Consider the following 105,560-nt stretch of genomic DNA (forward strand, 5'->3'; position numbering starts at 1 on the left):
AAAGATTTCCTCCAAAGATAGACTCCTTCATATGCAAATATCAAGCTTCATCAGCATAAGAAACCCTAGCTCTTCATCTTCTATTAACTAGGATTTAACAAAGACCAAGGCAGCATTGGTGGCTGCACACCACAATAAAGAATACCTTGGTGGGTCTCTCAAAATAGAAGATAACAGGTACTGGTTATGTAAGAAAGGAGAAGAGAAGAATAAGGAGAGAAACTCTAAGGAAGAAAACAGTCTCATGGTATTAGAATTATAAAACTTGATTTATTTCACCAATTGGTATTCTCTATAGCAAATAATATTTATAGAGTTACAAGGAGAGGTGCCCAAGTATTCTATACAAGGAAGGACTCCACGTGATATAAGATCCAATAATACAAAGATTTGTAGATGTTCACTGAAGGTAGGACTCCATAATAGATAATCCAAAATAAGGAAATTGAGATATGTCCTATATTGGTTGATACGCCACCTCAAGGTGGGGGTTCGAAGCTTTGAATCCGGAGCTTGTCCCTTGGAAATGGGCCGTAGGAAGACCTTTCGTAAAGATGTCACCAAGCTGGTCTTTGGTTGAAATAAATTGTACCTGCAGTTCTTTCTTGGCCACCTTATTCCTCACAAAATGAAAATCAATTTCTACATGCTTTGTGCATGCATGAAAGACTGGGTTGGAGGAGAGATAAGTGGCGCCAATGTTGTCATAGCAAAGGATTGGAGGATGTGATAAAGAGACACCCAGCTCGTGAAAAAGAGACTTTAGCCATGTGAACTCAGTGTTGCATATAGGTTGTCATTGTTGGCAACCAAGGGCAGAGCAGTGATGAGATGGCCAGTCTTGAAGCTTTGGCAGTGTCCAGTGGCTTAGGAAATTTTGTTGGTAGCAGTTCAGAGCATTGCAAGCATGGGCAGCAGTGATACAAAGTGTTTGGAGGTGTTTGGTGGCTTATGGATTCATACTTGTGTCCTAATTCACAGGTCACCACGGCTGTGGCACTTTCAGGGATTTTTTCAGTGAGTCCCGAGGCAGATTTTGGAAAAGCTATGAACTTGAGAAAGTTAGTTCGTTGAGTCCTCTTTCCATCGGTTCAAACGGTTTGTTAATCCGATGTCAAACGAGGGAGTTATGAATTTTTTCGTATGGGTGCGCAGAAAAGAAGCAAACCTGAAACTGATTTGAACTCAATCATGCTCTCGGTCAGCTATGCCTGTTCAGTTTTTTATCTCAGGGGTTTAAATGCAAATCACTAACAATTATGTCTACAGTGGCATAAATAAGTGAAACAAGGGGGTCATTTGAAATTTAAGAAGTTGGAGAGATAATGGAGTTGTAATGATGACTTTTTCAAAAAGCAAAATCTGTTGACCAAGGAAATCGTGTCTCCCAATTTTGCTTGAATTTTGAATTTCAAATGGGTTCTCAAAGGTCTTTTGAAGATTCTTTTTTACAAGCTTTTATGGGTTGCATGCATGGAAAAGGGATGTGTGGAGCTATACATTATCATTTCCATTGGACTAATTTCCATGTGCACTTAATGTGCTTTAAGTGATTCATTCTCCTTCAATCTTGTCCATCCATCTTGAAAGCATCCTATGGATGAGATTGTATGTTCCTTAGTTACTTTTCCATGCTATTGGATTACCCTTCTTATCTCAAGAATTACAATTTCTGCCATTGAGTCTTATTTCAAGATTGAATTTTGGGATTTTCTGTGATAGAGAAGAAGAAAACAGCCGAGAGTATTATGGAAAGAACTCCTCTCTCTCTCAAGCTTTGGATTGATAAATTGAAGGCTGTTTTAGATGGATTAAGGCTTATTTTTCTCAAATGTTTTGAAGATGGAGTATTGCTTATTGAAGCCTTGTTTATGAAGAAAGTGGGGTTGTGATTGTGTTTTTGAGGAAATACAAGAAGAAGAAAAATGCAAGAAGAGGAAGAAGACAAGAAGAAAGGAGGTATTGTGGTCTCCTCATGGCACTGCTTACTTGAAAGCTCAAATCTCTCCACAAAGGACAGAGTGGATACTTCCAGTGGGCTCCAGCTGATCTCAGTAAAGCTCAGACCTCCTGTGTGAGGGTTGTAAGCATCCTTATCACTCTTTATTTATTTATGATTCATCCTTGTGAGTGATGTATGCTAGAAATAGGTGAATATTATTCACAGACCTATTCTAGTTCGTGTTTACTTGTAGGGCATTGCTATAAGCCCAAAACCCTGTTGTTTTTTTTTTATACTGTATGTAGTGGGTGCTAAATACTGGGAGTGGGTGCTCTCAGGCAGTGGGTACTATTTTGTACTGGCATTATTTGCCCTCTCAGTTCTATACTGAAAAAAATTTGGGTGTAGGTGCTCCCAGCTGCAGGGGCAACAAAAGTTGAGTATTGAGCAAATACGAAGCCCATAGTGGCATTGCTCTGTGGATGTAGGCAATTTTCCGAACCACGTATATCTTGTGTTGTGCGTGTGGATTTGTGTGTTTATTTATCTTGCATTTGAAGTGTGTGGGCTATAGGATGGGTGTACACACTTGGTAGAGCCTTTGAGTCTGGCTGGGGTGTGTACACAACTTTGTGATTTGTATTCAGATCCTCTCAGTTGCTACTAGTGCCAGTGGGGAAGAAATTGAAAGAATTAGATCACTGATTCACCCCCCCTCTCAGTGATAGCCATCAAACAACAATTGGTATCAAAGCTTGGACTCAGTCACAGTCTCATCGGCATTTGAGGGATCAGGGTCAACATGGCTACAGGTGAAGGAGTTCAAAAGATTCAAGGAAAGTTTCAGTTTTTTATGGTACTGAATATGTCTTCTGGAAGAAAAGAATGCAGATATATGTTGGGCCCCTTGGGTATGATGTATGGCAGTCAGTAGTAAATGGATATACAGAACCAACCACTCCACATACAGATAATAAGGCCAAGAAATCTTTTGGAAACAATCTCAGAGCATTAAATGCTCTCATGTTAAGGTTGAGTAAAGATGTCATGGCTAAAGTGATGGATTATAATACAGCAAAAGAGGTCTGGGACAGGTTGAAAAGCATCTATGACGAAGATGCCAAAATCAAGAACGCTAAATTGCAGATTTTCAGAGCACAATTTGAAAGCTAAGATGACTGAAGAAGAAGACATTGACAGCTACATGGTCAAAGTTAATGAAGTTGTGAACTCCATCAGGGGAGTTGGAGAAACTCTTGACAACTCTGTGGTATGTCAAAAGATTCTTAGATCTGTATTGCCTAGATATGATTCCAAAGTCTCAGCTATTAAAGAAGCCAAAGACTTGGATACAATTACACTTGATGAAGTACATGCCACACTCAAGACTTATGAGATGAGAACAGAAAAGGGCAAGTCAATTGACAAACAGGCAGCATTTAAGGCAATGAAAAAATTAAAGCTGAAGGAGCAATCTGAGAGTGAAGAAGAGGAAAATAGTGATGATGATGAGATCAAAGCCCACTTCACCAGAAAGCTGAAAAAGGGGACAGGGAAGTATAAAAACAAACTTCCATTTTAAGTGTTTCAACTGTGGTAAAGTTAGACACTTTGCATCCAAATGTCCTCACAAGAGCCAAAATAGAAAGTGATGATGATGAGGAAGATAAAAGGAGCAAAGTCAAAGGAAAGAAGAAATATGTTTCCCATAAGACCAAGAAATTCAAGCCCAAGAAAAACAGTGACACATCTAAGGAAGAATCTGAGAATGATTCAGATGATGTAGATGATCATGCCATGTTCATGGTGTTTGAAGAAAAAGAGAATTGTTCACCTAGAACAAGCACAACCTCAGAAGATGAAGAAGAAGGAGAGGTGGATTTTGAAGCTGAGTTAAGATCTGCTCTCAAAGAGCTCAAGAAAGAAAGAAAGAATGTTAAACAAGTTTGACAAAATCTTAAAGAACAAGAACAATCAGTTCTTCAGTTGAAAAAGAAAGTAGATGAATCAAGAAAAATTCTAGAAGATCTTGAAGAGAAGTTATCACAGAAAACTACAGAATGCACAAAGCTTGAATCAAAAAATCTATCTTTGAAGGCTAAATTGGATGAAGAGTCCAATATCCTAGCTGAATATTCTGATTTTTAGAAGGAGATTGATGCTCTCAAGGTAAAGGCAGCTAAGTTTGAGAATGACTCAAGTATACATGACATAGTAGCATCTTCACAAGTGCATCCTAGTAGCAAGAAGCTTGATGAGATCCTTAGTTCTCAAAGATCAACTCACAACAAATTTGGTCTTGGATTTGTAGGAGAATCATCAAAGAGTGCCAAGGGAAAAGGAAAAGGCACAACACAGAATCCCATTACTGTGAAGGATAAGAGAGTTGAGAAAAATCAAACTCCACCCCATAAGACTAACCATGCTAGACAACAACAAATGGCATGGCCAAGCAGGAGAGTAGAGAACTTTAGTTATTACTATCCTTCTCAACAGAAAGCTAGAAATGTTGTTGATCACAAGGCTCAGTACAAATGGCAAAGAGAGCCAATGAAACAAAGACAGTTCTTTCAAGGTCATTGTTTCAAGTGTAATACTTTTGGACACAAAATTTCAGATTGCAAATTCAATCTTGGTCCACCAAACTTTGTTGATAGGAATCCTTTTGACCACATGTTTGCATAAGCTAGCTCGCAATCCCTAAAGCTAGTTATTCTAAATCTAGGTCATCCTAAAACTAGGCACCTATATACACAGAGTTGCAACCTAAACCAAATTCCTAAATCATTCTAAGCAAGGCATGAAGTACTAAAAGATTAATCTAATCAAGCATGGGATGGAAAGACTTGCAATAAAACATGAAACATGGAACATCAAACAGATTTCTAAGCATGCATTAACTGAAGATAAGACATTCCAAACATCCATGGGCTAGATGACGGGCCAGCCCAATTCCCTTTCCAAAGAGCGTGTAGCTACGTCCCAAGGGATCCCCATATTAAATGTATCAACTCAGGCCACTAGCTTGGCATTCTCACTCCTTCTCACACGTTCCAATTCTAAGGTCGACCAAAAGGCATCGAGTGATACAACCCCGAGATCCCACTGTAGATGGTAACATGCACTCAAACCCAAGTGTGGGTTATAGCCTCTCCACTCACGGCCCAATCTTGGCTGATTGGCCGATGCCCAAACCAAAGCCAAAGCCAAAGCCAAAGCCAATTGGCCCCAAATCAATATGGGCCTAAATCTATTGACGGGTTATGGGCCTAAATTGGGATGCGGTCCACACCCAAAATCCGAACCAAACCAAATCAATGCCTTGTAACCTCAAGTTCAAACCCATTTCTTAATTAATTGATTTATCAATGTTGGAGGTCCAGCCTGAATTTAGGCCCAAAATATGATCACATGGCCCATTATCCAAAAGCCCGTGCCCATTCCCAATGGGCCGGTTCAAATCTAAAATTAATCACTTTAATATATGGGCATCAAAATGAACCCTGTGATTCAGCCAAATCCAAGACATACCAATTTTGAAATCTGAAACTCTACATTTTTCTAACCAAATTTAAAAAATAGATTGGCTTAATCCATGGGCCCAAATCATGCATCATCCAACCCTAATTCAAAAATAGGTTCAAGCTATTTCGGCCATTCCAAAAAACACAAAAATAATCAAGAAACAGAGGGTCAAAGATCCAAACACAAACATTGCAAAGATGCCATGGAATCAAAACATTCTGATTAAAAAATAAAATGGGCATTCCAGGCAAGGGAGGAGAAGCATGCAACAAATGTTAATCAAATACAACAGAACAATATAGACCAATTATTTAAAACCGAGAGGACCATGTAACAGCAGTAGAACTTATCAATATCAAGCAAGGAAATGAGGGCATGGCTTTCAATAATAAATTCAACGAATTAAAAGGAAAGATGACTCATGCATTCAAGCAAGAGTAAATCATGGACAGAAATAAATCATAGCAGAATACTAATGGAAATGAATTAGAAAATGAAAAGGAATGAAACGGAATTACCTGTGGATGAATCAGCCTCGGCAGAGGTCGAGGCACCTCTATTCTGCAGCCTTCAGCCTTCGAATGTGAGAACCTTGAACTCGATCATAAGGGATGGGGTTTTATTACAGATTGGGATCTAATATGGGGAAGGGATTTAATTACAAGAACAATAAGAGAATTAAAAAAACAAAACAAATGAAATAAAGTGCAATTGTAATATGCAGCACCATCGATGGAAAGCAGGTCTGCTCCGAGTAGAACCCCAGATGACGATGGAACTTCCTGAAGCTGTTCAAGCCCTTTTCTCCCTTCGATTGAACTGAAGGTAAACCCAAATCGAATCAATCCATATCAATTATAGGTTCTAGAGAACAGAGGTTGAATGATGGAGTTGGGTTTTGATTGAAGGAGAGATTGAGAGGAGACGAAGGGAATTAGTTTCAGGGATGAAAGAGAGGGTGAGGTAACGGTGAATGGCTGATTGAAAAAGAAAATGGGAAGGGAAGTGGGTTTTGAAATGAAATGGGAAATGGATGTTCGGTGGAGATGAGATGGAGGAAAAAGAAAAAAGAAAGGTTTATGGATGGTTACAAAAGAAGATGGGACGGTGGGGTGTGAGTGAGTTGTTAAGGTTTAGGGTTTAAGCACAAGGTTGCTTAAAGCATTACACCCTGAGTATCTAGTTTGGAATACCCAGACTGCTGCCTCCAGCTAGTATATATAGGGAAACTAGGGTTTAGGTCAGATGGGCTAATTACTGGATTGCCCCTCACAGCCTGGGCATTAACACAAGTAGGATTATATTAGAACATATGAAGGGATATTACATAAATACCCTTACAATCTCCTCCTATGTTCTACATATATCCATTACACATGTATAGGAACCATTGTTCAATCAGTAATTGAATCAATATAAATTAAATATCAATAATCCAATAAATCAAATAAGAAATAAGTAAACTTCAAGAAATAAACTTAGGGTTTTAGATCAAAACTAAACCCAACAATAAATCCGAAGTTCCACATGCAAGTGGCTAACCCAAAAGAAATAATCAAAAGGAAAAGTCTTTGCAATCCATGTGACTTTACTCATCAAGTAAGTCATCCTCATCGAGATCCAAATTCAACCGTTCTCCTCCATCTTCGCCATTCTCTGTAATTTGTCAAATATGAATTTCATAAGATATTATGAATTCAATCATTTGCACAATAGTATCTAGTTCAACAATAAGAACTTAGTACATTTCATATATGGCTGAAGGTAAATCAAAAAACAATAAGCATCATCATCAAGTTTCTTTACAAGAACTCGATCCTATATAGTCTCTATCATAAGGACCATACCATGTTTCCATTTGGAATACTGTATTCGTCATATCAGTTATAGATTTATGTTGTATCATCAAATTTAGAATGGTACACCATACTATGAAAGACATGTCATCAAATTTGGAATGACATTAAGACTAGCACAATATCATTGAAACATATCAGACATTTTTCATATTCCTTTGTGGAATAACAAAGTAAGGAGACTTCACATGAAAATTTGGTATACCATCAAGTTTGGAATGGTTTCACAAACCCCCATACTTAGTAACCTAACTAAGTTATCTGAAACATGTAAACTGTCCCGAATGCTTACCAAGGCTAGATGAGATTCGAATAATTCAAAATAATATTGGGTTAGGTTAAGACCTGACTAAATGGTCTTTAACCCCATCTCCCCTGTAGTTTTGAATGTTCGATCTTTGTTCAATCCCTTTGTAAGGGCATCTGCCGTATTATCCTTCGATCAATCAAAGTGATAATCCCTTGTTCTGTTCTATAATTCAGCATAGCCTGTTTCAACCTGATGTGTCTCCTCTTACCATTAAAGAATGAGTTATTCACAATCGTCTTTGTTGCTTGATTATCACAGAATATAGATATAGAGTTTAACTTAAAACTCCTCAATGGAATATCCATGATCAGATCCTTTATCCACTCTGCTTCATCTCCCGCAGAAGCTAGAGCATAAAGTTTCGATTCCATAGATGACAGAGCAATAGTAGTCTGTCTTTTGGATTTCCATGCTACAGCTGCTCCTCCTAGTGTAAATACATAACCACTGGTGGATCTGCTGTCTCCCAAATCTGAGCACCAAGATGCATCAGAATATCATTCCAAAGTTGGAGGATGTCCATTATAACATAAAGCATAACCTTGAGTACCCTTAAGGTATCTCATCAGCCTCGATAGGGCATCCCAATGCTCTTTTCCAGGATTACTAGTGAAACGACTCAGCATGCCTACCGTAAAGGTTATGTCTGGCCTAGTGCAACTCATTGCATACATGAGACTACCAATCAGTTTAGAATAATCTAACTGATTCACGGTGTCACCTGTGTTAGGTTTCAACCGTTTGTTGTAGTGATAGGGTGTCTCAATCGGTTTACAATCACTGTATCCCCAACTAGAAAGTAGCTTCTCAATGTAATGAGTCTGACTAAGGGTGATCCCTTGCTCACTGAAGCTTACTCTCATTCCAAGAATGGTGTCTACCACACCAAGATCTTTCATGTCGAATTCTTTGGATAAGGTTTCTTTAATGTCACTCACTACAGAGAGATCAGAACCTAGAATCAACATGTCATCTACATACAAGCAAATAATCGCGACCTTGTTTAACTCAGACAAAAAATAAAGGCACTTATCCGAGTTGCTGGTTTGAAAACCAAGGCTCTTTACTGTCTTGTCAAACTTCTCATACCACAATTTAGGTGCTTGTTTAAGACCATAGAGAGATTTGTTTAATTTACAAACTCTTTTTTCAGAACCTTCCATGACAAACCCTTCAGGTTGGTTCATGTAGATTTCTTCTGTTAGGTCTCCATTAAGGAAAGCCGTTTTTACATCCATTTGATGCACAACATAGTGCTCAATAGATGCTATGGCAAGAAGAATCATTATTGTTGCCAAATAGCAGACCGGGGAGTAGATGTCAAAATAATCTATCCCTCTCACCTGTTTATAGCCCTTAGCTACTAATCGTGCTTTATACCTGGCTATAGACCCATCCGGATTAAGTTTCTTCTTCAGTACCCACTTACACCCTATTGTCTTGGCCCCTCTAGGCAGATCAACAAGGTGCCAGGTCTCATTCTGCATTAAAGAGCTCATTTCCTCATCAATGGCTTCTTTCCATAACAGTGAGTCCCTAGATCTCATCGCTTCCTTATAGGTGGATGGATCAGCCTCTAAATGGTAGGTCACAAAATCCTCACCAAAATTCTTGGGTACTCGATCTCTAGTAGATACTCTTCTAGATTCTGATTCAAGGAGCATTATGGGAGTAGTGTCAGAAACAATTGGTTCAGATTCTAAAGGTGATTCTGTAACCACTTCAGTCAAACCAGGCAAGGTCAGGCCTTTATCTCTAAGGAATTTATCCTCAAAGAATATAGCATCCCTAGATTCTATCACCACATTGGTTGATAGATCCAAAAACCGGTCTGCAGCACTGTCTTCTGCACAACCTAGATATACACAAGTGTTTGTTCTAGTTCCCACCTTAGGTCTCCTAGGGTCTTGTATCCTAACATAAGCTACACAGCCCCAAACCTTAAGAGTGTTATATCTACAGGGATGATTATGCCATAGTTCATAAGGTGTAGAAGTCAATTTTGAATGTGGTAGTCTATTTAGAATGTGATTTGCAGTCAACACTGCTTCTCCCCAATAGCAAGAAGGCATACCAGCTGTCAATAACATGGAGTTTAACATCTCTGTTAACGTCCTATTCATTCTTTCAGCTATGCCATTTGATTGAGGTGAGTAAGGAGCAGTAGTTTTAAGGATTATGCCTGCAGAGGCACAGAATTCCTTGAACTCTGTCAATTTGTATTCTCCTCCCCTATCACTTCTAAATCTTTTAATTTTCAAGTTCAACTGATTTTCTACCCTATTCTTGAAAATTTTAAATTTTTCAAAAGCTTCATCTTTAGATTTTAACAGGTATAAATGACAATATCTAGAAAAATCGTCTATAAATGTTATCAAATACTTTCGACCTCCTCTAGTTGTGTAGCTTTTAAAGTCACAAATGTCAGAATGTATAAGTTCAAGAAGTTGAGTGCTCCTAGAAACCGGTCTGAACGATTTTCTAGTTATTTTAGTTTGAGCACACATTTCACATCTGTTAAATCTAATTGAAGTGTCTAATGGTAAATTATGAGTTTTAGTTAGTTTGAGCATTTTCCTATAATTCACATGTCCTAACCTACAATGTAGTATTTTGGGATCAAGTGAATTATGGTTATTCTGGTTTATTGTCTCATTAGCTAAACTCAACCTAAACATACCATTCAAATTATAAGCACATCCAAAATAGAAGGAGTTAACAGACAATGTTACTCTACCACTACTAAAAGTAATAGACATGCCAGCATCAAGCAAAATTCCAATGGAAATTAAATTCTTTTCAAAACCAGGAAAGATTTTAACATTTTTCAAAGTTAATATTTTACCTGATGATAGAACCAGGTTCGCTGTCCCTTGTTGAGCCACTTCCACGACGTCTCCATTTGCAACAGTGACAGTCTCTGCTACTTGAACAACATCAGTGAGCAGGTCCTTGCTATTGCAAACATGACAAGTCGCTCCGAGTCTAACCATCAATCGAAGATGTCTTGGCCAACCCCTTACCCTTGCCAATCATGGCAACAAAGTTAGTAGGCTCGATCTTGTCCACCAGCATGTGAACTTCCATCTGGTGTGTCAGTGTTCCCTTTCTTAGGACCCCTACACTCAGATGCATAGTGACCCCACTTTCCACAGTTGCGGCACTTGCCCCTCTTTTTAAAATTAGTCTTTTTGGCCTCCAACTGTTGAGGTTCTTTCTTAGGTGGCTTGGACTGCCTAGGATATTTCTTGGGTTGTGAAACCAAATTGGCAGATGCCTGTTGTTGTTTCACCATCTCCAAGTTATTCCTGGCTCTGTTCTCATCTTCGATTCTAATGAACCGTTTGAGATCATCGAGCCCCACTTGTGTTTTCTTTCTGTGCATCTCAGTTTTAAAGGAATGTCAGGTAGAGGGTAACTTAAAGATAATTGCACCCACTAAGAATGCATCAACAACGGGGATGTTTTCTTGGTTCAATTTTGTTCTCAAGTTCTCAAAGTCTGTTACTTGTGGAAGTATCTCCTTATCTTCTTGAAACTTGAAGTCCATAAACTTGTCAACCAAGTGAGTTTTTGATAGGTCCTCCTCCTTTTTGAATTGGGCTTCTAGGTTTTCCCAAATCTCTTTTGCAGTCTCATATTTACTATAGGTCTCTGCCAGCCTATCTGACAGGCAGTTCAATAGGTAGTCTTTGCAAAAGTCTTCATCACTTATCCATTGGGCTTCAGTTAGGTCCGTACAATCAGAAAATTTATTTACTACAGTGTAGAAAATATTAAGGTACTTCAGTCCAAACTGAGTCCTCCTTTTCCAAGAACTGAACTCAGAGCCACTAAAGCTTTCCAATTTGATCATCTCAATTGGAACAGCGTGTTTCTCCATATTTATGTGATTTGTTTATATGCCCAAGCAAAAGTTTAAATAAAAAAAAATTAAATGCTCAAGGAACAGTCACACCTGAGATGGAGAACCCTGGATTTAGATGACGGAGGAAAAGATCGCGACGGTGCAGCGGTATCGACACTTGTAACGTACACACTAATGCAAGCTGCTGGTGCAGGTGTTGATTGCTTGCGGGTATTGGCAGCTCACAAGTACTGGCCGAACCCAAAAGCAAATAAAAAACTAAAGCCTCTTGTTTTTTTTCTTTCAAAACAGCCAAAGCTTTGCTTGTTCCAACGTAATCTGATATGCCTCTCTTTTTTGTTTTTTTTTATTGCAAATCAGAATCAAATCAATTGCTTTTCAATTCAAAGCATTAATTGCTTTGACTTCTTTTTTTTTTTTTTTTTTTCAATGATCAATCAAATCAAAGTGCTTTTTCTGTTCAACCACTTTTGATAGATTAATGGAACAAAGGCTTATCTCTGAAATCAGAAAACAAAAGGGCAAACTTCCGAATAAAGAAGCTTTGGATGTTCTCTCTGACAAACACAGAAGCACGATAACCAAAACTTTGAAGGTGCAAACGAAATTCGATTTCAGGAATCAATCATGGCTTTCACTTCGCAATTAACACCTGACACGAAACCCTCGTGAATGATATGCCTGCGTCAAAACGATCAAAACCAGAGTTGTAGATCCAAAAATCTAAAACCGATCACAAAGGTCACCTTGCCGTGAATGATAAACGCCAATAAAACTAGGATTGCAAAACCGATCTTCCAACTGTAATTCGATCTCCAAAGTCGATTGACAGAAAATACCTAATGCTTTAAGATTGTTAGGGTTTAGGGTTTAAGCACAAGGTTGCTTAAAGCATTACACCCTGAGTATCTAGTTTGGAATACCCAGACTGCTGCCTCCAGCTAGTATATATAGGGAAACTAGGGTTTAAGTCAGATGGGCTAATTACTGGATTACCCCTCACAGCCTGGGCATTAACACAAGTAGGATTATATTAGAACATATGAAGGGATATTACATAAATACCCTTACATGAGTTTCATTGATGGTGGTGAGGCGGTGAGCAGATGGGTTTAGGGAGTAATGGGTTCGGTTATGAGTGAAAGGAGTTTGGAAAATGGAAGGACAATGGAGGTGATCCGATGGGCTCTGTTGGGGTTGCAATCATAATGGCCACTGACAGCTGATAACCATGGCTGAAGTAAGGAGCAAAAGAGAAGAAAATAAAAAAATGAAAACGAGAGGAAGAAGAAGAATTGCACTAGCTGAGCGTCTTCTCTGGCTCAGAGAAGTCTCGGCTTCACTGTCTCATACGGGTTCCTCCATTTCTTTCTGTTTTTTTGATTTCTTAATCCTCTCTCCTCTCTATCTCTCTTTTCTCCTCTCTTTTTTCACTCTCTGTCTCCTTAGCTCTCTGCATTTTTCCTCTCTCTGGTTTCCTACTAGAAAGAGGATGACCCCTCTCTGGTTTTTTCGTTCCTTCTCTCGCCTCTCTCCTTTTCTCTCACTGTTCTTTTTTTTCTGAAATTCCTTCTCTCTTTCTGCCCTCCCCTCAATGACGAAGACCCTTTACTTTTTCTCTCTCCTTCCTTATATCTCTCTCTTTTCTCTCCTTTTCCTCTCTTTTCTCTCTCTCTCTTTTACTCTCTCTGTATTCTGTTTTTTTTCTCTCTTTCTGTGTACTCCCCTGCACCTCTGACTCTCTCTTCCCTTTTGAGAAATGACGGCTGCTCCCCCCTTTCAAACATTCCCTTCTTTTCTTTTTAAACCCCCTATCTAGGGTTTAGGCTTTACTGTTTTACCCCTTTCCCAACCTAGGTCTAGATTTTCTTTCTTCTTTTATTTTCCCATTTTACCCCTCTCTTTTAGGTTTTAGATATCTTCTTTTAAAAGCTTTCCTCATTTTACCCACCTCTTTCTTTTTAATTCCCTTTAGATGCCATGTGGCATCTCTCTATGGACTTGGCACCAATGGGCTTTTCCATGGGCCAAGTCCACACATTCTCTCTCTTTTTTCTTTTCTATTTTTACCTTTTTACCTTTTTACCCTCCCCCTCTTAAAGTTTATTTCTTCTTCTTCTCTCCTTTTTTGTGATTTCCTATTTTGCCCCTGTCAGGCCACAACCTCAATGGGCCGGGGTTTAGGCAGTCTATTTTTTTATTTTTTTATTTCTTGGTATCTGAGACAGGGGTCGCCAGTACTCCGAGTGTCATCATCGCCAGGGAGGGGTGACAAAAATCAGGTGTCTACATGGACATATTGCCAGGGACTACAGAACTGTATTTCCTCCACAGAGATCATACAACAGAGATAGACAGGGCAATGTTAGAAATGTTAAAGCAACCAAGCCTAAGAAACAGATTCCTAGAGAGAAGCAACTACAGAAACCTCAATCAAGAAATCGAGTTTGGGTTCAGAAGAGCAATGCAGAAAAGGGCAACAGTTCTATGGTTGTACAAACAGCTTTCAGAGCTCATGGGGACTCGACACCATGAATTCTTGATAATGGTTGCTCAAGTCACATGACAGGAGACAAGAAGAGGTTTGAGAAGTTAGAGACCTATGCAGGTGGGTCAGTGAAGTTTGGGAACAATGATGGTGCCAAAATAGTTGGAAAGGGTACCATTAGTCTCAACAATAGAAAGGTGCAATCCCAAGATGTGTGGTATGTGGAAGGGCTTAAACACAACTTACTCAGTATCAGTCAAATCTGTGATAGGGGACATAAAGTGGTGTTTAATAGCCAAGGTTATGAAATTAGAAGAACAAGCATAGGGAAGTTGATGGCAACAGGAAAGAGAAATTCAGGGAATCTTTACACTTTGACAGAGACAGTTAAAGACACTTGTATGGTAAGCATGGAGGAAGAGACATGGTTATGGCATAGGAGGCTTGGACATATTGGGTTTAACAGTCTTAGAAAAAAAATTTCAAAGAAGGCTGTTAGAGATATACCTATTTTGAAAAAGCCATCAAACCATATTTGTGGTTCTTGTCAAAAAGGGAAACAAACTAGAACATCTTTCAAGTCAAAAGAGTACCACACCAGTCAATCATTGGAGTTGGTACACACTGATATATGTGGTCCTATGAGGATACAGAGCATCATAGGAGAAAGATATTTTATCTTATTTATTGATGACCACTCCAAGATGACATGGGCATATTTCTTGAAGCACTAGAAGTATTCAAAGTCTTCAGAAAGCAAGTTGAGAAACAGGCAGGAAAAGTGATTAAATGTCTGAGATCTGATAGAGGAGGTGAGTACACCTGGAAAAACTTCAAAGAATATTGTTATGAAAATGGCATTAGAAGACAGACCTCAGTTGCAAGAACACCTCAACAAAATGGTGTTGTAGAAAGAAAGAACAGGACTATTCAAGAGATGGCCAAGACTATGTTGATTGAAAATGATATGGGTAACAAATTTTGGAGAGAAGCAGTATACACTGCAGTATATATTCACAACAGATGTATGTTGAGAGCTCATGAGAATAAAACTCCCTATGAGATTTGGTTTGACAAGAAAGCTACAGTAAGACATTTCAAAGTCTTTGGTAGCAAGTGCTACATCAAAAATACAAATCAAGATTTGGGGAAGTTTGATGATAGAGCTGATGAAGGCATCTTTTTATGCTACTCCACCACAAGTAAAGCCTATAGATGCTACAACAAAAGACTTGGCAAAATTGTAGAAAGTACAGATGTCAAGGTTGATGAGAAAATAAATTTCTCTACTAGCTCAGGAGTTGATCCTATTGAAGTTGAAGACCTCACTGAGGTGAGTGAAGCAGGTGAAGATAGGTAAGAAGAAAGAGATAAACATGGGCATGAACATGACAAGCCTGACACTAAGGCAGATGAGCAGGAAAGGCAAAGCAGGACTATTAAGAACCATCCAGAAAATCAAATTATAGGTTATCCTAGTGCAGGGATGAGAACTAGGAGTGCAGGTAAGAAAACTAGAAGAGTGTACTCTAACACCTACTCTCTTCTCTCACAAGTTGAGCCAAAGACTGTTGAGGAGGCAAGTAGAGATGAGAGCTGGATGTAAGCCATGAATGAAGAGCTTGACCAGATTGAAAGAAATCACACATGGGACTTAGTTCCTAGGCCAGTTGACAAAAATGTAATTGGCACAAAATGGGTTTTTAGAAACAAACTCAATGAAGATGGTCAAGTTGTAAGAAACAAGGCTAGACTTGTATGCAAGGGATATGCTCAAGTAGAAGGTGTTGATTTTGAGGAGACTTTTGCTCCAGTGGCAAGACTTGAGGCAATTAGATTATTCCTAGCACTTGCAGTTCACAAAGGCTTCAAGTTTTATCAAATGGATGTTAAGTCTGCTTTCTTGAATGGCACATTGGATGAAGAAGTTTACATAGAGCAACCGGATGGATTCCAACTCAGTGAAGATTCTACACTTGTCTGCAGGTTGAGGAAGGCTTTATATAGGCTGAGACAAGCTCCCAGAGCTTGGTATGCTAGATTGGATACCTATTTATGTCATTTGGGTTTCAAAAAGGGCATGTTGGACAGTAATTTGTATGTGAAATTGACTGTAGATAGTCAGATTGTGGTAGTTGTGTATGTAGATGACATCATTTTTGGTGGCCACAAGGATGAGATGTGTAGAGACTTTGCAGAGAAGATGCAGGCAGAATTTGAAATGTCTATGTTGGGTGAACTCTCATTCTTTTTGGGGTTATAGATCAGTCAGCTAAAAGAAGGAATTTTTATCTGTCAATCCAAGAATGTGAGAGAAATGTTGAAAAGATTCACCATGGAAGACTGCAAACCTGTCAGTACACCCATGATGATTGGATGCAAGTTGACTAAAGATGATGCATCCCCATCAGTTGATCACACTACTTATAGATCAATGATTGGAAGTCTCTTATACTTTACAGCTAGTAGACCTGATATTTTGCAGGTTGTGTGTATGGTTGCTAGATTTCAGGCTGGGCCCAAAGAAACTCATGTAGCAGCTGTGAAGAGAATCTTCAGGTACTTGAAAGGTACCAGTGACTATGGCCTGTGGTATCCCAAAACCAAAAACTTCACACTGTTAGCTTTTTCAGATGCACACTGGGCAGGTGATGTGGATGACAGGAAAAGCACCAGTGGTGGTGCATTTTATTTGGGTCGCAGTTTAGTGGCTTGGCATAGCAAGAAGCAAGATTCAGTCTCCCTTTCTACTGCAGAAGCTGTGTATATAGCAGCTACGTCATGTTGTACACAGGTGTTATGGATGAAACAGATGATGAAGGATTTGAGTGTTGAGGTTGATAGGCCTGTGGTGATTTATTGTGACAATACAAGGACTATCAACATCTCAAAGAATCCAGTCATGCACTCTAGGACAAAGCACATTGCAATCAGATATCACTTTTTGAGAGAGAAGGTCACAGAAGGAGTAGTGAGATTGGAGTTTATCCCCCACAGCAGAACAGTCAGCAGATATCTTCACAAAACCATTACCCAAGGAGCAGTTTGAGTTCCTCAGACAGAAGTTGGGAGTGGTTCTTATTCCCAGGCACTGAGGTGCAAAGGGGCCAGGGGAGCATGCTTATTGTAGATGATTTGCTTCCATTATGGACTCAAGGGGAGTCCTTGTACATCCCTTTGTACTTGTTGTCAAAGGGGAAGAGAGAGCCCTCATCACTGTATGGGGAGAATATGAAGGTTTTGCAAGCAGGGGGAGTTTGAGTATATGTTGTGTATGATTGTTGATGTAGGCACACAGTTGATGAGAAGGTTTTGCAAAGCAGTGATGAGATGGCCAGTCTTGAAGCTTTGGCAGTATCCAGTGGCTCAGGAAATTTTGTTGGTAGTAGTTCAGAGCATTGCAAGCATGGGCAGCAGTGATACAAAATGTTTGGAGGTGTTTGGTGGCTTATGGATTCATACTTGTGTCCTAATTCACAGGTCACCGCAGCTGTGGAACTTTCAAGGATTTTTTTAGTGAGTCCTGAGGTATATTTTGGAAAAGCTATGAACCGGAGAAAGTTAGTTCGTCAAGTCCCCTTTTCATCGGTTCAAACGGTTCGTTAATCCGATGTCAGAGTAGGGAGTTATGAATTTTTTCGTATGGGTACACAGAAAAGAAGCAAACTTGAAACTGATTTGAACTCAATCATGCTCTCGGCCAGCTATGCCTGTTCAGTTTTTTATCTCAGGGGTTTAAATGCAAATCACTAATAGTTATGTCTATAGTGGCACAAATAAGTGAAATAAGAGGGTCATTTGAAATTTAAGAAGTTGGAGAGATAATGGAGTTGTAATGATGACTTTTTCAAAAAGCAAAACTTGTTGACCAAGGCAATCGTGTCTCGCATTTGTGCTTGAATTTTGAATTTCAAATGGGTTCTCAAGGGTCTTTTGAAGATTCCTTTTTGCAAGCTTTTATGGGTTGCATGCATAGAAAAGGGATGTGTGGAGTTGTACATTATCATTTCCATTGGACTAATCCCCATGTGCACTTAATGTGCTTTAAGTGATTCCTTCTCCTTCAATCTTGTCCATCCATCTTGAAAGCATCCTATGGATGAGATTGTATATTCCTTAGTTACTTTTCCATGCTATTGGATTGCCCCTTCTTATCTCAAGAATTATAATTTTTGCCATTGAGTCTTATTTGAAGATTGAATTTTGGGATTTTCTGTGATAGAGAAGAAAACAGCCAAGAGTATTGCGGAAAGAACTCCTCTCTCTCTCAAGCTTTGGATTGATAAATTGAAGGCTGTTTTAGATGGATTAAGGCTTATTTTCTCAAATGTTTTGAAGATGGAGTATTGTTTATTGAAGCCTTGTTCATGAAGAAAGTGGAGTTATGATTGTGTTTTTGAGAAAATACAAGAAGAAGAAAAATACAAGAAGAGGAAGAAGACAAGAAGAAAGGAGCTATTGTGGTCCCCTCATGGCACTGCTTACTTGAAAGCTCAAATCTCTCCACAAAGGACAGAGTTGATACTTCCAGTGGGCTCCAGCTGATCTCAGTAAAGCTTAGACCTCCTATGTGAGGGTTGTAAGCATTCTTATCACTCTTTATTTATTTATGTTTTATCCCTGCTAGTGATGTATGCTAGAAATAGGTGAATATTGTTGATAGACCTATTCTAGCTCGTGTTTACTTGTAGGGCATTGCTATATGCCCAAAACCCTATTGTTTTTTTTTGTACTGTATTTAGTGGGTGCTAAATACTGGGAGTGGGTGCTCTCAGGCAGTGGGTACTATTTTGTACTGGCATTATTTGCCCTCTCAGTTCTATGCTGAAAATAATTTGGGTGTGGTTACTCCCAGCTGTAGGTGCAACAAAAGTTGAGTATTGAGCAAATACGAAGCCCATAGTGGCATTGCTCCGTGGATGTAGTCAATTTGCCGAATCACGTATATCTTGTGTTGTGCGTATGGATTTGTGTGTTTGTTTATCTTGCATTTGAAGTGTGTGGGCTGTAGGATAGGTGTACACACTTGGTAGAGCCTTTGAGTCTTGCTGGGGTGTGTACACAACTTTGTGGTTTGTATTCAGATCCTTTTAGTTGCTACTAGTGCCAGTGGGGAAGAAATTAAAAGAATTGGATCACTGATTCACCCCCCTCTCAGTGATAGCCATCGAACAACACTCAGTTGGGGCATCGGCCAAGGCTTTGTATTCTGATTCAATGGACAATCTGGCCATAGTGGGTTGCTTACGAGTGGACCATGAAATAAGATTATTCCCAAGAAAATGGCATATCCACCAGTGGATTTCCTATCATCAGAACTCCCAACCCAATCAACGTCCGAAAATGCCTGAAGTTGAAAATTTGAAGACCGACTAATAAGTAGACCATGAGTGCAGGTATGCTTGAGATATCGCAATAAACGTTTAACCAATGTCCAGTGATCCTCCGTGGGATTATTCATGAATTGGCATGCACGATTAACTGCATTGGCCATATCAAGCCTAGTAAGAGTAATGTACTGCAAGCCGCCGACTATAGATCTATACTTGGTGACATCAAAAAATAGCATGCCCCCTGTGGTCGATGGGGCAGTAGTGGTAGCAATGGGTGTGTGAATTGGCTTGCAATCAGACATTCTGGCATGCTTGAGAAGATCATTGATGTAACGGTGTTGGGATAATAGGATACCATCGTGTGATCATTAATCATTCTCCCTTTGCCCTTGTTTACAATAGAGACCCTGATTATAAGTTCCTGTGGGTGTTTGGTTGCCTGTGTTTTCCTTTCCTTTGCCCTTATAACAAGAACAAAATGCAGTTTTGGTCTGCTCCTAGTGTAATTTTAGGCTACAGTCCTTCACATGTTGGGTACCGCTGTCTGGAACTTGCTACAAGGGGTAGTGCCCAAGTATTCTATACAAGGAAGGACTCCACATGATATAAGATTCCAATAATACAAAGATTTTTAGATGTTTACTGAAGGTAGGACTCCATAATAGAAAATCCAAACTAAGGAAGTTGAGATATATCCTATATTGGTTGATACACGGAGTCACGGTTAAACATAATATCCTAACCATGCGCAGTAACCTTTATTTATAGTAGAAAAGACAAACCATAATTGAAATAAAGGACAGGACTTATGTGAGGTTACACAAAAGTCTTTGAGAAGGAGAATATATGACAAGAATACCCCCTGTGGTACATACGGAGAACTTTAACACGTATCATGTCTTTTTTCACTTTTATATAAAACCCAGGAAAAATATAATATGCTAAAGTAAATAAAACCATAGCAACTCATGTGTCTCTATGTGTTTCTGAATATTCTTTTCTAACAAATTTTCTTTTACCAAATATAGAAGTGTTAGTATAAGTGTGAAACATAAATGGTTGTCTTGTATGAACAGTGGGGATTGTTTGATAGACAATTTGGAAGGATGGATGCGAATGAACCAGATCCAGATGGGAGGGTACCGCAATGGGAGGAGGCATCAGTTCAGGAAATGAAAGATAAGTTCTCTGCTATTGGCTTTGGCCCTCGCCAGGTATTCTGTCTTGTCATTCTTTAACATAATTGCACTATAAACTTCTGTTTGGTAATAATTTTAACATCTTTGCCTCTCTATTTTTTATACATAGTAGTACTAAGTAGTGCAACCCTTTTTGAGGGATTGTAACCAAATAAACTAGCAATGCAGGCTACAATCCAGAAAGATACTATCCCAATAACACACCAAGGTCTAACTATCCGTTGTTTTGTCGGCTCCTCAGTTACTTGATTAGCAAACCTTGTTGCCATAATAGATCAATATGTAGCTGAGAAATCAATTGGTGAATGGATCTTATTTTTTTGGGACTGCTATAAGTTTTGCCCTTGTATAGTCTCTTTCACAAACTGCCCTTGTATAGTCTCTTTCACAAAGTATCAACCACACTTTCCTTTGCCTAATACCAAAAAAGGAGGGAGCTTCTTCTATGAAGGATTTCAGGCCCACTGCCCTCTGCAATTTGTTATACAAATTCATTGCCAAGATCCTTGCTCGAAGGCTTAAAAGTGTAGTGGATATTTTAGTCAGTGACAACCAATCAGCCTTCATTCCTGGCAGGAACATAGCTGACAACATTCTCCTTTGCCATGATATTGTCAGAGGATTCGACAGAAAGAATCACTCTCCCTCTATCCTTCTGAAGATTGACATTCACAAGGCCTTCGACTCTCTCAGATGGGACTTCTTAGTCCAAGTGATGATGAAGATGGGATTTCCTTTGGTTTTTGTCAACTAGATTCAATACTGCATTTCCTCCCCTATGTTCTCTATTTTGGTTAATGGCAGCCCGGCGGGATACTTTGGTGCTTCGGTGGGCATTCGTCAAGGTTGTCCCCTCTCTCCTTATCTGTTTGCTTTTGCTTTGGAGGTTCTCTCTCAAAAAATCCAACTGTGCACCGACCAGCAGCTCATCTCTCCTTTGCCAAAGTGTAAGACTCTCAAGCTGACTCACTTAGCTTTTGCTGACGACCTTTTGATCTTTTCTAAGGCCTCCATTACTTCGCTTGAGTCTATACTGCTTTGCCTGCAACACTTCCATAAGCTTTCCGGCCTTTGCACCAATCCGGCCAAGTCTCTCTTATTTTTTGCTGGTGTCTCTGAGATGGACAAAGTAAACTTTCTTGACAAATCAGGTTTCCTTGAGGGTCATCTGCCAATCAAATATCTGGGCTACCTCTGATCCCTGCCAGGCTTTCAGCTCACCATTGCATCCCTATGTTGGACCTTATTCGGAAAAGACTTCAATTGTGGAAGGGCAAGTTATTATCTTATGCAGGCAGGTTGGTTCTTATCAAATCAGTCTTGGAGGCCTCTTACATCTATTGGTCTGGTATCTATGGCCTCCCGCGCTCAACCATCAAGTCTTTGGAATCCCTCCTCGCCTCTTTCCTTTGGAAGGGCAATGACTCTTCTAGATTTCTCCATCCCCTTAATTAGGCTTCTGTTTGCTTACCTAAGAAGGAAGGTGGTCTGGGGATCCGAAGGATTAAAGATGTGAACACTGCAGGCATCATCAAGCTAATCTGGAAGCTTACTTCAAAAAAGAAGAGCATTTGGGTTGATTGGATCTACTCGGGGCCCCTCCGTCAAGATTCTATTTGGACTGTTTCAGCATCGTCAGACTCTTCTTGGGTTTGGTGTAAGATTCTTGCCAACCGTCACTTGATGATTCACTCCATTCGCTCTCAGATTGGTGATGGTCTCTCCTCTTTCCTTTGGTTGGATCATTGGCACCCAAGAGGGGTTCTCCTTCACTCTATCACTCCCAGAACCATCTATGCCTCGGGTCTCCACAGGCTCTCCTTGGTTGCTGATATCATTGGACAGGCTGGCTGGTCCCCTCCTTCTACTTCCATTCCTGAGTTGAATCTCCTTTGGAATGACCTTCACCTCATCACCAAAAGACCTCCGGACAGAGGAGATTGTATCTGCTGGTCCTCAAACAATTCCACCTCCTTCACCACCAAAGCAGCTTGGAACTTAGTCCGCTTGAGAGGCCCCTCAGTCCCTTGGAGGAAACTTCTTTGGTTCAGACATCATATCCCCCACCACTTCTTCACTACCTAGAGGATCTTCTCGAACTGCCTTCCTACTCAAGCCTTCCTCATCAGCCGCCAGATCTCTGTCCCTCCCAACTGCTGCCTCTTTTGGAACAATATGGAAGACTTGGATCATCCCTTCTTTGGCTGCCCTACTGCTTCTGCTATTTGGAAAGGTATCCTGGCCAAATGCTGGCCTTCACCTAGAAGAATCCTTCCTTTTTCCCGTGAGTGGATATGGATTGATATGACTTTTGAAGGATCTTCCATCTGTGACTCTGTTGGCAAGATGGCTTTCTGTGTTGCCCTTAACCATATTTGGATGGAGCGTAATATCAGGAAATGGACCTCCAAATCTCGGTCCTACAACCAGATTTGGGATTCCATTTCCTTCGAAATCAAAACCATGTTATCATTTGCTCCTCCTTCTTGTATTGATTCCCCAAGGAACAGGCACATTGTTGTATCCTGGGGTCTCTCTTCTGTCTCTTTAGTCCCTACGAGCCCTCTTACTTGAGTGGCTTTTTTGTTTCTCTCCCACTTTTTTGGGGCCTTGTATTCTTTCTCCTTCTTTAGTAATGAAATTTTTATTCACCCAAAAAAAAAAAAAAAAAGGTCCAACGTTGCATAGGACTTCAAACGAATACCCATCTGCATCCAGTTTGGCAATTCATTCAGAGTTTAGCACTTTATATTTTATAGGTGTTAAAGTGTATGTCTATGTGTCTCGGTTTGTGGCCCCATGGGGGTCCATGGCTCTCTCTATCATTGGGATAAGTTAGCTAAGTAGTTTAGATTCTAATTGTTATTCTTTCCTATTTCTATTGTAATTCTTTCCTACGGTAAGTAGAATTTAGTTTTTGTTGTAATGAGTACAAGGGTATTATTGTCTTTGTACCAGTTCTGGAATGTTCCTCCTCCTATTATATATAAAGAGGCTGTGAGCACATTGTTCACAAGCCAGTATTCACAGAATTCCACATGGTAACAGAGCAGGGAGGTCAAGTGTTCCAACTCCTGGGAAGTGCATCGGAAGAGTTTTCCTGACATTTCTTCTCCCTTGGTGCTGCGTGAAGGAAATGCCACGTGAGCTCCACTTGCAAGGACCATGGGATCTTGGCCTGCACGTGCGGGGGAGTGTTGATGTATACATTTATCCTGCCCTTCCCTAACAGTTCAAGCTTTTAGGTGAAATGGTAGTGAACAGTTTCCTATTGTGATTTAGTCTTTAGTAGTAGCTAGTCGTCGTTTCCTTCCAAAAATTCCCATTGCAAAAACAATGGCTGTGAACCATTTGGGAATTTCTATGGTTCAATGGTCAACACTTTAAAGTGCCCGCATTTATATTTCTGAGCCAATTCCTATTGAGGAAATCATAAGAGCATCCAATTCTACCCAAGCGATAATGTGTACGTGTTCGGACATATGCTTTACAGCTGGTAGGGTTAGTTGTTATCAGAGTAATCCAGAACTTGTTCATTGGCAAGCTGTGAAGCGGATCCTTCGATACCTACGAGGGACCACAGACCTCATGCTCACCTACAGTGGTTCAGATTTGAGAATGAGAGGCTATAGTGATGTTGATTGGGCCAGTGATAAAGACGAGCGTAAATCCACCTCAGGGTATGCATTTGTTCTAGGAGACGGGGCTATTACTTGTTGCAGCAAGAAACAGACCTACATTGCCCTATCCATGATGGAGTCAGAGTATGTCGCATGTTTAGCAGCAGTTCAGGAAGCCGTTTGGCTCAGGAGTTTCTTGCAGAGACTTAGTGTTTCTTCCATTCAGACGACGTTGTACTTATACATTGTGACGGTACAGCCTTTCCCATGGGCTTTTACAAAAGACCCCAAGTTTCATGGGAAGGCCAAACACATTGATATTCGATATCATTACACTCGGGACATGGTTGCGCAAGGTGAAGTGGTCCTGAAGCATATCTCCACTTACAATATGCTGGTTGATCCTTTGACAAAGCCCATCGCTCGAGATGTTTACCTTGTTCACATTAGGAACTTGGGACTGAGACGGAATTGATGTGTATCTATTCTTTTTGAAACTTTGTTGGATGGATGTTTATTTGTATCTTCCATTCACATAAATATATATATATATATATATATATATATATATATATATATATATATATATATATATATATATATATATATATATATATGAGATATGTTTTGGTTGAGCAATATTGCATGTACACATTTATTTGTAGTTTTAAAGATGTCACCAGGCATTGAGTCGACCCACTCATACAGGTGATTCGCCTCGGTGCTTGAGGATAGCAAGCGAGATGGGCCAATGAGAATATATGTTATACCTGCGCCAAAAAATACATCCAAATTCTGGGCTAAATTGAAATTTCATTGGTAGGTGTTGCGGCACGGGCAACTGTCGATACTGGTGAATTTGGACTGGTGTGGTCAAGGTTTGAGTGGTCGATCAAAAGGATGGAATCTTGCCTCGATGGGCGATGTGACCACATGAAGGTGAGCATTTAATCCTTAAATATCATATGTACATGCTCCCTTTGAAGTCCTCGAAGTACGGGACAAAGCCAGGGATGTTCAGAGTGAAAACAACCCATCTTTGCTTGGGCAGTTTATCATATGGTTTTGGGTACTGAGTAAAACCACCCATAAAACCGCCCAGGCTATTTTAGCTGTTTGTGGAGTGTTTTGTTGTGGGTCCCACTTACCTTGGAAAATATGCTAGGGACTGGTGTCCCCATATCTTGTGGACCCCATCCACAACCTCTCTCCCCTTGTGGACCCTATTCACAATCTTTTTTTCCTTGTGGGATCAATGGGTGGACCCATTTAACCAAGTTTAACTCAAAAATGGGTTTTGACCTAGTTACTACCCAACCAAATAGACCTTAAGTTTCCACTTGCTATAAATAGAACCTTTTGAGCATTCATTGGTCATAACTCCTCCCATCTACCCAAAACGTGGAAGAGAGCAAGGAAGAAGGTGGGTGGAAGGGATTGGCTGAAGGCTTTAAGACCCCACCCCTTGGAGTCCTAAACGTGGAGCTCCTCTATTTTGGTCAGGTAGGCCATTAAACTCTCTTTCCTCTTCTATTTTTGGGTTTGGGGACTTGAGGTAATGGGAAGACCTTGACCTAGGGTTCCACTTGGGACCCAAGGATCAATTGGAACCTCCACCCTGTGTTTTGTGGGATCATTACTCTCTATTCATGACCCTTAAGACCCACCATCGCACCCTACTTGTAAGACTTAGGGTTTTATCTCATTACGCTTTAGATTAGGCTCTTCAAGGATTCTCCTCTTGAATGGTTGTATGGACCTAATAAGGTCTTAGGACCCTAAGCAATCTAGGGGGAAACTCCTTTAATGTCCTAATGCCCACAAACTCTCTGGGATTGAAACCCTAGGTGAAAAACCCCTTCAATCTCGGAGTAAAACTTGGTAGGTTTTACATGCGGTTTTAGGACTCTGTGTAAAACTGCCCTTAAAACCGTCTCCAATATAAGCTACTAACTTGGGAGGTTTTACCTGTGGTTTTATGTTTTTGGGTAAAATCACCCATAAAACCGCCAGGCTTAAAATCCACTGACTTGAGAGGTTTTACATGCGGTTTTAGGTATTAGGATAAAATCACCCATAAAACCGCCCATCCCCAGAACTGTTGACCACTCGACCTCTGCCCGTTGTTTCAGCCATAACTTTGTCTTTACATATCGTATCGGTGCGATTCAAGTTGTGTTATAGACTAGACTTCTAGGGATACTTTCATATGAACAAACCCTAGACCAACTTGGAGTTTAAGGTCCTCCAAAGTGGACCCAAACCTGGCTGATGTGTTTTGGCAGCAAAGGTTAGAATTAAATCTATTTATCCCGGTGACCTCAACCTAGGGTTCCACTTGGAACCCAAGGATTGGTTGCATGTCCCTTGGTAAGTCCTTGATGAGTCAATACTCATCTCTAGAAACCCTATGGACCTTTCCCCCCTAATCCAATTTGGAAGACCTAAGTTTCAAAGGCCTCAAACCCTAGGATCAAATATTGGTGATCCAATTCATTGGGTGTACAAATTTCTTAACTAATGTGTTTATTAGACCTAAATGACCAATGGCACTAACACATTATAACCTCAAGCCCTCCTTGTGATTGTATCCTAGACCTAGCGTTCTAATCTTCCAAAACCTAGGTTTGGGTATTAGTACTTTAAATCCCAAAGACCTTGGTCCATTGTCTTGGATATGGTAGTTTAACCTTAAGAAACCCTAGGGCATCCTCCCATGGCCTCTATGGTGTTATGGTTTTCCAAAAATGGAATTGGTTGGAATGATGCAAAAGAATCCAAGCTTACCTGTGAATGGATCCACGACTGTACTAACTAATGTGAATCCGTTCGAACTTTGTTTTGTTATTCTAGCAAGTAAACTTTGGGGATCCTTTGTGGGGCCTTCCTACACTTCCTAACGCCTTATTCACGTACTCCTAGGCTATTAACTTACTACGGGGAAACATCTACCATGACGGACAGTATTGTGAGTGGGTATGGGTGATTGTTTGGGTTTATATATATATATATATAATATTTCTCCCAGTTACATCATTAACTAAGCATGTTACATCTTGCATCTTATATCTATTATTTGTGAATTTGTTGATGTTTATGTGATATGATCTTAAGGATAACTATGTATGTTGGGTTTCGGTGACGGGTTATACCGGCATTGGGACCCTATGATATAAACTGCCATTGCTTGTCATATTGGTCTGTATGTGTCGTGCCGTGCTGGTACTCGGATGCTATATGGTATGGGACATTGATGCACCTGGAATACCTCTCGAGACGATAGGATTGTATGTAGTATAACTGCAACTAGGTTTTGTTCCCTATGCTACGACCCTTACCAACAAGGGTTTAGGTGTTGGGTGATCAGGGCTCCTTGTTGCCTGTGGGAGAGAGAGGCCAGCGTAGGGATGACCACTGATCATCGGGGTTTGCCTCTGAGTGGTTTTGGTGGCTTCGACCGGTGTGGGCCCCTGGTAACAACTGGTGATTCCCGAATTGTTATAGTAGCATATACCATTGACTTTGATTATGTGATAGGTGGAAATGGATAATAATTACATGCACCATGGACTATATGTGAATTATTTGTATGTGCATTCCCCATACCTTCACTGGGCTCAGTGGAGCTTACCCCTCATTGCGCAACCTTTTTAGATGTGTGCAGGTGATGCTTGAGGGTACTCTTCTGTTGGTTATGATCCGTTCGGAGTCGGTGACCTAGGACTTTGATGCTGGGCATACATTTGAGGGTTGTGCCATCTGGGGTAGATCTTCTGTTATTTTGTTTATCATTTACCTTGTATAAATTTGGTAACACTAATGTTGTTTCAGTTTCAGTTAATCTTTTGGGTTGAAATGTAATATATTTAACCATCTAACACTTAGACTTTGAATCCTTATGTTATTGTAAACGCTTCCGCTATAGTTGATCCTTTTGAAAAGATAATATTTCTTTGCTTCTGCACTCTGACATTATTATGATGATTATATTAGTTTTGACTGTGATTTGGGACACTACATTTGTGATCCTAGTGGTGATGTGGGATGACGCGTGTCATCCCAGTTACCCTTTTATTGTGAATTATCCCTTGTCGGGATGAGGGTGTGACAGTATGTGCTTGATGGCGCCTTAGTTATAACTGAGATGAGACCTCACCAGGTCGGACATGGAAGGCACCACACTTCCGAGTAGCCTGAGCGAAGCCGGATGTGAGATTTTAGGCAGGAACCATGAGGGTGACTGGCTAGAAACTTAGGTTAGGCACTTGTCCCAATGACTAGACTTAGATCCGTATGGCGTTTACTTCATGAGTGACATGCCCACTTCAATGGGAGTCACACCATAGCATACATATCAAACTGTATGTGCTACTACTAACTGATTGTGGGAGTGATTGAATGGATCCCTGCTTCGTCACTGTGTGAGCCATGTGGATCATACTTGATTGATCCCATAGTACCCTTATTACCTGAGACCATGTCATGAAGAGGAAATCCAATGACGCTACTTTGACATTCTCCTTAGGATCATGGATGATGTCGTCCAACGAGACACGATTGGGAAAGCTGTTGGAGATAGTCGAAGTGACATGAGGGGCTCAGGGTAAAGCATTCGGAATTACATCTTTGTTTTGTGACTCATTGTCGGGCAACTTGTCGTTTGGAGATTGACGCAGTCATGAGTACATTGCATACAAAGAGCCAGCACTGCTCATCATGAGGGATCAAGAGTGCTGAGTTTGGTGTAGTTGGATCTTTTGGGGTATTTCGAGGTTGTTTCTGAGTGATGTACTATGTTGGTTAGACGGAAGCTTGATATAGTACTCCTACCCATATTATCTCATTAGGTCGTCCCATTTCCTATATGAAGAGTTACACAAATTGAGCGAAACATGGATGCATAGTTGATCTAATGCGCCCATGCATGGGCGAGTGGGAGATGTTAATCGGATCCAGGTCTTGGACCCAATCCATGGCGCCTATGAGGGGTGGCTGACCCAACCCGCGAGCAAGGGGAGGGAGCCATTCACTTTATGTGAACGACTCTCTCTCCCCCCCCCCCCTTTCCTAGTTTAAGTGAAAGACTACACGTCCAAGAGGGGGGGATTTAGGGTTTTGGCTATAATAGAAGCTCTAACCCTAAGTCCCATCATAACATTAGTAACCAAGATTTGTCTCTAAGTAATTGTGTGCTTTTAGGATTCCATCTCTTTCCAAGGATTTGTGGTGTGGAGTTCTTTGTGGAGAAACCTTTCAAGATATTCGAAGATCGTAAAGGATATCGTTCGAGTTCGTGAAGCTAGTAACCAAACCCTTACGAGGTCCTCTTCCGCTGCATTCTCATCTCCGTTCAGGTAACACCCTAACGGGTGATGATTTATTTACATGGTGGACCCGTGGATTCCTTATTTGGAAGGTTATTGCTCACCTATAACTTCGAATAAGATGTTTTCTAGGCTCATTGAGCTGATTTATATTTATAATGGAGAATGGAATCAAACGCTTATTTATTAAGTCATACTACTCATTCTGATGTTTGGATTTGTCCCTCCACAAAATCTGATTCTTTCACTAATAAGAGTGTGGCAGCTTTCCTAACTTAGTCTTATGACAATAGTTTTATTATAATACTTGAGAGGAATGTCTGGAATTTTATTTGGAAGTTTAGTATTCATCCCAAGCTCAAAATCTTTCTCTAGAAGTTCTTGGCAGGTGGAAATAAAACTAAAAGGAAACATTCACATTTTTTGTCTATTGATGCTTGTTGCATTATTTGTCGTAATGAAATAGAATCTAATTGGCATATTCTTCTGCCTTGTGACTTTTCTAAGAGAATTTGTTTAGGACAAAGCATTGTAATGCTCTTTCCTTATTTCATCTTTTTAAGACATTTATTACTCCGTGTATCTCTTTTTTGGTAGAAGAAAGGCTATTCATTCATGCGCGTCCAACGCCAAACAAAGGAAAACAAAATACATAACACAGATAGATAACATGATAAACGCGAGGTTTGGATATACGATATCCAGAACCAAGGAGTGGAAACTTACCTGGTCTCACATGCCATTGACAGGGTCATCCAAGCTAAGGGTTGGTTCACAACCGATTCCTAGTAAACATGTTGTAAACACGGACGAGTTTAAGTGCATGCACATACGTGCCAATAAAGGGGTCCCCATATGTGCCGAGTAGAACTGCGGCTAGGGTATCGAAGCCGATGAAAACATCAGCAAGGTTATGGGCAAGCCCAGAGAAAGAGAAACTGTCGACATAGCTAACAATAAAGTTGGAAACATGACGAAAAGCTATGATGGTGCAGGGATCAAGATGGATGGGCATGGCTAAAAGCACCAGCTACTTTCCCACCAAGGTGACTGACAACCTGTTAGGTCCCCTTAATCCCAGGAGCCAGCTTGGCCGACAATGCACCATGCATATCCAACGCCTACTGACGATGGCAACGGTGGTAAAGAGCACAGAAACCAAGAGCAGAACTGGCCTGAGATCATAATCCATCCATCTCCGGGTACTGGTGTCGCTCAGTTCGGCAGTGGGTGTAACAACCACAGTGAAACTCCACCCTAGTGGAACGTCCACAAAGGTACTCCAACCATCGCTGGAGAGCTCAGATCCTACTTCTCTCCCATCCTCAGCATCAAAGTATTTCATGCCAATAGATGCCTCCTCTGCACCTTTTCAAGGCGGTGGAGCTGCCCAAACGTAGTTCCAATTGGAAGCACTCAAAACTGAGATCCTCATCTCCAAAACAAACGCCACCAGAGAGCTAGAGAAACACCGGAGAAACAGCACAATGAAGCCTGTGGAGGCCATGGCCACACTCAAGGCCAGATCCCTTTGGCATCCAAATGCCAAACTAGAACTGAGGAGCTCCATCATCGCACGGTAAAGGTCAATACCTTGGCCCTCGCATAGATCCGGGAGGACCAGCCCTTCTCCATGAACGAGGTTGAAATAGAGATCGATACTGTTGGGGCATCTGTTGAAACACGAGGAGCAGAGCTTGGAGGCGAAGCATGAGGAGGATTGAAAATGTTGGGGCATCTGCTGAAACTGTATGCAAGAACAGATCATGTCGACGATGGCGTCGGCATCGTCGTCAGCATCTTCATCGTTGGCGAGGTCGGTGGTCATGGTGGAAGAGGTGAGAAGGATATGGAGAAGGAAAAACGCAGGTTCAATACGCACACAAAGGCGGAGACAGAGACATGCCACAGAGGCGGAGATCAATACACGCCACAAAGGCGGAGATAGAGACACGCACTGAGGCAGAAGGAGCTAACATCCCGTTTAATAATTGGTTCCAAAAAAATTTTTACTCCGTGTATCTCTAAAGAAGATAAAGTAGTCATTCCACCTTTGGTGCGATTTCCTTCTATTTGATCTGGTTGCATAGAAACCATTCTTTTCCAGAATAAACAACCTAGTGTCCTCTATCAAAAAAACAATTTTTCTACTTGGATTTCTGATTTTTAAATTTTTTTAATCCTACTATCTTGTTACATGAGAATTCTGATTCTAAGGGGATTTCCTTAAGATTATCAAAGTTTATGCCCTAGGGATTATTCTATCATTCGTAGTGATGGCAGTTTCAATCCCTCATCAGATGAGGCAACGTAGGCTTCAGTTTCAGTTTTTTTTTCCCAACCAACAGTTTATTGTGGCTTTTGCTGATTATGATCATACAGGACTGCAAGGTACATTGGATTGAGTTTGGCTCCTCTACATGTACCAACAGGTGAACGTGCATGTGAGCCAATCACATTTTAATTTTGTTTTCATAAAAATCCCTCATCTCCTTGTAAATAGCAAAAATAGGACAGGTGGTTGACTCTCACATGTACGTTCGTACTTGCAAATGATCCATTCTCGTTTGGATTTAGGATGGAAAGAATTAGAAGCTTGAACAAATTGCAAAAAAATAGTTGATTGGACGAGTAATGTGCCAGAATCTGGATGGCCATGGAATTATTTTCATTATTGTATAGGTGAATAATTTAATTTAATACTTTTTGGTCTATAATATTACTTAAAAAGGACAGGCAAATATATATGAAGAGAATTTTGGTTAAAAAAAAACAAAGCTGATTTACCCACCTTGCAGAAGGTGACAAAGGCTTCGTTAGAGCTAAACAAACCCTTACTCTCACAAACAACTTGAAAAAAAAAAAAAGGGTTCAGAAAACCCCAAAGAGAGTGGCAATAGAGCTGAAATAGTAACTTTCTCTATATTTTTTCACATTATTACATCAATATACAAGACAGAGCTCGTTAAAGAAGAAAAAGAGTCCAACATTCTTCTGCCTTCTTCATTTCTTCTAATAATCAAATGCCCCTTTAACACCCTCTAAGCTCTCTCCCATCGATAACCTGGAAAGAAGGAAATCAGAAAACAAAACATACTGGATAAGAAACAAATATTTAACATAAACAATTAGGACCCATTTGGATGCAGGTCCACTTGGCTTTTTTTCCCCCAGGTAAAAACCACAACTGTTGGAACCTTCTGAACAATTATTCTGACAAAAAAAACTCAGAACATTTTAAGGGAAAAAATATATCAGCCTAAAACAGAATTTTTTTTTTTGGAGGGGGAGGAGGGGTGGAGAACTGGAAGAAAGCTAAAAATCCTAGGCCCTTCATTCCACACTTATCTCGAGTAATGTAACCTACTTTTTCATATTATACCCCACAAAACAGAGGAATGCAAGGACAATAGCTACTAACATAGGTGACATAACCTATGGTAGTTATGACTTACGGCTGGAATAGATCCTGCTCTTGCACCACACTTCTAAACCACAATTATCTGAAACCATAGTTTTGCTCTAAAACAAACTTTTGTAAGTGTTTGCTGGGTTCCCGAGATCTAATAATAATAAGGCTCTTCATTGAGACATTAGGAAACATTTCAAAGAAAATAGGAATGAAAAGTGAACCTGCTTAGAAACATGGAGACCACGTTGACAGATTTGAGAGAAGAAGAATACCATAAGAAAGCATGGAACTCCTCCAACTGCAGTGTATGCAGAGAATTGGGGAATGGTCAGAGGTCTTAACTAACAAACTTTTGTAATTCTTTTTGCTCTTGCGGCTGGTTTGGACGTTGACCATGAACTTATTGCTGAGCTCTACAAATTCTTTGATTGACTTTGGCGGGAGCTTTGAGGAACACTTTCTCGCGGAGCCTTTTAGGGAAGCTGGGAAATCTTTGCAGAATATGGGATCCGGGGCACCCGTCAAGATCATAGTCGATTTGAAATAATTCAAGTGATCTATTGGGTCATTCTTCCCGTCATGGAGCTCAAATGTTGGTGGTTTGAACCCTACGGGGAGTGGAGCCTTCATGATTTCGTCAAACAGGGTGCTGCCTTTGGAAAATTTCAAATCATCAATGCCCATCTGCCTTTTTAATACTTTCTGCATCTGCTCAGTGAGCTGTTTTAGTTGTTTTCTCAGGCCGCCTTCCTCTTCTCAGGACTGTAATTCTCTAGACTTCCCCTACGTCTCACTTCTTCGTGGGCTGTGAACACGGCTTACATGACCTTGATGAGGTTCTTGCTCCGTTCGGAGAGGAGATTTGCTGGGATGTCTTTGACCCCTGGGAGGGCCGGCAGGTCGGATATGTTCGATTGGCTTGCCGCTACTGCTCAATGATATTTCTGTTGAACTTCCCTGTGGCAATTGGATATGAGCGATTCGTTTGACTACATCGCGCATCAATTTTTCCAGGTTCAGAATCTGCATCTGCATAGCATCCATTCGGTCAGCAGCTACCCCAGCACGGGTGGCCTGAGGATCAATAATGAGTGGATCTCCCACCGCACGATTTCACCCATCTTCTCCTTCCTGAATTTCAACTTGCATTTCTGGAGTTAGGTGAGTACGAGTCTGTTCTTCGTTTCTACCGCGATTTGTTGTTTGCTCCTCGATCAGGGCAGAGGATGGTCTTATTGTCCTTTCACGTCAACAATGACATTCACCCTGAATAGAAGTTCCAGCTTCAAGGGCCGTCGTAGCAGAGGATCTGGTATTCACTATCGTTGGTTATAAAATTGCTTTGCGATAGTTCCCACACATGGCGCCAACAGTTGCAGCAGAAAACTGATTTTCCATAGATACGAGCTGCGCTGTGTGAGGTACCTGTGGAACACAAAGAAGAAAACACTGTGAGAGGGTCAGAGCTGTGTCCGACAAAGACTCTCCGATGCTTAAATCAGCTTCCTCGCAACTGAAGGGAATAGCAGAGCAATATCACAAGAGTGTAGAGTAGTAATTGTATTGTCCCTTGCCCTCTGAGTAGGGATGTAAGCGGATCGGATTCGGCTCGGATAATGCTATCCGCATCCAATTAGCTTTCGAACGCATTCGGATAGTACTAAACGGATATGGACACAGATACGGATCGGATATTTTATCCGTTTACATGTAAATATAGCTTTTCGGATAGCTATAGCCTATCCGTATCCATATCCATTTAGCTTTCGGACGGATTTGGATAGTGCTAAACGGATACAGACACAGATATGGAAACAGATTTCGACTATTCATCTACACCCCTACCTCTGAGGGAGGTTCTATTTATATTGGTTGCCTGGTAGCTTGGGTTGGGAGTGGGTCACTTTGGACCTAAGACTCCACCCTTGAATAGCCCTAATTCAATTTGGGTGATGGGGACCTGTGTTAGGCCTAATCCAGGAGAAACAAAACCTAAAATAGACACTGGTTTGGCCACCGAATTCAGCCCAGCCCTGAATCCGGTCCTACCTACAGTCCCAGTTTTGGTTCCTATATACTTAGGGTTGTATTGGACCTAATACATTATGTATATTGTTTATCTAGGCTATAATATCATCAGTGGTGGGGTTAAGGTGTGAGTTGGGACTCTCATTTACCTAGGCTATATCTGCAACTCCAGGTACGGGAATTTGACTTTTACTTATGGAGTGTTTACTGCTGTCTTTATGTTTATGTTTGCTACACCTGTTCATACACCATATTAATGGTTAAGGTTCATATAGGCTTATAGTTGCTTTTCTTTTGCATTAGATCTATGCATGATTCTAGGAAGCATACCATATTGCATTTGCATAATTATTATGTTCCATGATTGTTATGGATAAGATGATATTGGAACTGAATTACTACCTTCTTACTGCTGAAATATATGACATCATAATAGAATGCATTGGGTTAGGATTGGCATGAACCCAATGCTACGACCCTTACCAACAGGGGTGAGGTGTTGGATAACCCATGGCAGGTCTGAAGGGTACATACCGGAATGTCGTTCACTGTCCCAGGTCTGAAGAGTACATACCAGAATGGGAACATAGAGTAGGGTTAGCATTGAGGGTTCGTTGGGGTCTGATGTGTTCATTCTGGAACCCGCGGGTCTTCACCGTAGTAGAGTGGTATTCCTGGGTGACCAATGTCTGGTTTGCGGTCCCGGGACTGGGAATATCATACCTACTATAGTAGCACTCATACCTCTTCTGACTTAGAACTGTTGCTAGAAGCATCCTTAGTTTAGGTCATGCATCATGGACTATATGCACATGCTTGTATGTTTCCCTTGCTGGGCTCAGTGGAGCTCACCCCTGTGGATCCCTCTTCTTTTTCAAATAGTACGACTGGTTCTGAGAAACCAGATGATGGGCTTGTTTCTACTTCAGACTTCCACACCGATGAGGGTCGTACGGTGCAGGAGTTTGAAGTTCATAAGGCGTCCTATGGTTGTGATGATTGCGTGTTCGCGTGATTGGCCTGACGGAGTAGGCTATTCCTTTTTGTGTTTATAAATTACTTTTATGTAGTATAATTTACAGATACTATTACACTTTTGTCTTGTAGTACCTTGTGAAATCTATACCAATGTAATACAAAGTTCAGTTAATATAAATATCTAGTTATCACTTGATTTCTCTATTTATTGTTGCTATTATTATTGCTATTCTCTTCCGCTGCGATGATTTACTGTGTTTTGATGAACTGTGAATGGGAGTACTGCACTTATGATCCTGGAGGATTGATTGGGTGTCAGTTGGCATCCGGTCACACCATGCCCTTATTAACCGAGTAGGGGTGTGACACATAATATGTTGAGCTTCATGGATGCCTACTCTAGATATAATCAGATTAAGATGTACGAGCCCAATGTCCTCAAAACGGCTTTCCTCATCGGAGACGACCAATATTATTATAAAATGATGTCGTTCGGATTGAAGAATGCTAGCGCGACTTACCAAAGGTTAGTTAACAAAATCTTCAAATCTCAGATTGGTAAAAACATGGAAGTTTGTGTAGATGATATGCTAGTTAAAAGCATGAAATCCAAAAAACATGTAGACGATTTGGAGGAAGCATTCCAAGTCCTCAGCATTCCAAGTCCTCAGGAAATACGGAATGAAGTTAAACCCGGCTAAGTGTGCTTTCGAGGTAACTTCTGGAAAAATCTTAGGTGTCATTGTGTCCAATAGGGGGATTGAGGCTAATCCTTCAAAGATCAAGGCCATTCTAGACATGGCACCACCCAAAATAGTGAAACAAGTTCAGGAATTGACCGGCTAAATAACAGCCTTGGGGCATTTCATAGCCCGATCTAGAGACAGTTGTCTCCCCTTCTTCAAAGCATTGAAAGGGCCAAGGACTTTGTATGGACTAAAGAATGCCAGAGAGCTTTTGAAGAACTGAAGACTTATCTTGCCTCTCCACTTCTGTTATCAAAACCAGATGTAGGAGATGACCCACAACTGTACTTAGTCATATCTCCTATGGTTGTTAGTGCAATGATTGTGAGAGAAGAAGCTAAGGTCCAGCATCTGAATTACTATGTTAGTAAGGTTCTCTTGGATGCAGATACAAGGTATAAGACTATCGAAAAGTTTGCATATGCCTTGGTAATCCCTGTCCGAAAGCTCAGACCTTATTTTCAAGCTCATACCATACAAGTGTTCACCATTCACCAACCAGCCCTTGCAGAAGATATTGTAGAAACCAGATGCTTTAGGTTGTCTCATAAATTGGTTGCGGTAGAGCTAAGTGAGTTTGATATCCGTTATCTTCCTCGCACAGCCATAAAAGCCCAGGTATTGGCTGATTTTCTAGTAGAATCAACCGTACGCCATAGTTCAAAATCTCGCGAAATCTTGATCGAGATTTCGAGAATTTCGATCCCCTCGAAACGAAATGACCCCTCGAATCAAAAAAATACAAAATTTCGATCGAAATTCTCGAGATATTGAGATTTTTTCAAAATCTCGCGATATTTTGAAAATCTCGAGAAAATGCTTTATATAAAATACCATGTTTCAATAGTCTCAGTCGAAATTTCGACCGAGACTAAGAAACAGAGAGCATTTTTCCTCTTTTGCTTGGTTTTTGAAGGTTTTTGCTCATTTCTTCTTCAATCTTCCACTTCCCACTTGAATCCTTGCCGCATCTACGCCGGAATCACTTGGAGAACAAACTTCTTAGCACATCTGTGAAGCCTTTCCACTATTCCAAGTAAAACCATATTCTCAAAATTGATTTTTTTTAGGGAAATGCTTGATCAACATGTTTGTTTGTGATGAAATAAATATATGTTAGACACCGGAAACCGATCTACGGCTTCACGGTGTTGAAATTTTTTTTTGGGATATATATTATTTATTTATTTTTCTACTTCAAAATTTGGATTTATTTACAACAAAAATCAAAAAATAATAGGGGTTATGTATATTGTATGGTGATGAATTAAATATATGTTAGACACCATTGGCTGATCTATGGCCTCATGGTGTCAAAATATTTTTCTGCCAATAATTAATTATTTTAATTTTCGAAAATTATAAAAAATATTTAAAAAATTCAAAAAAATAGCAAAAAATAAGAAAAAATATGAGGTTTTTGTTTTAAAATTACTGAAAAATATAAAAGTAAATTGTACATACTTCTTATTTGCTGCCCATTTACATATCTTTTCGATTTTGTTGTGCTAGGCCAATATTTATTTGAAAAATATTTTTAAAAATTGTTTTTAAATATGAGAAAAATATGAGGGTTAGGGGAAAAATACTAAATAGTTATATACTTATATACTTGTGTTAGTGCTCTTAAATCTTAATTCTTAAACATTTAAACTAAAAGAATTGATGTGCTTCAGTGATTAATGAATTGTCTTTTATTCATGCAACAGTAAACTAGTCTGATTATGACGAACCGTGGTAAACGACAGAGCCAGAGGCAAGAGGGGCAGAGGCAGCCGGCCCAGACCCAGGGGGAGGGGAGCACACCCAGGCGCATTAGGGGTGACATTGCATGGTTGCATGGCACTCCAATTGATGGGGATAAAAGAAAATCCCAATGCAACTATTGTTACATGCAGTTTTTGGGAGGTGGTGCCACTAAACTCAAACAACATCTAGCTGGGAATTCTCTTGAAGTGGTCGCATGTCATATGGTCCCTGTGGAGGTATCTAGGGCTGTCATTGATTACATGAAGGGAGGGAGTAAAAGGAAGGCTCAGAGGGAGAAGGCAAAAGTAGATCTTGAGGAAGCAGTGAGGTGTATAGCGGGAGGCCAATCAAGCCATCGTGATGATGATGATGATGACAGTGATGATGTTTATGTTCCTGATGATATAGAGACTGAGCAAGAGGCTAGGGATTGGAGACGAGCACAGATGATGAGCAGAGCCAGTTATCATGAGGATCAGGAGAGAGTCGAGAGACAGAGAGTAGGTGGTAGTGGAGGAGCTAGTACCTCTAGAGCTGGTGCTAGTGGTAGTGGAGGAGCAAGTACAAGTGGAGGAGGTGGGTTGCCTAATCCCTTTAGGAGATCACAGAGTACGAGGGCAGCCCCCCCTCCGCCTCCACCACCACAAGATGATCAAGCACTTCACCAAGCACCTGGTGTTTATAGAAAGAAAGGCAACAAACAACCAAAAATCAAGGGAGCATGGAAAAATCTGAAGGGGATGGTGAAGGAATCTATAGCTAAGTGGATGTTATACCACACCATCCCAGCAAACACAGCACAAGGCCCCTTTTATCAGACTATGATAGATTCCATTGCTGAGGCTGGCCCAAGGTATAAGGGGCCCACCCCATATGAGATTATGAATGTGTATTTGCCCCAACAGAAGAGAGAGCTTGTAGACTACATCAATGAAATGAGGAGGCTGTGGGAGAACTATGGGGTGACCATAATGTGTGATGGTTGGACTGGTCCTACAAGAAAGTCTATCATCAACTTTATGGTGTATTGTGATGGGAGGACAGTCTTTCTGAAGTCTGTTGATGCATCCAAGGAGAAAAAGGATGCAAAGTATATCTACAAATTGCTTAAGGAAGTGGTAGAAAATGTAGGAGTGGGGAACGTTGTCCAAATTGTAACGGACAATGGAAGCAACTACAAGAGTGCCGGTGAGAGGTTGATGCAAAACAATAAGTACCGGTTGTTTTGGACTCCATGTGCTGCCCATTGTATAGACCTCATGTTGAAGGACATGGGAAAGATCAAATTGGTACAACATGTTGTGGAAAAGGCAAGGCAAATGACCAACTTTGTCTACAACCATGGGTTTGCACTAAACCTCTTGAGGGAGAAGTGTGGGGGTGAATTAGTGAGGCCAGGCATAACTAGATTCGCCACCAACTACATTGCACTCAAGAGTATAGAGACCAAGAAGTCTGGACTGAGATCAATGTTTGCTTCTGAAGACTGGTTCAACTGGAATGGGTCCAATACCCATGATGGTAGGGAAGCACAAGCTACAATTTCATCAGATGACTTTTGGTCTAAGTTGCATAAAGTGGTACAACTTCTGGACCCAGTGGTCTAGGTTTTGCATATAGTTGATTCTGCTATCAAGGGACCAACCATGCCACATCTATATGCTGCCATAGACTTGATGAATGAAAGTGTTTACAATGCAAATCCACGAGGTAGCAAACACTTTCTCAAAATTATCAAGGAGCGTTGGGAAAATCAACTTATGCATCCACTGCATAAGGCTGGTGAGTGTACACTCTTTGTTTTTTATGCAATTACATCTTTTAAAGTTAATTTGAAGGATATATTACTAACTAGTCAATATGTAATGTCAATTTCAGCATATTATTTGAACCCCAAGTACCAATACAGTCATAGGCTTGGGTTGAATAATAGTCTTATTGACGCAGTCAAAGAAGTAGTTGCCAAGTTGGAGCCGAATAGTAAATTACAGGCGATATGCAACAATGAGGTGAGTCTTATAAGTTATAATTCATTTGGAATTACTCAATTCAATACTAAATAGTAATGAGTCATTACTAATTTTAAATATTTTCCAAATGATTATAGTTGAAGACTTTTAGGGATGCATTGGGAAGTTTTGGAACCGAAGCGCACAGAAGGCCGGACACGCGGTGATGCCGGTACTCATTAGTCATTACTTCATTAGTCATTACTCAATTCAATATCTTATTCTTTTGAAATGAAGGTGACATGTTTCTTTTGTTGTAATGCAGCTGAATGGTGGGTGTTGTATGGGGGTTCGGCAAACAATTTAAGAAAAATAGCAATCAAGGTTCTCTCCCAGACATGTTCAGCATCTGGCTGTGAACGGAATTGGAGTACATTTTCTCTCATCCACTCCAAGAGGAGAAATAGATTGGGTTCTGAACGTCTCTCTGACTTAGTGTATGTGCATTATAATTTGAGGTTGAAGATGCAACACATACGCATGGGACAAAAGGGTATCAGGGAAAATATCGATCTCGCCGACATTTTCCAGGTGGAGTCAGATGATGAAGATCCTATTGTTGATTGGGTGAGGGATAGAGGTGAGCCAGTGTTAGATCAACCTGGAGGTAGACCTGACCCCATGATAGCTGAACACATAGAAGCTGATGTGGATGACTTCATGGCTGCTGAGGGTGAGGTACATGCACGGGACGCATCACCCATACCGTTCCAGTCTACTGGTGGTGTTGATGAGGAGGATGAAGATTGGTCTATGTCATCTGGTGGAGATGGTGGTGGCGGAGATGGTGGTGGTGGTCCTGGTGGAGATGGTGATGATGGAGGTGATGATGAAGGTAATGATGGACATGATGATGATGGTGATGGTGGTCAAGCATATGAGGGAACTCGAGTCCCGTTTGTGGTACAAGAGCAGCAAGAGGCAATCCGTGCCCCCACCGGCCCCACACCAGCCACACGGCCCACATCGTCCACCTCGACCTACTCGAGAAAGCAGCATGACCAGTCCCGTCCTGGTGGTCGTGGTAGTGGTACTAGTAGGCAGGCTGAGCTTATGGACATTGATGCCCTATCTGGCTCTGTTGGTGGACTGAGTATTGGCGATAGAGACAGTAGATCGAGTGGGCATTTCCGTGCCCCATCTTTTCATGTAGACAGCAGTCCATCTCCAGCACAATCAGAGCATTGTTCATCTCATTCACATCCAAGTGGCGAAGGGCATTCTGGGCAGTACCCTTGGGGGCAGCAGCCTATATCTTCTCCATCCATTCCCAGTTTTGAGTATGACTCCCACTCACAAGGATATAGTGGATCGTCTTTTGTGGATGACTTCTTTTCCTACACTGGCTACCCAACCCACCAGCCGCAGCCGTATAACACATACATGCTTCCAGAGCCGTCATATGGCTCATATCATAGTGGATCAGTGGGTAGTACTTCTTCACAGTTTGGTGACCTATATCCTAGGATAGGTTACTTTCAGCATGTTGATGATGCAATTTACATGGCCACTGTGGATGACTACACTCGCTTCTTCTCCCAGACTATGACGTGGCATGCATTTGTCCTACAGTCGGAGAGCAATACACGTCGGCTCCAGCGGACCATGAGTAGGGTTAATCCTGGACGGCGGAGTAGTTATTATTAGCAAATTTGTAAACATTTGAGATGAATGATGACTAGTTGACTACTTGACTTGTAGCCTTGTAGGGGACAATTGGGGATATTGACATTGTGATTTGGAATGTTTGATATCATCTTCTTAAATCTTAACTCTTAAGTTGTTATTTGTTAACTTGTTATTGACTTGATGTCTTATGTACTTAATATTATGATTTATGACTTAACTTATGAGTCATTATGTTTCCAACTTAGTTCCAAGTCAATTTACTTGTTTAATGTACAATGTGTATGTGTAAATGTGTAATTAACTAAGTTATACATTAGGGTTCGACCGTACGTTGCCAATTAATGGTGCACATCCAAAACACCATTTTGGGTGACTATTTTTGCAATTTGAACATTTAAATGTGTTTATATAGCCTAAAATAGGGTTTCCATGAAGTTTCAAGCCTTAACTTGGCCTAAAACCCACCAAAATGACCAATCGAAACATACCAGAAAAATACAATATTTCGATCAGCTCGAAATACCGAAACGAAACGAGTTCTCGAACTATGTCGTACGCGAGGACGTTGTGGAAGAGAGAGAAGCAGAGGAATGAGAACGTTTGGACCTTGCATGTAGATGGCTCCTCAAATAATTTAAACATGCCTTCAGAAACCTCATTGATTAAGCCCATGTTTTCAATACAAAGGTCATGGTCCGTAAGGAGTATGTTTATTAGTCTTAAGATTTGTTTCTAAGCTAGGTCAAGGATGATATGGAAAGTCCCAGATTTCAGTCTGTTGCTATTTCATTTTCTATCCTAGTTGGAGATTTCGTAAGCATTTAAAGACTGGATATTGGAATGAAGGGAATATAGTTGGAAATGGAGATTTGAATGAGAAACCCGTAGGTAAACCCATAGATTTCAGTCTGTTGCTATTTCATTTGCTACTCGTGATGCTTGTTTTCCATTATATGTATTTCATTCCTCCAACCTCAACTCTACACCCTCTGAGCACCACATTCCATAATTGAAAATTCTTCCTACCTCCCTGAACTGCTTTCTGTTTCACACACTTGTGCATCCTGGCAACCCAAGATTCTTTAGGGTTCAATACCATGGGCGTCGTTGTTAAGAATGGTTGTATTGTATCAGGGGTATATGTGTAAATATTCCTTTGTATTATTTTCTTATTTTTTGTCATTTATATAAGGCCAAGGGCCTAGGTGTAATTTACTATTCTTTTCAATATAAGCATGTTAGTCTCTAGGTTAGAGACATAACACTAGAACACCAAAACCGTGGCTGCTCTCTTCTCTTTCTTCTCTTCTCCTTCTTCAACCTAAAATCTAACATGGTATCAGAGCCGTTTGCTCCTGGAGTTTGAAGGTGATTGAAGATTGTTTGGAAGGTGAAGAACAGTCTCTGTGAAGGAAAATAGCACACCTTCTCAGACCTGTTTCTCTCTTGTCTGCAGTCCAAATACTGAGCAACCAAGTGCTCTAGTTTCGTGTGGAGGTCTTGTTTCTTCTCATTGTGTCCTCCCACATCTCTTGGAAGCACCCAAGGAGTAGAAGGGAATCTCGGCCAGGCTGTTCTGCCTCTGTTTTCCGCCAGCTGCAGTGAGAAATAGGTCTTGTTTCTTCAATAGGTTCTTGTTTGACCAGTTTCTTTGGTCTATTTGAATCGTTTTTTGGTAAGGAACAATACTCATCCTTACTCCGGGGTTGTTTGATCAGTTTTTAGGGATTTAAAGGCCTATTTTCAGGCTATTTATCTCTGTTTTTCCTGGTTTTCTATTGCGGTATTTGTGGGACTGTTGTTGTGGTTGAGATATTTGTTATTTGGGCCTATCAAGTGTTTGATTAAAGGTCAAAATGGGTGACAAAGATGCTGCAACACCCCTGCCTCTTGTAGACACAGCCCAAACAGCCCCATTTCTTCCTTCCTCCTTTGAGAGTCCCAATATCCAACTCCCTATTGCCAAACTTGAGAACCACAACTATTTGGATTGGTCCCGGTTCATGAAATTGATTCTCCGGTGTAGGGGAAAGATGGGTTACATCAATGGTAGTAGACAGGCCCTCTTCCGACTGAGCAAGGGTATCCCAAGTGGGACTCTGAGAATTCCCTGGTGATGGCCTGGCTTCTTTTCTCCATGAAGCCTGAGATTGGAAGAAGATTTATGGGCAAGGAGACTGCCAAGGACATTTGGGATAGTGTGGCCCGTATTTTTGATCGGGTTGGAGACTCTACTAAGGTGTACCAACTTCTCCAACAGATTGTCAGCTTGCGCCAGGGTGAGAGAAGTATCTCTGAATACTATAGCCTTGTTGTGGGCCTGTGGGAAGAGTATGACCATTATAGAGATCTCCAGTTATGCCCTACTGATGAGGTCAAGGTGCATCGGTTGTTTGAGAGAGAGAGGGTCTTATTTCTTCTTGGAGGTCTTAATGCTGATTTTGAGCCTCTTAGGGTGCAAATCCTTGGCCGTCCAAGTCTTCCCTCACTGGAGGATGTGTGTGGATATCTACAGAGTGAGGAGACCCGTAGGGGTGCTATGGGGACTGCCCCCACTGTTGAGCACTCTGCACTTGTTTCTTCCATCCCTCAGGACTCCACCAAGGGGGCTGATAAGGGGGTTGCTAAGGGAGTTGTGAAGGGTCGATTCCTATGTGACCATTGTGGTAAGAATGGGCATACTAAGGATTTTTGCTGGGATCTCCATGGGAAGCCCCCTGCTGGTTCATCTGGAGGGTGAGGACAGCGGAAGAAAGGACCTAAGGCTCATGTTGGAGTTGTTGAATCTAATGAATCCTCTCTTTCCAAGGAGGACATTGCTGCATTTCGCCGGATTGTGGCTCATTTGGATGGTTCCTCTGCCACTTCCTCAGGTTCCTCTGCCACCGGTTCTTCCACTACACTGCAGGCTTCCTCCTCCGGCCTCACCTCTTGGGTCATTGACTCAGGTGCCACAGATCATATGACTGGTATGTCACAGCTATATAATTCCTATTCTGTTTGTTCTGGGAAAGATAAGGTAAAAATTGCTGATGGTACCTTCTCTTCTATTTCTGGTAAGGGAGATATCCAGGTTGCACCTTTTTTACCCTTGAAGTCTGTTTTTCATGTTCCCAACTTTGCCACTAACCTTCTTTCTGTTAGTCAATTGACTAGATCTTTGAACTGCTTTGTCACCTTCTTTCCTACCCATTGTCTTTTTCAGGATTTGGTGACGAAGAGGGTGATTGGCAGTGGTCGTGAAGCTAATGGCTTGTATGTTTTGGAGACTGGTACTTCCCCTGTTCTGCAAGCTCAGTCCTATGTTTGTGGGCAAGACGGTGGACGTACTCAGGAGGATATTCTGTTATGGCACCGTCGCTTGGGGCACCCCTCCTTTTCTGTTATGAGGAAACAGTTGCCACATTTGTTTACTTCTTTTCCTGTCTCGCATGTTTTTCATTGTGAACCTTGTCTATTTGCCAAAAGTTGTAAAACAGTTTATGCATCTAATGGTAATAGATCTACTTCACCTTTTCATCTTATCCATACTGATGTTTGGGGGCCCTCCCCTGTTACTTCTTTGCGTGGCTTCCGCTACTTTGTTTCTTTTATTGATGACTTTTCTCGGGTTACTTGGGTTTTTCTTTTGAAACATAAGAGTGATGTCCATGTTGCATTTACAAACTTTTATGAGTTAGTGTATACCCAATTTCAAACTCGGATCCAAATTGTCCGCTCAGACAAAGGTGGGGAGTATATGTATAGTGGTTTGGAAACCTTTTTTTCTAACCATGGCATTATTCATCAGGTGGCTTGTGTTGATACTCCTCAACAAAATGGGGTGGCTGAAAGAAAAAATTGCCATCTCCTTGAAGTGGCTAGATCACTTTGGTTTACCATGCATGTTCCAAAAACTTTTTGGTCTGATGCTTTACTCACTGCTGTCTTTCTTATTAATCACATGCCTTCTAGTGTCTTGAACTTCTAGGTTCCTCTTGATCTCTTGCCTTCAAGGTCCTCTTCTTTTTCTCTCCCTCCAAGGGTGTTTGGGTGTATTTGCTATATCCATATTAGCAAATCTGCCCGCACTAAATTGGATCCTAAGGCCCTAAAGTGCATCTTTCTTGGGTATTCCTCTACCTCAAAAGGGGTATAAATGCTATCATCCTCCTACCCGTCGGTGACTCCTCTCCAAGGATGTTCATTTCTTTGAAAACATTTCGTATTTTCAGTCCCCTCTTCAGGGGGAGTGTGGTGGTGGTGTTGAAGGTGAAGAGGTTCCCGAGTTTGTGTCATTTCCTTTCTCCTCTCTTGTTCCTATTTCTCCTTTCCAACTTGACAAAGGGAAGAAAAATTCTGTGGATATTGTTGTTGAGGGGGAGCTTCCTAGTGCACAGGAAAACAGAGAACAGGGGGAGTTATTGGTGTATACGAAGGATAGGAGAAATCCTGCTTCATGGCTTCCTATAAAGAAGACCTGCCAAAATCCTTCTTCGTCTCCTCATCCTGCGCCTTCATCAGTTGAGATAGGTATACCTTCCTCTAATTCTCCATTCTCAAACTTAGATCTTCCTATTGCTCACCGAAAGGGAACTCGAGCATGCACTAATCCTATTGCCAAGTTTGTTTCCTATGACAATATCTCCCTTACAGGTAAAGCCTTTACTGTGGCTATCTCGTCCATCTCTATTCCCAAGAATGTAACAGAGGCTATGGCAGATCCAAAATGGAGAGAAGCAATGAACACAGAGATGTTGGCTCTTGAGAAGAATCACACTTGGGATCTTGTTGAACTACATCTCTGAGAAGAATCACACTTGGGATCTTGTTGAACTCCCTAAAGGGAGAATCCCGGTTGGGTGCAGATGGGTATTCACAGTCAAGTTCAAGTCTGATGGTACTGTGGAAAGGTATAAGGCAAGACTTGTCGCCAAGGGGTATACACAAGTGTATGGCATTGACTATCAGGAAACCTTTGCTCCAGTGGCCAAGCATAACTCCATCCGTGTACTTCTCTCAATGGCTGCAAATCTTGATTGGCCATTGTACCAACTTGATGTGAAGAATGCATTCTTACATGGTGACCTAGAAGAAGAAGTATATATGTACTCTCCTCCTGGGTTCAAGCATCCTGGTGATAATGGGAAAGTGTGTCGACTTAGGAAGGCTCTCTATGGACTCAAACAGTCTCCTAAGGCTTGGTTTGAGAGGTTCAGACAAGCCCTCCTACAGAATGGCTACACTCAAAGTCAAGCTGACCACACATTGTTTATACAGAGGAAGGGCAGCACTATTACAGCTCTCATTGTTTATGTTGATGACATTGTGGTCACGGGAAACAGTGAAGCTGAAATCTCAAAGCTTAAGCTTTATTTGGCTCGGCAGTTTGAGATCAAAGATCTTGGTCTATTGAAGTATTTTCTGGGGATTGAAGTTTCAAGATCTAAGCAAGGGATCAATGTTTGCCAAAGGAAGTTTGTTCTTGATCTACTTAAGGAGACAGGCTACTTAGGATGCAAACCAATCTCCTCCCCTATTGAGCAAAACCACAAACTAGGGGAAGATTGTGGTGAACCTTTGGTGGATGCTGAAAAGTATCAGAGGCTAGTAGGTAAACTTATCTACCTTTCACTCACCCGACCTGACATCACCTATGTTGTTGGAGTAGTGAGTCAGTTTATGCATGCACCCAAGATGGGACATCTTGATGCAGTTTATAGGATCCTCAGGTATTTGAAGTCATACCCTGGAAAAGGTCTTCTCTTCTCTAGGAATGGTCACTTGAGAATTGAAGTATATACAGATGCTGATTGGGCTGGGTCTATCTCTGATAGGAGATCCACATCTGGATACTGTACCTTTGTTGGAGGCAATTTGGTCACCTGGAGGAGTAAGAAACAACCAGTGGTAGCCAGGTCAAGTGCTGAAGCAGAGTTTAGAGCCATGGCTCATGGTGTGTGTGAAGTCTTGTGGTTGAAGAAGCTTGTCCAAGAATTGGGGTTTGAGACAACTAAACCTATGAGTCTATATTGCGACAACAAGGCAGCCATCAGTATTGCTCACAACCCAGTTCAACATGACAGGACAAAGCATGTTGAGGTTGACAGACACTTTATTAAGGAGAAAATAGACTCTAAGGCTATTTGTACTCCCTTTGTGAAGACGAATGAACAAGTGGCTGATATCTTCACCAAAGGACTTGGCTCCAATCACTTTAGTTTTATGTTAGACAAGCTGGGTATGTATGACATATACCACCCAGCTTGAGGGGGAGTGTTAAGAATGGTTGTATTGTATCAGGGGTATATGTGTAAATATCCCTTTGTATTATTTTCTTATTTTTTGTCATTTGTATAAGGCCAAGGGCCTAGGTGTAATTTACTATTCTTTTCAATATAAGCATGTTAGTCTCTAGGTTAGAGACATAACACTAGAACACCAAAACCGTGGCTGCTCTCTTCTCTTTCTTCTCTTCTCCTTCTTCAACCTAAAATCTAACAGCCGTAACCCACGGGAGTAGAGTTCTGGCCAGAGAGATTTTATATATCCCAGAAATCCTTATATTCGTCTAAATCTATCATGTGAGCCTTGATAAGAGATATTTTATATATCCCAGAGATCCTTATATTCTTCTAAATCTATCATTTGCTTTTTCTCAATGTTATCAAAATAAGCCCCCAAAATGGAAATATTTATCGGGGAATGATTCCTTAACTTCTTTTTCCCCGGGTTCTGCTCTCTTTATTTTTACATGTCTATATCTGCCTTTCCCTCTTCTAAGCCGTACATTATCCAAAGCAAGGTCAAGATCATAAAACACATACTTTTCACTCCTTATCTTGCCAATGGATAAGGTTTTAAGGCTGTATTGCAATCACATATAATGGAAACATTTCATTACCATGTTGTCTGGCACTTGGATGCATATGTTCATTGTGCACATTAAATCATCACTTTGATGTTACTAAGAATAAACGAATGAGTTCATTACTTCTGACCTTCTTTTTCTTGATAGATAATTTAAATTTTTAGAGAAAGTAGAGGATAGGTGAGAAGCCCCTCCATGCACAGGAGCTCCCACCTTAGCAGCCAAAAGAAATATACAGAGCAACTCCAAACCAGATCTAGCAAAAAAGATTGCCCCAGTAGTCCTTGATGCTCACACCTATTCTGATGATAGATCTTTTGCTGCTACAGGCCCAAAGTGATGATCACCTCACATTATCATCCCATCCATCAAAGTCTTGCCATTTTACATCCTCCAAACAAGCCAGACACCTTGGGGAGTTTTTGTAACATCTAAAAGCTTGAGATTTCCATTGTCTAATTACCTCGCAAAGGAATTAGGATGCGCCCACCTAATTTTTGAGATGGACCCAAAGGTTACCACCCATTGGCCATAAAAGGCTAACGGCTGAACCCCAATTTGCCAGAAAAATCCATCAGTGAAAGCCAGTTAACCTACTTGCACTTGACATTGCATTAACGAAAGCATCGCAACTCTAAGCCTCTGCGTATGTTCTGGTCAGTTATAAAAATCTACTCATGCATTGTCATATGCATGAAGAACTCCGCCTTAGCCAAAACTGATAACTCAAAAGAAACTATTGTAATAAGGGTTCAGGAGTAGAATAGTCATAAGGGTATTTCTGTCCTTTGTACTCATTTCAGAATGTTCTTCTCTTTATTATAAATAAAGATGGCAGTAGTCACTCTGACTTAAGCCAGTATTCACAGAATTCCACATGGCATCAGAGCCAAAAATATTCCAGAAATATGAGAATTAAGATTTTTTCCTATTTTTTTTCTTTTTTCTTTTTTTCTCTTTCTCTCTTCTACTTCACGATTCTGACCTAAGGCCAGCCACCACCGCCAGCCTCCTCCACCTTCCGCCAGCCCTCTGCCACCAACCCCAGCCCCTTCTCCCTTCTCCGACCCCGCAGGTCTCTCGACCTCTTCCGCCACCACCGCCAGGCCCGTAGGGCCTCCCACCCTTTTCCGCCACCACCGCCAGCCCCCGCAGCCTCTCACCCTTTCTTTTTTTTTCTCGCGGGCGGCTCTCCTTTCTTTGCCATTACTTTTTCCCCACCCTTGGTGGTGAGTTGACTCCCACCGAAGGTCCTTTTTTTCCCTCCTTATGATCTAATTTTTTTTTGGAGGCCTTGTCTTTGGATTCTGCAATTTTTTTTCCAGCCAACATGCCTGACGTGCTAGAGATCACTTCTGCCTCTTCTGGTTCTGATGGTTCGTCGGGCACCGTGACTTTATTCCGTTTCCGGTGAACACCATCAAGCTAAAAAATAGAAATTATCTTATGTGGTCTCGATCATGTTTGTTAGCTATTGGTTCTCGTGGCCTGTCTGGCTATATCATGGGTAACATGGTCAGGCCTACCGAGACTGGTTCTGCACAAGAGCTTTGGATGAATTTTTATTTCTTGGTCATGTCGTATCTGGTTAATTCTATGGACCAAGAAATTGCTGGGCAATACCTTCTTATTGATTTGGCTGCGAAAATATGGAAGACAGCCAAAGATACTTATTCCCAGGTTGGGAATGCTGCCCAGTGCTATGAACTACATAAAAAAAATCCACTCTACAAAACAACTGAAGTTGACACTTTCTCAGTATTACAATACCATGTGTACGATGTGGCCACAGTTGGATTTTTTGGGCACCTTCACTACAACCACTGATGTTGACGACACGGCCTACCGGAAGTGGGAGGATGGTTTACGCGTCTTTGATTTCTTGGCCGGCCTGAATATTGAGTTTGATCATATCCGGTCGAATATTTTAAACCGCGAACCTCTCCCAACTCTTGAACAGGCCTATGCGATTCTTTCTGCTGAGGACAGTCGACATACCACCATGGTTCACCCTGCTACTCAGGAGCGCTCGGCTCTTATTTCTGGTTCACACTTCCCGTGGGGGCTCTTCTCAATTTGCCAGTACTGATCGGACATCTGGTGATCGCCTTCCTATCAAATGCGATCACTGTGGGAAGGAATGGCATACCAAGGACCGCTGTTGGAAGCTTCATGGTCGCCCAGCAAACACTCGTGAGCGTGGGAGGGGTGGTTCTAATCGGTCCAATAGTACCCGTGCTCATCAGGTCACTACTGAGAACCAACCTGATCCTTCTCTGTCACAGGTTATGGCGGATTTGCAAAATCTATGGGATATGGTGACTCATTTGGCACATCTTCCTCAGCATCAGTATCTCCTTCCATGGCTGCCTCGGCTCTGTCTCTGCTTACTACTCACAATACACCTTCATCCACAGGTATGTCATTTGGTGGGAATTGCACCTCAGTCATGCCCGATTCTTAGGTAATTAACTCAGGTGCAACTGACCATATGACCGGCTCCTCCTCCTTTTATTCCACATATTTTCCTTTATCTGATCAGAGTAAGGTTCATGTTGCTGATGGATCCCTTTCTCCTATCTCGGGAAAGGGATCTGTGCAGTGTTCTTCCTCTCTTACCCTTTCATCTTTGTTACATGTTTCGAAGTTCACTACTAATTTGCTTTCCATTAGTAGCATAACTAGGGATTGAAACTGCAAGGTAACTTTTATTCCAACCCATTGTTTATTTCAGGACTTGGCAACGAACAGTACAATTGCATGTGGTAAGGTGGTTGGTCGGACAGTACGATTGCAACTGGTAAGGTGGTTGGTAGTCTATATGTGCTTGACGGATCACGGGCAGCTTTGACATCTCAGCCTGCATCTTCTGATTTTAATTCTGTACTTTTTGAATTGAATAATTGGCATCATTGTTTGGGTCATCCTCCGATTGGTGTTTTGTCCACTTTATTTCCTAGTTTAGTGAAAAGATGTAATAAACATAATTTTTCTTGTTGAAGATGGAGTTACAAGTCAAGAACAAGAAGTGGGACAGCAACAACAGATAAAGGAAAATGCGTACATTCGGGGAACTGATTTTCCTCTGGACGACCCTCTGTACAAAGAGACCACCACCACTGATCCTACTCAGTCGGCATCTGTTCCTACTCCAAGTTTTGCACCTAGTTAGATTTCTGGTAAGCCTTCTCTTGATTCCAGTCTCGATTTACCCATTGTTGTTCTAAAATGAAAAAGGAGTTGTACATTGCACCCTATTTCTAACTTTGTGTCATACAACTCTCTAAAATCCCAAGCCTTCGTATCTTCTTTATCCTCTGTTTCCATCCCTGATAATTGGCAGGAGGCAATAGCCGAACAGAAATGGAAGGATGTGACAAATGAAGAAATGCATGTCCTTGAAAAAAACCCAGACCTGGGATTTGGTGAGTCCTCCACTAAGAAAAAGACCCGTTGGTTGTAAATGGGTCTTTGTTGTGAAGCACAAGGCTAATGGCTCAGTAGAAAGGTGCAAAGCAAGACTTGTTGCCAAAGGATTTACTCAAACCCAAGAAATTGACTATCAAGAGACCTTTGCTCCTATAGCAAAGATAAACACTGTACGGGTCATTATCTCTTATGCTGTGAATCAAGGATGGGAACTCCTGCAACTTGATGTGAAGAATGCCTTCTTGCATGGAGATTTGGAAGAAGATGTCTACATGGAGATACCTCCTGGTTTTACTTCTTAAGAAACTCAGGGAAAGGTATGTAAGCTGAAAAAGGCCCTATATGGTCTGAAACAATTACCAAGGGCATGGTTTGGCCGGTTCCATAAGGCTATGATTGCTTATAGGTATAAGCAGAGCAATGCTGATCACACATTGTTTGATAAGAAGATAGGGCAGTAAGTGACAGCGTTGATGACATAATGATCACAAGCAGTGGTGCACAGGAAATCAAGAAGTTGAAGACTTATTTGGGTACCGAATTTGAAGTCAAAGATTTGGGTAGATTAAGGTACTTCCTAGGGATTGAGGTTGCCTATTCATATCTCTCTCTCAAAGGAAATATACCTTGGATTTATTAAAAGAAATAGGGATTCTTGGGTGTAAACCAGCAGATACCCCTCTGGAGCCCAACACACATTTGAAGAGTAAGGAAGGTGACCCGGTGGACAAAGGTAGTTATCAGAGGTTAGTTGGTCGATTGATCTACCTCTCACATACCCGGCCAAATATCACATTTGTTGTAAGCCTTGTCAGCCAATGCATGATCCTCACTCTTCTCACTTGGAAGCAGCATACAGAATTCTCCGTTACCTCAAGTCATCTCTGGGGAAAGGAGTCTTGATTCTCTCCATATAGCCATCTCCAGATAGAAGCATACACTGATGCAGATTGGGCTGGCAGTCCTGATGATAGGAAGCCCACATCTGGGTATTGCACATTTGTTGGAGGAAACCTAACTACTTGGAGAAGCAAAAAGCAAGCTGTTGTGGCTCAATCTAGTGCTGAAGGTGAGTTCCGAGCTATGGCATAGGGTATTTGTGAGCTTCTTTGGCTCAAGGAGCTTCTTCAAGATTTGGGGATGAATGTTGATATTCCTATGCGGCTCTATTGTGACAGCAAGTCCGCAATCAGCATTGCTAACAACCCGGTTCAACATGATCGTACCAAACATGTTGAGATTGACCAGCACTTCATCAAAGAGAAGCTAGAACAAGGAATAATTTGTATCCCATTTATTCAGTCTAGTGAACAACTGGCTGTTATCCTTACCAAAGGAATCAGTATTAAGCTATTTTTTCCTATAATTAGCAAGTTGGGCATGTTTGATATGTATGTACCAACTTGAGGGGGAGTGTTGTAATATGGGTTCAGGGGTAGAATAGTCATAAGGGTATTTCTGTCCTTGTACTCATTCCAGAATATTCTCTTTATTATAAATAAAGATGGCTGCAGTCACTCTGACTTAAGCCAGTATTCACGGAATTCCACAGAAACCTTTTCTTTACTAATATATTCCACATTATCATATCATTGATGACTCAAAAAAATCCTTCTTTAAGAAATGGAAATTGTCTTAAATTGCTAAGATAAACAGAAATGATTCCATTGTACATTGTTAAGGAGGTGTAGAACTATAATTCTCCATTGCTGTCAATCTACACTGTTATTCAGATAGAGACAGTAGAGATATCTGATCTCTGATGCAGAGTTTCCCTGAGGACCTACGTCCGCAGGAAGAAGAAAAGGCCAGCAGGCCCCTATCTTGGCTAGGAGGGCAGCCCGATTCATGGGCCTAGTTTCTAGTCTCAGCCCATCTAGCCATATTTAATTCGTAGTTTCTTTACTGCTTAATTAAGTCTGTTTTTTATTTTAAGTAATAAATTGTAATTAGTAACTTAAGTCTCCTATTCAGAATAGAACCTTGAATTGTTCTTTTTCTATTTAAGCAATTGTAGACTGTAGAGCCAAGGCTCAGACAGGTTTTGATTAATGAAGAGGAATGTTTGCTCCGCAACATAGTTGAGAGAATCAGTGGTGAGAAAGCAATTCAGACGAGGGATTCTGTTCAGAATTTCTGATCGAGGGTGGGAAACCTGAGTTCTAAATACTTTCTTTATGCTCTGTTTCGCAATTCACAGGTACTGCTACTACCATCAGTCAATTTCTGTTTCCCTGATCTGATTTGAGGTCTGATTTTGGTTGGGTATTAGCCTGTGATCTTTCTTTTAATAATGGTTTCAATCCTTGATAATTCCTTCTTTATTGACTTAACCAACCAGCAGATACCCTGTTTTTTGTTAGTTTTCAGCATATATTATTTGGCCAAAAAATCCAAACTCTAGATCTGTTTTCCCTGAAACTTTGGGAAGTCAAAGTACTGGCCATGAACAGTACTCGACCCACTGTTCATGGTCCTTCTGCCTGCTGGTTTCTGAGTTGCCAAAGTTTCTTTTTATTTTTCCAGTTTTCGCTACTTCAGAATTGGGGTTTTCAAAATTACTTTTAAACCAGCCTATGAACTGTTGTGAAACCTTAGGGCTTGGATTGAATTCAAATTCAATTTTCCATCTCAAGGATCTCCACTAGTGAGATTACTGTTTTCTAAATTACTTCCAACCCATTCATCGGACTATTCCCATCTTTTGAAGGGTTCTTATCTGTTGTAATATGGGGTTCAAGGGTATAATTGTCCATAGGGTTTATAACTTGTGTTTCCCTAAGGGTGTTATTGTCTTTGTACTCAATTGTCATTATTATAAATAATGGTGGGATGTGTCTCATAGACACAAGTCACAATTCCCAAAACCATCATGGCATCAGAGCGGGATCGACCTAGGAATTCTCAACCCTAATCGTCTCTCTCTCTCTCTCTCTCTCTTGATTTTCTTCTAGCACCACACCCTCACACCACCATCGCCTAGCCTTCCACCACCACCACTACTCACCGCCACCTCTCTCCCTCTCGGTTTATCCTGGCGCCCTTTCTAGCGACACCGAGAGGGTGGTACAGCCTCCCACCACTTCCGCCACCCTTGGTGGTGATGTTCTAGGCCACCTTTTATCTCCTTTTGTCTTTCTCTTGTCCTTCTTGATGTTTTGAAGGAGTGTTTCTCCAATTTTCTTGTGGATTTGTTGGTGTTGATTGATGTTTTAGGCTTTCTCCAGCACTTTGTGTGATTTCTCCTTTGGGATAATGGCACTAAATTCGGATCTCTATTGCTAAATTTGGAACTGAAAGGCAAGTTCATGGTTCTCATGACGGCTTTCCCACCTTCCCTGTATACTCCGTTTGCTTAGATGGAAGCAATTATTTGATGTGGTGCTATCTTGTCATCGACTCCCATGGGTATTTGGGTTATCTAACTTTAGTCAAATGGAGTGTGTTGTCATTGTTGGCAACATATTTGGTCATTGTGGTGTTCTGGCAGTAGCTATTAGTGGTTTGGTAAAGCTGGAATGGTCAAACGGGCTTCTACATAGTGTCAAGGGTAGTTTGGTCATTTGGCAGAGTTATAGCGGAATCCGGGCATGGAGGATGACTATTGGCAGTATATTGGGTCCCTAAGAAGTGTTTGGCAAAGGCCCGAAGCAGCAGGTGAAGGTTTCGTACATCAAAAGCTGCGATTCCATAGAATCCCGCAGTGGGGTCCACTTTGAAGCTATTATCAGAAGTCTTAGTGGTAGAACTGGGAGAAGTACTCCTCACTAGAAATGTTGCTCGTCGAATCGTGGTTACAATGCAATTTGTCTCACCTCTTTTTGATGTCAGACGAGAAGTACTCTCCCCTTCCCTAAGTGCCGGCCTCTCTGTCTGGCCTGAGGTCCCGCTGTGTGTCCTCTCTGGCCTTCCTGGTGGGATGTCGTCATCCCCCAGAAGCTCCTCCATCCCCTCCTCCACCTGCCCCTTCCCCTCCCCCACCTCCTCCTGCTGCTCTGCCTCCTCCAGTATGGAGCTCTCCCTTTAGCCCTCCCCCTGAACCTTCGAGAGAAGGCCATTCTCTCTACTTCATCACCCCCTTTCTTGTTGGTTCTTTAAAAATTGACCTTTGTCTCCTGGTCTGTGACAATGAAGCAAAGCGGTGAGACAATTGTTTAGTTGGTCATTTTCTTAGTTCTGGGCCTCCCTTCCATATTGTCAAGTTTTCCCTCTCAAAGCAATGGAGAGCCCAAGGGAGCCAGGAAATATTCCTCCTCGACAATGGATTTTTCGTCTTCAAATTCTCTGATAAGCATGACAAAACTCGTGCCCTTGAGGTGGTCCTTGGCACGTTGAGAAGAAACCCATATTTCTTCGACAATGGCATCGTCAGCTTCAACTCCGGCAGGTCGACCTCTCCTCTATCCCTGTGTTTATATCTCTTCTTGGGCTCCCTCTAAACTTCTGGTGTAACACCCCGCAAGCAGGTCATAAATATATTGTAATTTAATATACTAAGGTATATTTATATGTACTATGGTAGGTATTATATGATTGTAAGATGTATTGGCATGATACTTTGGCTTGATATTTTAGGACTTGAGAGACTTAAGTACTACAATAAACAGATTGAATCTGTGAATCATTGTAACAAGCAAGGTGAGGAAATCATACTAGTATTACTATATGATGTATATTGAAATGTATGAGTATGGCTTTGTGTTTTATGATGTGTAATATAGTGTATGAGCATGATATGGATTATTGAATGTTTAAATTGTATGCATGATTAATAAATGTGATAGAACTGTATACGTGCTGCTATATGAGGTGTATTGAAATATTTGACATGACGCATTTAAAATGATATGATCATGAGGTGAATGATATGATGTTAAGTACATATTAAAGCGTTACATGACAAGTTGTATGAGTATATGTTTGTGTACAAGAAATGTGAAAATGTGAATGAGAAATGTAAATATGTGTACGAAATATGTGCACAAGAGTACGAGGTATGTGAACAAATATACGAGATATGTGAATCAAGTGAATGAGATTAACAATAGTAGTACTACGAGAACATGACCATGTGAATACCGTCCCTTTCTAGTAGGGAGTTATGTACTGGATGAAGTTTCTTACGAGTTATCCTTCAAGATTACGAGTTATCCTTCAAGATTACGAGTTATCCTTCGGGACTACAAGCCATCCTTCGGGACTACGAGTTATCCTTTAGGACTACGAGAATACGATCTATCCTTCGGGACTATGAAAATATGAGTACAAGTACGAGCCATGCCATTCCTCTCCCTAGCTACAGTACTGGGATAAAGGGTTGAATAGATGACACAAGGCCAGACTAACCTCTTTTATATAGTGCACTATCAGTATTTCACAATATTGGCTAAGACCTGACATAACAGTAAACCATTGTATTTGTACACTATATTGATGGACATGAGTACTTGAAGCACAAGAGCACTTGTTTGTATTGTATTATGCTTTCCTCATTGAGTTGTTACCTCATCTCTGTTGTATACTTCTTTTTTTAGATGATGAGTTCAGAGTAGAGGTGCGTACAGCTCCAGACTCTATAGGCTGTGAGTACTCGTGGAGCACTAACCTTAGAGATAGGTGCCATACCCTGGCCCAGTTATTAAGGGCCTAGTGTAACTGGATGCCATCCAACATCCAAATCAATCCCAAGGATTGCAAGTGCAGTACCCTATTCACAACAATGATCACAATACAGTAATTTTAAACGCATCGGAAGACTTTAAATAATAGGAATAAGATCAATAGTAAAGAGAACAAAGTGATAATTCATTTATATATATATATATATATATATATATATATATATATATATATATCTATATATGTGTGTGTGTGTGTGAAACTTGAGTTACATTTGTACAAATTCCACCAGTAACCCAAGACAAAAGTGCAAGATCTATATCATACTAAAGTATACAAAAGTGATGTATAAACACAAAAGAGTGGGGGAGATAGCCTAGACTATCAGGCCACAATCAAGAGAAAGCACAGTCGTCACACGAGCACGAGATATCGTGCATCTCGTGCTCCACATACAATGGAGCCTCAACTCCAGCAGTAGTAGGAGGATCCAAAGCGGAGGTAGCTCCCAAAGAAACACCGGCAACAGAAGGAGAGTTATCTAAAAAATAAGGATATTCACAGGGGTGAGCTCCACTGAGCCCAGCAAAGGAAACACATAAGCAAATGCAGATAGTCTATGATGAATGACCTAAAGTTAAGTATGCTCCTAACATTGATACTACGTCTCATGGGATATAAATGCTACTGTAATAGGTATGATATCCTCGGTCCCGGAAACACATAACCAGACGTCGGTCACCCGAGCGATACCACTCTACCACGGTGGGGACCCGCCAGCTCAGGTATTACACATCTGACGCCAACGAACCCCCCAATATTAACCCTATTGTTTGTTCCCATTCCTGTAATGTTCTTCGGATATGAGACAGTAAATGGCATCCCGAAATCATCCCTTCGAACCTACCATGGGTTATCCAACACCTCTCCCCTGTTGGTAAGGGCCGTAGCATTGGATTTATGATATCCCTAGCCCAATGCACACTATCATGATGGCATATGTTCCAGTATTAGATAATAAGAGAAAATTTCCAGCAACACATTTCAATCAATTTCAATGAGTATCAAGATAATTTATGCATATGCAAGATGGAATGCACCCTAGTATCATGCAATCATCTAATGCATAAGACAGGAAAACTATAAAAGTATATGTAATAACCTGCTATTATGATGTATGACATGGCAGCCAAAATAAACAGATATTAAACAATAAACACACTCAAATTAAATCAAAATCCCCTTACCTGGAATGAAGATAAGCCTAGTCACCAGAGAATCGCAAAATCAAACCACAACCTTACCCAGAGAAGACTACAGCCTTAAATAGACAATAAATGACATAAGTCAAACAAAGAAGAAGTCCAAGGTTAAAGCCCTAACCACCAGAATCAAGACAACCTCTACAAGGTGAACCGGATTCACACCTGGGACCAACCGGTCGACCGTAGGCCTCTCTGCAACTCCATCCTGTTCACAAAACATAAAAGAGGCTTGTGTTGTCCAGGCTTGGATCTTGACATGCACAGCCTCAATTTGAAGAAAAGGTCTTAGGAGTATAAATTCTAACTAATTGGGTTAACATAACCTAATTCCATGTTCCAATTTGGGGGTTTATCCAATTTTACCTAATTTCCTATGCTAGGGTTTAATAGGGTTGAAAACTCAACGAAAATTGAAAGAGGAGGGAAATTCAGGGTAAAACAGAACTGATTCAATGACCTACCTAAATTTGAAGATGAAGGAGATGGTAGCACCCTAGTTTCCAAGTTGTAGTGTAAGCTTCAAGTCCCAAGCTCCAATGGATTCCAAATTCTCAAACCCTAGCTTCCTTCTCTTTTTCTTCTCCTTTCTCTCTTGCTGAAATCGGTTCCCTTGGTTTGGTTTGGTAGGAATGAAATAATAAGCTAAGTATTCCTTATATACCAGTGTATGACTAAGGCATGTTTGCCTTGTTTAATAAAAAACAGATTTTAGAATGTATTTTTATAATCTGATTATCTATAAAAATAACTACCTAATTAGCTATAATTAAGTCATTGGGGTGATGTCATGTGACATAAGTGGAAAGCCAGTGTGGGTAGTCTACAGGAATCTAGATTCCACAATGGGGATGTGGGTCCCGCAAGCGGTAATTACTATTCTGCCCCTAATATATAAATTAAGCAATTATTCAACATAAACACAGAAGAGAATAGGTTATTACCTACAGCCCAACCTAGGAAATGGAGACCTTCTGCATGTGTGCATCCAAGCATGTTTGACACATGTAGCTCAAATACAGGCAGCCGGCAGAATCTCCAGACTCAAGAATGGCTAGCTGTGTTGGCTCCCAAGAATCCTCCATAGGTGAGTCGAGGAGTTGATCCGAATCCTCCACCGATGCAGCCCACAGCATCGAGGTTACCATGGACACTGAACCAGAACCTGATATCACACAAGTCCAAAGTTCAAATTTATAATGGATTTCACATTCCCCCCTCCTTATAAGAATTTCGTCTTCGAAATTGACGTACCTGGTAGGTCGAAAAGATAAAAGTATCTTTCTTTCATCAAGTCTTCCCGCTCCCAAGATGCTTCAGCTGAGGAGTGGTTACTCCATCTGACCTTAACATAAGAGATGGTACGGTTCCTCAGGTTGTGCTCCTTTCTATCAAGTATCTCTTCTGGCACCTCCTCATAAGTTAGATCAGCAACAAGTTCAGCCAGCTGCTGAGGTAGAAGATGTATCGAATCACGGATATACTGTCTCAGCATAGAGACGTGAAATACATCATGTACACCAGCAAGTGATGGGGGCAGTGCAAGTTGGTAGGCCACTGCACCAACTCTGGCTAGAATCTCAAAAGGGCCGATGTACCTTGGGTTCAACTTCCCTCTTTTACCAAACCGCACAACACCCTTGGTTCGTGATACCTTCAGGAAAGCCTTCTCTCCAACTTTAAACAGAACATGCTGTCGTCTTTCATCAGCATAACTTTTCTGTCGGGACTAGGCAGCCTTGACCATCTCCTTAATAAGGTCTACTTTCTCACAAGTGGTCTGGATTAGTTCTGGGCCCAATATACGCCACTCACCAACTTCATCCTAATATAATGGAGTGCGACAAGTCTTTCCATATAGTGCCTTGAAAGGAGTCATGTCAATAGATGCGTGGTAGCTGTTATTGTAGGCAAACTCAATTAAAGATGGGTGTTCATCCCAGCTGCCACTCATTTCTAACACACATGCCCTGAGCATGTCCTCCAAGGTTTGAATTGTTCTTTCTGACTGTCCATCAGTTTCAGGATGATCTGCTGAACTGTGATTCAACTTTGTGCCCATTGCTCTTTGTAGACTCCTCCAGAATCTAGATGTAAATCTGGAGTCCCTGTCAGACACTATACTTGCTGGTATCCCATGCAATCTAACAATGTTATCAATATACAGCTTAGCCAGTTGATCCATGGAATAGGTGATCTTCATCGGAATGAAGTAGGCTATTTTGGTCAATCTATCCACAACCACCCAGATGGGATCCATACCCCTCCTAGTGCGAGGAAGACCTGTAACAAAGTCCATAGTGATATTGTCCCACTTCCATTCCGGTATAGTTAATGGTTGTAGCAGCCCTTGAGGTCGGTGTCTGACAGCCTTAATTTGTTGACAAGTTGAACATCTGGACACATAGGCTGCAACATCATTCTTCATCGCATACCACCACAAGTACTACTTCAGGCAAGTTGAACATCTGGACACATAGGCTGCAACATCATTCTTCATCCCATACCACCACAAGTACTACTTCAGGTCTCTGTACATTTTTGTACCACCTGGATGCTTAGAGAAAGGAGATTGGTGGGCCTCTTGTAAAACTTGGTTCTTTAAGTCACCACCTACAGGTACACACAATCTGTCTCTGAACATAAGAACCCCATCAGTCGTCAGTGAGAAATCTAAATCCTTCTATGTTCCAGCACGAAGGTTACTCATTATGTCCTAAAACTCCTCATCGGTAGATTGGGCTGCTATGATTTGTGCTCGCAGTGGCGGCTGTACCATCAATACCGAGAGTAATTCACTAGTCTCCCCGAGTACAATTACCATGTTCAACTCTTGTATGTCCTTCATAACTTGATCCTCAATCATAATTTTGCCCGTTGCCCAATCTGATAACTTCCTACTGAGAGCATCTGCCACTACATTGGCTTTTCTAGGATGATACTGGATCTCACAGTCATAGTCAGTCACACGCTCAAGCCATCTCCTCTGCCTCATATTCAACTCCTTCTGAGTGAAGAAGTATTTAAGGCTTTTGTGATCTGTGAAAATTTCAATTTTCTCACTATATAGATAATTCCTCCAAATTTTTAAGGCAAACACTACTGCAGCAAGTTCCAGATCATGTGTAGTGTAATTTTTCTCATATTCTTTCAGTTGTCGAGAACCATAAGCAACAACTTTCCCTTGTTGCCTCAATACACAACCCAGCCCTGTTTTAGAGGCATCAGTGTACACAACCATTCCCTCAGTACCATCAGGAACAATAAGAACTGGGGCTGTCACTAGCCTTTGTTTCAGCTCTTGAAAAATTTTCTTACAATCTTCAGACCACTCAAACCTTGCACCTTTCTTTGTTAACTGAGTCATGGGCATTGCTATCTTGGAGAAGTTCCCTATGAACCTTCTCTAGTATCCTACTAACCCCAGAAAACTTCTGATATCTGTCACTATCTTGGGACTCTGTCTGTTCACCACTGCTTCCACCTTCCCTGGATCTACTTCAATCCCTTTGGCTAAAACCAGATGGCCTAGGAATCCCACCTCAAGTAACCAAAATTCACATTTGCTGAATTTTGCATATAATTGCTTTTCTCTCAGCCTTTGCAATACAAACCTCAAGTGTTGGGCATGTTCCTCTTCACTCTTGGAGTAAACCAAGATGTCATCAATAAACACTAACTAACTTGTCCAAGACATCATGAAACACTCTGTTCATCAAGTCCATAAAGGCCGTCGGAGCATTTGTAAGGACAAAAGACATTACCAAAAACTCGTAATGTCCATATCGAGTCCGGAAGGCTGTGTTACTAGTGTCGGCTTCCTTAACTCGAAGCTAATGGTATCCGGATCTGAGATCGATCTTCGAAAAGACTTGGGCACTCTGGAGTTGATCAAAGAGATCATTAATCCTTGGCAGCGGGTACCGATTCTTTATTGTCAACTTATTCAGCTCTCAATAGTCTATGCACATCCGCATGGAGCCATCCTTCTTCTTTACAAACAAGACTGGGGCACCTCAAGGTGAAACACTTGGCCTTATCAACCCCTTCTTTAATAGTTCTTGCAGCTGAGTTTGTAATTCCTTCAGTTCACTTGGCGCCATTTTATAAGGTGTTTTCGACACTGGTGCCGCTCCAGGAAGCAAATCAATTACAAATTCGTTTTCCCTAGATGGAGGTGGACTAGTCAACTCATCAGGGAAAACATCAGGAAACTCCCCTACTATAGGGATTTTCGACATAGGCCTAACCTGTGTCCTAGTATCCATTACTGACACAAGGTATCCCTGGCATCCCTTGTTAAGCAACTTTTTCATCTTGAGGGCTAATATTACCATCTTCTTGGGTCTTCTCTTCTTGTCACCCACAAAGATGAATCCCTTCTCATCTCTGGGCTTGAAGACAATTTTCCTTTCTGCACAAAGTACATTTGCCTTGTATGTCGCCAACCAATCCATCCCTAATATGACATTGCAATTTGTCATATCAAGCTAAATTAAGTGGGCATTCATCTCCCGGCCAGCAATTTTACTGCACATGGCTCATACACCGTATTCAGATCTATCCTCGACCCAGTGGATGTGCTAACGGCTAGACCCTCCGCCAAACTCTTTGGTGATACACCCGTCCTCTTTGTAAATGGAGACACGAAATCAAACAATGAATACAAGAACGATGTATAGATGTGAATGATACCTGTAACCACTGTCTGGTTTGCCTCAGCACCACTAGCAGAGACTGAGTAGATTCAACCCTGAGGCTTACTGAATTGCTGACGATTAGGGAGTGGAGGTCTTCTGTTGAAGCAGGTCCTTGATGTGTGGCCAGCTTGACCACAGTTGTAACGCTTGAAATCAGAACCAATTGCTGGAGCTACTGCCTCTATAGCCTTGGTGCTAGGATTGGCATACACTGGCCTAGGCACAGATGACTCAGATTCACTCCTCTGTGACTGAGCTGGAGCTGAACTGTAAAAAGAGGGCTTGGGAAACTTGTTGTACCCTCTATCTGTGAAAGGTACTGTTCTCTTGCCTGACCCTTGGCTGATCTGATAGGTATCTCTCAGCTTATCTTCAATTCTCTTTGCAAGCTGTACTGCTTCAAAGTAACTCTGGGCTGTCTGAGTAGTCATGATGGTGGCAATCTGTGGCCTCAAACTTCTGTGCTTTTGCTTCATCAGTGTATAGATGAGGAGGAGCAAAGAAGAAAAGCTCCTCGAACTTCCGTTGGTACTCTAACACTGACTTTGGACCTTGTGTTAACTCTGCAAGCTCAATCTCCTTCTTCTTCCTAACACTGGTGGGGAAGTAATTCCCAAAGAACGCTTCCTTAAAAACTGCCCAAGTTAAGACTGGGTGGGCAGCCTCTAAGACAGGCCTTGTAGTGTCCCACTAAGCCTCTGCTTCATGCTGAAGCTTGTACCCGGCACATACTAACTTTTGTTCCTCAGTACAGCCCAAGAAATTGAAGGCTTTCTCCATCTCACGGGCTGCAACGTATCCTTGGAAATTCCAGCAAAAGTAAGTGGCTGGATCTTCAAAAATCTCTCTACTAAGCGGCCATTTACATCATTATGAGGTGCAGGAGGGGCTGCTGGCACTACTGGATGGATAGGAACAGTAGGGGCAGTAGGGGCTGCTTGTGGAGGATGCATAGTCCCATAGCTGTTTGGAACTAAGTGGTCATGGTAGTCATGAACTGTTGCATCTGCTGTTGTTGCATGTCCATAATGTTATCCACTAGATTGGTAACATCACTGATGGTGAGGTTAGGAGGGTTTCCTTGTGTACCCTCAGCTGGTGATCAGTTTTGGTAGGATTGGAGGAAGAGGCTGCATTAGCACACCCCCTAGCATTCATCCTCCGGTATGTGTTAGGATGCTGGCCCACCATAGTTGATCAGCTGAGGAAGAAATCAAACTATTAGCATATGCATTTATAGTTTGATACAGGAATGCGTATATAAAGTATGAATGTAGCAATTGACAATATAGTTATGCTTCATCATACTTGAAATGTCTTAAGGAAGACATTGGAGTATATCCGCCCATCGATGGAGGATACTTTCGATGCGGCTGATATGAAATTGAAGGTATTCCACCCTTCGATCAATGACATAAAAGTCCCTGGTCATCAAGGATCTACCATTCCATTGCACGGATTGAAGGTACTTTCGATCATTGATGACTAATTCGAGCTTTTGATTCAGCTCATCAATATTTTCAATATAATTGTATTCCTCGATTGGCCTTAGCACATAACTCATCTTGAGTTGCAAGGATTTGTTAGGCCGACATTTCGAGTCCCTAAAAAGAGCAATAGCATCATATAATACATTACATATCTTACAAATACTATATAGATAACAAATCATAACAATTCATGCATCAACATAATACTAATACAATAATATATAAACTTAAATACTAATAATGCATTCAGTATTTTTTTATTTTTTTTTTAAAGTTTAGCACAAGAAAATATTTATGTATTTATTTATTTATTATTAATACATTTATACAAGTTCCTTTTTATATAAATAGTATATATCTTAGGTAATCTTGACATATATATATATATTCCATGACCACATATATACAATTACATGTACTTATTATAGCATTTTTATTATTATTATTATTATTATTATTATTATTATTATATACATATATATTTAGTTTTATTATTTTTATATGTCCATTAGTACCAATACTATAACTGCTTTATGTTTAATATATATTACATTGGTGTATGTAATTATTATATAATTTGTAAATTTTATTTTATTAATGTTTGCCCCCAACCGGATTCAGACCTGGAATCTAATCGGATTCAGGTCTGAACCAATCGGTCAACCGTAGCAACTTACAGTAAGTTGCCTGCGATTTTAATCCAACCGGATTCAAAATGAAAAATCCATCGGATTCAACCTCTAGGCCAACCGGTCGACCGGTTGCCGTGCGCAGTTACTTTATAAAAGTAACACGATTTTTACCTTTGGGTTATTCTAACTTTTTACCATTTCTTCTCCTAAGTCTCCCTAACACTCCCAACAGCATTCCTAAGGCTTCCTAACTCTTTTGGGGGGATTCAAACCTAAGATCCACCAACCTAAATCACATGTAAGTGATCTAATCTCATGTCTTAACTTAATTTTTTATTTTTTTTTTCAAATTTTTAGGTTAACATAGTGTTTGTTTGGTGTATTTTCCCTTTGTTCACCTTTTCTATGTCTTTGTTTTCATTTACTTACTCTCCTAATGCATGCAATACTCCTCCTTTTCTTTTCTTTCTCATTTTTTAAGGATTCACATGATTTCTATGTTCTTATCTCACTAAGCACAAAACTGTGCACAACTTTTGTTTGAAAAAATGCCACAATGGGTTTCCCCACATTTTTCCTTGTTTATTTTATAAATCTTACTTAACCTAATGTATGTCATGCTGTTCTACTAATTTTTCCTTCCCAAACCCTTTATTTTTACTAGCTTTCTTATACTTATTATTTCATCTTCTAAATCTGTATCTATTTATGCATGCCAAGTGTTTGTTAAAATGTTTACATGAGGTTTTTGGTCTATAAGTTGTTTATTTTTAAGCCAACTACATTCTATAATATCTTAAGACTATATACATTATAAATTCATATATATATAAACCTATTAGTTAGCCCGAACACCCTAACTACTTAGCATAGTTTCACATTCAAATTTCACTTTATTGCTGTCCTATATCTTCCTTGTTTATATATAGGGCTGCTGTCCTATATGTAAACAGATACTTATATATACATATAGTTGCTGTCCTATATGCATACATCTATGTATCTATAAAAACTTCATTTTATATATATGCAGCATTTGATTGAGAATGACTGCAGCTCGTGCTCACGGAAGGGGTGGAAGAGGTGGAGGAGGAAGAGGGGCTGCTAACCTTGATGATGAGTTCGAGCCCATGTTCTTCCAAAATGTACAAGAAGAGATTAGATATGGTGATGCAGAGCATCTAGCTGGTCCAACCAACAGCCCACCATCAAGAAGGCCTGATCACTACTTTGTTAAGAAGTATGCTAGGCTAAAGGCCCAGTCCAAGCCCACAGCCCAGCAGCAGCCAAAGGCCAAGCCCAACTAAGGATTCATGTGCATAGGCCCAAGTCTGGCCAACAGTAGTAGGCTTAGCCCATGGCTAATCCTCTTGGGCCTAGGACCAGATCAGACCACCTTGGCTGGCCCTCTTTATTCTTGTCTTTTAGTTTCTCTAAAGTCATTGGTAGTAGGTGACTAAAGTCATGTTTGTAACTGAAAGTCATCAGTGGTAGGTTACTAAAGTCTTGGTTGTAACTTAAAGTCTTTTGTGGTAGGTTACTAAAGTCTTGGTAGTAACCTAAAGTCATTGGTGGTAGGTTACTAAAGTCATGGTCATTAATAGTACATTACTAAAGTCATGTTTGTAAGTCATTGGTGGTTGTAACCTATAGACATTTATGCCTCTCTCCTCATACTATATAAAGAGACCATGGCTGCTCATGGAAGTATGAATTACAACCAACAAATCAATCTCCTTGTGAGTCTTTTACTTTTTACCAAGTGGCCTTGGGTGGATCTCCCTTGGTGGTCTAGGTGGGACTCCTACGGCTGGGACACTAGTGGGACTCTAGTTGTCTAAGTTATCTTTTAGTTATCATCTTTATCTTCAAGCATCCATCATCCATTATAGCAAATCATCTTCAAGTAAGCTATCAAGGTATCTTATATTCTGTCCCTGCACCCTTCTTCCATTGCACCCCTTTTGTTGCCTTTAAACTCTATACATAACCTTCCTTCTATAACCCTCTAGCCATGGCCTTTTCATTACCTCCATCAAAACCAGCAGCCAACCATCCTAATCAACCTTAGCCTAATTAAACCCATTTCAGTTCAGACCCTATCCCCTACCAGTTTCGATCTTGGCGTGCTAACCATTTCGGGTTTGCACCAAATTGGTATCAGAGCTATATCTGGTGAAGAGGATAACCCCCACTCTCTCGAAGAAATTTCTGCTACTATGAGGCAGATGCTTAACTCCATGCAAAAGATGTCAGCTCATATATTAGCAATAGAGCAGCGACCACCCTCTACTTCTCACCCTCCAATCAACAACATGGAGGCTAGAAGTGAGCATCATCCACCAGCCGGATCGTTTGCAGCCAACAGGGTTCCTTTAAGGACCAACATACATGCACCACCACCACCACCACCACATCAGCCACCAACCTTTGAGAATTACATGCGAACCTATTTTGAGCAAAATGTGGGCCAACATCCCCAAAGGCAAGACGATACTCAAAAGGTCAAAATGGAGTTGAAAGAGTACAATGGAAAGCTCGATTCCCAGGTATTTCTTAATTGGTTAAATGCTGTTGATGATTACTTCGATTGGTATGAGATGCCCGAGTTGAGAAAAATCAAACTCGTCAAGACCAAATTAATTGGTCCTGCTCGGGAATGGTGGAAAATGCATGAAAATAGAATAGCTGCCAAGGGCACTCCCATCACATCTTGGGAGGAAATGAAAGATGATCTAAAAGATAACTATCTTCCCCCTTCTTTCATTGATCGACTTCATGATCAGTTTAACACCCTCCGTCAAGGAACCTTGTCCGTGGCTGAATACACGGAACAATTCACTTCCTTACTTTCTCGAACTGGTATTGAGGCCAGTGATGCTCAACTCATGTCCAAATTCAAGCTTGGCTTGAAACTTGAGGTTCGTAGAGCAATGGGAACTACTAGTATCTATGATATTAGGGATTGTTATCAAAAAGCCTTGGAAGCTGAGGATCTGTTAAAATTACCGTCTGGGTCTTTTAACACTTCCACTAGAGATGCTAGGAGGACTACTTTCAACCAATCAACCAACAATAGGCCCCCTTTTTACTCAAGTGCTACCCCTAAAACTGTTGACAAAGGAAAGTCCCCTATGCAAGAGAGTGACAAAAGCCAAATTTGTTAACTTGAACCGGATGATGATGATGTTGAAATCAATGATGGTTTACCCCTTGATGAGGAGGATGAACAGGTTTTTGAAAACCAAGAAGAGGAGCTGGAATCTCATAATGTATATGTTGTACATCGAATTCTAGTGGCTGAAACACAAGGTGAGGACTGGCGAAGGCAATGCATATTCTATAATAGAATGGCCTCTGGACCCAAAGTAGCACAAGTTATTGTGGACAACGGTAGCTGTGTTAATGTTGTCTCACAAAGTTTTATTGCAAAGGTCAACCTCCAAGCCGAGAAACATCCTCAACCATATAAGGTATCCCTCCTCAATGGGAACTCTATAGTGGTTAATCAAAGATGTTCGGTTCCCCTTAAGTTGGGTTCCTATGAAGAAGAAATCTGGTGTGACGTCATTCCTATGAGTACGACCGATATTCTACTTGGTAGACCATGGATTTACGACAATGATGTAGCACTTGGCGGTAAGAAGAACCTTTGTTCTTTCATTTTCGAAGGAAAGAAGATCATCTTCAATCCAATGAACCTACAAAATTCAAAGCCGCAGAACCAACCAGCCAGCAATACACTAACTCAAAAGTTCAACAAGAAGCTGGAAAAAGGTACCTCCGGTGGTGTTAAGCTTCTAGCTGTACCACGCCGGGAGTTTGTAAAAACAAGTGTTGAAACAGGCCTTGTCATGGCCTTGGTCACAAAGCCAAATATCCCCATCCCCAAAGTTACTTATCCCAAGCCTATCCAGGCTCTTTTGAATGATTTTGCAGATCTTATCCCAGAGGAACTTCCAGACGAGTTGCCTCCAATGAGGGACATTCAGCATGTTATCGACCTTGTGCCAGGGTCTATCTTACCAAATCTGCCCGTGTACCGCTTGAGTCCAACGGAGCATGCGGAGTTAAGGAGGTAAGTTGAAGAATTGTTGAAGAAAGGCTTTCTCCAAGAAAGCATGAGTCCTTATGCTGTACCAGCCCTTCTCACCCCAAAGAAAGATGGTTCGTGGCGAATGTGTATCGATAGCCGCGCTATCAACAAGATCACCGTGAAGTACAGATTTCCAATCCCTCGGCGCGATGACATGTTGGACATGCTTTCCAACTCCAATATCTTTTCAAAGATAGATCTAAGGAGCGGGTATCACCAAATCCGCATCCGGCCCAGAGATGAATGGAAAACGGCTTTCAAAACTAAAGAGGGACTCTATGAATGGAAAGTCATGCCTTTTGGACTTACCAATGCCCCTAGTACTTTCATGAGGGTGATGACTCAGGTATTGCACTCATTTATTGGTAAATTTCTGGTTGTGAATTTTGACATCTTAATTTATAGCAAGGACACAACCGATCAATTGGAGCATTTATGCCGTGTGATGCGAGTTCTCCATTCGGCGAAGCTATATATCAACTTGAAGAAATGTTCTTTCATGCTGCCCAAGGTTCTTTTCCTTGGATTCATTCTCTTCCAAAGGCGTTGAAGCTGATCCAGAGAAGGTTCAAAGCATCGTCGATTGGCCAATTCCAAAGACCATCACCGAAGTCCGGAGTTTCCATGGCTTGGCCTCTTTTTATCGACGCTTCATCAAAGGATTCAGCACCATCATGGCTCCTATAACAGAGTGTCTCAAAGGCAAAGGAAATTTTGAATGGACACCTGCTGCTACTAAAGCCCTTACTCAAATTAAGAAGTGTATGACAGAGGCGCCTGTCCTACGACTTCCCAACTTTGACATCATCTTTGAGGTGTCTACTGATGCTTCCCATGTTGGTATTGGTGGCGTTCTTATGCAAGTTGGACACCCAATCGCATTCTATAGTGAGAAGCTCAATGATGCAAAACGGCGTTACTCCACTTATGACATGGAGTTGTATGCTGTGGTCCAATTCTTGAAGCATTGGCGCCATTATTTGATTGGAAAAGAATTTATCTTATTTACCGACCATGAGGCCCTCAAGCATTTGCATTCACAAAAGTCGGTTAGCCAAAAACATGCCAAATGGGTAGCCTATCTGCAAGAGTTTGTCTTTGTTCTAAAATACAAGGCAGGCAAGGAGAACGTGGTGGCCGATGCCCTTAGCCGAAAAATATTGGTGCTCAATACTTTTTCAGCCCATGCCATGAACATTGATCATGTAAAGACTGAGTATCCCACAGACAAGGATTTTTCCGAGGTCTATAACACCCATAGTTGTCACGGCGTCACGGCGATCCAAGTCGGTGGAAGGGTGTCACGTCGATATATCGACATGTCGCCCGCCATGGCGTTGCCATGGCAAGCATGGCGACCATGTTTAATATTTTATTTTCTCTATTTTTAATGTCATTTAGTATGCTATAATATATGTCCTATAACATCAAAAATCAACATGAAAGTGTACTACATTAGTACTAATATACTATGCCACTATGGTTTAATTCATGAAAGTGTAACTAATATCCATTAGTGTATATGAAAGTATGAAAAATTGAAAATATAGATTAACCTATCAAATAATTGAAAGCAATAGTAAAAATCAAATGATAGGCTAACCTGTTGCTATCAAGCTTGATAGCAATAGTCTTTCTTCAGTGTGTGTGATTTGGAGCAAAGCATCTAAGCTATTAAATGGTTTTAAAAAAAAAAATTTAAATCTAACTTTTATATGTACAAATATCGACCGATATGCCAACATATCGTGGTATGGCGTCCATGGCGACGCCATGGAAGCCATATCGAACGATATATTTACATCCACCATGGTGTAGCTCGATATGCCACCTCTCCCAGCGCCAAGACGCCATGGCGACGCCATGACAACTATGACAACACCTTGCAGCAAGGTGGGACAGATTTCAAATACTCAATACACGATGGCTATTTGTTTATGGGCACTCGTTTATGTATTCCCGCATCTTCCCTAAGGCAGCACCTTATTCGGGAACTACATGGAGGAAGGGTTAGGTGGACACTTTGGGCGTGATAAGACTCTCCTACAAGTTGCTGATCGTTACTATTGGCCTCACCTTCTCAAGGATGTTGAGCATGAGATCAAACAATGTCGTACGTGTCAACTGGCGAAAGGAACTAAGCAAAATACTGGTTTGTACTCCCCGTTGCCCGTTCCACATTCGCCATGGGTTCACATAAGTATGGATTTTGTGCTTGGTCTTCCTCCAACTCGAGATAAGCATGATTCTATATTTGTGGTTGTTAATCGTTTCTCCAAAATGGCCCATTTTATCCCATGCCGTAAGACATCTGATGCATGGCACATTGCTATACTCTTCTTCAAAGAAGTTGTTCGCCTTCATGGACTCCCTAAGTCTATTGTTTCGGATCGAGATGTCAAGTTCATGAGCTACTTCTGGAAAACTCTATGGCTGAAAACCAATACCCAGTTGAAGTTCTCAACGGCATTCCATCCTCAAACCGATGGGCAAACAGAAGTTGTCAACCGGAGCTTAGGTAATCTCCTTCGTTGTTTGGTAAGGGATTACGAGAAGACTTGGCCATCTATTCTTGACATAGCCGAGTTTGCCTATAATAGCTCAGTTAACCGCACCACGGGTCGCACCCCTTTTGAGATAGTGCTTGGAGTCCAACCCCGACGTCCGATAGCCTTGGTCCCACTCCCTCCTAATGTCCGGGTCAGCATTGAGGCGGATGAGTTTATTAGGCACATCATTGAGGTACATGTAGATGTGCGTTGACGTATTGCCCTTAGCAATGATTCTTATGCTGCAAATGCTAATCGGCACCGACGTTTAGTCACTTTTTCACCCGGTGACATGGTTATGGTTCGTATTCCTGCTAAGAGGATTATGTCTGGAACCAACCACAAGTTGCACCCGCGAAAGATGGGTCCCTACAAAGTGCTCAAGCAAATTGGTCCTAATGCTTATCTTTTAGAGTTGCCACCTGACATGAACATTACCAATGTATTCAATGTGTCTGATCTCACTCTTTACACTCGTCATCATTCCGATGATGGCAATACCGAGCACTCCCTTCGTCTTCCTCAATTCAAGGCTGCCCCGAAGGATACCATTGAAGACGTGCTTGATGACCATTATGTTGCAACTCGTAATGGGGGGTATCACAAGTTTCTCGTCAAATGGAAAGGACACCCGAGAACTGGTCTTACTTGGATCCATGCCGATGATTTCAAACGTCTGAATCCGGATCTCTATGAAGAGTACATGACTATCCAGCCTTCATCGGGGATGAATGATTTCAACATAGGGGGAGTTGATGCAGAGCATCCAGCTAGTCCAACCAACAGCCCACCATCAAGAAGGCCTGATCACTACTTTGTTAAGAAGTATGCTAGGCTAAAGGCCCAGTCCAAGCCCACAGCCCAGCAGCAGCCAAAGGCCCAGCCCAACTGAGGATTCATGTGCATAGGCCCAAGTCTGGCCAACAGTAGTAGGCTTAGCCCATGGCTAATCCTCTTGGGCCTAGGACCAAATCAAACCACCTTGGCTGGCCCTCTTTATTCTTGTCTTTTAGTTTCTCTAAAGTCATTGGTAGTAGGTGACTAAAGTCATGTTTGTAACTGAAAGTCATCAGTGGTAGGTTACTAAAGTCTTGGTAGTAACCTAAAGTCATTGGTGGTAGGTTACTAAAGTCATGGTCATTAATAGTACGTTACTAAAGTCATGTTTGTAAGTCATTGGTGGTTGTAACCTATAGGCATTTATGCCTCTCTCCTCATACTATATAAAGAGACCATGGCTGCTCATGGAAGTATGAATTACAACCAACAAATCAATCTCCTTGTGAGTCTTTTACTTGTTAGCAAGTGGCCTTGGGTGGATCTCCCTTGGTGGTCTAGGTGGGACTCCTATGGCTGGGACACTAGTGGGACTCTAGTTGTCTAAGTTATCTTTTAGTTATCATCTTTATCTTCAAGCATCCATCATCCATTACAGCAAATCATCTTCAAGTAAGTTATCAAGGCATCTTATATTCTGTCCCTACACCCTTCTTCCATTGCACCCCTTTTGTTGCCTTTAAACTCTATACATAACCTTCCTTCTATAACCCTCTAGCCATGGCCTTTTCATTACCTCCATCAAAACCAGCAGCCAACCATCCTAATCAACCATAGCCTAATTAAACCCATTTCAGTTCAGACCCTATCCCCTACCAGTTTCGATCTTGGCGTGCTAACCATTTCGGGTTTGCACCATATGGGGAGCACTTTATGGCCAGAAATGTGGAGGAGGAACGTGGGGTGATTCTCGAGGACCTAAGAGCTTTTAAAATTCAAGAAAGGTTTGAGAATCAAGGGTGGCTGCCAATGACTACTGCTATCCCCGCCTTGTCCGGTTCTTCTACAGTAAACTCGCCTACAGGCACGAGGGGGGTGTTCAGTTTTAGAGAAGAAGGAAAAAGGAGAAGAAGAGAGAAGAATCGATTTGTGTTAATCTGTTATGTCTCAACAAGAGACAAACATGCTTATATTGAAAAGAATGATAAATTACAGAGGGGCCCCTGGCCTTATACAAATAACAGAAAACACATAAAACTAAATGGGGTTATGTACAAGAATACCCCTTAAACTAAACTCCTATTCTTAACACTCCCCCTCAAGCTGGGTGGTATATGTCATACATACCCAGCTTGTCCAATAAACAGTCAAAGTGATGAGTGCTAAGTCCTTTGGTAAAGATATCAGCCACTTGTTCATTTGTCTTCACAAACGGGGTGCAGATGGTCTTTGACTCGATCCTTTCCTTAATAAAATGTCTATCAACCTCAACATGCTTAGTCCTGTCATGCAGCACTGGGTTGTGGGCAATACTTATGGCTGCCTTGTTGTCACTATAAACTCATAGGTTCAAGAGTCTCAAATCCCAATTCTTGAACAAGTCTCTTTAGCCACAAGATTTCACACACTCCGTGAGCCATGGCTCTAAATTCTGCCTCAGCGCTTGACCTAGCCACCACAGGTTGCTTCTTACTTCGCCAAGTAACCAGATTTCCACCAACAAAAGTACAGTACCCTGAAGTGGATCGTCGATCAGAAATAGATCCAGCCCAGTCAGCATCAGTGTATGCTTCAATCCTCAAGTGACCATTCCTAGAGAAGAGAAGGCCTTTTCCAGGACATGATTTTAAATATCTGAGGATTCTATAAACTGCATCAAGATGACCCATTTTTGGTGCATGCATAAACTGATTTACCACACCGACAGCATAGGCTATGTCAGGTCGGGTAAGGGAAAGATAGATTAGCTTGCCTACTAATCTCCGATATTTTTCAGCATCTACAAGAGGTTCACCACAATCTTCTCCTAGTTTGTGGTTCTGATCAATTGGGGAGGAGACTGGCTTACACCCTAAGTACCCTGTCTCTGTAAGTAGATCAAGGACAAACTTTCTCTGACAAACATTGATCGCTTGCTTGGATCTTGAAACTACTTCAATGGACCAAGATCCTTGATCTCAAACTGCCGAGCCAAGTAAAGTTTAAGCTTTGAGATTTCAGCCTCGCTGTTTCCCGTGACTACAATGTCATCAACATATACAATTAGGGCTGTAATATTGCTGCCCTTCCTTTGTATAAACAAGGTGTGATCGGCTTGACTTTGGGTATATCCATTCTGTAGGATAGCTTGTCTAAACCTCTCAAACCAAGCCTTAGGAGATTGTTTAAGTCCATAAAGAGCCTTCCTAAGACGACACACTTTTCCATTGCCACTAGGATGCTTGAACCCAGGAGGGGAATGCATGTAGACTTCTTCTTCTAAGTCACCATGTAAGAAAGCATTCTTTACATCAAGCTGGTATAATGGCCAATCAAGATTTGCAGCCATTAAGAGGAGTACCCGAATGGAGTTATGCTTGGCCACTGGAGCAAAGGTTTCCTGATAATCAATGCCATACACTTGGGTATAGCCTTTAGCAACCAGCCTTGCCTTATATCTCTCTACAGTACCATCAGACTTGAACTTGACTGTGAATACCCATCCGCATCCAACAGGAACTCTCCCCTTTGGGAGTTCAACAAGATCCCAAGTGTGGTTCTTCTCAAGGGCCACCATCTCGGTATTCATTGCCTCTCTCCATTTCGGATCAGCCATAGCCTCTACTACATTCTTAGGTATAGAGATGGAGGAGATAGCCGCTGTAAAGGCAACACCTGTAGGAGAGATAGAATCATAGGAGACAAACTTGGCAATGGGATTAGTACAAGCTCGAGTTCCTTTGCGGTGAGCAATAGGAAGATCTAAGTCTGAGGATGGAGGAGTAGAGGAAGGTATACCTGTCTCAATGGATGGAGGCTCAGGATGAGGCGACGAAGAAGGATTTTGGCAGGTCTTCTTTATAGGAAGCCATGAAGGAGGATTTCTCTTGTCCTTTGTATAAACAAGTAGTTCCCCTTGTTCTCTGTTCACCTGTGCACTTGGAGACTCCCCCTCAACAACAGTATCCTCTGGACTTTTCTTTCCCTTGTCAAGCTGAAATGGGGAAATAGGAACGAAAGAGGAGGATGGAAAGGATACAAACTCAGGAGCCTCTTCAACCTCACCACCACGACACTCCCCCTGAAGAGGGGACTGAAAAAAAGGAATGGTTTCAAAGAAAGAAACATCTTTGGAGATAAGCCACCGACGGTAGGAGGGTGGTAACAGGTGTATCCCATGGAGGTAGAGGAATACCCAAGAAAGAGGCACTTCAAGGACTTGGGATCCAATTTAGTGCGGGCAGATTTGCTAATATGGACATAGCATATGCAACCAAAGACCCTTGGGGGAAGAGAGAAAGAAGAAGAAAGTGAGGGTAAGACCTCAAGAGGTACTTTGAAGTTCAAGACACTGGAGGGCATATGATTGATAAGAAAGACCGCAGTGAGTAAGGCATCAGACCAAAAAGTTTTTGGAACATGCATTGTAAACCAAAGGGACCGGGCTACTTCCAGCAGGTGGTGGTTTTTTCTTTCAGCAACCCCATTTTGTTGAGGGGTATCAACACAAGCCACCTGATGGATAATGCCATGGTCAGAAAAAAAAGGTCTTCAAACCCCCATACATATACTCTCCACCTTTATTAGAACGGACAATCTGAATACGAGTTTGGAACTGAGTATACACCAACTCATAAAAGTTTTGAAAAGCAACATAAACATCACTCTTTTGTTTCAAGAGATAAACCCAAGTAACTCGAGAGAAGTCATCAATAAAGGAGACAAAGTAGCGGAAGCCACGTAAAGAAGTAACAAGGGAAGGACCCCAAACATCAGTATGAACAAAGTGAAAAGGGGAAACAGATCTATTACTAGAAGATGGATAAACTGTCTTACAACTTTTTGCAAAAAGACAAGGTTCACAATGAAAAACATGATTTACAGGAAAAGATGTAAATAAATGTGGCAACATTTTTCGCATAACAGAAAAAGAAGGATGTCCCAAACGCTGATGCCAAAGCAAAATATCCGCCTGTGTACGTCCGCCATGTCGCCCACACACATAAGATTGAGCTGTTGTCACAGGGGAAGCACAAGTGTCCAGAACATATAATCCATCAGTCTCACGTCCACTGCCAATCACCCTCTTCGTCACCAAATCCTGAAACAGACAATGAGTAGGAAAAAAGGTGACAAAGCAATTCAAGGACTTAGTCAATTGGCTAACAGAAAGAAGATTAGTAGCAAAGTTAGGAACATGAAAGACAGACTGCAAAGGGATAAGTGGAGTAACTTGGACATCTCCCTTCCCCGAGATGGAAGAAAGAAAACCATCAGCAATTTTCACCTTATCTTTTCCCGAACAAACAGTGTAGGAATTAAAGAGTTAAGACCTACCAGTCATGTGATCAGTGGCCCCCGAGTCAATGACCCAGGGAGTGGGGGCAGAAGAGGTAGAGACCTGTAGAGCAGTGGATGTAGTGGGAGCAGCAGAGGGGGACCCATCCAAGTGTGCTACAATCCGACGAAAAGCTGCTATGTCTTCTTTAGAGAGGGATGATGACTCAGACTCATGAACCCCAACATCGGCTTTAGGCCCATTCTTCTTCGGCCCTTTCTGTCCTCCAGATGCAGCAGAGGGTGGTTTCCCATGAAGATCCCAACAAAACCCCTTATGCCCAGACTTGTTACAAGTCACAGGAAAAACGGCCTTTACCAGCCCCCTTGGTGAAGGGAGGACGATCCTGTCGAGCGAATGAAACAAGAGCAGAACGCTCAACAGTGGGAGTGGTCTCTATAGCACTTCTGCGGGTCTCCTCACTCTGTAAATAACCAGACACCTCCTCCAGGGAGGGAAGACATGGTCGGCCAAGTATCTGTACCCTTATGGGTTCAAACTCAGAGTTAAGACCTCCAAAAAGGAATAGGACCCTCTCCTTCTCAAACAACTAATGCACTTTAGGCTCATCAACAGAACACAACTGGAGATCTCTGTAGTGATCATACTCCTCCCAAAGTCCCACAACAAGGCTGTAGTACTCAGAGATACTTTTGTCACCCTGGCGCAGGCTAACAATTTGTTAGAGAAGTTGATAAACCTTTGTAGAGTCCCCCCCTCTATCATAAATACGAGCCACACTATCCCAAATATCTTTGGCTGTCTCCTTGCTCATAAACCTTCTTCCAATTTCCGGCTTCATTGAAAAAATGAGCCAAGTCATCACAAGGGAGTTCTCAGTTTCCCATTTGGAGTAACCTAGATCAGCAGAGCCTTGGCTTTAAAGCTCCCAGATATATATCCCAACTTCCCCCTACTCTGAAGAATGAGCTTCATTGACCGTGACCAGTCCAAGTAATTAGTATTGTCAAGCTTGACAATGGGAAGAACATTTGGATTGTCATATGAAGGGGTAATAGGCAAGTCTGCCGCAACAGTGGGGAGTTCAGATGCTTCAACAGACTTTTCACCCATTGTAGCTTCAATGCAAACAGAAAAAAAACACTTGGGAAAAGTAACCAACAGCACCTCAAGCAAGAATAGTAGGTCCCCAAGAAGCAGCAGAAAAAAACAGGGAAAAAAACAGTCCAAAAACACTTGAAATGACTTGTAGAACTTCACACAAGCATCAAACAGCAGCGGAGTACAAAGAAACAATCTTCCTTACCAAAAAACGATAGCAGGTGGCCTAAAAAACCTCCCAAACAAAGCTCTATTGGAGAGCAAAGGCCAATCTGAACTCTGGCTGGCGAAAAAACAAGGCAGAATAGCCCAGGCCGAGATTCACTCCTGTCCCTTGGATACTTCCAGATGACTTGAGAAGACACAATGGGAAGAAATGAGACCTCCAAACGAAACTAAAGCCCCTGGTTGCTCTCCATTTGGCTTAGAAACAAGGGAGAACCAGGTCTGAGAAGAAGCTTAGGTTTGAGTTCGAACTCCAGCAGCAGCCAAGAGGAGAACCCAACTCTTAGCCTACTAAACTCTCTTCCAACACCTTCAAACTCCAGGAACATTAAGCTCTGATACCATGTTCAGTTTTAGAGAAGAAGGAAAAAGGAGAAGAAGAGAGGAGAATCGGTTTGTGTTAATCTGTTATGTCTCAACAAGAGACAAACATGCTTATATTGAAAAGAATGATAAATTACAGAGGGGCCCCTAGCCTTATACAAATAACAGAAAACACATAAAACTAAATGGGGTTATGTAGAAACAGATTTGAATTAGGTTAATGCTTGGATGATTAGTTCATCCCAAGCACATTGTATTTATAACTATAATGAAATAGTAAAAATAATTACATAAGCAATGTGGGATTAAACCACATAAGAAACTAACAAATAATAAAGGAAAAAAGTCCAGAATACCCCCACGGTATTCTGGCCCAATATAACTAACACTCCCCCTCAAGTTGGAGCATATATATCATGCATGCCCAACTTGACTAAGATAGGATGAAACAGCTTACTACTCAATCCCTTAGTGAACACATCAGCTAGCTGATCAGAAGACTTCACAAAGGGAACACAAACGAAGCCAGCTTCAAGCTTCTCCTTGATGAAATGTCGGTCAACCTCCACATGTTTCGTGCGATCATGCTGGACAGGGTTATGAGCAATACTAATGGCCGCTTTATTGTCACAATAAAGCATCATTGAAAGATGGACAGCAACACCAATATCCTGCAATAACCCTCTAAGCCACAGAAGTTCACAAATTCCTTGTGCCATTGCACGGAATTCGGCTTCAGCACTAGACCTTGCCACAACATTCTGCTTTTTGCTCCGCCATGTGACAAGGTTTCCACCCACAAAGGAACAGTAGCCAGAGATAGATTTCCTGTCAGGAGAACCAGCCCAATCGGCATCAGTATAGGCTTCAACCTTCAAGTGACCATTGGCAGATAAAAGAATTCCCTTTCCTGGAGCAGACTTCTAGTACCTCAAAATACGACGGACCGCATCCATATGAGAGGAATATGGATCATGCATGAACTAACTCACCAAACTCACAAAGAATCGCAATGTCGGGCGTGTGTGGGAAAGGTAGATTAGTTTGCCTACTAACCGGATAGGCACCCTTGTCAACCGGCTCACCCTCTTTCTCCCTAAGTTTTGTAGTAGCTTCCATAGGAGTATCTGAAGGATGACAGCCAAGTAGCCCTGTCTCAGTCAATAGATCAAGGACATATTTTCTTTAAGAAAGAAAGATGCCCTTTGAAGATCGAGCAACTTCTATCCTTATAAAATATTTTAGGGGACCAAGATCTTTGACCTCAAACTCACGGCCAAGAAGAATTTTCGAATCCCTGATTGCAGCATCATCATTACCAGTGATCACAATATCATCCACATAGACTACGAAAAGAGTAACCTTGTCACCAAGTCGTCTGATAAACAAAGTGTGATCAGCATTGTTCTACTTGTAACCTGCTGAAATCATAGCCTTATGAAATCTGCCAAACCAGGCCATGGGTGACTGCTTCAAGCCATAAAGGGCACGCTTCAATTTACAAACCTTGCCCTTAGTCCTGTCATCAGAGAAACCAGGTGGAATGTCCATATATACCTCCTCCTCAAGCTCCCCATGGAGAAAGGCATTTTTGACATCTAACTGCTGAAGATCCCACCCAAGATTTGCAGCACAAGATAATAACACCCTGACAGTGTTGAGCTTTACCACTGGTGCAAAGGTCTCTTGATAGTCAACTCCATAAGTCTGAGTGAACCCCTTTGCAACCAAACGTGCCTTCTACCTGTCCACCGAACCATCAACCTTCTGTTTAACTACGAAGACCCATCTACAGCCCGCTGGCTTTTTCCCTGGAGGAAGAGCCACAAGATCCCACGTATTATTTTTGTATAGTGCTCTCATTTCTTCCAACATTGTTGTCTTCCACTTTCCATCTGTAGATGCTGTCTGCCAATTTCTAAGAACCGAAACAGAGGAAAGAGAAGATACAAATGCACGAAAAGAGGGAGAAAGAGAGTTATACGAAACAAAATGAGATATGGGATGTAAAGTGCAAGTCCTAGTACCTTTGCGAAGTGCAATAGGTAGGTCGGAAGGAGATGGATTACCAGGAGATGTATGATCTGTGTCTGGAGCCGGCAATTTGATGGGTACTAGTGCTATAGTGGGATGCAACTGCCCTCTTGTGGACCTTCCCCTTGTATGGGTGATCATGTTGGAGTTGTCAATTCTCTTCTGAAATTCACCAATAGTTCTCTAGACCGGAGTCTGCTCCCCCTGAGTAGGAATATTAACAACACTATTTTCTATGGTCTCCCCCTGTAAAGGATTCCCATTAGGTGAGGGAGGAACAGCCAAAGGTTGTTGGGAGGTCTCCAAAGTAGGATGGGCAGCATCCAAGGGTAGATGGGAAGCATCCAAAAGGGGCTGGACAGCAGCCGTGGGCGGTAAAGAGGGCTGGGCAGCCAAAGGCTCCTCAGGTAGAGGAATCTCGAAAGCCACATCTTCACCAGCACTCTCCCCCTGAAGAGGTGGCGAAGAATAATAAGAAAGGGACTCATGGAAAACAACATCCATGCTAACCATGGTACGGCGGGAAGGGGGATGGTAACATTTATAGCCTTTCTGGGTTGGAGAATAACCCAAGAAAATACAACGGAGTCCTCGAGGTTCAAGTTTGCTGGGAGATTTAGTATCTCGAGCATAACACACACAACCAAACACCTTGGGCGGCACAATAAAGGAGGAATTACCAATTAAAACATCAGAGGGGCTACGGGAGTGAAGTACCCGAGATGGCAGCCTATTGATGAGATAGGCTGCCGTGATAACCGCATCCCCCCAATATTGAGACGGGACATTCCTCGTAAACATTAATGCTCTGGCCATTTCTAACAAGTGGCGGTTTTTCCTTTCTGCCACACCATTCTGGGCAGGGGTATCAACACAACTAGTCTGATGAATGATTCCATGGTCAGCCAAATATTTTTGAAATTGTGATTCTTTATACACTGTTCCATTATCACTTCTCAATATTTTGAGAGTAGCCTGGAACTGAGTTTGGACAATTTTATAAAAGTGTTGAAAGCATGAAAAAACTTGATTTTTGGTGTGCAAGAGATAGACCCATGTGTTCCTAGAATGACAATTAATGAAAGATACAAACCACCAATGACTAGAAATAGAGGGTTTACGATTAGGGCCCCAAACATCAGAATGCACTAACTCAAAACAAGAAAAACTTCTTTTATTTGAAATAGGATAATTTGAACGTGTCTGTTTGGCCAGAACACACGCCTCACAAAAAAAGTCATCCTTAGTATGTAGGGTGACCAAACTAAGAAATAAATGTGCTAAAATTCCTAAAGGGGGGTGACCTAACCTAGAGTGTCACTGGAAGAGTTCAGAAGAGACCATGGAGTTCTGGTGTAGTGGAGAAGGTAATGGTGGTGGAGAGAAGCGACCATCATCAAGCAGGTACAGCCCACCGTGCACTTTACCCAATCCAATCGTCTTCCCAGAGGCCAGATCCTGAAACACACAATGAGAAGGAAAGAAAGTAACTTTGCAGTTAAGATCACAAATAATACTACTAATGGAAAGAAGGTTAGTAGTAAAATTAGGAATGTGCAAAACAGAAGTTAATGGAAGGGAGGAAGTGCAGTTGATGATTCCCTTTCCAAAGATAGATGAAAGAGAACCATCAGCTACCTTGACCTTGTCCTTTCCAGAAGTAGGAGAGTATCGATGAAACAAACTAGAGGAACTGGTCATATGATCTGTAGCCCCAGAATCTATGATCCAAGGATGGGAGGCTACAGAAGCACAATGACCGCCAAAAGGAATACCTGACCGGGCAAAGTGTGAACCTGAATGAGCAGAAGAATTGGCAGTAGCTGATGTAGCAGAGGCAGCAGCAGCAGCGGAAGACCTCAGCATACGTTGAAATGCCTGTAGCTCATCTGGGATAGACCAGGGTCGATAGTAGGTGCAGTAATGATCTCGACCGATGGGCCTTGGGCTTTGTCTTGGTCTTGGTCTTGGCAGCCCGTTTTACTTCAAAGTCAGCTAGTTTCCCATGAAGTTTCCAGCACCTCTCCTTGGTGTGATATGGTTTGTGACAGTGCTCACAAACAACAGTCCCTGTAGTAGAATCACCAAGAGAAGCAGTGCCAATAGGTGTAGGAGTGATGGGGGCAGCAGCCTTGAGAGCAGATCTGTCAGTAATAGGAGGATGTAATATGGCAGCCCTACGGTTCTCCTCAAAAGAAACCACTGCATAAGATTGTTCAAGTGTGGGAAAAGGTGTATGGCCCAACACTTGAACACGAATGGGATCATACTCCATATTCAAACCAGCTAAAAAATCATAGACTCTGATCTTGTCCACATGTTTCTTATAAGAGGCAATATCAGCAACTGTAGAGGGGTGAAAATCAGAGTAATGATCCAACTGTTGCCACAGGCTGCGGAGAGAAGCATAGTAGTCCGAAACAGAAAGGTCTCCCTGAGTAGTGTGAAGGACCTTCTTTCGAATTTCATAAACCTAGGCATCATTGCCAAGCTGTCCGTAGGTCTCCTTGCAAGCAGCCCAAATCTGGTCGGCAGTATCCAGAAGAAGAAAATTATCTTGTAAAGTCAAGTCATAGAGCCTATGAGGTAGAACATGAGAACACCATTATTGGCCAGCCACTTAGTCTGATCAGGGCCTTTATCACTGGGCTTAACAATAGTGCCATCAATATGGTCAGTGAGGCCACGGCCAGCAATGGCAAAGGAGGCTGATCTGGACCACAGAAGGTAATTTGAGCCATCCAATTTGATGGGGTTAGGTGGAAAGCTGTGATAATCTGTCTTGTGATTGCCATCATGAAGCAAGTAGCGAGAGAGTTGGTAGAGTCACCCATACCGGCAGCAAAGAAGGCCAAACAACTTCAAGTAAAGTCCCAAACAAATAGAACCAGCGACCAAAAGGAACCTTGATCGATTATGGTTTTTAGGGTTTTGAACAAAACCCTAAAGTGATGGAATCGATGGATGAGCCTAGGCTGCAATAAATAATATCAAAGTGGCTGAAAAACTGAGGTAGAGAAGTCCTTAATAAGAGAAACACATCTGCAGAAAATTCAGATCCAAAAAAAACAGATGCAGCAGCCCAATATCGATAGAATTAGGGTTTAAAAAACCCTGTAATGATGAGATCGATCTCAAGGTCTTCACACACCAAAAAACAGATCTGTAGAAGCTGATATAGCTGTCGAAGGAGCCCTTATAAGTGAAGAAAACACCTGCAAAAATCAGCAACAGTGGGCAGCAATAACCCTAAGATCGATAGATGTCAGGGTTTTGAAAAAAACCCTGATAATGGAGGAATCGATCTCAAGGAAGTCTTCAATCTTGAGGAATAATTTCTGAACCAATAAAACAACAATTCTGCAGCAGCTTCTGGTCTTCAAAGAGAGGAGAGGAGCCCTTGTATCTGATGTAGAAGCAATCTCCAAGAAGGAACTGAAGAACCAATATCGCAGCAGTGTTGATTGGAGTCTATCGAACAGAATTATAAGTCATAAATGAGGTAATGGGGGCAGCAACTGGATCGCATGATTACCTCATCAGTGCTGCCCTATATGGGAATGAAGAACAAGGGAGAAGAAGGAGAGAACTAGAAGAGAAGAAGAACAAAAACCGAGAAAAATTGGTGTCCCTAGTTCGAAATCTGCTCTGATACCATGTAGAAACAGATTTGAATTAGGTTAATGCTTGGATGATTAGTTCATCCCAAGCACATTGTATTTATAACTATAATGAAATAGTAAAAATAATTACAAAAGCAATGTGGGATTAAACCACATAAGAAACTAACAAATAATAAAGGAAAAAAGTCCAGAATGGCCCAATATAACTAACAGTTATGTACAAAAATACCCCTTAAACTAAACTCCTATTCTGAACAGGGGGTGATTTCTTTGTGACAAGTTATGTGAAGGGCAGGGAGATCTCCTTCGATACCGGATAGCTGGCCCAACTATTGGAGATCTCGAACGAAGGGGAATGGAGGTATTGCCCTCCAAGGACCGAGACCACCGAGTTCCTCTCCCGTGTAGAGATAAAATGGCTCTTTTCCGTACTCACCAATGGGACATCATACGATAGGGTGATGTCGGAGCTTGACTTCATCCCATCTGCTCGGGTGCTCTCCCGGATTTGTGGCCATAATTTTGCACCAAAATCAGGCCATCACACAGAGCTTTCTTCGATGCAAATTATCACTGCCTATTGTTTGTACACTGGGTACGAGATTTGCCTGCCCTAGCTCATCATGCGTACCATGGCTAACCTTCGTGACCGCCCTAGAGCTGGGAACTTGCTTTGTGGGGGATTGCTTACCAAAGTCTTCCAATGATTTGACGTCCCACTCCTTGAAGAAGAGGCCTCAACCAAGAAGGTATTGAACATCAACTGGGCCACTTTGGTCAAGATGAGCATCCAGTTTCCACAATGCTCTCCAGAGTTAGGCCATCCTGATTGTACTGAGCTAGGACAGCACGCAAGGTTCTAAAACTCGGGTCTCGGAGGCATCTCGGCCCATCCAAAAACCGGGACGAGTCGAGATCTCGGCGAATTATTGCATTTTTTTTTTTTTTGACTCGGACCCCCAACTCGGTGGGTTTTACACATTTTGGGTCTAAAACTTGGTATTCAGCCTATTTCAGGCCATTTAAACACAATGGCATGCCTAGATTTTCCCAAAAAACAAGTAGTTGGAGTTGAAGCTTCAATTTAGTACTTGAATCACACTTGAAACCATGCAATCCACCCGAGATTTGAAGCAAAGAGGAAAAAAAAGGAGGTAGATGGCTGTTTTCCTATTTTTTAGAGGCTTGGGACAGAACTCGTCGAGATTTACGAGTTCTGTCCATGTAGCTTCTTTTATAATTTGGGGTAGATGGGTTCAAAGGGGTTAAAAATGGGTCAAAACCATATCCAGACCCGATCGGTGAGAAATTGTAAATTTATAATGTAAAAATTCAGGAAAATATCTTCAAAATAGGGGTCAGCTGCATGGGTCGAGACGATACTGAGATCTCGCCAAGAAAATGTAAAAAAATAATGCGTATGGAGTATCGACTCGTTTTTTTGAAATACCGAGAAACTCGGCGAGATCTCGCGAGTTCTCGAGCCATGACAGCACGAAGCGGCAGAGGAGATACCCATCGACGAGGAGGAGGAGGAGGATGTACACATGGAGATGCCCAGTGACCTCCCCACTGAGACTCAGGCTCCAGCATCATTCGAACATCCGGGTGATTCTTCTTCTACTGCTGCCCCGCACATTCCAGGTGATGGTACTACATGGGGGCAGCTTTTCAGTCGACTCGACAGCTTGGAGAGGGCCGTCACTCAGATGAGCAGCCGTGTGGATGCATAGGGACTGAGTTGGGCCAGTGGAGGTCCTACTTCTTTGGGCAGAGATCAGCACCACCACAGTGATGATCTGATGACTTCTCCTTAGTTTAGTCTTAACTTTTGGTCGTTTGTTTGGAAGAAATTGTACTTCCCTTAAAGTTTGTAAGACAGGTTGTAACCAATTCAGCATTTAAAGCTGACATTTTTTACAAACAACTCGGATATATATATATATATATATATATATGAAGTTTTTAATTTCCTGTCATTAGTGTTTTACAATCAAGTTTCTTTTAGTTTGTAGCTTTTAATTCAACCTAAAATAGACTCACTTTCAGATCAATGAGTCTAAGAGCTGTTGTACTATGAATTTCATTGTAAATAGGAGTAGAGCACGGTCGCTCTGATACCACTTAAATGTCACACCTCGGCCTAGTTAATAAGGGCCTAGTATGACTGGATGCCATCCAACATCCAAATCAATCCCAAGGATCGCAAGTGCAATACCCTATTCATAACAATGATCACAATACAGTAATTTTAAACGCAGTAGAAGAGTTTAAATAATAAGAATAAGATCAATAGTACAGAGAACTAAGTGATAATTCATTTATTTATATATATATAAGTGTGTGAGTGTGTGAGTGTGTGTGTGTGTGTGTGTGTGAAACTTGAGTTACATTTGTACAAATTCCACCAGTAACCCAAGACAAAAGTATAAGATCTATATCATACTAAAGTATATAAAAGTGATGTATAAACACAAAAGAGTGGGGGAGATAGCCTAGACTGTCAGGCCACCCAATCAAGAGAAAACACAAACGTCACACAAGCACGAGACAATGTGCTCCACATACAACGGAGCCTCAACTCCAGCAGCAGTAAGAGGATCTAGAGCGGAGGTAACTCCCAAAGAAACACCGGCAACAGAAGGAGAGTTATCTGAAAAATAAGGATAACCACAGGGGTGAGCTCTACTGAGCCCAGCAAGGGAAACATACTAGCAAATGCAGATAGTCCATGATGAATGACCTACAGTTAAGTATGCTCCTAACATTGATACTAGGTCTCATGGGGTATAAATGTTACTGTAGTAGGTATGATATCCTCGGTCCCGGAAACACATAACCAGACGTCGGTCACCCGAGCGATACCACTCTACCATGGCGGGGACCCGCCAACTCAGGTATTACACATCTGACGCCAACTAACCCCCCAATGTTAACCCTACTGTTTGTTCCCATTCCTGTAATGTTCTTCGGATATAGGACAGTAAATGGCATCCCGGAATCATCCCTTTGAACCTACCATGGGTTATCCAACACCTCTCCCCTGTTGGTAAGGGTCGTAGCATTAGGTTTATGATATCTCTAGCCCAATACACATTATCATGATGGCATATGTTCCAGTATTAGATAATAAGAGAGAAAATATCCAGCAACACGTTTCAATTAATTTCAATAAGTATCAAGATAATTTATGCATATGCAAGATGGAATGCATCCTAGTATCATGCAATCATCTAATACATAAGAAGGGAAAGCTATAAAACTATATGTAATAACCTGCTATTATGATGTATGACATGGCAGCCAAAATAAACAGATATTAAACAATAAACACACTCAAATTAAATCAAAATCCCCTTACCTAGAATGAAGATAAGCCTAGTCACCAAAGAATCCCAAAATCAAACCACAACCTCACCCAGAGAAGACTACAGCCCTAAATAGACAATAAATGACATAAGTCAGAAATAGAAGAAGTCCTAGGTCAAAGCTCTAACCACCAGAATCAAGATAACCTCTGCAAAGTGAACCGGATTCACACCTGGGACCAACTGGTCGACCGTAGGACTCTCTGCAACTCCATCCGGTTCACAAAACATAAAAGAGGCTTGTGCTGCCCAGGCTTGGATCTTGACATGCACAGCCCCAATTTGAAGAAAAGGTCTTAGGAGTATAAATTCTAACTAATTGGGTTAACATAACCCAATTCCATGCTCCAAGTTGGGGGTTTATCCAATTTTACCTAATTTTCTATGCTAGGGTTTAATAAGGTTGAAAACTCAACGAAAATTGAAAGAGAAGGAGAGAAATTTAGGGTAAAACAGAACTGATTCAATGACCTACCTAAATTTGAAGATGAAGGAGATGGTAGCACCCTAGTTTCTAAGTTGTAGTATAAGCTTCAATGGATTCCAAATTCTCAAACCCTAGCTTCCTTTCCTTCTCTTCCTTCTCTTTTTCTTCTCCTTTCTCTCTTGCTGAAATCGGTTCCCTTAGTTTGGTTTGGTAGGAATGAAATAATAAGCTAAGTATTCCTTATATACCAGTGTATGACTAAGGCATGTTTGCCTTGGTTTAGTCAAAAACAGATTTTATAATCTATTTTTATAATCTGATTATCTATAAAAATAACTACCTAATTAGCTATAATTAAGTCATTGGGGTGATGTCATGTGACATAAGTGGAAAGCCAGTGTGGGTAGTCTACAGGAATCTGGATTCCACATTGGGGATGTGGGTCCCGTAAGTAGTAATTACTATTCTGCCCCTAATATATAAATTAAGCAATTATTCAATATAAACACATAAGAGAATAGATTATTACCTACAGCCCAGCCTAGGAAGCAGAGCTTCTGCATGTGTGCATCCAAGCATGTTTGACACATGTAGCTCAGATGCAGGCAGCAGGCAGAATCTTCAGACTCAAGAATGGCTAGCTATGTTGGCTCCCTAGAATCCTCCATAGGTGAGTCGAGGATTTGATCCGAATCCTCCACCGATGCAATCCACAGCATCGAGGCAACCATGGATACTGAACCAAAACCTGAAATCACACAAGTCCAAGGTTCAAATTTCTAGTGGATTTCACAATAGGTCATGAGAACTTATGATGTTTGGATAAACAATATGATAACACAATCTTTTAATTTAATATAATTTTTGATAACTATATTGAACTTACTATCCAGCTCCAACTGTTGTTAAGTCTTCTGTTGTGTATGTATGTGATATATGGGAGTTGGGTATTATCATAGTTCTTAAGGCGCCTAGGCCAACCAAGGCGATCGAGGGGGTTTAAAACCAAGACGACACCAGAAATCAAGAAGAAAGAAAGGCGCATGGGTGTCTAGGCGACGCCTTGACAACTATAGTTATTATACAAATGTGAATGGTGGTTTCTGACTAATGCCCATGAGCGCAGTACCTTATACCCTGTCCGGGTTTAGGGTCGTTACATCTGGTGTACGGAAGGACTCAGCATAGTGGACTCGGTTGTGGGAACTCCTCTTTTTCCGATGTCAGAATCATGAGAAAGGATCGATTAGCTTTTGCTAAAATCTGTGTTGAAGTCACAATCGATGCTCCTTTACCTTCCTTTGTAATGGTAAATGATGGTGAAGCCTACTTTGAGCAAGAAATCTAATGCAGACCCGGGTTGGAATAACCCTTGTTGGGTTGCTTAAAGGCCCACCCAAGAAAAGAAGCACTCAAATCCAAAGTTGAATGGCAAACTAGTAGATAATCAAGATTTCTAAGGAATAATGGCAGAATTGTAACTAAGCTGAAGTTGTAAAGAAGGAATGGCAGAATTTTAAATTTTCAGAATTCCAAAACATAAGGGTTCAATGTGTGGGTAGAAGGGTATTCTTGGAACTGAATCACTTAAGGTGGGGGTAAACACAATAACTTTAATGAAACTAGGGGTTTAGTGTAAATAACAAAGATGTCCTTAAATGCAATTTCAGAGGATTATATCTTCTTCCACCTTCGACAGAATAAACACCGAGAAAATTCAAATGGAAAAACCAGCAAGCTTCGATGGACAGAACTCCTTCTGCAACTATCGGATGAGCCTGAAATTTCAGGCGTAGACTCACCACTACGGGTTCTACCGATTCCAACGAGAAAATAACCTAAAAATTCTGCTTGCAATTGAATGGTGAGATCTGAAATCAGATCTGGCGGTAAAACAGAACCAAGTCTGAACCAGACTTTGAAGCTTTCAAAGCGAGAAGTATCGAGGGCCAAGATTCAAAGACTACAATCGCCAGTAGATGGGCTTCCTACGATCCAGATTTTGGAGCCAATCGACCAAGATTGATAAATCAGCAACGTTCTCTTTAGATTTGCAGGTTTTAGCGCCAGAACAGAGGAGGTCTTAGTGTTAGAGTTGTTGGAACTCATGTAATAAGGATAGTTTGGGAACTAGCCTTATATCTAGTTGCCCTATTGTGTATTTTCTATTTTTTACCTTTCTTATCTTTTACCTCCCTAGGGAGGTGTACGTAATATTCTCAAATTCGATTAATGAAGTAATATAGGTGCGGAGAGCTTTTTCTCACACACAACTTGTTCCAAAATACACTCTTCTTCTCCTCCTTGTCTTCTCCTTCCTTTCTCTCTTGCTTCTCTAATCCAAATCCCAACTCTTAGAATATGTTAAAAAGAAGTAAGAAGAAGAAGATGAAGGAGAAGACGAAGAAAGAATTAGAAGTGGGAGGAGGTGCATGCACAGCTCACGGCAGCCATCAAACTAAACCAAATAAAATTTCATTATCCAAACTGAATACTACGCTGGTTACAAGAACTATTTAAAGAGAAATTAAAATCCTAATCCTTGTCGAAGTCTAAATTAGAATCGACTCTATCTAAATCTAAAACAAAATTTCAACTCTAATTGGACGGTAAAACTAAAACAACTTTGAATCAAACTCTAATTGTATCTACGGCTGAAATAAAGGAAATAAAATAATAATAATAAAAAAACTAATTCCTAATTTATCCAACGTCTAATTGCATCAAAATCACTACGATTGGCGTCCCTCTCACTGCTTAGTTTGCCTCTCACTGCTTAGTTTGCAAATGCTTTGGTCACAACTCAAGTCTCTGCATTCCTAAAGATGATGAAGCCCTCTCTTGCTTGCTACTGACCCCAGAGCTCCTAGAGATGATCTCTTAGGCTCTATATGGCAACATTCTTAAAAACCGATTTTAGTGTTTTTCCGGGTTTTTTTTGGAACAGAAAAGGGGTAAAAACTGTATGGTATGTTCGGTTTGATTTTTTTTTTTTTTTTTTTTAACAAACCAGGTACGTGGCACACTTTTGAGCCCCATTTGAAAAACACCAAAATGGTGTTTCTCACATTTGAGAAACACTTCTACCAATTTTCGGAGAAACAACCTCCAACTTAAGTTAACGAGGAGCAATACTGGAATTTACCAGAAAAACATAACAATAGGTGAAATGAGCCCTAAAATCTCACAACCAACATTCACGAGACTGCTTTCATCTTTGCAATAACGCCGATCGACCTGCAACTCGACCTCTCGTCTTCGCGCTTGACCTCTGCAACCCGACCTCCCATCTAGTATGGATTAGAGGTTTTTGATTTCTCGCTTATCAAGTACTTGACGATTTTTATTTGAATCTCGCTTTGTTCTACATTGAAGGTCCTACACTCTTACTTGAAATTTTCAAGTTTATAGCTTATTACTGTTTCTAGGTTTCAATTTTAAATATTATTCTACCTATTTGTTCGTCTTTTCCTAAATTAGCAATCAACCTTTCGAATTCCGTCTCCTTTCTTATTGTCTATGACCATTCCCCTGTCCTCCTGTGAAGAGATCTATGCAGATCGATATGCTATGAAAGGGAGATTTTCAATGAAAATTATATCTTCACGCCTTTAAAATTTTCTCTTTTGTTGCTATTCACTCTCGTAAATATCTTCATCTTCTTCAATGTCTCAGATTTTTCTCTTTGTTTTTGTCCTCAAGGATAACAGTTGCATCTGAAAATAAATAACAGGGTAATTGCAGTACTTATGTTTATCTCAAATTCAACTCACCTTTAATGCAATTTTACGGTTTTACCCTCTTTTTCCGAAGATTTGCCCATCTATCCTACGGTTCATTAGCAAAGAACTCTTGCAACAGAATGAAGAAAACAAATACATCAGAAAAAGAGGAGGATACTACCATCTGCAGAACCACACTTTACTAACCTATTTGAAGTTAAAATAGATGCAAATGCCTATTTATCTAATGCCACATTTCTGCACTCTTTTTGCTACTTACATAATCATTTCTTGGCTGTTTTAGCATGTAAGATACGTCAGTGGTTGCTTTGAAAGAACATTTGTACAGAAGATCTATCAAAGATATGTCCTTTTAAGGGGTCTGGGTTGTGATCAAGGTAACAAATGTTCATGACATGCCTCATGTCCCAAACAGATCTGAATGGTTCAATTTCTTTTAAGTTTCACAATCTAGAATATCCACTTCACAAACCTTGTAGCCATTTTCTTCCTCTTCTCCTGCCTATCATTGGAAAGTTCACCCAGAAAAGCCATTAAAACCTGGAATTTTAAAAAGTGGGATCCTTAAGAGGCATTTTCATCATCCACTCTACGAAGATACCCTCAAGCTCACTGTCTCGCTCATCCTCCAGGGTATTTTTGTTTTATTTACAAATAAGAGGGTAACTGCAGTACCTGAATTATTTGAACTGTTCTCAAGGATAACAATTGCATCTGCAGAGAGTATTTGTTCTCAGATTTTCCTTATGTTGAACTGTCACAGTTCTTCACTTTGGCATCTTCCCATCACCATGGATACCAATACTGAACCAGCCTGCAAGTAGAGAGCCTAACTTAAATACTACACCTCAATCACTCCCTACCTTCTCTCCATTGGTCTCCTTCACTGGGAACCTTCAAAATCAATTTTGATGGGACTTTTTCTCCCAGTTCTGCTGATATTGGGATAATTGTACAGGATCATATATGGGATGCTACCCATAGCCATACTAGCCTTTGGGTAATCTTTTGTAGATGTTACTGAAGCTTTAGCTCTTTGAAGAAATATCTTTAACCTTTGTATAAAGGGCGAGGAATACAGTGGAGGATTGATGATCTAATTGAAGCTTTGCCTGTTCTTAAATCAAAATTTTATTTCATTGCAGATCAGGTATACTCCATCTTTTCTTGGCTTCTTCCATGTCCATTCCCACTTTCCACTCTCTCCCATGAGAGGTGGGCCGTGTCCCTCTTTCTTTCTACATTATTTTTTTTTTAAGAAAAAAACTATGTGGATGATGAATTCCCTTTAGTGATGCAATATTTGCAACAACCATTGTTTCAGTATTCTGTTCCTTCCATTACCTCCATAGTGATTTGCATTAAGTATGTATGAGGCCTCACAAAATGGAGTACCTGAATGGTAGAACAAAAACGATTCTGTTAAGTGCTTCTTCTTGGTTACAAAAACTTTTTTTTTTTAAATGTTACCATACAGCATTTCAGGACCTCAGAAACGCTCAAGAAACACAAAACACATAAAACTGTGCCGGACCCAAAAACGCTCAAAAAACACAGAAGCGTTGCCCATACAGAGCCTTGAATGCATTAGAGTGTTAACAAAATTAGCAAATGAAACCGTTCAGAACATCTTGATTAACCTCACTTCTACTTCATATAATACATTGTTGATGATCCAAACAACACCATCACAGATAACGAAGTTTGCATTCACATTCTATACAATGTAGACATCAAGATCAAATGAATCAATAGCACACGATTTTCTAATCTACCCTCAAAAATTTCCATCGTTGTATCAGATTCTTTTTCTGTGTTTCATCCTGCCAACATCTACAACTCTTCCTTTTTTTCACTAATTCAAATTTTCCAGCACTAAGTCACATAATTTGGATGTTATACTGCAGATTGAAATTAAAAACACACACAAAAAAAAAATCACTAAATACACTTACTTGTGCATGCAGTACTTGTACTCCTGGCTTCTTATGAAATCTTTCTCTCCTTCCTCAAGCTGAAATAAGTAAAATTAAAATCAATAAAAATGGCAATGAAGATAAGTTTTCCCAGAAAACCATAGTCGGGAAAGAATTCTGCAATCTCTCACCGGATCACTTTCATAGACGAGCTCATAACAAGGAGGAGAGAGACATCGATTGGCACAATTCTCTTTCGCTATCATCGATGACTTGCACTCCCACCCCCACAACCCACTTTATATCCCATTTGCAGATAACAACCAACAATGATCATCAATAACATATAATAAAACCATTCAATAACTTAAAAGTATCAAATTTCAAATCAAGACCACCTTTCAATATCTGCATAACAAGCTTTTTTCCTCTCTCTGATCTCAATATCCTGCGATTCATTGATAAGAGTGGAGGAAAACAAAATTAAGAAAAAGAAACAAATTCCTAGAGATTAAGAGCAGAGTGAAAGATTTGAAGAGAAGATTACAGAGATCGGTTGACCAGATTTAGCGAGAACAGCAAATGGAAATGACGAAACAACAAAGCCCAGAAGAAGGCAGACGATGAAAAATGGCTTATGGGCTCGAAGAGCTTTGGCCATGGATCTAGTCAATCTCGTTTAAGCTCTGTTTACTCCGAAGAACTGACTTCCAACCAGTCCAGAATCGCGAAAACTGGTTGCCTGATTGGAGTAAACAATTATGAAATGTAACGAGAGTGATCTTTTTCCCTTCTTTTATTTTGGGTAAAGTACACGTACCCCGTGTAATACACCCAATATTCCTTGTACCCCCTAAGCTTATGATAAGTCCACGTACCACCCCTCAATATTCCACATACCACCCTTGCTTTACTCTCCTAATGTCATTTAAGTCCACACCTAGTGTTAAATGCTAAAAAATGACCAAACTACCCTTTCTTCTATCTTTTCTAAAATTTGAAAAGACCTAATTACCCTGACCTATTTGCTAAAATTTAAAAATACCAAAATGCCCTCATCTTCCCCAAATCATTATCTTCTTTTACATACCCAATACCACCACCCACCATTAACACCGTGAAGCCCCACCTCCATTGCAGCAATTCTGGGATCCGCCAGTTCCGTTGGATTGTGACATCGACGGTGTCGGAACCTATGAATCCATTCTCCGGACGCATTTCTGACCAGATGAGATATCTCTCGTCTGTTAGACTTCTTAATTTATCCTTTAACTCCTTTTCTGGACCTATTCCGGAGAAATTGATTGGTTCCTCCCGGCTCAGAGCTATTGATTTGTCTTATAATCGGCTCACCGGTGCAATCAAGATCGATCCTTCTAGTGGATGCGAGTCTCTTAGCCATTTGAAGCTTTCTGGTAATCGTTTGGTGGATAAGATTCCACCAGAGATCAGGAACTGCTCCAATTTGAGGCCTCTTTCTGCTTGATGGAAACATCCTCGAAGGTCGGATTCCGACTAAGATCGGTAAAATCTTACAACTTCGTATTCTAGATGTTTCTAGGAACAGTCTCAGTGATAGGATTCCGAGAGAGCTAGCTAAATGCCGGAAACTCTCTGTCGTTGTATTGACGAATTTGATCGATCCCACATCCATCAATGATAAAGTTTTAGAATTCAATGCTTTTCTGGGAGGGATTCCTTATGAAATATTCCTGCTTCTGAACCTAGAGATTTTCTGGGCTCCTAGAGCTAATCTCGTTGGTAGATTGCCAACTACTTGTAATGATTCTTGCAAACTGCGAGTGGTCAATTTGGGGCAGAATTATATAACCAGCCCGCTGTCTGGAGCAATAGGACAGTGTAAACGTCTCTCCTTTATGAATTTGAGTTCAAATGTTTTGCAGGGATTCCTTCCTTCACAACTGCCGGTTCCATGTATGGTTTATTTTAACATCAGCCGCAATTCGTTATCTAGTTCATTGCCTGTATTTGCAAATGGTAGTTGTCGATCTTAGCAGTGTGAACTCAGATAGCCAAGATAATAATGTCTTAAACTATCCGATGCTTAAACTATTTGAATCAATGTTTAGGGAGGATTCTGTAGTCCTACATGACTTCAGCTGGAATACATTCTCTGGTTTGTTGCCACTATTTTCACTCAATAACGAGTTACTGCCTGAGTTACGACCTGCTGAGCATAGAACCTCATACTTGTTGTTACTGAACAATAATCGGTTCAGTGGGTCTCTTCCAGATAATATTTTCTCAGATTGCAAAAATCTGCCTACCTTCACTGTTAATTTAAGTGTCAACCATTTATCAAGTGGAATTGCCCAAGGTCTGCTTCTCAACTGTTCGCAGCTCACAATCAGATTGGGGGGTCAATCCCTTCTGGAATCGACAATTCCTAGTTGCTTCAACGCCTTGACTTGAGAGGAAACAGGTTCAATGGTTCACCCTTCCCTTATTAAAATGGATTCATGGGTTCCGACACCGTCGACGTCACAATCCAACGGAACTGGTGGATCCCATAATTTCTGCAATGGAGGTGGGGCTTCACGGTGGTTGGTGGTATTAATGGTGGTGGGTGGTGGTGATGGTAGTGGTGGTATTGGGTATGCAAAAGAAGATAATGATTTGGGGAAGATGGGCATTATGGTATTTTCAAATTTTAGCAAATAGGTCAGGGCAATTAGGTCTTTTCAAATTTTAGAAAAAATAGAAGAAAGGGTAGTTTGGTCATTTTTTAGCATTTAACACTTGGTGTGGACTTAAATGGCATTAGGGGGGTAAAGCAGGGGTGGTACATGGACTTATCAGAAGCTTAGGGGGGTACGAGGAATATTGGGTGCATTACAGGGGGTTACGTGTACTTTACCCTTTTATTTTTGGGAGAATGTTCTCTGTGCCAGGGGCGGAGGCTGCGCCCAAACACATGGGGGTGGGCGCAATGACTACCCTGCCCCTCTGAGTGGCAGGCCCATGTGTTTGGGCGCAGCCAGCGCTGCGGCACAGAGAACATGAGCCCTTTATTTTTTTTGGTAAAAAATACGATGAAAGTGATATTAAGTGTAAAGCAAGCGGTAGCAACACCACGGAGTTTTTTTTTTTTTTTGATAAAAGACTGCATATTTAAAACAAAAAGTTACATATTTTTGTACATATAAGTGGTAGTATCACTCCACTTAATTGTTATACTAGTGAAGTTCCCAAAAACTTTAGGAAGTGTTTGGTTCAATTATTTTGAAGAATTAGATCTGATTCTGGATCAGGTTCTCTAAAATCAGGTTCTGTAGATTCATAATTTTGAAATTTAAACTGTTTTGGTTACCCTGATTCTATAATATGAATCATCATGAATAACTGTTTGGTTACTCTGATTCTTTATCTTGATTCTTTTTGAAAGACTGTTTGGTTACCCTTAGTCTGTTGGGTGAATTCATCCTGAATCTATATGAATAATCGTTTGGTTACTTTGAGTCTGTGACTTGGATTTATCCTGAATCTATCTAAATAACTATTTGGTTACCCTGAGTCTGTTAGTTGGATTCATCAGATCTACCAAATGTCTAGTTGATCATGTGAAAAGGATATTGGCCAAACTATTAATACTTGGTAAAAGAAAATTTGTGGTTAAAACTTAGCATGTCTAAAATGCATCTTAATGCCATATAGTTGGGCATCTTCTCCTGATTAGTTAATTAAAAAAGGGACAAATCTCCATCTCCTAGTGGTGTCAGTTACTCATGGCCAAGTATTTTAACGGATCCAACATCCTTTGTGCTAAATTCAAATCTCTCTATTACTCACTTTCTATCTAATAGAGCTTCAAAGTTAATAAAACAAAAAATATGAAATGCAAGTGACTATAAACGCCCCAAACGTTATATTTAACTAATTGGTTTCAATGTCTCCATCAGTAGCATTCACATGACAATTAAATTCAATTACATAAATAAAACTCATTGCCCGAGATTTTGTCTAACAGCTCTGTTGAAGTACTATTCACGTAACACTGTTCATGTGATACTATTCACGTGAACAGTGATTTAAACTCCTAGTTATATTTTGAGTTATTTACTTCCCTTGTTTTAGTTTCCTATTTTACTTTTGAGTTTGAGGTGTGGATTCCTATTTGTTCTAGGAGTCTGCATTCCTAGCTCTTTCATGTAATTATGTTATTATAGATAAAGTGGTCTATGAGAGGCTAGATATTCATTCAGTTCCAGTTCTCCTCTCCTTCATCTTCTACATTCTCAATCTCCACTGCAGGTTTCTCTTCAGTTTGGTTTCATGGTATCAGAGCAACTCCTTTGAGAAGTTCTTTGCTATCCTGCGATTCGAATTAAAGATTCTCACAGGCTTCCAATGTTGGGTGCAGCACGCTTTGCTGCTTATGTGTACTTAAACCCTAGTTCGATGATCACATAAGAACAACTAGGGCGTTTCTCCTTCACGCATGGAGTATGATCTGCAATTCTGTCTTTTCTACACCTGCGATTGTGTTTTTTTTATCTGCAATTCTTGTCTCTATGTCTTTGTGGTGCTACTTCTAAAGATCACAGAGCTGTTGTGTGTTTTCCAGATTGATTTCATATCATTCTGCTTCTCGGATTGTGTGTGACTGCTTCATATTCTTCTCAGTTTGTGTGTTGCTGCTTTTAGATTGATTTCCTATCATTCTGCTTCTCGGTTTGTGTGTGGCTGCTTCTCCAAGATCTCAGTGGTGTGTTGCTGCTTCTCCTTGTTTTTCTTGGTGTGTTATGTCTCAACAAATTGAATCAGATATTGTTTGGATTTCTGCAAGATCTTCTTCAGGTATTTTCCTTCTACAGTTTTTCGTTTTTTACATTGTGTGGCCATGGCTGAGACTAAGGACAATTTCAACATTCAAATTACTACCATTAAACTAAATGGTGTTGGCAATTATCTCTTATGTGCACCCCTGTAACGACCCGACCCAATCACGGATGATATAGATCCCGTCCTTACATAGTAACCTTAGGTCACAAATTCCTTAATAAATTAAAACAAACAATATCCCAGGTCATCCATTTTTAACACATGCGGAAGCAACTTCATTAATTAAAACATTTCCATAATATACTCAATATTGGTGGCAGGAATATATTAACATATAAATATATATACTGTCCATTACTGAACCAAAAGAGTGATATAGATATTACATAATTCCTAGAAAGATTTGTTTAAATACATTAAACGGTTTCACCATTCATTAACATGATTACAAAAAGGCTCCAACACTAGAACACCATCCAAAAGAAATATAAAAGAGCCTATCACATCAACTAAGTGCTCCTCCTCCAAAGTCTTCCACCGTGTACTCCTCACCATCTCAACTTCAACTCCTTCCTTGATCCAAGTGCATCAAAGCTCTCTTGAATGAAGCTCAATCAAAAACACCTTCAAGTTCTTGCCTTTTCTTCTTCAAACTTTTTTAAGCTCCTTTGATGAACAACTCCAGCAACTTTGATTCTTCAATAAACTCCTCAAACAAGACCTTGATCATACATGCAACATCATCTTAGCATGATCACACCATAGAAATCCAAGTGATTGAACCATTTGAAGCTTTCTCTCTCCTCTCCTTCTTCCTCTTTTCTTCTTCTTCTTATGTGGAGAAAAGAATATTTTTCCAGCTTAATCCCAAATAATCCATTATATAGACATGATACTAATTCTCAATTAAATCTCCAAATGAATGATAAAGCATAAAACCAACTTAACTAACAACTAAATAGCATTCGGCGACGAAAATTCGTACGTTCGAAAAAATTTGATAAGAATACCAACCGCGCATTTCATTTTCACTTTGGCTTGTTTAGAGAAAGCGGAGGCACAGTGCAGGGGAGACCTACACTTCGTCCGTTCGAAGTTTCTAGCCCTAGATTTGTGGATTTGGACTTCTTCACCCTAGAATTCAAGCTTCTTACTTCAAGGTATGAGATTCTCTATCCATTTTTGGTTTCTTAGATTTGTTCTTAGCCTTTTTTTCTAGGGTTTTTGATTAGGTTTTCCTTCCCTTTTCTATGGTATTGTGTTTGATTACTTGAAGGATGTTGGAACCTTGTTTTTCTTTAATACTTTGGCTCCCAACCTATTTGTGAACATTCCTTTCCATGCCTACACCCATCAATTAGGGCTAGGGTTGGTTCAACCCTTGCCAAAACCGAAATTTCCCTACTGTTCTTGGGCAGTTTGCTTGGTAATAAGAAATGCATTTTAATTCTCCCTACATTCCATGAATTCGTTGTAATTTATATGTATTCTTGAGAGGGAGTTTATTTTATATTTTAGATGTACTATTCTTTTTTTTAATTTCCCCTACAAACATATTATTTGTACATTTGTTTTTGGTTTTTATTGTTATATTTAATTTTATAGAGGGTTTATTGGGATTTCTTTTCCTTAACCCAAGTTCAAGGAAGTTATCTTCCTACCAATTCTCTTCTAATGTCCTAATGAATGTGGATCAATTGTTTGTTGTGTTTTACTTTTAAATCTCGATATTTTTGTTGGAGTTGGAGTGACTAAGCACCCACATTGTCCCCTTCTCTTCTTTTTTGTGTGTGTAGGCAACTTAGAGTGAAATGACACTTAAGACTAGGGGAAACCGGGCTCTTGCAGCAGTAGCAGCATCAGCCCCAGCCCGCTATGATGCCAACTTCTTTGTGTCTGCTGAGGCAGAAAGGTTGTACACCCAAAAACTCCATGACAGGAAAATTGAGGTGGGAAGGGATGTTATCACAGAAGAATTGTTTGCCTTCAAAGTGGGACATAGATTCGAGAGTTTGGGGTGGTTCAACATGTTGACTCTGCCCAAGTACTACTACCCCAAGTTGATTGGGCACTTCTACTCCGATCTCACAGTCGTTCAGGAGGATGCAATGAGGCTCAAGATAAATTCCTTTGTGAAGGGAGTAAGGATATCTTTCAATAAGGTAGAGCTGGGGGGGAACCTTGGGGTCAGTTCCATTGGAGACCGTGTTTACCATCCACCAGGGAGGGATCCATTGACTTGTGTGTCCAAGACAGAGTACAAACATCGGTATTCCGTCTTGACCAATGACAAGTACACATACCGGATGAATTTGACTACATTTAGTAGGTCACAGTGGATTTTGACCATGATAGCCAAGACTAAGGGTGTTAAACGGTCTGGTTTCGGTTAAACGGTTCTGTTCAATTCAGTTTTGACTGCTTGAGGGTAGAAACCGTAACCAGACCATTTAGTAAACGGTTTCGGTTAAACGGTTTTTAAATGGTTTCGGTTAAATGGTTCTATACGGTTTTACACGGTTTTGGTTATACGGTTCTATACACATTTGCTACTCTATTTACTAATACTAGTTATTAGTTAATAGTTATTACTTATCACTTACTAAGTTATTAGTTTGTTTTTCTTTTGGAAAGGAAATCATTTATGAAGAAACGTGACTATGTAGTAGTTGCTACTTGCAAGGTTTTGATTTTTTGTTTATAAAAAAAAAAAAAGTTGTTAGGTTTTTAAACAGTTAGACGGTTTGGTTATAATCAGTTTTAATTGGATTATACGGTTTGAAATCGTTGGATTAATAAGTCTAAACCGAACCAAACCGATTAAATAAACGGTGTCATTTCTAAAACCATAACTGGACCATTTAATTAAATGGTCTATCGGTTTTGGTTTAAACGGTTTGGTTTGGTTTTGGTAAATGTTTCGGTTTGGTTTTGACACCCTTAGCCAAGACCAACCTTGTTCCTGCCATGGGGCACAACACCGAACCCTCACTCATGGCTACAACTCTAGGCTACTGTCTGCACCAAGGTGTTCAAGTAAGTCTGTCCTACATCATGGTTAAACACATGGAGCAGGTTCAGTTCAAATCAAGGATAAAGAAGACTCTGCCCTATGGAAGGCTTCTCACTCGCATCTTCGAGTACTTTCAGGTCAACCTGGAGGATGAGCCACCCTTCGAGAGCTTCAAGAAACCTTTTGGGCGAAGTTCCCTGGCCCGAAGGAAGATCAACTGCAATACATTCAGTGATTGGGAGGGTCCCAGAGGGTGGAGAGGAGGAGGGTGCGGAGGGGAGTGATGATGATGCGGAGGGAGGAGCACCAATGCAGTTTTCTGTTGGAGCCTCCAGTTCTGGAACCTCTGATATAGGCGCTATCCTAGATGCCCTTGGCCAGCTGAACACTAACATGGCCAAGCTTAATTCAGACATGGTGCAGGGATTTGCAGGCATACATGGACAGTTCGCTTCATATGATCATCGCTTTAAGAGGGTGGAGAAGGACATCCACGACATCAATGCCTATCTATATTATGAAGGCAACGATGAAGAGGATGGGGGCAGCGATGATGAGATGAGAGACTAGACCCCAGGGCCATTGGAGTTATTTTTTGACTTTCTTTGTTAGGTGTTTTTTTTTTTTTTTTTCTGGTGGTTTGGGATGGATGTTTTCTGAATAATATTTTAATTTGGCTTTTTATTTTCCCTTTGTCTTTCCTTTTTCTTTTGTCCAAGCATGTAATTTTATGGTTTTTCAATTGTAATTTTGGGAATTTTTTTTTTAGGTTATATGTGGTTTGCTCGCCTCCAAGGGAAGTTGAGTAAACAGATAACTGGATGTACGTGGAACATATATACATATAAATTAGCTCTTTAATTCTAATGTTGTCCCTATTGTTTGCTATGGTTCCCGGATTCCACCCTAGCTAGTCTTCTCCCTATGTTTTGCACACATTCCAATTATGTCAGTTGAAAACTTTTAATTTAGATCCTATTGTGTAGAGTAAATCAAGAGTCCTTGGTAGACCATGTTTGGTGCAGAGCGTCGCGCTCTAATACCACGCTGTCACGCCCCTATCCCAAGCTTAGGAATAAGCACAATTAAGAGGGAGATTAGGATGACACGCATCACCCCAATTCCTACTAGGATCAATGATACAGTGTCCCAAGCCATAGTCAACAACCAAGGACCCACCCAAATGATTACATTTGCGTAAACGGAAGGAATATTCCATTCAATGTCAGAGTTAATATGAGCGGAAGTAATATATATATATATATATATGTATATAGCAGTTACAATATGTTCAGCTGGCTAGATGATACTGTAATAGTTTAACACTGACTATCAACTGACCATGACGTAACTACTCACAAGAATAATAAGTTATTACAAAAAATATTCTTAATGGGCACAAGCCCAAAAGAATCAAAAGTGGGAACAATCCCCAACAACATCAGTACCCATAGGCACAATCATCACAGGGGCAACCGTCACCCTGTTCATCTGACACTAACTCAGGTTTCTCTACACCAATACTATCATAATCTGCCGGCTGAGCTTCTAGGTCAGCCAAATAGCCACCATCTGCATCAAAATCTAAAAAATTATGTACACAAGGGGTTAGCTCCACTGAGCCAGTGAGGGGAAAGGGGAATGCACAAACACACAATCACACATAGTCCATGATGCATGTAATGTTAAATAGATTTTCTACCTAGCAAACAATCTAAGTCATGGTATATGCTACTATGATAACTCGGGAGACACTAAGGGTCACTTAACTTATCGTCCCAGTGAGACCTCAATTATCGCGAGGGAGCCTACGCCAGTAGAAACCATCAGACCCAATGACAGCACTACCCCTGACTTGGCCTCTCCCACCTCCACAGGCAACAGGTGCTCAGACTATCCAACACATAAACCCCTGTTGACAAGGGTCGTAGCATAAGGGAATAAGAGTCCTAGCCACAGATATACTACATGCAAGTCCTATCGTCCCGAGAGGTATTTCGGGTGCATCAACATCCCATTCCATCTAATACCCGGATACCAGCACGGCACGACGCATACAGACCATGATGGCAAGTAATGAATATCATAAGAATTTTTGGGGTTTCGGCACCGGCATACCCGGCACCGTAACCTAATACAATGAAATAAAGTAAACAGATCAACATCTCATCAATTCGTATCCAACATGGTTTTATATACAAAGATGAATGCAAGCATAAAAACCATCATGTAATCTATATAGTTATATATTATATATCAAGCCCAAATATCACCCAAAACCCACTCACTGTTAGCTTGCTTGTTGTTTAGTGTGTTCGGTAAGATTTACCTTGGTGCACGCACACCTGTATAGATTCTGAAGTCTGAGGATGCGTGAGAACATAGTTAGAAGTGTATAGGTGGGTCCCATGAGGGGTCCCAACATTTTATTTGAAGTTTGGTCAAGACAGCAAGGGCGGATGCAGGTACGGAGGCAGCCAGGTGAGTCCGTTCCTGGATCTGTCTAGGCCAATCTCTGAAAATAGATGGAACGGATTCACGGGCGGAACTTCCAAGTGAATTTGCTCGTGCATCCGTCCAAACCCTGAGACATTCCCGAGAGTGAACTAAGCCACAGGCGGATTTACCAAATGAATCCGCTCGTGGCTCCATCCAAGCTAAACAGCTAGGTTATTTCAGGCGAATTGACGGGCAAAAACACGATAGTGGATTCGTCGACTCTTTCTTTGAAATCTGGGAAGATTTCCACATCCAGCCTTCCATTTATGGAACCACAAGGGTCCTAGGATCAGGGAGGTGAGTCCATTCCTTCGTTGGGGGTCCTAAACACCTAGCCCTCCATAGGACTTAGAGGATTCAAGGGATTGGATCCATCTCCAAGGTTTTTCCCAAACTTAATCTAGGTCTTCAATGTTTTGAACAACAATTTAGGTCATCACAGTCATAAAGGCAGCAAGGGAGGGGAAGTGAGTCTCAATTTGAGTATTCATTACAGATTATTGGGTTCCCAAGGGAAACCCTAAGCTGGGGATCAATCCCAAGGGGGTCCCCAAACTTGAAAATGG

General features: G+C 41.1%; 3 protein-coding genes across 4 annotated transcripts in view; 2 read left to right on the forward strand and 1 right to left on the reverse strand.

The window, feature by feature from the left end:
• Positions 1-20,575, forward strand: part of LOC122663885 (thylakoid lumenal 29 kDa protein, chloroplastic-like) — a 57,942-nt gene extending 37,367 nt beyond the window's left edge. Inside the window, exon 7 of the mRNA XM_043859552.1 lies at positions 20,399-20,575. Coding sequence (XP_043715487.1) covers positions 20,399-20,560 — 162 coding nt within the window. The 3' untranslated portion in view covers positions 20,561-20,575. The remainder of the gene's footprint in view (positions 1-20,398) is intronic.
• Positions 20,576-23,983: 3,408 nt separating this feature from the next.
• Positions 23,984-24,616, forward strand: LOC122664427 (secreted RxLR effector protein 161-like). Its single transcript, XM_043860236.1, has one exon. The coding sequence runs from the start codon at positions 23,984-23,986 to the stop codon at positions 24,614-24,616; it is 633 nt and encodes a 210-aa protein (XP_043716171.1).
• Positions 24,617-32,259: 7,643 nt separating this feature from the next.
• On the reverse strand, positions 32,260-95,423 carry LOC122663860. Of its 2 annotated transcripts, none has more exons than XM_043859514.1 (5): positions 95,227-95,423; positions 95,078-95,130; positions 94,871-94,976; positions 94,719-94,777; positions 32,260-32,529 (listed from the first exon to the last, which is right to left on the reverse strand). In XM_043859514.1, exons 1-5 carry the CDS (start codon positions 95,338-95,340, stop codon positions 32,478-32,480), a joined length of 384 nt encoding a protein of 127 aa, XP_043715449.1. In that variant the 5' UTR covers positions 95,341-95,423; the 3' UTR covers positions 32,260-32,477. The 2 variants fall into 2 exon arrangements, with proteins under 2 accessions (XP_043715449.1, XP_043715450.1); XM_043859515.1 differs by having other exon boundaries at positions 95,078-95,127; positions 95,227-95,417.
• Between the last annotated feature and the right edge of the window lie 10,137 nt (positions 95,424-105,560).

The sequence above is a fragment of the Telopea speciosissima genome, chromosome 6, assembly GCF_018873765.1.
Source record: "Telopea speciosissima isolate NSW1024214 ecotype Mountain lineage chromosome 6, Tspe_v1, whole genome shotgun sequence".
Lineage (NCBI taxonomy): Eukaryota > Viridiplantae > Streptophyta > Magnoliopsida > Proteales > Proteaceae > Telopea > Telopea speciosissima.

Bases quoted from the DNA above. Each gene is read 5' to 3' on its own strand.
- LOC122664427 (XM_043860236.1), top strand. From the start codon at position 23,984: ATGTGTACGTGTTCGGACATATGCTTTACAGCTGGTAGGGTTAGTTGT.
- LOC122663860 (XM_043859514.1), bottom strand. From the start codon at position 95,340: ATGGCCAAAGCTCTTCGAGCCCATAAGCCATTTTTCATCGTCTGCCTT. The intron at 94,977-95,077 runs GTGGTCTTGATT...TGGGATATAAAG, and splicing joins TGTTATGCAGATATTGAAAG to TGGGTTGTGGGGGTGGGAGT. The intron at 32,530-94,718 runs GTAAGTGTATTT...CCTTCTTTCCAG, and splicing joins TACAAGTACTGCATGCACAA to GTTATCGATGGGAGAGAGCT.